The sequence below is a fragment of the Schistocerca nitens genome, chromosome 7 (genome assembly GCF_023898315.1).
Source record: "Schistocerca nitens isolate TAMUIC-IGC-003100 chromosome 7, iqSchNite1.1, whole genome shotgun sequence".
NCBI classification, from domain to species: domain Eukaryota; kingdom Metazoa; phylum Arthropoda; class Insecta; order Orthoptera; family Acrididae; genus Schistocerca; species Schistocerca nitens.
Genome location: NC_064620.1, coordinates 359,750,734 through 359,894,912, shown reverse-complemented (window position 1 = coordinate 359,894,912; position 144,179 = coordinate 359,750,734). Strand labels below are relative to the sequence as shown.

The 144,179-nt window shown below is 41.8% G+C and overlaps 1 protein-coding gene and 1 pseudogene across 1 annotated transcript; both read left to right on the top strand.

Annotated features, from left to right (window-relative positions):
* The first annotated feature begins 19,288 nt into the window (after positions 1-19,288).
* Positions 19,289-19,405, top strand: LOC126196777 (5S ribosomal RNA; annotated as a pseudogene).
* A 59,507-nt stretch (positions 19,406-78,912) lies between these two features.
* Positions 78,913-139,471, top strand: LOC126195627 (odorant receptor Or2-like). The gene is made up of 6 exons (XM_049934253.1): positions 78,913-79,248; positions 83,930-84,378; positions 108,704-108,803; positions 124,087-124,191; positions 126,986-127,147; positions 139,409-139,471. Exons 1-6 carry the CDS (start codon positions 78,913-78,915, stop codon positions 139,469-139,471), a joined length of 1,215 nt encoding a protein of 404 aa, XP_049790210.1.
* Positions 139,472-144,179: the final 4,708 nt, after the last annotated feature.

Sequence of the window (144,179 nt, the reverse complement as noted above, 5' to 3'; positions counted from 1 at the left end):
GTGTGCAGGACACCAAACAGTGCTTCATATTTGAGTCAATAGGCAAAATTGAAAGTAAACTCTGATAAGACAAAATCAATGTGTGGTATCAAGCTGCCAATGAGACATAGATTTACCTAACATGACAGACATCATCACTGGTTCATAATATCATATTGCAACTCTCAGTGGTCTTGTATATGCAATATTGCGACCTTATTACCTAAGGAAACCGAACATAAAATCAAGAATTGAATGGCGCCAGGTGGCGTTGGAATGTATTCACATCTTGATATTTAAAACAATTACATGGAAAATATCAATCAGAGGCTTTCAGTGGCCTACTTTTACATTAGGTAAATGCTGACGTTAATAGCTAAAATTTCGAAAGAAATCATCTTTTTACCTCAAAGTGGCTTCGTTTAACCTAAAATAAATGCTAACCTAAGTAGCTAAAGATGTGTCAGAAATCTTCTTTGGGGTTCACAGCGGCCTGGTTTTACATGAAATAAATGCTGACCTTAGTAGCTAAAATGTGACCGAAATCATCTTTGTGGTTCGAAGTGGCCTAGTTTTACATGAAATAAATGCTGACCGTATTAGCTAAAAGTTTGACAGAAGTCATCTTCTTGGCTCAGAGTGACCCAGTTTTATATAGTATGAACATCAAACCTTAGAAAGCATCATAAAATATCATTTACCAATAACTTTATAAGGCACTCAGAGGCCTATGCAAAATTTATAGTTAGAATATGTGACTCGATATGGCTTTTAAAAGAACAAAGTGCATGAATAGCAGTATTATATAAATGTGTGGCTCTGTATGGCCTCTATGAGTGCATATTAGACACATAGCATCATGAAATCGAAGTATAGCATTGTACATGTAAAGACACAATATTTATAGGTTGTATAGCACCATTGGGGCTTAATAAATTTCAATCTATTAAATAATCTATATCTCTAACACTGTGCATATCTACAGGGAAGGATATGGGAGTGATTGATAAGGGTAGCAGACTTGAAGTGTAAAGAAAATGATTAACAGTCAATCGTCATTCGCCTTGAGTCATGAGCTGCTATGGCCAAAGCAAGGAAGAAATGTAATTATACTATATACAAGTGTAAATTCAGGACTACTAAATGCAATCTAGCTTACTGAATAGGTAAATGTGACATATCACAACTAACCATGACATAAATATGCAAAGATGGTAAATTGCAGAAATATTGGGAACTGTAAATGTGATTATTAATCTGAAAAAGAAAACAGAAATGCATGCTAACATAAGAGGGCAGTATCATATGCATATGTTTTTAGGAGCAAAGCTTCTATGACTGTCTTCCATAGACACGTCATATGTCACAAGGTAAGACAGATTATCCTAGAAGGGACAGAACATGCACAAAATACATATTAATATCATACAGTATCATTATAGAAGAATCATAATATATCTACATACTCCTCATTATTGGAGTGCAACTCAGAGCATGAACACTCATTAAAAATCTGCAATCCATCGTTGTTCCAAAAAAAATGGTGCAGCTCATGGTGTGAACACTCACTAAATATTCTAACAATACTCTTATACCTAACACAAATCCAGAAAAACTATGCCGGCTGAGGTGACCGAGCGTTTCTAGGCGCTACAGTATGGAACTGCGTGACTGCTATGGTCGCAGGTTGGAATCCTGCCTCAGGCATGGATGTGTGTGATATCCCTACGTTAGTTAGGTATAAGTAGTTCTAAGTGCTAGGGGACTGATGACCTCAGAAGTTAAGTCCCATAGTGCTCGGAGCCATTTGAACCAGAAAAACTATACTTAATCTTAAATATTTAAAGTCAATCTGCCTAATGTACCCAATACACTAATAGTAAAATGGTTATAAAAGCCTACCAGGAAACAGACTGAGCAGTATCAATGATGTTTAGTATTCATATAAGTTACTTAAAACAATATCCTTTCTTTCAGGAGTGCTAGTTCTGCATGGTTTGCAGGAGAGCTTCTGTAAAGTTTGGAAGGTAGTAGACGAGATACTGGCAGAAGTAAAGCTGTGAGTACTGGGCATGAGTCGTGCTTTGGTAGCTCAGATGGTAGAGCACTTGCCCGCGAAAGACAAAGGTCCCGAGTTCGAGTCTCGGTCGAGCAAACAGTTTTAATCTGCCAGGAAGTTTCATATCAGCGCACACTCTGCTGCAGAGTGAAAATCTCATTCTGGATTCATATAAGTTGTTGATGTCATGCTTTCTATGTAATGCATTTTCTGCACACATTTACAGGTGACACATTTCTCACTGTCATGTGCTTCTACTTATAAGCATAATGTCTTGTTTAGATACAATGAGACCACAGTACATTGGTTCTGCAAAACATACAAAATGGATGAGTATATGCAATGGACATGGGTTGCAGGGTACATTGATATCTTAAATCTACATAGGTGAAAGCAAGTAAACTAGTGACATCATCAAGTACAGGAGATATATAGCAAAATAGAGCACAAACCTAACAAAATATGTAAAAATAATACAAAAGGAATAGCACGATTTCAGTAGTAATAGTATCTTGTATAGAGTGTGCAATAATGCCAAAGTGGAGTAGCATAGCATCATAAAAAGTAGCACATTACATGATATCAGTAAAGACCAAATAGCATAAGAAATAAATGATCATAGGATACATAGAGGCAAGATACAAAAGAGCTCAAAATGTGATAATGAAAAAATATTTGAGGTACAGTTTGCAGTGGTGAGACCACCCTAGGGATGTAATACGCTGGAGACATGTCAAAATAAATGGTTTCTCTTTCAGTTGTTGTTTTCTTGCACACTCGTATGAAAACAGAAAAATCTGCAAGGTGTAAACTTACGGTTAGAGAGGCGACATGCAAGGTTCTCCCTATCGGGCCAGTGACCATCTAATAAAATGCTGAATAATCAAGGAAACTTGAAAACAAGGTACCAATATAATTTGTGTAAGCATGGGAAATGTGCCAAGTGAAAGTTTCGTGTGTTTTATAGGTATGTGGGCTCGCATGTACAACCGAAAAAAAGTTTGAATTGAGATTTATTGGTAATGAAAATAACGACTTCAGACAAATATCAAGTATCAGATTCCCTGAAAAGTACCAAGAAAAAATTATACAAAGCTGACAAGTGTTTATATAGACGGCAGAATGCGATATGTTGTATTTTACATTTATAACTGATCCAGCTCTGTGTTAGGCTTGTCATAATATTTTTGAAATTATGTAGATATGATTAGTTTTGAAAATCGACGTTTTCAGATAAACATGCTTGACAGTTTGGTGCAGGTGATATTGAACCCTGGTTATTTTACTGTGGACTGATTTGCTGATGATGATTTGGCGATTAATTTCATCGGATCTATGCTATGCATGACATCGTGAGTCAAAGGAAGTAACTTTGACGTCAGTGGGCTCTATATCTGTGGAGCAGAGTTTTGTTTTGGTCGTTTTGTCGCTACGTTGGTTTGGAGTAAGCTGTGGTGTGCCGTTATGTGGCCCTGACGGTATTGTAGCAGCGACGCTGCTGGCTTCAAGGACGGCATGGTATTCACCTGTTGCATATATCGCAGTTTGTCTGTCTGGGGCCTCTGACGTGGGAAACTTAGCTTTGTTATCAGATTTAATAGGCACACTTGGTTCAACTATGTTTTCAAACTGCTGTTGCTAACGGTAGCTATGGAGTAAAAACTGACAATTTCATGCTGCTTAATAGAGCTCAGTGTTAATTCGTCAGAAATATTTGGCTCTGTATTGTCGATGGCCCTCTATTTAAAAAAGAAAAAAAAAACAGTGTATGATATTTGCCGCATGGCAACGGCTGTAACGGTTCCTATGGAATTATTTTCACTGGCCTCAATATCTGTATCTATCTATTTGAAACGGTTATCAGTCGTTTCTGTGTGCGATTTAGGCTCGCCATTTCCGCTGGAAAATGCTACATTGAACTCAGTAGTCTGTTCATTTTTCGAAGTCATCTTCCTTCTTTATTATGCTGGCGAATAATTCATCAGTTTTATTAAATCATTCGTTTAACTGAGTCATATGTTCAACCTTCATTTGAATGATAGTTTGAAGCATCGCTTCCAAGTTTTGAGAAATGACGTGTGTTAACTGTGTTGTGCTTTGTGCTGTGGAGACATCATTTATAACCAAGGACGTATCGTTTGTTGTATTATCTCCATAATTACTGTTAATTGAATGTAACGTGTTTCGAAAAACAGATTGCACTATTGTGTCCTCCGTCACGCTATTAGCATTCTCATTGACTGTGTGAAAAGTAGGTAAATTACTGGAGCCATTGGACAAACGATCAACCTTTGAATTGTGCACGTCAGCCATCTGCAGGTCAGCAGCGTCCGCAATACCAGAATCTATCGACTGATTACTCAAATTAGTGGGTGAAATTATAGTGTCAGGAATCTGTTCATTATTACGAGAATCGGTATGAACATTGTCTGTGGTGCACTGCAAGTTAGGCATCGCAAAATTCTGACTAACCATGTCACTGTTAGATTCAATATTGTTATCGTTAACCGGAAAATTATTCTTGGCAGTATTGTTAAGAGTCAAATTGCGAGCCTGATTCGTAATAACACTGCAGGGCATCATAAATCAAATACAGAGGACAAAGCCTACGACAAAAAAATGTAACAAACAAATCAATGAAAATAAGAAGGAGTGTAAGAATGCCAATGAACTGTGAAAAAATTTTGTACAAGTTAGTAAATCGCTTTGCGCCAATATATAACTACTATTATCGGTACAGAGTGCATGATTTGGCGATTAATTTCATCGGATCTATGCTATGCATGACATCGTGAGTCAAAGGAAGTAACTTTGACGTCAGTGGGCTCTATATGTGGACCAGTTTTGTTCTGGTCGTTTTGTCGCTACGTTGGTTTGGAGTAAGCTGTGGAGTGCCGTTATGTTGCCTGACGGTATTGTAGCACTCTTTAAAAATGTTCCTTGTAATGGGTGAAGGAATGCTTTAACTCGGAATTAATAAGAAACTTGAATTGTCATGTATCATGTTGTAACTACAAGTGGTGTGCTTACTTTAAACGAATTGATTGGGCAATGCAATTCCCAGTACCAATAAAGAAATACAGTCACTGCAAAATACATCCAGCCCCTTAGGCACTGAACCATCTGATCCTGTTCAAAACTGATACCTTTGGTACCTGCTCACATAGCAAATACATTAAGTTGTCTTACCTCTAAAGCAGCACCGGTGGAAAGCGATATATTCTGGGGCATCTATAGGCTCAGCGGTGTGCAATGCTGACCGTAATATTTTCGAATGTACATGAAATTCTTTTGGCTAGGAAAAATCCAACGCATTTGAAAAAAATAAGACCGAGATTGGGAGGTGGTACTGATTGTAGTGAATTACTAGCATAGTTTTTTTTTAGTGAATTATACTTCAAGTGAAGTTTGGCCTGACAAGACATCTGACCATTGAAATTTCATTGCTCAGAAAATTACGTCCTATTTATCAACTGATCAACAAACAATGAGATTTACACAGTAAGTATTATCTAACCTCACTAAATAAGCATAAATGCAAATCGTCAAATCACATAGACCTGTGTTAACAAATCTTAGAAACATTACAAAAGAGAAATATCTAGGTAGCCTTTTCATCAAATCGGTATACCTACATTCTGTGGTTACTCAACAATTACAACTTATCAGTCAACTCATCTATACTAACGCACTGGCAATACAAGAGTTATAATTATTTAACGCCCTTACCTTGCTTGCGTGAGGACTTCTGTCTCCATGTAATTCCTACATTGAAACAGTTAACGCAGAACAGGGAATCAGTGAATATAAAGCGGTTTATGCATCGGTGATTTCAGCCATAAATAGAAAAATTAAAAAAGTTAGCGAGATTTTTCTGTTTAGCAAATGTGACAAAAAGTTTTATCTCAAGTACAGACAGTGTTGAGGATCAGTGGGCAAAGTTAAAAACCATCGTACAATATGCATTAGATGAGTACGTGCCAAGTAAGATCGTAAGAGATGGAAAAGAGCCACTGTGGTATAACAACCGAGTTAGAAAACTACTACCGACGCAAAGGGAACGTCGCAGCAAACATAAACATAGTTAAAGGCTTGCAGACAAACAAAAATTACACAAGGTGAAATGCGAGAGGCGTTCAACGAATTCGAAAGTAAAGTTATATGTACTGAGTTGGCCGAAAATCGTAAGAAATTTTGGTCTTATGTCAAAGGGGTAGGTGGATCAAAACAAAATGTCCAGACACACTGTGACCAAAATAGTACTGAGACAGAGGCCGAAATACTAAATATCTTTTCCCAAAGCTGTTTCACAGAGGAAGACTGCACTGTAGTTCCTTCTCTAGATTGTCGCACACGTGACAAAATGGTAGATATCCAAATAGACAACAGAGGGATAAGAAAAACAGTTGCAATCGGCCAAAAGAGGAAAGGCCATTGGACCTGATGGGATACCAGTTCGATTTTACACAGAGTACGTGAAGGAACTTGCCCCTTCTTTCAGCGGTGTACCTTAGGTTTCTAGAAGAGCATAGCGTTCCAAAAGATTGAAAAAGGGCACAGGTCATCCCCGTTTCCTAGAAGGGACGTCGAACAGATGTCCACAGCTATAGACCTATATCTCTAACGTCGATCACTCTTTCTATTCTACTATATATTACTCTTGTCAGCAACTTTGATCCATGAGGCGTTATGCAGAGTGCGTGATCAATCTCACACTTGTCAACTCTTGCAATCTTCGAAATTGTGTTAGTGATGTTTCTCTGAACGTCAATTGGTAGTGAATAGTCGTTTCCTTGCCATATCTCCCAAATATTTCAAAAATTCTGATGAAATTTTATCTGTCCCATCAGTCTTAGGTGTACTTAATAAAATTAAATATAATAGTCTTTCAGGCATACAACAATATAAATTGAAAATACTGAAAACTAACCCAGCATAAAGTTTAACAAAGTCTGTTTGAACGAGGATCTGACCCCCAAATATTTAAAACTAAAGACAAACAACAGATCCTCCTCTGCCAAATGGGCAGCAAAGAAAGGTGAAAAAATCACGTTGAAAACTGAGGTGAAACAACCGTACAAAAAGAAAAATCACCTAAATATGTTAGCATATAAATTGCACCTAGAATTACTACTACTAAACCCATCCATGTCAATGACCTTTCTTCCAAGTTGTCAAAAATGAAGCTCTAAAAGAAAATTACAACAGAATTAAAGCAACACATATGAAGAAACTAGGTCAACTGAGGCAGCCAAAAACTTATGTTACTTACAGCACCAAACGTCAGACTTCTCAGAAATGCTTTCTAGAGTAGTCAATTCCTAGAACATTCATTTTGACAACAACGAACTTTCTCAAATAAACAAAGATCTTAAACATAACCTAAAACCATAACTCAATCTTCAGAACATTAAAGACATTGTCAAAATAGCAGCACTGTCAAAATAGCAGCAGATATATCCAAACTAAACAAAAATGAACCAACACTAACAGGACATGAAACTAAAAAATTAATAGAGAACCACATTAACAGTAAACCAGTAAAAGAAGCTAAAGAAGAGGAGCAGTTACTTAAAAACATCAACAAGAATATCATTGAGGACAATGCACCAGCAGTAAAATCCGACAAAGGCAATACAGTAGTTATCATGGACAAACATGAGTATGTAAATAACATTTGAGTTCTTTCAGAATAATCGTATACAAAATATCTCTCATGACCCCCACCTAGAAATTCAACAATAAACTAAAGAAACAGTTGAATAAAACATGCTTCTTATTAACAAGGGAAGAAACACAGAGATTACCAATTATGAACCCAACAGCCCCAAAGTTAAGAGCAAAGCGAAAGATCCATAAACCTAACAGCCCTATCAGACCAATTGTCAATGCTGTAAATTATCCAGGCTACAAAATTGTGCATAAGCTGCATTCAATTTTAGAAAAACAATACAAATTTAAAACCTCTTTTTCAGTGAAAAATAGCTTCCAAGCAATTCAAAGTATTAAAGATCTTCATATCCCATTCAATGCAAAGCTCATCTCTCTTGACGTAGTAATCTTATATAGCAGCATTCCCATCAAATAATCCATAGTTATAATGAAATATAATTTATTAAAATGTCAGACTATGTCCACAGCTGAAGTTGTAAAATTAATAGAATTGCTACAGATTGTCCTTTCACACAGTTATCTCACATTCAATGGTAAAATGTACAAACAAGATGTAGGCCTAGCAATGGGAAGTCCTCTAAGTAGAATCTTTGCAGAAATTTTCATTAACCACCTTGAAAATATACTTCTCAACATCAAACACATGATAACCCAGAACATTGTACTGCAGATATGTTGATGACACATTCATTGTATACAATGGAACTGGTGAAGAAATAGAAACTCTATTAAACAGGTTCAATAATTTACACAATAATATCCAGTTGACCACAGAACATGAGAAGGATAACAAAGTTAATTTTCTAGACATGACAATAACTAACACAGGCCAAACCCTAAATATCAATATATACAGAAACAAACATCCATAGACACAGTCTTCCACACATCCCAACTCACATAAATGAGATGCATTCAGACCCTTCTTAAGAAGAGCACAGGAATTCCCACTTAATGCTACCGACTATGAGACAGAAATGAACATTATCAAATACATTGCACATAATAATGGCTATCACGAGCATGAAATAGACTGACTTTCACAATGCACAACTAAAAGTGAAACAGACAATGTGACACAGCTTCCTAACACAATATCTAAAAACACAAGTATATAACATTACCATATTTAGGTGTCATATCATACAAAATACTTAAGCTGTTTAAAAAAAAAAAGACTTCAGGATCACCTTCGGAACAACAACAACTTAAAAAAGAAACTGATACATGACATCTCACATCCTACAGAGAAACTGAACAAATCAGGAATTTATAAAATTACATGCAGTCATTGCAACAAATATTATATTGGCCAAGTACAACATAATTTAGGAAAGAGCTGGAAAGTGGACATCTTGGAGGAAATGGAAATATTCATCCATGGCAAAATGGGGAATAGTGAGATCCTGAATGAAATGACAAACTTCAAAAATTCACATTTCTCTTCCAATTTCACTACTGTACTCTTAGAAAAAGAGATACATAACATCACAGTCTTTTCAGTCTAGCCCCACCAATATATTAGAACTGTGTAAAATAAATAGTTTTTATATCATAAGTTGCACAATAACATTCTAACAGGTGCTTAATTTGTAATGTATTTCGTCAACCCACATCTGTAATACGACAACAAGACATCGAGAAGACATTGTAAACATCTGACATCACATAGATCTACAGATCGATAGTCAAATCGAAACCAGCTGTATTTCCACCTCCATCTTGTCTATGGCACTACAGATTTGTTTTTTTGATCCTGTTTCCAAGTTACTGGTACATTTGTCAACAATGATCAAGAAAGCCAAGATAGCCATAGAAATGAAACCACCTCATCTCATCACAACGAGACTGTCACTCCATAAGAAAAAAGATAATCACAATGTTTATGAAAAGACTGTTTAACATCTCTATGATCCTATTGTGAAATTGTTTCTGCAATACCATATAGCCTGATGATGAGGTATACCCTCGGAACATGTCGCACAATAAATAAATAATACATTATCATCAGTAAACACTTCCGGGCTAAATTGCCGTGGTCAATCTGTAGAACTTCTTCTCCCTGACGTTTCGTTCTCAACTACGGAGAACATCTTCTGAGGTGAGTCGACGACTGGCTGCTAGGAGCTGGGGCCGCCGCTTATATGGAGATCGTAGAGGGCGCCACCGCACGTCACGAGTCGTCGATGTGTAGCTATCTCTGGCTATCGTCTGTTCTCTCGATTGCAGGCAACCGATTGTCACGTGATTGATGCAACGTCGACCGCCACATCTTGTCCAATTTCAATACTTCTCTTTTACGATTAAAATTGTATTGATGTTTGTGGATTTCAATTGCCTTTCTATACATACGTATATAATAATGCGACGTCCTCGCTAGCACGCTTATCTCACCAAATTTTATTTCTTGATCTCCTCCACGTATGTATAGAGACACATCGACGACACGTGACGTGCGGTGGCGCCCTCTACGATCTCCATATAAGCAACGGCCCCAGCTCCTAGCAGCCAGTCGTCGACTCACCTCGGAAGATGTTCTCCGTAGTTGAGAACGAAACGTCAGGGAGAAGAAGTTCTACAGATCGACCACGGCAATTTAGCCCGGAAGTGTTTACTGATGAAGACGACGGCCGTGAAAGCCTACATGGGATGAAATAATACATTAGTTACCAAATTTTGTGACTGGTAGCAGGTAGTTAAAAACCCTTACATATAATATAATAGTCATTGTTATAAATATAAACCATGAAGAAGCGTTGTCAGTTAGAGGGTAACAAGTGAGTGAAAATGCAATGCCGTATGTAAATATCCTAAATGGATCAGCTCTGAGGGTCATGTAAGTGTGGGAATGTTATATATTGGTACTACCAACGTGATTTTAGTTATTCACGATTGTTGTTGTTTCATGTGATATCAGTAAGCATTCATTGACAATGACATTGAACACTGAAGCATCCAGTATCCAGAAAGTTCCTATATGTACTATAGATCTATATATGCATACCAATAACTTTTGATTATTGTTATTGTTTCAAATGATATCTGTGAGTACACAGTGATGGAGGAAACATTACCACAATAGAAACTAGTAGCGACGATTTTAACTGCATTGTATTGCCTAAATGCAAGCAATTGGGAAAGAATTATTTTTAGTATGTCTCTGGATTTTAAAGTTTCCTGTGTTGTGATGACTGGATATCGTTACATTTGCTTTAGTAAAATTATATTGTCAGTTGATGAGTAGATACAGCTTTGTGAGAGTCGAAATACTGAAGCTTCAGTAGTGTAGTTGAAACATCATGCAGTTTTCAATGGACACTTTCAGCAATCATTGAAAATTTTTGACAAGAATGAGTATATATACCTTCAAGAAAAATATTTATGAAAACTATTGCAAAACAAGTCCAACTGCAGAAAGTTTATACAGAAGGTTTCATTTGTGTTCTGCCTCAGAATGTGGTAATGTATATGAAACGAACACACTAAGCACATCTACAGAACAGAGATCCTATTTAGGTTTGCTTAGTTATCCAAGAATTCGTAAAAGCTTATATATAATAAAGGAAATATGAGTTATATTTTGTTTTTATTCTAGTGAAAACCGATCCATATTCATGTACTCACATCTTCAAGAAGATCAAATGGTTACATGAAGCGATATTAGAGAAAAAGTAAGACTAGATAGAAATGACTCATTCCATCCTTCCGATATATTTGCAATTCAGTCTTCAGACTGTGGTAAAACAAATATAATAATGACAAGTCCAGGTCATCAGAACAAAGGCCACTTTGAAAACACAGACGTATTCTCCAAATCGCTATGACAGCCCAATTAGTGATCATTACAGAACATACTGGATAGGACTTATGCAGTTACATAAACAAACACTGACGCCTAGCTACAGAAAAATCAGAAACTAATTCAGTGATTTACAAAGCAACAATAGAAAAGATATTATTGCTTTGGATGACATAAAACAGTGACATTTTCTACATTTCTCAAAGACATTCCACAATTCTGGAACAGTTGGCGCAGGATAACGCAAACATTCTTATATCTTCTAAACAGGACATCTTGGACATGAAACAAATATATGATGGTTACGTTAGTGGCATTTTTAATTACGTTAAAAATATTTGTGAAATCTGTGGGAGACATAGTAGTATGAGTTCATAGTAATTCTATGCTCACTGGATAACGTTTTCTAACAAATAAGTTGAAGGGTTTGTTGTAGTGTATAGACTAAATTGATATAGTTTGTATTGGTTTATTTAATTTCCATTTGTTAAATATTCGATACCTTGTAAGAAGATGTTGAAAATGACAACTGATTAAATTTAGCTTTGTGCAAGGCATAAATAAAAGATGAGTAAAAACGATGTCAAATTATTTCCTCTTAAGATACCCACCTGCTCCAGTTCTTTACAACAGGCAGACATATTTCGTCACATGAAACACAGTTAACAAGAATAATGATACAATCCTAACATTTGGCCACCTGAAACAGTCAATAAAACATTTTCATGAACATGGAGAAGAGCTACAGATATAATTTGCTTTATGTTTGCTGTGAACGTAGAGGGTAGTATGGGACCAAACCATTGGAAACAATTCATTCAGTCTCCCAGAAGTCAGTATGGTAGGGTTCAGAAATAGGTAAATAGGTAAACTAGAAATTTGCAGGTGCTAAACTACTATAATCAAACTCAATGAACTAAAATCAGGGGCAGCACAGGCATCTTTACGATCAGATATCTTAATGGTGAAAAACACGTTAAATACTGTAAATGCAAGATGAGAAGATACCATTTACACTTATTGGTACTCTTTCTGCCCATAGTTTCATTTATGAGAAAACAGAATACAGCATTGGTCATTAGATGGAAGATAAGAGACAAATGGAAGGTCCTATTCATCACGATTACGATCAGTATTGAATGCCAGTCCCATAACTCGGTTAAATATTATCTTAATATGGGCCCAAAATAGCTTTTTGATGACTGAAAGCGATGATGCTCTCATTGTCAATTGATCAACTGAAACTTAGCTTCGACTGATTAACCTGGCGTGGTGTGGTCGGGTATGTCACACCCGAGGTGATTTGAAGCACTAATTATTGAATGTCATTGGTGCAACACAAATCTTGCTGTCCCAGTACCTGGAGGTAAGGAAGTGGGGGGGGGGGGGGGGGCTAGATGCAGTGTTAAGTTTATTGTTGCGCCAGCGTCAGAGGGACGTTTGCAAAGGTGGATAGGGTGCGTCACACCCGACCTCGAAGTCGGTGTTACATTTTTGTGCTGTCAGCAAGTTTATGAAATATATATATTTATCTATAGTATTCTTCAATTTATTTTTGTATTTCTCAATATGTCTTATAAAGAAAACGAACGTCGGCTAGAAGTAGTAGAAGAAGTTTTAGAAAACTGTTCAAATGATAGTTCCTGTGACTCCGAGAGTGAAGAAGAGATTGACAAAGTTTCTCAAAGAAGTGAACAAAGTTATTCGGTGCAAGAGGGTATTTCGTATCATTCGGAAAAGCCAAAATCTGCCTTAGCGGCTCCTAGTCAGTCACCTGAGGTGCGTGGGACTATTTATACGTCCAAAGGTGCTACAAAATGGATGAAGGATTATCCTAGGCAAACCGTATTCTTTCAGACAATAATGTCAATTCTCCAGGCGCAAAAGGTGCTGCAAACCATGCCTAAACACAGACTGCATATTGGAGTTCTTTTATAACAACTATTATGTTGAATATGTTGAACACTATACTTACACATACAAGTAATCAAATAAGGAATATCAGGGCAAAATATCCAGAAACATCAAGGGTGCAACTTTGGAGGATTTGAAGGCATTTATGGGACTTTTGTATATATCTGGCCTAAACCGCTTACAGAGGAAAAACTTGAACGTTTTGTGGCGTGGAGATGACACTGGAGTTGCAGTCATTCGCACTACAATGTCACTGCAGAGGTTTTACTTTCTCAAAAATTGTTTGAGAGTCGATGATAAGAACACTCGGGCCGAAAGGAAAAAGATTAACTATCTGGTTACTGTAAGAAATATTTTTGATAATTTTGTTGGAAATATTAAATAATATTATTGATGAGATGCCGTTATCTTTCCGAGGGAGATGTCCTTTCCGTATATACATACCAAACAAATAAGCCAAATACGGCACAAAAACATATGTTCTTGTAGATGCGAAGAAGTATACTCGGAAAAAAAAACCACCAGGACCTTACGAGCTTAATAATAAAGCAAATCATATTGTAAACCGTGTAGTGGAGTCAGTAACGAAAACAAATACGAATTTGACGTTCGATAGTCGATAGTGTGTTTACTAGTACCCCCTCATGATCCATCTCTTGATAGAACATTTATTGACTTCTGTCGGTACAGCGCGTAAAAACAAGACAAGTGTACCTGAGATTTTCAACAAAAAAACAGAAGTATATTTTTCTCAATTTGGGTTATAGAATGACGTTACATTGGTATCCTATGTACCTAAAAACATACAGTTCTGAAGGTTATGTCAACTTTATACCATGATAAAAACATACACCAATCTACAGGTGATAAAAGAAAACCGGAAATGATTACTTATTACACAGCAACTAAACCCAGTGACGAGGTCGCAGATGAACTGATTGCCACTTGTGATGTTGCCCGCAACAGCAAACGTTGGCCTATGACAATTTTTTTTATGATATAACCGATATGGCTGCCATAAATGCCATCACAGTCTACAAGGAAACTAACAAAGGTGACACAACACGCATCAAGGGCCGAGATTTCATTCGTAATTTAGGTCTGAATCTGATAAATGACAGTCTTCGCATTAGAGAAGAAAACGTAGGTCTTCCAGGGGAAATTCGAAAGAGAATTGCTGATCAACTAGGAGAAACTTCAGCGCCAGTTGACCTTTAGCGGTTAATGATAGGAGAGTGGAAGATGTTACAATGCCTTTCAGACTCACTGACCTGCCGTTTTTAGCGAGTAGCGATTTCCGTCTGGATTTCAATTCAGTAATTCATTTCGCGAACATATTTGTTTTTTCTATACATTCGATTTTACTTGCAAAGTACAGTTTTGTGAGATAGTCTTTGTCCATGAGGGGACATACGTAAATGTAACTGTTATTTAATGAGCTGTTTGATTCACGATGGATCTTCCAAAAAATATTGATTCTTTCATCTAATCATCCAGAAATGGTAACAGGGAGCAAAATGAATCAAAAAGGCAACATCGTTTAATAGCTAAACACGTTTACCAACTCGCTCTTCCTCCAGAGGTTCTTTGCAACAGTAAACGAGCAAAACAAAATGCGAATCACGTATTCGTGACATGCTTAGAAGTATCAAGTGACATATATTTTGGAACGGAACTGACAGTATCCATTAAAATGTTCTCATGCTTTCTCATAGGATGACACTAGACGCAGGCAAGTGGTGTTCACCAGTTCAGTCCTGATGGGGAACGGGTGGCGATAGGAAGAGCATCCGGCCATCCTCTACCACTAACATCGCCAAATTCGGAATAACACGCCAAGCCCGTGAAGACACGTGATAGGACCAGGAAAAAGAAACTTACACACAGAAACATCTTTACATACAGTGCCAGTTGCTCCTAACCAACCTGTATACAAACGACGACGATGGGGGGCATAGCATTACCGCCAAGTGGATCATGCACCAGACAAGTCGATGTAGCGGTTTCAGTTAACACTGGCGCATCTACTATGATTTCGCTCTCTCCATTACTGAGCTGCTGCCGTCATAAAACTCGTAAAGCGATTCCCTGTAACAGACGTGAGTTGTCACAGAAATGTGTCTCTTATCGTAGACCTCGAAAGCGTTGTCAGTCGCTTTAAATGTAATTTAATTTTTGACAGGGGGACAGCCGAAGGGGGGGGGGGAGGTTGGGGAATGGATATGCTTCAGCAAATGCTAGGTAATTATACGTCTTTAAATGCTGTTTTAGGTAAAACGCATGTTCCGTTGCAACCGCCATTAGTTTTCGTGTTACGAGGTATCCGAATGAACCATGTCATTTCTGATTTTTGGAAAGAGTAAACACTGTGGAATCTCTTAATTTCATAGTTACCCGATATCAGGGGTTTGTGTGTAAGTTCTGAAACTCGTCATATTGCAGCACTCTCAAAGCCACGAGTGAGCTTACAGGATTTTGTAGACTCTATTTATCTATTTTAAAATCTGTAAGACCCGCTTATTTCCGAAAGTATTCACGAGATTTTTGGGGTTTCGTCTCCTATTTTAGCGTGTTCTTTGCAATAACTTTGGCAGTAAAGCGAGTTCTTCTGCGTCTGCCGGCCGCGGTGGTCTCGCGGTTCTAGGCGCGCAGTCCGGAACCGCGCGACTGCTAGGATCGCAGGTTCGAATCCTGCCTCGGGGATGGGTGTGTGTGATGTCCTTAGGTTAGTTAGGTTTAAGTAGTTCTAAGTTCTAGGGGACTTATGACCTAAGATGTTGAGTCCCATAGTGCTCAGATCCATTTGAACCAATCTTCTGCGTCTAAAATCACCAAATGTTACTTCGTTACGATTCCAGGCTAGTTATTCACGCACATTCGCAGTCAAAAGTGGATACTGGAACCTCTTCAGAACCGATTCGTAACAGTATACATCGTATAATATACTGTCCACCCGAAAATACTTAGTAATAAAGTTTATAATGAGACGCTTAAACACGGCAGAGTGAAGAGGGGTATAATATATTTTCTTTATTGAATGATAATAAATTACTGTGAATTCACTAACCCATTATGTTCGAATACAGTGCATAGTGAGTGTGACTGAATAAACGTTACTTAGTTTATTAGCCTGCAACATACATACGTTGGGTGTCGCATCAAACGTAAGGTACTGAAAACATTGCGCGATATTGAAAACATCGCGCACTTCCCATAATTTTTTTTTGTGTGTTTGGACATCGAAAGACAGTAAACCATTAGCACCCGAGGAGACTCTCCAAACTGTGATATAAATACCGGAATGTACATCCCCTTCCAGCAGTTTTATGAAGAAATGGAAGTTGCCTTTCATAACAGTTCTGCGACACAGGGCCTCCCAGGAAGAGTTGTCAATTTTCAGCGATATGACAGGAATGTTCGTTTGAAGCAAAATGCGCCATATGGACATATGTCCCATTTTAATAGTTTCCAAGGTAAAACACTTGCAATGGACGTCGTAATTTATTTTCTGTATTATTCAAGACAAAAAAAATCATTTTTCAATTCGAATTTTACTTGGCCGTTGAATAGAGGAGTCCAAAGTTATTTGGCCTCGATATTTGTTTAATCAATGTGAATTAGATGGTACAGAAAAACACCAGCGCGGCAGCAGTGACAGAATCACCCTGTGCCGTACTGACAGTTACCGTCATGAAACAACTGATTATTCTTTGGGTTTTACGTCGCTGTTAATACATATTGATAAAATTTGGAACCACCCTAACCAATGGGCATACGAAATACCACTGTAAAAATCGTTTTTCTATAGTGAATAATACAGAAAGTAAATAACTATATACATCAAATACATCAAATGTTCTCTGTATTGGAAACCATAGGGCATACGTCCATCTGAAGCTTTTTCTTTTCTTTTTTTTTTTTTTCAAATGATAATTCCCATCATATTCCTGTATACTGACCATTCTAACTGGGATACAAAGAACTTGGACAAACGGTGTTGAAAAGTTATGAGACATTGCGCGATAGTAGGATAAGATTAGAATATGTCATTGGTGGAAAACCCGAGACGCAAATGAAAACTGAGGGGACTCGTTGATTTCTAAGTAAGCTCTTACTCCACCACTACATTGACCATTAAATATTTATCAAATTATTTAATTTAGACAATGAGAATAGCTACTGAAATTTGTTCTATTTTGAACCACACAAATGATAACGTAAGGAAACCTGTGAAAGACCACCAATGAGATCGTGGAGCGCAGCAAAAGCAGTAGAAGGGATAGGAGAGTGAGTTCCCTGTTCTCTCTAGCATAAGTAGCCTTATGGGGGACAGCGAGAGGAATCACTGTAGGCGTGAGCTAGATACGGTAGGCGGTAGCAGAGAGCAGCATGCCATCGGCGTGTTTTGGCGTAGGAGGGACGCGTCGCCTGTTCCCAGCTGACACTGACAGTGCAGAAGGCGCATCCAGCTGCCTTCGTTAACTCCACCCAGAATTGCAGACTAATTCATCTCATAACAGCGAGGCTACAGGGATAAGGTGGGAAAAATCCTGCAGGTAGAAATGGCTGCCATTTTGTGAGCCACATGAAAGAAAGACCCGTCGACGTCGTTTAAAACGGCCCCAGTAGATTCAAAAGCGTCCAGGAGCGTAATTTTTATTATTTCCTCCCAATGCTGTAGTAATAACTCAGAATTTCACTGAAGTAAGATTTCATGTTTGCTAAGAAGACACCACTGATAAAAGATGTTTGAACCTGTGAGATCTTATCTCTGCAAGTCATTATAAATTGCTAAGCACGCCTCCATTGCAAACATTCCGTCAGCAAATTTAGCGGGATACGCTATCAGAGCCGTCAAGGAGCGGCCCATTACCATCTCACCCTAGTAATAGCTACGAAGACATCGCAAGTAAGAGGACTCTAGACTGTACGAATATGTAAACAGCTACCCTTACTCAATTATCTCTTTCACTGTTATAAATTACTATTGTAACACAGATAGTTAACTATTATTTCTTTCATTTGTTATTAATATCTCAGTTGTAAAATTAGTAACAAACCTCTATTTGTCATGAAGTTCGATTTCTTCTAAGTAGTTGAGAGTCATCTTTTATCGCTGTCGTCCAAAGCACTGTATTCACAGCTCAGGTTAATGAAGAGTAGTGGTAGAACGTAAAAAATTTTGCTTTTCAACGATTCATTTCATTTGCTATGCCAAAAGGCGACGAAGAGAACAGGTCCTCAGTAGTGGGGCAGACCGAATTATTGCCCGTAGTGGAGAGATTTTTGTATAGGCCAACACGACATCAGGCATAGTGGGACACTGGACTCCATTCGGGAGGACGACGGTACCAACCAGTGTCAGGCCATTCCAATTTAGGTTTTCCGTCATTTCCTTCAGGTAAATGCCGGGATAGATCATGTGGACGGGCACGGCCCACTTCGTCCCCCATCCTTCCCTAATCCGTTGGCACCGATGAGGTCGCTGTTTGGTTCCCTGCCCTGAATCAACCAACCAGCCAAGCACCATAGCGGGAAGAGGGAATGCCTGTTCTCTACGTAGAATCAGCATTTCTATCATAAACATCACTTGGTTTTGAACATCGAGCTGTTATTTTATTGAATCTGGTTCAATAATGCAACCAAGCTGAAGTCTGAGAACAGAAAAGTAGGTGCGACTACACTCTTAGCGCCGACTAGAGCTTAACATAGAACATGATTTAAGTGCCCCTAGCATTATCAAACGTTTCATTTAATACACTTGAAAAGGAAGTGTGCAGAAAAAGAGAAACGGCACTGTTCACTCTTACGTACTTACCAAGAAAGCAAGTACCGGAATTTTAGCTGTTGCTATATGGTAGGAAGGCAATGGCCTTGCCGCAGTGGATACACCGGTTCCCGTGAGATCACCGAAGTTAAGCGCTGTTGGGCGTGGCCAGCACTTGGATGGGAAGCCATCAAGCCGCCATGTGCTGTTGCCATTTTTCGGGGTGCACTCAGCCTCGTGATGCCAATTGAGGAGCTACTCGACCGAATAGTAGCGGCTTCGGTTAAGAATACCATCGTAACGACTGGGAGAGCAGTGTCCGGACCACACGCCCTCCCCCTTCTCCACATCCTCCTCTGAGGATGACACGGCGGTCGGATGGTCCCGGTAGGCCACTCGTGGCCTGAAGACGGAGTGCTTTTATATGGTAGGAAGCTTATAAGATTATATTTGTAGACGATTTTGGGGAACATAGATTATGAAATTCAAAACACAAAGTTACTGTCTCAGGCAGAAACGATGGCTGTACATCAAGCAGAACTGAGCTTGAGTGATACATATACGATCGTTATTCAGTGCTTTTCCAGTTCTCTCGCAGAGTTCATCAATCACAGAGGCTGCCAAGTACTGGTTTCAGTCTCTTTGTACCCCATGATGCATGTTTTCAATCGGTGAGGGATCTGGAGACCTAAGTAACAGTCAAACTCACTCTGCATGGAGGTAGGACAGGACAGTGCGTGCTACAGACGGTCTAGCGTCACATTGTTGAAAAATAACGTCACAGAGACTAACAAGATAGGCAGTAACATGTCAGAAATGTAAATCTTTCTGTCTAAATTACGGGTTAGACTAACGATAAGTAATCTTGTAGCATACCCAATGGCACGCCAAATCATCACGATAGATGCTGGGCTCATATGATGATGGTGAATGCAATTTGGAAATGACAGTTCTCCTTGGGGTCACCGCATCCATCATGATGCTTTAGGTAACACTGTTAATCGTCTGAAAAGACGATGAGGTGCCACTCCTGTGTCCGATGTTGTCGTTGGCGTGCGTCTCTTTGCTGCCGTGTCTCGGGAATCTTCATCAATTGTTGACACTCCGTGGCATTCTAGATATCGTTTACAGTCCGCCTGCGTACTTACAATGATGAACAAAGCCTATTTCCAGACTCCATGTGGGTAAAGTTACTCTAGAATTCTGCACGGTCAAGTGAATGATATGTCAATGTGTTGTTTCAGGCGCTAGTGTTGTGGGATCACTAAGATCCTGTATGGCATTTAGTATGGTCCTTCTCATTCCATGGATCCCATATTAGCGTGACAGTCGAGAGATGCCAAGCAATGTAGGAAGCAATAACGATAAACAGCCGAATCTATAGCTCACGATCCTGTTACCGCCGAATTGAAATATACTGTCGTAGACTTTTCTTGTTCTCGCACAAGGAATAACACGCTCTCCTCACAAGCGACAAACATTCAAATGTGGTGTTGAAAGACGCCAGTCCTTTGGATTCGCCTAATGTAAATACTGCAACTGTTGACAGAATCCTTAATAAACGCGTAAGGAATTTAAAGTTGTTGTCTCCCTGTCAACAAAATGCTGAAACCGAAGAAACGTTAAAGTTCCACTCTCTCTCCCACTTTGTCACCTATACGTCAGTTTATATTTCTGTGACGTCATTGTATTGTAGTGCGTATATTTTGTGACTCAGATAATACAGTTGTCCACGTGTTGCACGGATAATTAAAGTTTGTTGTGGATAGAGAATTTGTATGATAACGAAAAGCGGGACTCAGAGACAAGTAGAGTGGGAGCGATTAAATAAGGCGTATGTCATGGAGGAACAGTGTAATGAAATGGTCGAGGCACAGTTTGAACGCAGGGACCTGTTGCTCTTGAAGGGTGTTAGTAACAATGATGTCATGCAATAAGAATATCAGGGAGCCGAAAGCGATATGGTTTATACTGAAGGGATGGACAGCGTCAGATCGAGTGTGATGAGTGTACCACAACATATCGAAGCAGAGGTGATTATTAGAAATCTGGACAGAGAAGACAGGGAGGTATCAGAACGCAATGAACGGAAACAACACCGCAGAAATCAAGTATGAGTACGGTCGATCACTATACTGAGGAGAAGGAAGAGGACTTCAATCAGGTTGCATTTTTAACGGGAATGGAGAAGAAACTTGATAGACTACAGGGAATGGAGGCTGGACTGAAGGAATGGAGGAAAAAATTAATGAGACGAGGATGGACATAAAAAATATCGGTGCTCAGATAAATCAAATGCGTGAGGAACACAAGTCATAGGCAAATGAACCAGCCGGCCGAAGTGGCCGTGCGGTTAAAGGCGCTGCAGTCTGGAACCGCAAGACCGCTACGGTCGCAGGTTCGAATCCTGCCTCGGGCATGGATGTTTGTGATGTCCTTAGGTTAGTTAGGTTTAACTAGTTCTAAGTTCTAGGGGACTAATGACCTCAGCAGTTGAGTCCCATAGTGCTCAGAGCCATTTGAGCAAATGAACTCCAGGAAAACCTACTTAAAGTAAACACCAAAGCAATCAAGAGTTTAAAGACTGCACATGATGTTAATCTGGAAATTTGTGGCAAGTTCTTATGGGACCAAACTGCTGAGGTCATCGGTCCCTAAGCTTACACTCTACTTAATCTAACTTACAGTAAGGACAACACACACACCCATACCCAAGGGAGGACTTGAACCTCCGATAGGGGAAGCCGTGCGAACCGTGACAAGACGCCCCAGACCGAACGGCTACCTACGTGGCTCATGAAGTTAATAAGACGACAGAGGGAGCCAGGACAGTAGCAACTTCCGCAAGGCGAGCAGCAGCTGAACCATTGAAAACGAGTAAACGCGCAGAATTGCAAGGAAGAGAGGCAGTGATCAACTTGAACAAGAAGGTCGAAAGCGTGGAAAAGCGGCAAAATGACGCGGGGCAGCGCATCGAAGACACGGATCTTCACGCGACAGCAGCCATGGACAAAACAGAATCTGAGCTGTGCAAATAAGGGACTATTTCGGGTGTGGCAACTGCAACTCCAGTGAGCGAGACTGAAGATGTCCGGACACTCCTTTCGTTCAAATCTCAACAGGAAGCTGTCAACACGCGTATGGACAAGAAATTGGATGAGGTGCTAAGAAAACTATTCTAAATGCGGCCAAGAGCGAAGGCAACAGAAACGGAAAAAAATTCGGACGGGAAGGATAACTGCACACCTTAGCAGCGAGCAGAGGACATGGTGAGATGAACATCACATTTTCTCCAAACCGTGGAGGCAGCACAAGTGAGGTGACATCGAACGAGGACACCCAAAGGACTGATATTTTCCATAGGACGGAAGTTGTCGACGAAACGCAACTTGTTTTCCAACACTTCTTAGAAGTCAGAAAATTCGAAAATTTCCTAGATGAGGGTACCTTCACTTACCCACGCACTTGAATATCACAATTTGACCTCTCTTTACCTCCAAATTGGCCTTTAAAATACCCTTGCAAGGGTCAGTTGCGAAGGAAATGCGCTTAGTATCAGGAACGTGTAGAAGTTACCAGGAGTTCAAGGACAGCTTCCTAAATATCTACTGGTCCAAGGTGGCACAAGAGCGCATAAAGTTCGAGGTGATTGTTCGTAAGGATTTCGAGAGTTCAGGTTACAAAAGCCCAGTCAATTTCCTTGATGCAATGACTGACAACAACCAGTATCTTGACGTACCATGCTCTACCGGTGAAATCATATGTCATTGTTACACCAAACTTCCGTCAGCATGTCATCAAGTATTAGCTGATAGATGTAATGTGGAACTCAGTACTTTTCATAACACTCTTCACGAGTTAGAGTACGCATTCCGGATAGAGAATATCAGAGAACACAGATGAAACTCTGACAGATACGTCGCAGGCCCTATGTCGCGTCCACAACATAACAATTATAATAATAGGAACAGAAATGTACGAAATGTAAGGCCTTACGAAAACCATTCACGGTCTGGAAATTTCGGGAGTTATAAAGGGGAAGAGATTGGAATGGGAACCGCAATAGTTATGTACTATGCTCCAGATGCTGGAATGGAAGAGAAATAAAGGCTATGAACCGCAAAACAACGGATAGCGAAACCATGGATCGGGTTTCAATGACAATAGAAGATGTGCGTGAATGGACAATGGAGAAAACGGAAATGGAGGTCAGGCCGAGGAAATTGATATTTGGGGACCGAACCCAGGACGAGAGGTGCGAGGAAATGTTAACCAACATCAATGTGTAATTGAATAGGCAGGAGACGCACTAAACGCTTCTGCAAATGAACTCGGACCTAGCCTCATCAATGGTATTACGCGTAGATACGTCGATCATGAAGAAACGTTGCTGGAAGTTTCCTATTCTGAACAAGTCTCAGACAGTTTAATGGTCGGTGACAGCCGAACATAAGCATAATAGCATAAGTTTTGTTTAGCTATAATCGTGTTAAAGAGAAGAACCATTTCTTTCATTTTTTTTCCGCCCTGGTGATTAACATAGAATCTTCTCCCATTATTGCCAGTCGTAAGAGTTAGGCATTGTTAGAATTTCACTGTGTAAGCATTTCTTCGTAACATGTATCAGCTTTATAGATGTACAGATGCTCATCCCAGAGCTGAATATTTACAATAGTTGAGAGTAGAAATGTGCCATTTTCACGATGGAAACTTTGTTGTTTATTTGAGTCCTATTTCGCGCGAGTTAGTATGTTCTCATAGCAGTTTTGCAGTTTGAACGGTACGAGAGAATCATGTGTCACAACAACGATAGAATTTTATGTGTTCGAGTCCGGAACTAGTGCTCGAGAACTGGGGACGGAATTCTTCTCGTAACATCTTGGAGTTCCTCTACAATCATGTTTCTTCTGTTTATTGTGTTTGCATCGCAGTAAACGCCCTTGTACGATCCGGTATGTAGTTCGTAGTATAGTGTGTGAGAGGGCGTCATTGAGATCAGTTTGCGAGACCTATGGAGGTATTTTGCTGGATGGGCGTGTATTGTCTACGTGAGAGGCTTGTCGACTTTCTTCTGTGTTTCGCCGAGACTTTGTAACTACTGCCCAGTACAATGTGTATTCGCTGTGGGCTGAATATTTTCATCGCCAGTGGTGCAATGTATCTGTGGTGCGTTATTGTCTGTGGATGTCGCCTTTGGTGCGCTGTTTCTTGCGAATGAGATATAGTGTGGTTACACAGATGAGCTACCGCGTCTTACGCGATTGTTGTTCACTGTGGACGAATAGTGGTCGTCAAACTTTTTTGCTAAAGGGCCAAAACTAACAGTATGATGTGGCACCTTGGGCCGCATATTTCCAGGTCTTTTTATTAACTGGCAAACCACCTAAATGGTGTGTTACGAACCTCCATTAGATGAGCTATAGTAAAGAAGCGAGAGGTATACCACAGACTTTCTACTACTTATCGGTAAAGTCGATACTATTCGGACCACTACGTGTAGAATGTTCTTAGTTTAAGATTGTTGCCACCCGCAATGACCCGTAAATTGTAATACTGTAATTGCGCGACGAAATGTTGCTGCATTGTCTTTGTGAACAGATGGCTAATAACAGCAAAAGGACTTATACTTAAATGTATTATGTAACATGAGACACGATCACAACTGTTTTCTACACGTCTTGAAAGTCATTTTTCTTCAACTCAGTTAACTCAACTACAACAGCTTTAATTTTATTTCATACTAGATGAGGAACCTGGCATTGGCTAGATATGTATTTATTCCCATCTTATGTTACTCTGTCTCTTCCTGCCCTCACTATCTGTCTACCATCTCGACTTTCCCTTCACTCCCCATCTCTTCAGCCCTTCATCTGTCCATTTCGCACTCCCCCTGTATGTGACCATGCCCTCCTCCCCCTTCTCCCTCCACATTACCATTCCCCGCCCAAGTAAGACGTTGCCTTTGCTTACCCCACAATATTTCTTTACAGATTGAAAATAATATGCGTATCAGTATCGTCTAGGGTTTAGGAGGAGAAGTGGAGGATAAATACACACACACACACACACACATACATACATATTGAAGAGCAAATGACTAATTATTTCTTTTAACAAATATGTACCGCATATGACAGTCTCTATAATGTGTATTCACGAATCCAACGCACTTTCATTAAAGATTCATACAACAGTAGATGATTTGTACGAGACACACACACCGATTTGTTGTCAGCATTGAGAAACAAACAAGAAAACATTTCCATTATTACGTCCCCTCCCACAGCAACGACAAATCTGTCTGCCCCTGTACCAAGTGGCACCTGTAAGGGTGATAGAAAAAGTTTACGCGCTCCTACTTACAATTATTGAAATATTTTTCATTTGACGATGGAGACAGGTACAGCCGACGGCTGCAAACTCTGGTACCGCGCCCAGCGGAATTTTAATCCCCGCCGGACGAAATTGACGTCAAAGGCTTCTAGAGGTCTCTCCACCATCGCGCCGTAAGCTGTGGCGGCGCGCGCCTCCTGACCCGCATTTAGTGGGAGGGCGCCACAGTGGAACACGTGGTTCCAGCGGCCAATAGCGGCGACCCCGATAGAGTACTTAATCGCCTGCCTCTCGCTCAGCCAGTCTACATCTCCTTACCATCCAAAACAAAGCTCACAACAGACTCCGCCTCCTCAAACTCCTGTCCGGCCGGACGTGGCGTCTGCATCCTTCCACCATACTTCACACCTACAAATCCCTGATTCGCCCATCCTCTGTTATGCCAGCGTAGCTTGGATTTACGCTCCTCCCCGGGTCTATAGAGCCCTCCAAATCCTCGAACGCCATGCGCTCCGCCTCGCCTTCCGCATCCGCCTTCCGTCCGCCACGCGCATCCTCTACGACCTCATTCCCTTCCCCCACCTTCTCCTTTTCCTTGAACACATCCGCACACTATATATTGTCTGCCGCCTTGATCCCCCCCACCACCTGGTGTCTCCCTCCCTCTGCACCCCCAACCCGTTGCCGCGCCTTTACCACTGTGTCCCACCCTCTCTCCATCTCCACAGCCTCTGCCTCCTTTCCCAACGCAACTTCCACCATCTACCCCTCCCGGATGATGAGCCTCTCTCTGAAATCTACTCTTCCTACCAACTCTAACCCCATCATCCTGCCTCTTCCTCAGGACTACCTCTCCTCCCCCTCCCTTCTCCTGAGCGGCTTTCCCCTTCTACACCACCTGCCTCTCTTGTGCTACCCTTCAATGTCTCTGCACTCGCTCTTGCCTTGTCTTCCCTCTTCATCTCCTGCCTCACCGTCTCCTGCCTCTTAGTGTACCTGTGGACGCCCTTACTCTCTTCATCCCACCGCCTCCCCTGCTGCCCCTTCCTCTCCCTTCCTTTTCCCTACTCTCTGACCTCTCGCTTGGCAGGTCCCACCTGGCAGTTTTACACTTCACCGTGTGTGCTTCAGGTGGGTTTTAAGTGTGTTGTTATGGATTGATTTTAATACTGTCGCAGACTTTCAACCTGTGCACGTGCATTCAGTGCCTTCTTTGTGTTTTAAGACTCGCCAACTGTGTTTTTTAACTTCATGGTGACTTTTTATATTGTCCCCCCATAAACGTCTCCCTGTCAGTGTATTTTTAACTCCATTATCTCCCCTTACTCTGTTTTATGTTTCCCTTTTTTATCGCCTTATATATGTAGCATTTTATTCTTGTTTTAGTTGTCATGTCACTCGGCTGAAGAGTGGCGGTTTGTGCCGCTGACAGCCCTTCCCTGCCATTATGGGGCTGGGGAATGAAATGACAATAAGGGAAAAAAAAGCTCAGCCAGCCAGTCTAACTTTGCGTACATCTATGGACACATCCGACATCGCCTCGCCTTACACAGCTTATTTACTTTCTTGTTATGTGGAGGAGTGGGCATGGTTGTTAGATTTTCTTGCGACTCTGTAGTTTCAACTTGTTGTTGTTCGTTCTGTCCTGTCTATGGACACATCCCACATCGCCTCGCCTTAGACAGCTTATTTATTTTTTTGTTCTGTGGAGGAGTGGGCGTGGTTGTTAGGTTTTCTTGTGACTCCGTAGTTTCTAACTTGTTGTTGTTCGTTCTGTCCTTCGTTCGTCGTGTCCATCCTCTCCTGTTGTGTTGTTGTTCACGGGCCGCTCCATGGGTCCTGCCACGCTTTTCGTCACTTCAACCCCGTGACCATTCCGGTCGCCGTTACAACATTTTGGCGACGAGGTAAACGGTGGTCGTTGTTGGTATGGAGGCGAAGTTGGTCTGTCTGCTGGAGCAACAGCAGTAGCTCATGCAGGGGCAGCAGCAGCAGCAGCTCGAGTTATCACAAAAGTCGCTGCAATTGCTAACCTACAAAGTCGATGCCTGGGACGCATTACCACAACAGCTCCCGAGTCCTCATGTGTCCGATGCTTTCCCAAGTCCGCCGTCGTTTCCACCCTTTAATGACGCTAAAGAGGACTGGGAATTCTACTTACATCGGCTGAAACAACACTTCACAGTTTTTCAAGTCACAGATGACTCCTTGCAGCAGTCGTTGTTTTTGTCTTGGGCCTCCCCAGACATGTTCTTTCTTCTTCGCAAAGTTGGCACCATTGTCCGATCCTGTGGCTCTCTTTCTAGGAGATCTGCCTTTTGTTGACAAATTATTATTCCCAACGCTAACACGTGGTCACCTCTGAGCTGGAGTTCCACCAGCACTGGTCAACTGTATCCTTCCTGGGTCAGGGACTTGCAGGGTCTCAGCCACCGATGCGATTTTACGTGCACCAATCAGCAGTGTAAGCCTTCGTATAGGAACTCCCTGTTTCGGGATGTGGTGGTTCAGCTGGATCCCGATCCTGAGATCTGTACTGCAGCGTTGAAACTCGACAACCCCTCCTTCGAAGACATTCTCCGCATTTCCCACTCCTTTGAAATTGCTCAAGTGGCTAACGAGCATCTTATGGTGAAGCCACAGGTGGCGGCGATCACGGCGTCACGGCGGGCTACGCGCTCGCGACGTCGACGTGGCCCGGCCGACAGAGGCCAGCATCATTGGGACTCCTCGTTGTCTGACATCTCTATGGCATCGGCACCTTCGGTCGCCCCTCGTCGCCGGTCGCACGGCCCACTTCCATCTTGCCTACAGTGCTTTACTGCCCATTCGCAGGCTGACTCTCCCCACCGCTAGAAAACGTGCACACTGTATAACAAGGAGGGCCACGTCCGATCCGTTTGTCGTAGTCGCTCGAGTCGCTCCAGTCCTGCCACTCCTGGGCCTCAAGATACACTCCATGCTCTGCAATCGGTCGTCCCACAGGAAGACCTGTCAGCGCTGAAGCTTTTCCTCACGCTCCACATTTTCACTGAGGATGTCAGTTTTCAGGTCGATACTGGGGCCACCGTCTCACTGATACCCAGATAGGCTCTCCTGCATTGTCGCCTCCCTCTCGCCGTTTGGTAGCCTATGGAGATGGGTCCACTCCCCTTCGTGGGTAGTTCGTCATCCAGGCGACTTCCAAGCGTGTTCCCCGGCTCCTTACCCTCTTTGTCGTCAACCATCCGTCGGTTTCGAATATTTTTGGCCTGGATGCATTTCAGCTGTTTGGCTTTTCAATTTCCGACGAAGTTAAGGTCGTTTCCACAGCTGTTCCCTTTGAGGACTTGGACGATCTGTGCTCTGCTTTTGCATCGTTGTTTGCACTGGATCTCGTATGTGCTTCTGGCTTTTAGGCGCACATCACTCTACGGCTGGATGCACAGCCCTGCTTTTTTTGGGCCGGGCCCCCTCCCAGTGGCCTTACGGCCAGCGGTCAAGCAGGAACTTGTTTAGCTCAAGGCCGCTAGCTGGTGGTCATACAGAAACCCAATGGGACGCTTCGGCTGTATGGGGACTTCGGTACTACGGTCAATGCTCAGTTCCTCATTGACACCCCATTCCCCGACAGGAAGACCTTCTTGCCAAACTTGCTAGGGGGGAGTATTTTTCCAAGATCGACCTGGCTGAGGCATACCACCAGTTGCCCTTGGATGCCGACTCTCAGAAAATCATGGTTATCAACAAGCCTAACGGACTGTATAAGTACAAGCGCCTTCCCTTTAGTGTCTCTTCGGCGCTGGCATTTTTCCAGAGATTCCTGGAGCTGCTTGCACAGACTATCCCTGTTGTGTGAATTATCTGGATGACATCTTGGTCACTGGGCGTTTCCGCCAGGAACATTTGCAAAACCTCAGTGCCTTATTTTACGCTCTGCAGTCTGCTGGTTTACGCTTTCGGCTGGACAACTGTTGGTTTTTTCAATCGGAAGTGGAATACCGAGGCCATTGGCTTAGCAAAGATGGCATTCGCCCTTCAGATAGTAATGTCGTGGCCATTGAGGTCCTTCCTCATTCCAAGGACTTATCTGAACTGCAGGTGTTTTTGGGCAAGGTTACTTATTACTTAAAGTTCTTGCCCCAGGCTGCCTCCATTGCTCAACCCCTCAATCACTTGCGTCGTAAAGGGGTACCTTTTTATTGGATTCCTGCCTGTGACCTGGCTTTTCTCCGTTTAAAGGCGATGCTGAAGTCTGCCCTTGCGTTACTCCCTTTTCTCTGGACCGCCCCTTGGTTGTGGCGGCTGATGCGGCGGCATACGGCATTGGGGCCGTTCTTGCGCACTGGGATGCTGATGGCTTCGAACAGCCCATCGCTTATGCCTCTAAGACGTTGACCCCAGCACAACGTAACTACTCCCAGATTCAAAAGGAGGCACTGGCGATCGTGTTCGCTGTCCAAAACTTTCACACCTATCTCTTTGGGGCAAAGTTCAGCCTCCTGATGGACCATAAATCCTTGATTATATACTTTGGACCCCACTGTCACCTTACAGAGCGGACAGCTCAACATCTCCAGTGCTGGCCATTGTTTTTACGTAATTACGCTTACACCATCCGGTATAAGCCCACCGCCCACCATCCTAATGCGGACGCTTTGTCACGTCTCCCTACAGGCCTCGATCCTGCCTTTGACCGAGGTCCTCTGCTTTCACCTTGATTCCGCCCACCGAGATGCACTGGAGGTTCGGCCTGTTATGGCTGCTCCATTTGCTGATGCCATCCGCCTTCCAACCCCACTCCCAGTCCTCGCAGCGGTATGCCCCTGGCGCGACCGTGTGGGCCCAGGAGTACGGGCGCAAATCGGGTTGGACACCCGCCACAGTCGCCGCGGCCCATGGGCGGCGTGTGACGTTGGTGCTGACGTCGAAAGGGTTGGAGCGCCGCCATCATAATCAGCTCCGCCCACATGCCACCACGGGACTCGCGCCGCCACCTGTTCCCCTACCTCCTTGAGGTACGGACGTGGTACTCGAGTCACAGTCCCTGCCCCAGTTACCGTCTCCCCGCGGGCCTGCCACCGGCCTGCTCCGCCTCCAGGTGGAACGGCGGCACCTTCCCACGCCCTGGACTCAATCGGCTGTCATGGATACCTCGGGCGTCCCTTCGTCCCCACCAATAGCGGTTGATGGGCCCAGCTCCTCATCCCACTGCCGCCCACCTCGGCACTGTCCGGGGGTTCCCCCCCCCCCCCATGCACAAGTTTCAAGGGGGTGGGATCTGGTACCGCAGCCCACAGAACTTGAATCCTCGCCAGACGTCATGGACGTCGAAGACTCCTAGTGGTGTCTCCACCATGGCGCCATAAGCTGTGGCGGCGCACGCCTCCTGGCCCGTATTTAGTGTGAGGGTGACGCAGTGGAACACGTGGTTCCAGTAGCCAATAGCGGCGCCCCAGATAGAGTACTTAAGCGCCTACCTCTCGCTCATCCATCCAGTGTAATGTTCCGTACGTCTGTGGATACATCACCTCACCTTACACAGCTTACTTACTTTCTTGTTCTGTGTAAGAGTGGACGTGGTTGTTAGGATTTCTTGTGACTCTGTTGTTTCGAACTTGTTGTTACATCTGTCCTTCATTGGTCGTTTCCGTCCTCTCCCGTTGTGTTGTTGTTTGCTGGCAGCTCCGCAGGTCCCGCCACGCTTTCTGTCACTTCAATCCCTAGACTGTTCCGGTCGCCGTTACAACACAAACCATTTATTGTTTACCGGATTTGAATTTATATCATTTGTCGTTCTTCGGAAACTGTAAACATTAGCACCTGTTAAAATTAAATATTACTTTCGGAAACAAACCACTCGCAACTGTTGGATGTATATAACTCCTTTGCCAAATACATTGCTGTGCAGTTGCTGAAAACAATAAGCCAAGTTTTTTACAAGTTTTTAAATACCCGTCCGCCGGTCTGACAACTATGAAGGATATACTCGTAGGAGACACACGAGTAGTTGTCATGTTGTCAACAATTACATTTTCAGCCAGTCCTCACAGGAGTCGAGTGCTGAGACCAACTCGAATAATCGTTATGGTAGCATGAGTCAATGATGACATGTGCCATTCACAGACTTTCACCATGTTTACGTGTGTTGAAAACTGCATAAAATGCTGCTGGTCAAATTTCACTAAACTGGAAAAAAGTATACAGTGCATCTAACTAATTCGTTCCAGTTTAATTATCTCTGTGAAAATAAAATTCACTTGGTTTGCATAACCTTACAATGTTCGTGTAGCTAGGCAGGAGCACATGAAGGGTGAAGGGATGGAAGGGAATCATTAGTAATTTTTAGCCACTACCAAAAACTAATCTGGTATCAGTGTATCTTGTTCCTGAAATTTATTTTAAAGTACTTTCATGTAAGATGAGATAGACGTATTATTAAAATAATATATTACATTATTCAGACGGTCACAAAAAATTTATTATAATTGCATTAATCTCAAACATTCAAAAAATGTAGAAATAAATAAGATGTTTAAAACATAAGGAAAGGACACATGCACTGCACATGCAACAGGCTATATAAGAAAGCTATTGGTCTCTTATTGAATCTGGTTTTTATTCATTATAATTTCAAAACAAATGTAAATACAAATATATGCGATGTTGAACTTCTTTGGCTATAGCGTCTATATTTGCGTCGATTGGGCTGCATGCGATTCTCATTGCGCCTTCTAAATGACTGGTCAACCGATTACGATATTTATTTTTCAGGTTCTTCATTTTTGAAAATGAAGCTTTACAAAGGTAACTTGAAGGAAATAGTGTTAAAATGAGCTGTGCACAGTCTCTTAAATTTTTCTACTTGTTAGGCACACATTTCCAAAATTCAGTGTACTGTTGTGTTTCACGATGTTCTATAAACAGAGCTTTAAGCTGTGTGTCATGCTGAAGTTCGATTATTTCATTGAACAAATTAGTTTTAGGAAATCCAAATTGGAAGAATAATTTGAGATCATCATGTCCAATATGCCAAGGGTTCTCTACGAGAATGAAAGAGCTTCGAATATTTCTAACACCTGCAAATCTGTTTTTTATTTCTTCCAAACAGGCTTTCAAATATTCTTTCAGGTTTTGGTAAATAGCTTCGGCGATAGTTAAGCCCGATCAGAGCATAGCAATTGTTGGAAAATTGGACATATCTTTTACTTCGAGTTCATTCATATATAATTGCAGTTTGGCTTCAAATGCAAATATTTTATCAGTCATTTGCCCAATTATCTTGTTTGATCCTTGTAATTCCAAGTTAAGTGTGTTGGATTTTTGTGTAATGTCGGTCAAAAAAGTTTTAAGTATCCACCATTAATAATCGTGAAGTTCAGGATAATTTTTACCACTTTGTTGTAAGAATAAAATAATTTCAGATTTCAAATTGACAAACCGTTCCTGCACTTTTCCTTTGCCTAGCCATCTGTAGGAAAACATCACTGTAACAAGCTTCCAATTCCTGCAGAAGTTCTTTAAATTTTCGGTGTTTAGGTTCACGGGCACGAATGAAATTTATAATGCTTATAACCTTTTGCATAACATTCTTCAATTTGGTATTAGATATTTGACATGCCAAACCTTCTTGATGCAGTAACCAGTGAATGGAGAGTAAATCTGGCAAATTCCATTCTATCTTAATAAGTGCTATCAAACCATTGTTGACTCCCATCATTGACGGACAACCATTCGTACATAATGATATTAATTTGCTCATAGATAAGTCATTTTCTTTACAAATTTTTTAATTGCGTCAACAAAATCACATCCTTTTGTGTGACCTTTCATGGTTATAATTGCTAAAAATCTTCCTCTATTACCCTACCATCTGTGCAGTAATGCACAAATTATGAAAACTGAGCCGTCAAAGTTAAATCTGTACTGGAATCACATGCAGGACTAAAGTATTTCCATAGTTTGACTTTATTAATCACTGCGTCAAACATATATTTTAAAATATCTTGTATACGACATCGACAGGTAGATTCTGAAAGTTCAGAAATGGCTCTGAGACTTAATATCTGAGGTCTCAGTCCTCTAGACTTATAACTTCTTAAACCTAACTAACCTAAGGGCATAACACACATCCATTCCCTAGGCAGGATTCGAACCTGCGACCGTAGCAGCAGCGCCGTTCCGGACTGAAGGGCCTAGAACCACTAGGCCACAGTGGCCGGCTAGATTCTCAAAGTGTGAGCTTATTTATTCCACCTGATATTTGTTTACTGTTGGAGAAATTTTGAAAGAAAATTTCAGAAACAGTCATCACACATCACTAATTCAGCATCGGTGAAAGCTTTCAGATTTTTTGCCAGAATATTACATACTTGGTATGAAGCTCTTCTGACAGCCTTATTTTGCCCAACTGCTGCTAACATAATGTTTTGCTGACGACGAATGGTAGGTTTTAGATGAGCAATTTTTTCCTTTCTTTCTATGAATTCAAAGGAAAAGCTACTGTAAATGAATTGTTCTTACTTGTGTAGTGGGGAAATAAATAGTATCTCTTGAGTCCCACAATCTACCCTAGCATAATAAGCAAGTAGCAGTACCTTCTTTATGTCCACTTATAAAGCAAAAACCTACTTCCCATATTTCTTGGCAATTACTTTTCTCTTCACATATTTTCCTATTAGTTACTGTTCCTGAGGGCACGTCAGACATTAAACTGAGGCTGTAATTTTAGCAAAGAATCTTTGAGAATGTACGTCTGGAACAAAGCGTCATATTAAGGTGAACCATGGTCTACAAGAAAATCCAAATGAAAGAGAAAAGTCTAGTTTCAGATATGTTGTTAAATAAGAATGTTGATAATTAAGAAGACTGATAACAAATGTGGAAGATGGTGTATTTTTTTTTTTTTTTGTACAAGAAATATGTGAAAAATATGTTGTAGAATGCTGATGAAGGACGACAGAACAGGTACTAAGACTTCAAGGAATAGCTCTCATGAAAAAAGCCAGATGACTAAACACAACAAACAAATACCTGTCATTGGAATGACATCTTGTTGAGTGGGTGAGAATTTTTTCCCTCTGATTTCATTGTACATAAATAATATTTTTTCTTTGATAAGTAAAAGGCGAAAGAATGTCTAGGCCACTTTTCTTTTCTTTTTCTTATGCCTTTATCCTGTGGGTCACAGGATCAGCATTGTTAGGTACGGATTTGGCAAGGTTAATGTTAAGAGGTGCCCAGATGCCCTTCCTGCCACCACCCCATACCCCGAGGACGGAATTAATGTATCCCAGCTGTCATCTAGTGTCATCCATGCAATAGTATGAACGTAATCAGATGTCTACCAGTCGTGTAACAGAGGTGAAACGTGGGAACCAGCCTGGTATTCATCTAGGGGGTTGTGGAAAACCGCCTAAAAAACACATCCAGGCTGGCCGGCACACCCGCCCTGGTTGTTAATCAACCAGGCGGATTTCATCCGGGGTCGGCGCGCCTACCCGTGTGCAGGAAGAAGTGCATTAGCGCTCTTGGGTAACCTGGCCGGTCAGGATGTCTAGGCCACTGTTGGATCGTTATTACGGTCTTATTGTCAATGTTATACTGTTCTCCACTGATCACTTCTGTAGATATTGATATTTGTTAATCTTCTTGGAAGGTTACCTGGTACGTATTAAGAACGATGAATTACAAATTTTTGAGGAAAATACGTACAATATACGCAGTTCATTATGTCTCGCTAAATTTGTCAAGTCATGGACTGGAAAAGTAATCTCAAGTTAAGAGTTACCAGCTGAACACCACATGTGTTGTGGAAATCTCCATCCTCCTCTCCCCATAAATACACACACAATCAACAACAGAGGTCAGAGGATTTTCTTGCTCCACATAAACTGACAGTTTTACTATTTCTTTAGTGTAATGAAACGCATTTGTTTTCCAGTATAGAGAAAATGTATTTCGCCATAGAGAAAGATTATAATCAGGTTTTATTCTAATACGAATCAACATAACAATTCTCTCGAATGTATAGATACTTATATAGGTCATTTGCAATTAAGTTTCATTATTTGGAACAAAAGGTGGCTTCGGGAGTAGCGGTAATGCAAAGTATGCCAACATTATTGAAGACGTGCGTATAAATTACATGAGCTTCGATACGACATCTGTATTATCTGTTAATACTGCTTCTGATTGCATTGTATTGCATCCAAATTGCAGCAACTGGTGAAAGTCAAACAATTCAACTTCCAGGTCAGCATATCACTCTGCTGATTGCGGTGTAACCCTCGCTCTGGCTTTCAAGCGTTTAGTTTTGCTCTAAAAATTTTGGATATGAAAGCGATAGAATCGTGTGGATACAGATTCACCATGTGTTTCTTTTGCTCTGTAGTGACATCGGTAAGCTTGTGGCACATCTTGACTAACCGCAACATGCCCACCACGAAATTCGAGAATCACTGACCGGCACGCTGATAGCTGCTTTTAGACACCCGCTTTAGGTCAACATCAATCTGTGGAAGACATGAGTTCAGTTGTCACTGTCAATTTTCTTTTTGCTTTGTAGCATGTCGAAACTGGATGGACTGCGCTTCGTACGGGAACGTGCAATGCTTTTTGTTTGAACTTTAATGCAACTGACGTTGCTCCTGACACCCGAGTGTAAGCGTCACAGCTGTGCGTTTGTTAGCCCGAGTTCTCGTGCTTCAGACTGAAGGCAGCAATTTACTTTTGTGATGCAATACCTGCAGAATCGTGGCATTAATCCTCATAGTAAACGAACTGCCTCCGACTGAGTTTCTGCAGTTCGATTATGTAACAGATTTCAGGCACGGAACAAATTCCGGAGCAAACATTTTGGTGTCACTGGAGGCTACAAATGAAAAATTTATTATCAATGCCTCCAAGGACCAACGGACAAAAGGAAGACAGCGACATTCCTACAAAATTTATTCAGTTGTTAATTACGGGCAAAAGACCTCACTGAAGAGTTTTTAATTATGCAGAGGAGCGAAGGCGTAGCTCTCGCTTTTTCGGAGATCACCACAAAATGCATCAAGTCGTAATACCGAAATAATGGGTGCGCAACGTCTTGTTTCCGACATGACTAAAACATGATTAAATCACGGAAGGGAAGCAAGCATTCTCACGCACCAGAGCTCTTAAAAAGCAGTTCACGAGGTGGGAGCGCGGGTATCCCAGCTGCAGCGGCCAAGAAATTCTCGGCATTTTCTGTGCATCTGAACAACATTGGTACGAACATTCCATTTTTTAATGATTCGCGCCGTATTTATACCATAAAATATTAATGCTTTACTTAGCGTAAAGGGTTTTAGTGTGTACACGAAGAAAAACGTTTGTGTCGTAATGGTTGTAACGATATTTTGAGCTCATTAAGAACCGGCGTCTGCATCAAAAAGTGGTTTAACAAATGCTCCCGGTTTGATAGGAACTCCGTAGAATGGCCATATGCACACTCTACAAAACAGGTTAAAAGTACATCTAACTTCTGTGTGTCGTAATGTTTTTTTTTTTATCGTAATATCAAAGTCTAGAGCTTTCTATGTATTAATAACTATGCTTTTGGAAGTGAATTTATTTACTTCTGATGAAAACGTTTGAATATCAAGTAGACACTTCGCTTTTTATTAGTTTTTAGTTTCTGTGTATAGATCCTCATATTTATAGCCCGTTATTTCTTACGTCTAAATTCATACTCTGGAAACCACTCTAGGAGAATCGTGAATCTCTTTTCCACTCTAGATTTGTGCATGAGTGAACAGTTTCGGTTAACATCTGCATAAATCCCTCTTCCTCTAAATTTGGCGGTCTCATATTAACACATATAAGTTCTAGTCAGTAATAAGTTTCTGGTCTCGTACTGGACCGTGGGCTCACTGGATATTGAGAGTGAGCCAGTTTAAGCGAACGAGAAATCGCCTAGATTGGTGATCTTTTATAGAAGCTCCAAATTTAGAGCGGATTTAAATGCAAGATAGTTATAATAGTTTCAACAACGAAACTTTTTCTCGAATACTGGTAGAAAATCCAAAGAGATTCTAGTCATATGTAAAGTATGCTAGCTGCAACACACAATCAATATCTTTTCTGAGCGATATCAATGGAAATACTATCGATGACAGTGCTGCTAAAGCCTCACGAAATTCATTCACCAAGAAGACGAAGTAAATTTTGCAGAATTCGTATCAAAAACAGGAGTAACTTAGAATTAGATATCCTCGGAGTAGTAAGGCAACTTAAATCGCTTAATAAAAGAAAGTCCTCCGGTGCAGACTGTGCACCAGTTAGATTATTTTTTGCTGATGCAATAGCCCATACCTAACAATCACATACAACCACTCGCTCGATTAAAGATGCACAACCGAAGACTTGAAAGTTGCACAGGTCTCAGCAATATTCAAGAAAGGTAATAGGAATATTCCAATAAATTGTAGTCCCATATTACTAACGTCGACATGCGGCTGGGCTTCAGAACGTATGTTGTAACCGAACATTATGCCCGAAGAGAGCGATCTATTGACACATATTCAACACGAATTTAGAAAACATCGTTCTTGAGAAACAAACTAGCTGTCTACTCACGCAATGTGTTGGGTGCTATCGAAAAGGGATTTCACATGAATTCATATTTCTAGCGTTCCAGATGGTTCTTGACACCGTACCTCACAAGCGACGTTTAATCAAATTGCGTGCTTATGGAATATCGTCTCAGTCATGTGACTGAATTCGAGATTTCCTGTCAGAGACGTCACAGTTCGCGGTAATCGCAGTTCGCGGTAATCGACGGAAAGTCTTCGAGTGAAAGAGGAGTCAATTTTGGTGTTCCCAAGGTAGTGTTATAGGCCTTCTGCTGTTCCTTATTTATATACGTAGCCATCTTAGGTTGTTTGCAGATGATGCTTTCATTTATCGACTAGTAAAGTAATCAGAAGATCAAAACCAATAGTGAAACAATCTAGGTAGGATATCTGTATGGTGCTAAAATTGGCAATTGACCCTAAATAATGAAAAGTGTGAAGTGATCCACTTTAGCGTTAGAAGGAATCCGTTAAACTAGTGTTACACGATAAATCAGTCAAATGTAAATAAAGTCTGTACATTCAACTAGATACCTAGAAATTGTAATTACGAACTTAAATGGGAAATAACATATATAAAAAGATGGCAGAACACTTAGAGGATGCCAGATATCTACTAAAGAGACTGCCACACTACACTCGTCCGTCGTCTTTTGGAATATTGCTGCGTGGTTTGGGATAGTTACCAGCTAAAATTAATGGAGTACATCGATAGAGTTCAAAGAATGGCAACATTTTTTGTATTATCGAATGCTATGGGAGAGAGTGTCACAGACATAATACAGGATTTGGGGTGGAAATCATTAAAACAAAGACAATTTTCGTTGTGGCGGGATCTCCTCACGAAATTTTGATCGCCAAATTTCCTCTCCGAATGTGAAAATATTTTATTGCCGTCGACCTAAATAGGGACAAACGATCATCATCACAAAATAAGGGAAAATAGAGTACCAATGGAAAGATATAGGTGTTCGTTTTTTCCGCGTGCTGTTCGAGAGTGGACTAATAGAGAATTAGTGTGAAAGTGGTATGATTTGCAGAGTAGCCATGTAGATGTTGCTGGGAGCTGGTGCCTGTCTTGTACTGACGATTCACCAGGAGCTGCGTCGATTTTGCTGAAATTCTTCCCGCAATGGGCGACGAATTGTTACTGAAGAACTGTCATACAGTACACAACAGTGCCCCTAGACTTACATACTACATAAACTAATCTATGCTTAGAACAACACGTGCAAGCACGCCCGAGCAAGGACTCGAACCTCTGACGGGAGGGACCACGCTATCCGTGACATGGCGCCCTTAGATCGCGCGGCCACTACGCGCGGCGACATTTCTGTTATATCCCCGCGCTGACTGCAAACACATGGTGATTTGTGTAGCTCGTCTGTGCATCGTACCTCTATTATCCCTCAATCCCAAACTACTGCAGCCGGCCGCGGTGGTCTCGCGGTTCTAGGCGCTCAGTCCGGAACCGCGCGACTGCTACGGTCGCAGGTTCGAATCCTGCCTCGGGCATGGATGTGTGTGGTGTCCTTAGGTTAGTTAGGTTTAAGTAGTTCTAAGTTCTAGGGGACTGATGGCCATAGATGTTAAGTCCCATAGCGCTCAGAGCCATTTGAACCAAACTACTACAGTTGTAGCCGGCCGAAGTGGCCGCGCGGTTCTGGCGCTGCAGTCTGGAACCGCGAGACCGCTACGGTCGCAGGTTCGAATCCTGCCTCGGGCATGGATGTGTGTGATGTCCTTAGGTTAGTTAGGTTTAACTAGTTCTAAGTTCTAGGGGACTAATGACCTCAGCAGTTGAGTCCCATAGTGCTCAGAGCCATTTTGAACTACAGTTGTAAGTCGGTAAACACTAGAGTTGGTGGTCGTCAAACATACTTTACCTGAAAGAGCAATGAGTCCACATATATCATTTATTCCCAGAAGCGATTTTATCTGTCTTGTGTTGCCATTACACTTTCATATCCTCATCATTACAACGGTTTATGAACGAAGATGTATACGCGTATTGTCGTAAAAAAAGCTATACAGTAAGCGCTAGTTGCTCTACTTCCTCAAGTAATTCAGTCCAATACAACGCAGCTCAAGCACCTGCAAAAATGTGAATCAGAATTACTTGCCATGCTGAAATATGTATTTCTTGCATTCTGTAACACCAGTTGGTGTAGTTATAAGACGAGGAGAAAATCAGTTTATTTTCAGTTTTCATATATCAATTACTCAATTACATGCGCCTCTTCTGAATTTCCTTACATTTTAAACCCTCTTAAGGAGTTGGTTTAGCATTTAGCAAAGCGAAATTTCTAAGATACAAACGTGTAGTGTTTTAAGACATTGAAATATCTCGAAAAGTACACATTGGATCAAAAATGTTACAATTCAGGTTTGTTTTTCTCGGTAGGGGACATCCAAAGATACCACACTCGCCCCCTCCCCCAATCCCATCTCGTGGGCAGATGGCGGGGGACAACTTAGGGAGTCCACAATAAAATCTATATACATTTTGTCTAAAACATTTCCTTCGTTTCGCCACATGTGGCGCTATAATCGGAGGAATAGAAATGGGTACACAATCTCAATTTACCATATGTTACTTAATGACTCTTGAATATCCATTGGCACATAAGATTCCAACTTGTGATATTCGCTATTTTTGACTTCATTAAAACAGCAAATACGAGTAGTTAATACTTTCAGCCAGAAGGCAAATACTTATTTATAAATAATGATTAATGTATGATGAGGCGTCGCATGGCGACGGTGGAATTTTCTAAGTAATGTAATTCGTCGTCTTTGGGCGGCAATATAAACAGAAAATACGGATAGATATGCGATCCTTCACTATTTTGTTCGCTGGAGAACAAATGAAGCCTTGAGCGCTAAAGACTTGTACTGTTTTTCTCAAGTAAAACGGACGCAGATTTGTGGCAGTCTGATCTAATTTTTACTAAATGTATAAAAACGTGTTATGTCTAAGTTTGAGTGAAGTGTAAAGAACTGTTATAACTTACCGTAACGACGCACGAGCGATTCAAAGAAGACAATGGCTATATAAAAGAGCGCTCAATGGACATGATACGGACATAAAAATCTATCGTCATTGTAGTACTAAGCTTAAGGTACGACATATGTTTTAGTTATAATAAATATTTGTTCTGGGAATACTGAATCATTTAGCAGTGCTCATTCCTATTATCTCCTCAGTATTATTTTCATTTTAATTATGCATTTTGCTAATATTACAGACACCAAGATCAGCAGTCCAATGTGCGTGTTACATTGATAAAAAGAAAACTGTGTTATCGTCTTCTTGCATCAGCTTTAATATTGAATTTCCCTTTTGTGTGATGTTACAGTTGTTTTTGCGCCCTTAAGAACTTTCTGGTCCCTTAGGAAATTGTTTTGTCACAACAATAACTTCACAACCGGGTATGATCGTATCTACGATCATGAAGTAATTAGAAAGACGATAACGCAATTTCTTAATCAATAGCACGCTAGTTGTGACTGCCTCAAACCACGCGAAACTGCAAGTAAAAACTATTCACATCACATAATGCAATATTTTATGACAATGGTCAATCCACGATTCTTACGCCAATTGTGATTGATAAAACAGTAAGCTAAATCTCAATTTCCAACTTTCCATTGAATAACCACATCACTTTTATTTTGTAACATCACACTTGGCACCCGAACAGGGACTTGACCAGAAATTAGTTCAAATTCTTGGAAAATTTTCTATGTGCTTGTGTTAATAAATGTTCTGTCGTCTCATGTACACATCATCTCTGTGAGAATGACGGAAAATATGCTGGTCAATAACGCAGTTTAACTATCGACAGAAAGGAAAAGAAAAGAGACGCGAATTTGCTGAGACAACATAGTGCTAACCAAGTCATCAAAAAGTAAGTCAGAATTTTGCATACGCAGTGTAGTGCTTCAGTAGCAACGTTGCTTTTCCAAGTCGATCCACATCCTTTCTATCTCCTTCCCGCTATAGAAAATCTGCTTTATTTTATCTTTCAAAGTAAAATTCTTCGTAGTCTGATAAAAGAAATTATTTCTCCCCATTGTTAGTATAGCTGTATTACATTTTCAACATGGTGGATAGTGTGTGCAATTTGCAGTGAAGAGCATCTTCATTCATTTGTCTGAAACGTTTACGCTCCATCTTGTCTTCTCACCAGATAGAATTTCATTTGTTGCTCACGCGAGAGCGGTGCTCTTAGCGGACTCACCACGTCACTGACAAACGACGAAAGCCTTGCGTAGCACGTGGTTTACTGACGAAAATGGCAGATAGTAAACAGAGACAGGTGACAACAGGAGACGGGAGTGAAGACGTTAATAGTATTCCATACCCTTTACGATCGCGAACGGTAGGTTCCCGTGTGGAAACTGAACTAAACATGTCTGTAACAGGGGAAAGTGTCCCTAAAGTCCAAACTCTTCCCGCTGCAGCTACAAATGACCTCGGTGCGTTAATGGAAATGCTGAAACAACAGTTTGACGCAGTAAATGAGACTATAAAAACACAAAATGAGACTGTTAACGCCCGATTAGATGCTGTAAGCGAGTCAGTAAAAACACAAAATGAGACTGTTAACGCCCGATTAGATGCTGTAAGCGAATCAGTAAAAACACAAAATGAGACTGTTAACGCCCGATTCGATGCTGTAAGCGAATCAGTAAAAACACAAATTGAGGCTGTTAACGTCCGATTAGATGCTGTAAGCGAATCATTAAAAACACAGCTAGGCACAATCAAAACAGATCTGCATAAAGAAATTACGGCTGAATTAAATACCCATTTGGGTGAGGTGCAAACTAAGATCAGTGATCAAATTCAGAAAATGCAGAAACAGGTGAAAAGTGAAATAGCTGAAGTATCTGGAACATTAAACACAAAAATTCAGGCAGCTACCAAAGAAATAAACTCAGTTAGAAATGCAGTATCTGACATTGAAGGTGTAGTGGAGGATCTGTCGAGGCAGATAGACTCGATCAATATTGAAGAACAGGTTAAGAGCACTGTGAAAGCACACGCGGAGGCATTGTCGGAACACTACGGTGAATGGATAAAGGGTAAAGATATTTTTATCGAAAAGAAGGTCAGGGAGGAGCTTAGGGAGACTGTCAAGGATGTAACTTATGAAATCTTAGCTGCTCCTGGTAAGTCGGGAGACATAGTGGTTTCTGAATTGGGACAGATTCGGAGGACACTTACACGGGATCTTCCCGAGTGGAAGCAGCAAGTAGTGGACGAAGTCAGAATGCTGAGAAACTGGGTAGAAAATCCGCACACGCATACGCAAACTATAGGGAACAACTCTTTAGACGGTGACGAATGTCAGTCAACTCCTTATCATTCACCGCCTGATTACATGCAAAACAACAGTCCTGTTGAGCCCCGAGTAGGGAAAATAAATGATCCGCCCACAATTGTGAGTTTAATGCAAGAGAAAAGTGTGATTAAGCATCGCACTTCTCCTGTTTTTCATCCGCAGAAGCGAGAAATACACCCCATCGTGTTCCTAAAGAATTTTTCCGGCATATTTCCCAGGAGCTGGACAGACAGACGGCGTATTCAGTTCGTCACTGGCTTTATTTCTGGTGATGCAGCATTATGGGGAACGGAAATGGTAGACACGTGTAGGAATTATGAAGAGTTTGAGAAAATGTTCTTGGCAAAATTTTGGAGTAATGGGGTACAGCAAAGATTAAGGAAGGAGGTGTGTGGTGCGGAAATTTTCAATGAGCAGCATGGAAGTCTCCGGCGATACTTCGAGAAGTATTTAGCAAAAATTAAATTCTGGGATTCTCCGATTTCTTCCAAGGACGTAATTATGATTCTCAAAAGCAAACTCCCTGTGTCTATTAGAGAGAAACTAGTAAATGTGTCCGAAGAAGACACGGATGTATTCCTTTCTGTGCTGGATTCCTTAGATTTAATTAGCGAGGATGTGCGCTCCAAGGTTCGCAGCGGCAAATTCTTCCCTGGCAGCCAGCAGAATGCATCGCACGCGGACAACAATGCGCTGAAGGAGAGAGTGCGCTACTGAGATCGCGGGTACCAACCTGCCAGCCGTTATGAAAACGCAAACGCCAATAACTTTAACGGAAGCAGAAAACCAATTACAGTAATCAGCAGAGATACCACCTAATTTACAACCACCAGGTACAACATCAGTACGGAAACCCACCCTTTAATTCTGCGCCTGAGCAGTATGGAAATTCTCCACAAACGATTGGTAATTTTTCAAATGGGCCAGTGTACAATCAAAGTTATAGGTCGAAAAATAGCAAGTGGCATGGGCAAGACGGAGGCCACCCAGCACAACATCAGAACAACTTTTCACAGGATAGAGGACCGCGGAACAATTTTCAAACGGCACCAAATGCGAACTTTCCTTCACAAGGAAATGGTTTTGCCGGCAACCAAAAGATCGGGCGACAGCAGCCGTCTCAAGTATTCTATTCACAAGTGAATGCACCCAGTGGATTTTACCCCTTTACACCCGCATTTGTGCAACATAACCAGCACCAATATGAAACGGAACAAACACTTAAGGCCATGAATGACAAACAGGTTAAACATCCTGCGGAAAATTAGAGGCAGCACCTTTCAGCCTCCTAGAGGTCGCTGCCGGTTCCAGTGGGGGTACTAACGAATACTCTGATTCTGAGTATGTTAATGCGATACGGTACGACCATGAGACCGACTTACGAGATGACCTTGCACCTGACCTAGAAGCTCAAGACATTAATGACATTTATGATGAACAGGTCCAGGCTTCGATTAAGATTCCTATTGCAAACATTCCTGTCACAGCCATTGTTGATACAGGAGCAAACATCAATGTGATGTCATCATGTCTCTTCAGACAGGTGTCTTCTGTTTCAAAAGTTTTATCATTGCAGATTCAGGGTTGCTCCATATCGGGAGCGATTGGTCCATTGAAACAGAGAGTTAGTTTACAGACGCAGCTTCAACGGCAGATAGAATCTGTTTTGGTTTTTTGTCACTTTCTAATAGTAAAGAACTTGTCAGTTCCATGTATCTTGGGGATGGAGTTTCTTCGATAAACAAAAGCAGTGATAGATATTGAATCTGGAGTGTGTACCTTTATCGTAAATCAACAACAAGTTGTTGTTAACTTGTTAAGGAGTAAAGTGAAGGCAGTATTGACATTGCATCAGGTTTGGAGACGACAGAGGACAGACAATCCGTGCTTTGATCAGACAAATGACCTGACTAAATGGGATGACATAAATGACAATGAGTATGAAGACTTACTTCCTGACAAAGACGAGATCGATGCTAAAGCCAAGGAATCGACTGAACTCGGGGGGAGCAGAAATATGAGTTGTTCCATTTATTAGTAAGTTACTAGAAAATATTTTCAAAGAAACCAGGAGTAATAAAAGGGTTCGAGTATAAAATGGAAGTGCTTCCCCACTCAACGTTCTGCAAAGCAAGCTATTCAGTACCCTACGCCCGACGAGAAGCTGTAAAGCATGAGATTAGGAAAATGCTGTGTTGGGATGTTATCGAGTTATCGAATTCTCCGTACTCAAGTCCCTTGCTGTCCGTACTTAAACAGGACGGTAGTGTCAGACTAGTACTGGACGCCAGATCAATAAACAAAATAATTGTACCGATAAGGACTCGGCCTGAAGCACTTGAGGAGCACTTGCAAAAATTTCATGGCATTAGATTTTTGAGTACACTTGATTTAAGGAGTAGCTATTGGCAGGTGAAATTGGCCAAGGAATCCAGAAAATATACTGCTTTTATATTTGCCAGCCGCTCATATCAGTTTAAGGTCATGTCTTTTGGTTTAAATGTAAGCTCGGGAATATTTATTTCTGCTCTCGATTTTGTGTTAGGACCTGAACTTCTGGATGAGGTAACTGTTTATGTAGATGACGTGTTGATAGCCACTAAGAACTGGGAAGATCATTCAGCTATTCTACGAAAGGTGTTTCAGAGATTTCAAGAACATGGTGTTACAGCAAATCTGAAAAAGTCTAAATTTGGAAAAGGTGAGGTAAAGTTTTTAGGTCATGTGATTACACCTGAAGGGATTAAACCCGACCCGGAAAAGTTATCTGCGATTAAGAATTTCCCTACACCGGTAACTAAGAGGCAACTAAGAGGATTTCTCGGTCTTTCCTCTTTCTTTCGACGATTTCTGTCTGGTCAAGTAATGAACAATCCCGCTTTGCACAATCTTCTGAAGAAAAGTACGCATTGGATTTGGACACCAGAGTGTCAGAAAGCTTTTCAGGCAATTAAAGATGGTCTTTTAAACAATAACATTCTCTGTCATCCACAAATGGACAAAGAATTTTGTATCACCTCAGACGCTTCGTTTGTTGGAATTGGATCTTGTTTGTTTCAGATTGAATTAGTAGACGAAACAGAGCAGATCAGAGTGATTAGTTTTGCGAGTAGGGTCTTAACAGAATGTGAAAAGTCCTATTCAGTTACTGAGCTGGAGGCACTTGCAGTTATTTGGGCCTTCAAGCGGTTTAATTATTACATTTTTGGCAGAAAGATAAAAGTATTTACGGACCATCAAGCACTTTGGTATCTTTTGACCTGTAAATTACAACATCCGCGCCTGACCAGGTGGTGTTTATTTTTGGAAGAATACGACTTTGATATTGTGTATATGAAGGGCAAGGATAACATTATTGCAGACGCACTTTCTCGTTCACCAGAAGGTCTGCCTGGGACAAGTGAGTTGGTAGAACAGATGTCGAATTACAAAGTTCTTCTTATGCAGGATCCCATTCATAGGAAATATTTCTTGGAACTGTGCAAGCAAATCCAGACACTACAGAGCACAGATCCTAAGTGGGGAAAAGTAATCAGACTTCTTCAAGAAAATCCAAACCATTAGTTGTCCAAATTCTTCAAGAGTCATAATCAGGTATTATTTCATCGTACCTCTGTGTCATCAGACAACTGGCTTGTTTGTATACCTAGCAGTTTTGTCGAACATCTTTTGTGGTATACCCACATTTCTTGGGGCCACTATGGTCCAGAGAAGTGTAAAAAGAAGATTGCTACTTACTGTTATGTGCCCAACCTACATCGTCGGATACACAAGTTGCTAAAATTCTGTGTCATCTGCCAAAAGGCGAAAGCTCTGAATATTCCTACTTTAATTCCATTGAATCCGATCATCGCAGAAAGACCTAATCAGCTCATTAGCATTGACCTGGCTGGCCCTCTACCGATGGGTAGGGGAAGTGTCAAATACCTCGTTGCTGTTCTCGACAACTTCACAAAATACGTTCGAATGTATGTTATGAAGACATCTTGTGCTCCGCCTATTATACGCTGTCTTAAAAATGACTATTTCCCTCGATTCGGAGTCCCCGAATCTATACTTTCAGATAATGCATCCAACTTCACTTGCCGCAAATGGCGTGAGTTTTTGGCCCATCACAATGTCAAGCAGATCTTAACATCACGTTTTAGGCCTCAGTCGAATTTGACTGAGCGGATCTTCAAGGAGTTTAACAGATTTGTTCGGACGTACATTCCAGACAAGCAAACTCATTGGGTTGATTTTGTGACACCTTTTGAGGAGATAGTTAATAATTTGCCACACACTTCCACAGGTTTTACTCCACACGAGTTGATATCTCAAAAGAAGGAACAGAATGAGTGGGTTGATCCTCTTCCCAAGATACCTATGCCTGAGGTAGATCTAGATGTCAAAATTCGAGAAGCTTTAAGTTCCATTACCACCAATGCTCAATTAAGGAAGAAAGGCTATGATAAAAAAGTAAACAAAGTTGTAAATTACCATGTAGGTGAAAAGGTATTACTTAAGACTCATTTCAAGCCATCCTTAATATGTAAGAAAAATCGCAAGTGGCAACATATGTACCAAGGTCCTTACCTTATTTTAAGGAAACCGCATATAGGGAGTTATTTATTAACTGACCCGGCTACGGGGAGAGTAAAAGGCTTATTTCACCACCAAGACTTAAAGAAATTTTATAATGGTAGTGGTTAAATACTGTCGTGGAAATGAATTCTTGCTTACTGGAAATTTCCTTGTGTGAACTGTTAATGATAAGTATTGTGTTGAACAGCGCACTGACTACATGGTAACGGCTACTACATGTAAACTTTAAGTATTAAATGCTATGTATGGAAAAATTGTTTATAGTGATGGACATGAACTGATATTTCTTCAACAAGCTGAAGCAGGAAATTAAGGTTGCAGAAAGAATTTCAATTTAGCTTTAAGTTAGTATAAAAGAAATGTGCTTGCGAGGTGATTGCCAGGATCTATATAAATATGTAAAGGTGAGAAATGGAGGAGGATGCGTAAATAAGCACTTCTCTCAAGGTACAAGAAGATTTATAGATTTATTTTTAGTAATGTAAGTACTTGAAGTTCTGTTGTAAAAGCCCAAATTACCTGCTTAAAAAAACGGTACATGTTCAAACAGTCCAGACAGTGGTCAGGAGTAGAAGAAATAGCTTAAAGTTCAGTTAAAGCGTGCTGTTAAATGGAAAAACAAGTGGTAACCCACATGTGTTCACGCAAGGAGACAATAAGCTGTAGTACACTAAGTTAGGTGAAATTCAGTACAAATAGAGGCAAACCATGAAGCATCAATAATGTAGCGTAAGTACTCCACGAGGCCAAAAATTGCTATAAAAGTAAACTATTTCCCTGTGATCTGAGCCCAATGTAAAGAGTATATGAGGAATGTTAGCTGACGAATTGATTTCAGTAGAATCAAGGTACTAAATGACCACACAGCAAGCCCCCTGTATCATAAATAAGTCCAAGTAAAGATCTTCAGAAGATTTGTAGTGTAATCTAGCGACCATTCAATACCCTAATTGAAGGCTAATCTAAAGAACAAGCAATGCAGTGATATTTAAACTTAATACTGACTATAACCAGAGTAAGACGTAGAAGTAGCAAAGCATGCTATAATGAAAGAGGTTGAAATTTATATATGTGCCTATGTTTATTATGATAATTTTATTTACATGCAGATTTTATTGCAAAAATGTCTCCTAAGACACTCCTCTTATGAAATCAATTTTCCTTGTGCCCGTTCCTTTTGATCCTGGTTCATTAACCCAGACCAAGGGTCGACTTGTAAAAGGCACGTGTGCTTGGAGGCAAAGCAGTGCTTATGAGAAATGAGACACGTAGCGTGATGAACTTCGCTAGCTTTGGTAATGTTTGTTATGGACCGGTTGCGTAAACCCAGTGAACTGTCGATAATTCCATATTCATGCGAAAAATAGTAGACACGCGTTACCCTATTTTTTTTAACAGAGAACGATTGCTGAGTACATGAAGCGACGAGGGAGACCTATTGTTATCCAGTCTGCCCTCAAATATAAAAAAAAAAAAAATTGGCAAGCACAAAGGAAAGCACAAAAAAAAATATTCAGCGTTAAATGCGTACTCGTTAAGTAGTAGATATGCTGCGTGGCAGTAGAAAATGATCTTGGGTGCACTAAAGAATAATTGCAACGAGTGTTGCGAAATCTGTAGTTTTCATAATGAGGAGATGAGCCCTTAAAAGAAAGTTTGAAAGAATATTTTTAGGTTCACTAGTGAAAGTAAACCTTGAGATATAAAGAGTCCATTCATAAAGCAGTTGTTCACTGGACTTAACAAAAGGAGTGACCATTAATTGTAAATATTAGCTCGTAAGTGATCTTTTGTAAATAGTAGAATATAAGTCTTTCTGTACCAATGGAGGAAACCTGCAAAATTGATTGTTTTGTAAATGAACTCTATCGGCGAAGGAACAAAGCCCGAATGCTGTGTGAAGATGCACACTAAAGTGCGACGTGCATAATAAAAATAACTGTTCACTGTATATTAGTGGTAGTGTTGTACTGCAAGTGTAAAAAAGAAGTCAAGGCTACGACAACAGGTGCAACGCAAAGTTCAGTGTTGTTCTAAGTGCAGCGACAGCTAAAACATTCGTCGTCACTTACCTGTGAGCCTCATGGGAGGCAGTTGACAGAGAAGTATGGAGGCAGCTTCAGTGTCCGGCTCCTCCGATGGAAAACGCGCGCTAGGTGTTTGTATCGATGCACTCGTGTGATACGAAGTTCAAAAAAAAAAGAAAAAAAAAGGAGCAATAGACGACCAGCAGCTCTGTTACAGCGTGAGCGCGAACGGATACTGAGTATTGGAGCTCACGCAACACTGTGCAGCCGCTGTGAGTGGCTGACGTGTGGGTGACGAAACAATCCAAACTTTAAACTGCTAACCGCCATGACTTCCATCGTACATACTGGAGGAAAGACATTTGTACACTTGTGTGACTACATCTTCATACGTAAATTAAGCAATTTTCTTGAAGTTAAGATGAGTAAGAAGAAGATTGTTAGATTACTCAGACCTTAAAGCCATTAATACCGGCACTCCTGAACACTGCTAAAATGAATTATAATCCTGTCTCTTGATGGACAAAGAAAATGAATGTGCACTATAGGAAGACCCTAAATTCCAGACCAGTCCCGATCTTTAACAAATGTATCCAATAGGTTGTAAGTTATACTAATAATTTTCCACTTCTTCTGTTTCATATTGTAAATAAAAACCCAGGAAGCCACTTGAATTCCTGGCACCACAGTGGAAAGGACAGATGTACTGCATGATGAACGCCGTAGACAGCTAACACAGAAAGTGAAAGCATCACGAAGTGTAGTGCTACGTTATTAAACTGTAATTGAACCACAATGAGTCAACAGATGCTCGAACATTGTCCACTCTAGTTTAGTGAAAATAAGCACTCACTGTACTCATGTATTAGTTGTTAACCTCAAGAGAAAGTAATTTCTGAATTCAATCCCCTGAAGTGCGAAATGAACGTTCACTTATTGTTATAAGCAAATATGGACCAAACTTAAATATGCACATAAATGTTAATCTTGGTATTACGGAATGAAGTGACTGATGAACAAAGCATGAAAAACTTTATTTTGAAAAATGATAAATATCTTATATATGTTTATAAATGTAATTTCAATTTATGTTTATAGTACGCCAGTAACATTATGTAAATGTCACACCAAAAATCACGAATATCTCATGAGGGCATGAGTGAGGATCGAGGTAATCCTTCGGCATTCCCTCTCTCCTCATGGGAGGCAATGTGATATTCGCTATTTTTGACTTCATTAAAACAGCAAATACGAGTAGTTAATACTTCCAACCAGAAGGCAAATACTTATTTATAAATAATGATTAATGTATGATGAGGCGTCGCATGGCGACGGTGGAATTTTCTAAATAATGTAATTCGTCGTCTTTGGGCGGCAATATAAACAGAAAAACACGGGTAGATATGCGATCCTTCACTATTTTGTTCGCTGGAGAACAAATGAAGCCTTGAGCGCTAAAGACTTGTACTGTTTTTCTCAAGTAAGACGGACGCAGATTTGTGGCAGTCTGATCTAATTTTTACTAAATGTATAAAAACATGTTATGTCTAAGTTTGAGTGAAGTGTAAAGAACTGTTATAACTTACCGTGACGACGCACGAGCGACTCAAAGAAGGCAATGGCTATATAAAAGAGTGCTCAATGGACATGATACGGACATAAAAATCTACCGTCATTGTAGTACTAAGCTTAAGGTACGACATATGTTTTAGTTATAATAAATATTTGTTCTGGGAATACTGAATCATTTAGCAGTGCTCATTCCTATTATCTCCTCAGTATTATTTTCATTTTAATTATGCATTTTGCTAATATTACAGACACCAAGATCAGCAGTCCAATGTGCGTGTTACATTGATAAAAAGAAAACTGTTTTATCGTCTTCTTGCATCAGCTTTAGTATTGAATTTCCCTTTTGTGTGATGTTACAGTTGTTTTTGCGCCCTTAAGAACTTTCTGGTCCCTTAGGAAATTGTTTTGTCACAACAATAACTTCACAACCGGGTATGATCGTATCTACGATCATGAAGTAATTAGAAAGACGATAACGCAATTTCTTAATCAATAGCACGCTAGTTGTGACTGCCTCAAGCCACGCGAAACTGCAAGTAAAAACTATTCACATCTCATAATGCAATATTTTATGACAATGGTCAATCCACGATTCTTACGCCAATTGTGATTGATAAAACAGTAAGCTAAATCTCAATTTCCAACTTTCCATTGAATAACAACATCACTTTTATTTTGTAACATCACAAACTCTATGCTGCGAGGTTACAACAGGCCAGTATTTCATAACTTTTAAAACAATAAACTGGTAGCCAAGATCGTAGGAATTCTTTTTATTCCATGGTTACCGGTTTTGGCGAAACTAAATCCGCCATCATCGGGTATTAGGACACATACAGGTTACAACATCAAGGCAAACTATGGTAATATTAATATTGCCTATAACACGCGGGCCTTACAAAAATGTCGTAAGTAGCACATAGGCGTCCAAGAGAGATGGCATTATAAATGTTAAGTGTCTCCATCACATACAAACGCAAGCTAGGTACTACGAACTTGTAACCCCATTCGCAACGTTGTGTTCCACCGGCACGACATCTCTGAACTGGGGACTACTTGACGTGCCACTGTGGCCGTGGTTGGAGGCGAACGCTACTCTACTTTTCCAACTGGAGTATGTGTTCAAACGTAGTACCGCGAACTTCAGTACACATACCGATCCGCTTTTCAAATGAGCGTACACAGGACAAAATATTATCCGCAGGAATGTCAACATGGGCGTTTTTGATGCGGTCGGCCATATCTTCACGGCCTGTTGGCACTTCCCTGTACACCTTACCTTTCGAAAGAAATCCGCCGACGTGAAATCCGGCGACCTAGCGGGCCAATTAACAGGACCAACCCCGCTGATTCACCGACCTGTGTAAGCACGGCCTAAGCGCTTCAACTGCGTAATGCGCTGAGCAACCGTCGTGCTGTTACCGCATACTTTGTCGAACGTCCAGCACAACATTTCACAGTAGTACTGTTAGTTTCTGTTCCAAAACGTTTCGATATTTGCATCCATTCAACGTGCCATCGATCAAATACGGAGAAACGAGTTTATTCCCCATGATGTCACATCATACATCAACCGGCCAAGAACGTTGATGGTCAACTTGCTGTAACCAGCGGGGATTGTCCACACTCTAGTAATGCATGTTTTGCCGGTTATCGCTACCATGGTTTGTGAATGTAGGCTCGTAGGAAAATAATACCTCGACAAAGTACGTGGGAGTCGTCTGCAATTATTGTCACGCCCATACACAAGAAACTACTGATTATAGAAATCGGGACCATGAAATTCTTGATGCAGTGACATGTGGTATGGATGATACTTATGAAGATGCAGTGTAACTGCCGGGCGCTTATACGTGGGTTGTGGTGCTCTGACACTAGTAATACTATTTCATTAGCTTCTCCCATAACACGTTTGCTTCATTTCATTTTTCCAGTCTGTACGCTGCCATCAGACACAAAAGTGCTTACAACCTTGGGAACGAACAAAAGCGAGCTTTATCTGGAAAACGCTCGGCATACAAGGCAATAGGAGCCTCAACATTTTTCCTACATTCTCTGTAAATCAGGTACATTTATGTTTTTTCTGCTTTGGTTGCTACATTCATCGTCCACTTGCATATCTGCAAGAGAAGTAGGTGTGCAGGTAACACTGCGCAAGTAATGCGGTATTTAGAGCCGCTATCTACGTCTGCACGATACGTGAGCTCCGGTCGCAGTGTATGTCTGTTTTGATACGTCACAGTTCAGTATGTCGGAGGAACACTACGTTCCGAACGGGGTTCCCAATTAGAATTTCTGAAATACTGGCATATCATAACCTCGCAGCATTGACGTGGGGTCAGACATGCCATTGGATATTCTAGGGCCATTGAGTAGCACTTGGTAAATTACGCTTGTGTACCTATTTCTATTCCTCCGATTACAGTGCCATACGTGGCGAAACTAAGAAAATGCTTCCGACAAATTGTATGTTGATTTTGCCGTCGAATCGTAATCTGCAATAAAAAACGGGGGTTCCCATTGAAGATTTCAAAGTTGCTCCTTGTCACTCATGCACGCGTCGTGTGCTGCGTGAGCGCGGTATGGTTCTATGTCCCCTCGGAGACAAGCGAACTAAAATATAACTTTTTTTGCTCCGGCAGTGTAGTTGTCGAGATCTTTCAATGTCTTCAGTTAAAATGAATATCCCGTAAAATAAATAATCCGTCCAAACAGGTCTCAAAAGACGAAACGGTAGTGACCGACTGCCGTGTCATCCTCAGCCCATAGGAGTCAATGGATGCGGACATGGAGGGGCGTGTGGTCAGCACACCACTCTCCAGGCTGTTGTCAATTTTCGTGACCGGAGCCGCTACTTTTCAATCAACTATCTCCGCAATTGGCTGTAGAAGGGCTGAGTGCACCCCCATTGCCAACAGAGCTTGGCAGATCCGACGGTCAACCACCCAAGGGCAGGCCGAGCCCGATAGCTGCTAACTTCGGAGGTCTGACAGGAACCTGTGTTACTACTGCGGCACGGCTGTTGGCCAACACAGGTCTTAAATACATGATTTTTTCACCTGTTTTATAAAAAGTCACTTACTAGCCACGCCTGATATTTTTCTAACCTACAAGCTCAGCGACTACAATTATGGTAAATATATTCCACAGTCAGAGATTTTCGCTTATTACTTTCGACTCGGTCGTTTCTGGACAAGGGCCCCTAACCTCATTTTGATGTAGTTATACTTCCCGATCATCTCTGAAAGTCTGTGATATCATCAAGGAACAGTCTTGTATATATGAAACCCTTACGACCCGAAATAGTGCACATTTTTAGGCCATGGTGAGTGCAACAACATACTCATTTTCCAAGATCTTTTTACCATAAATCGATTTTGGAGCCACTTAAGTGACGTCACATACCTTCAAATCTGTAAAGTCTATTTAGTTTTCCCACCGTCTTCTAGGTGATTCAGTTTTTCGTCAGTCGCTGTGTAATCAACGCTTTCTTTCTAAGTGATGAGGTATTCAAGACAGCTTTTCCGTAAGGCATTATGAGAAGAAATACGCAATCTCTGTTAGGAGGCAGCAGTTGCAGGAAGATCTAATGCATCTGAACTTTACTGTTTGAGCAGCTCAGTAATATATTTCTTTCACTTCAAGTTTTCATCAGTAAGTAAATCCTAAATAGGGACCATTCTGCCCTCATCACTGATACCTGTTAGTTTTCTAAATTAATTGTTGGTATGATCATTTGTTGCACAGAACTCAGTATACGGTGTTTCCTCACAATGTAGGATGAGTGCACTTTCATAGAACTACTCAATGATTCTTTGAAAAACATCGTTAACAATTTCTTATAATACTACCATCAGTTGGAAACCTACCAAGTCTACTTGATGAATGTTAAGTAAGAGTTAATTCACCGATGTAAGGAACATAAGTGGATAAAAAATTGAACCTCATCGGACTCCTTTTAAGTAAGAGTTAATTCACCCATGTAAGGAACATAAGTGGATAAAAAATTGAACCTTATCGGACTCCTTTCATAATATCCCTCCAGCCACTACATTTTTCTGTTCTTTCAACATCGTTTTAAATATTCAGTGCAACATTTTCTAATTTCTTTGTTGAGTATGGCTCTCACCAGTTGCTTTTAACGCCGACAATTCCATGAAACGTTAGTTTTTTAAGAGAGGAACGTGATGCATTTAACCATTCGCCTCGGAAAGATCACATAAAATGTCAACTGGTGCTATGTTCTTATTCAACTGGTGCTATGTTGTTATTCAATGAATGTTGTATTTCGTTAGTGAAATAAGAAGTTGTATTCTCAGGCCAGCGATCCTTCTGGATTCCAAAACATAATGCACTAAATAAACTGTTTCTAGTTAAGTGTAGGACTACTCTTAAATGCATTAATTTCTCGCAAATTTTGTAAAGTGATCAGTAAGAAAACTGAACGACACTTATTTAAGTACGTCTTAAAAACAAACAATTTGCAATCCGATTACATTCTCCAATACTTCTGACACCTAGGGATGTCCTGCAATAGTATGACCGTGGGGGTAAAAATTCTTGTCCAACCATTCAGATTTAGTTGTTACATTATTTCGCTGAATCGCTGATGGCTGATGCTATTGTGGTTCCTTTTTTAAAGCAGTTACAACCGATTTCCTCCGATTCAGAGCTTGTACTTCATCACTAATAACCTCATCGTCGACGGGACGTTAAACCTTTACTCTCTACGTTCGTTTTGGCGTTTCCTCGCTGAACACATCGGAATGGTTGCAACCTACGGCTCAGAATAATTGATTAACGGAAACGACCAGAATATTCCATCGGCAAGACACAAGTTTCCCTATCGTACAATACATTTAAGTCTTTTCCGTTGATGCACATTTGCTATCAAGGATGTGGACTACGCTTACTACATTCTCTTTGTATTGGCGTTTTCTGATCACTCTTTTATTAGGGTTTAGACCTGTTCCTGTGAAGCATTGACTTTATGCAAAGTCTCATTTTGTTGATATATCTTTTTCAGAATATTTGTGCAGCCTCTCTTGCTGCATTTCAAATGGTTCAGGGTTTAATGCGTCATTACAATGCCTTTCTTTCACCCCGTCTGATTATTTGATCTTTTTTGATGTTTCTCAAATATTTGTACAAGAACCATTGTTGTACTTGAAATGGTGCGAGGTTTAATACCCATTTTGACCAGTCTGCCAAAAACGCAAAAACGCCTTTTCAAATTCGTCATACGTTCTGCAGAGTTCTGGAGCTTCTATGGCCTACATTTGCTTCTTCGCCCTGCACATAGCCATTCATTGAAGCACATACTCTGAGCATCCAACCAAGATCCAAGATTTGGGCATGGCTCCGTGAAATGCGTGAATGATGGCGATGAGATTAACAGATTTAATATCTGGCAAAAAGATTTGAACTTGTCTGTAGCGGATTACAGTTTCTTACAGCAACATCGCAGCATATAGTGGTGGTGTCCCTATATTGCACGCAATACTGCTGTCTACACATCACCTGTCCAGAAACAGAGTTACTTACCGAACCGCATGCTTCCTACTGCTCATCCTGCACAGGGTTTTTAACTTCTTCAGTTTCCTTTTCTACATTTTCCAGTTCTTGTTTCACCTATCATTCCATCTGGATAGATCTGACCCAGTTTTTCTTTTATGGTAATTAGTGCAGATCCTACAGGTTCATCGGAACAGTTACAGTGACTCTTAACTTCGCTTTAAGTCTTTCCCACTGCCTTTTGCAGCCTCGTATTTAATATTTGTATAATCTGATGTCCTTCCTGAATGCCCTGCCCATGATTTGTTATGTAAAATATTTGCTCTAAATTTCAAACTGCTTGCTCAAAACTTGCTCTTGTTTTTTCACACTCGAAAGCGTTAACCTCCCAAGTTAAAGTCTGCACAGCTTCCAAAATACCTTCATGCGCTCTCTTCAGTCCTGATACCTTATCAGTTAATTTTTGGACGATCTTAGCCTGTCCTTCTGAAAATGCCGTAAGTTCAGACGCAAGGTCATACTGCTTCTGTGCAGTCTCTTCAATCTGCACTATTTCCCCAGCCATACAATCGCGATTTTTAGAACTTTCTGAAATCTCATTAGCCATGGCGTCCTATATTTAGAATGTTCTGAAATCTGGTTGCCTTCTGTTCCTTCGTTATATGAGACGTAGACAAAAACGTTGATGGATTTTTTTCAGTTATTCAGTCATCGGATCTACGGGTCGTAATTCATGCATATTCGCTCCTCCTATCTCAGGTTCCGATTCGATATGACTTTCATGTTCACAATCCATGGTAAACTGTCTGGCAATCTTTACACAACATGCATCTGCTTTAAAATATTGAAATGTAAGTGAACATAGTTACATGATATTTAATATGGCAATAAACAGACTCACCAGTTTTTATAACTGCGCCAACCAGGTAACAGGGAAAATATTCGGACCCCGCTCTTGCGTATTGTGGCGTTAGCGGCTGATTTCACTCGCGAATTACACTCAATTCTTACTTGTCACACAGACAATTTTTTATTCCGTACTTGAAAATTGGTAAGTGCACTTTGAGCTATTCTAAGCGCTCAAAACCCGATAAAAGGTTAATGAAAAATAAATCAAATTTCTAGATTCCTTTTTTGCTGCTTCCCCAACGATCGTTTCTCGATTTCTCAGTGTACCACAGTTTTCTGTACTGGTTACATTTTATATCGTCTCTGCACTGGGAGAACATGAAATATAAAGAGGCAAAACATTTTTGTAACATTATGTTAACATTTATAAATCATAATTATTAAATGCCTTGTCTGGTCGCCAATATAATCAGAATTTATATTCTGATGGAAAAACTAATATTACTCCTGTGTGCGCTATCTGGTGGCATATTACTTAGACAAATGTGCAATACGACAATATTACACAGAAAAACTTACAATGCAAAAAAAGAATGTTGAATGATAGTACAGAAAACGACGTGGTCACATAGTTCATGTGAAGTAGCTGTTTCGAAACTTCGGAAATTTTGCGCATCCATCCATATCCACATACTGCTGTTAAAAAAGATTACTTGTTAAAGGGCACTCGAGCGGCAGAAGGCTCTCTCCTGATTTCACAGCAACAGGGGAATTGTACAATACTGTGCTTCTTAAAAGTAGTTGCAAAGGAACCCACACGAACCATCTGACCCAATTACGTTATGATGTATTACGAAACAATAAACATACTGAAACTTCCTGGCATATTAAAACTGTGTGCCCGACCGAGACTCGAACTCGGGACCTTTGCCTTTCCCGAGTTCCCGAGTTCGAGTCTCGGTCGGGCACACAGTTTTAATCTGCCAGGAAGTTTCATATCAGCGCACACTCCGCTGCAGAGTGAAAATCTCATTCTGATAAAAATACTAATTGGCAACTGGTCATTATAAAATCTTTACAATGAATGACGAAGTGCGGACAACAATGCGCTAGGATGTGCTGGCTCTGGAACATCCAATGACTTGACGACCAGCAGAAACACAAAAAGAACCAAATTAATTAATGTAACTAATCTGACTAATTGACAATTCACTCGACGATTTGAGTAAATGATGATTTAACCCGTTGATATCTGATGGACTAATATGTGCCCAACTTATTGGGAACCCTACTGATCCGTTGCTAAACTTCCCTATCTTCTGAGCGAAAGTATCATTATGAAGTATTCGAAAATTTTCCCGAATGATGTAAATTACATGTTGCATCTCAAACAACGCAAGAAAATAGGTTGCTGTGTAATGAATCGCTCACTACGTGAACGCTGATCGTTTCGGAACACAAATAATAAACGACTGAAGAGTATAAATCTTGTTATTACCTCTCATCTACAAATTCGGGTCATGTTTATGTAAGGCGAGCAATAATAAAACTAGAAAATTTACAGAACGCCTCTACAGGAACTCAAGTGAATAATTTGGGCACGACATGTTGCAACAACAGTGCATAGTTCAGTAGAAGTGATATTGGCCGAAACAAGCAGGAGAACTGCGAGACCATGTATGTGCAACAAAATACCAGCAATTTCTCAATCCCATATGAGAATTAACGAACATATGCTTACTTTTTCCGAAATTAAATTTTCTAGAAGATAGTATAAGAGTCTGTCAAGAAAACGCAGTAAAACATTTTCTGTTGGTTAGAGATAACGTGTCATTTTTCTGACAAGTATTTTAGAGAAAATTAAGCGTTAGTGTAATTTTCTCCGAGGCCTTGAATAAAGCGTTAACGCTCGATCAAACAGTATATAAAGTTGCACAAGGCGGCTGGCTATAGTTGTGGTTTGGTACATGCATAGCTTTGATTTTTCGGTGATTTTAAACAACGGGTGAGTAAAATCTTGAACGTGTAGACTTTTCAACTGAAGTACCCAGATTTTTAATTATGTCGAAATGCAGTGCTTAAAGTGCAGCACTTTTGTACGAAACACAAATTCAAGTGGAAACGCGTGATTTTTTATGGGTAAAACCCGAACGATGAAAGATTTTTGCAAATGCTTTTTACAGCGACCGTAAGAAAATATTTTTTGTTATCATCTAAATCAATGTAAACCGTCTAAGGACGTAAAACCGGATTATACGTGCATTTTATGTGCAACTGCTATAATGGGGCACGGATAATCATTCACAAAAATCACGATAATCACTACTTATAAGCATTTATCCTTTAATTCTCACAAATTTAAAACATGGAAGTGGCCCGTGGAAAAAAAATTAAAAATAAAATTTAAAAAAGTTTTCACCTGAATTCCAAATGAAGTAAATTTTTTAAAGAAAGTTCTCAGTTATGTTGTAAGAAGGATTTTTTTATTTATTTGACACACACTAAAAAATTTCAGGGCATTCTGTTCGCGTAAGGAGTAATTGTATGAGATTCATTTAGATCGTGTTTAAATCATAGCATTTCCACAACGGATGTAGGTCATCCGATAAAAAAAATTCGTTTTGACTTCATCCATTTATCTACCTTTGAGCAAATTTTGAAGCGATTCATACCAGTTTCTAGCACGGTAGTGGCTCTCTTCATAGCCCCCTGAGAAAGATGTGTTTTTTTACACATATAATCCAAACGAAGCAAGACTTTTGAAACGGGTAGAAGTTATCTTGGACCAAGGCCCGACACAACGGTGTACAAAATTTAAATCATCATTCTGACACCACCCCAGAGTTACCCTGATGAGCCAGAACACTATGACCACCTGCTTAATAGCTTGCATGTCCGTCTTTGGAACGAAGTACACGGATTCTGCTGCGTATCAGTGATCAAACAGTTTGTTGGTATGTTTATGAAGGTAAGTGGCAATAGATGTCTACTACAGCTCATGTAATTCTCTTAAATAACGGGCCACTTATTTGCGTACGCAGTGGTGGCACCCAATAGCGGCCCAGATAGGTTCCACAGGAATCGCATTAGGTGAATTTGGTTGCCTAGACATCAATGTTAGTTCACTAAATGCTACTGGGACCACTCTACCACGGTTCTCGCTCCGAGACACAGACTATTCTGGTGAAAGACATCACCGTCTGGGAAGACATTAGCCATGAAGGGATGCAGAAGGTTGCCAGCTGTCATCGTCTCTTAGATTACTACTACAGGTCCCATGTAAGCGCCGAAGAATGTCTCCAACAGCATAATACTGCTGCCACCAGCTTGCGTCCGTGGCACGCTGCACGTTTCGAGCCGCCGTTCACCTCGGTGACGGCGTTTGTGGAGACGACCATTGACCTAGTGTAGCAAAACGCGATTCACCCGAAGAGCCGACACATTTCAATTGATCGACGGTCGAATCGCGATGCATCTGTGCCCACTGTAATCGTAATTGACGATGTCGTTGCACAACATTTTAAGCCATAGAGGCGGTCTGCTGCGGAGCGCCATGTTCAGTATAAATGAACGGTGTGCTCCGAAACAGTTCTGCGAGCACCAGCATTGCGGTCTTTCGGCAGAGATGCCAGAGATCACCATCTATCCTACTTTACACAGCAGACAAGCCTCCAACCCCATGTTTTGTAAAGAGACATTGGCATTCAACAATTAGCACCTAGAGCTAGTTTCACTGCCTTTCTACCTCTTTCCATCGATACTCACGACAGTAGCATGTGAACATTCGACCAGCATCGCCGTTTACGAGATACTCGTTCACAGGCTCTGCCTAGTAATAATAATCTGCCCTTTGTCAAACTCACTTACCTCATTGGATTTCCCAATTTGCAGCCCGTATCTTTCCTACTATGATGCTCTGTCCGTGTCTGCTCTGCTTACATACTTTTGTTACGGCGTCACGTGCCCACAACGCCACCAGGCGGCATCCAACTTCGCGATGGGCAGTGGTTCAAAATGGCTCTGAGCACTATGGGACTCAACTGCTGTGGTCATCAGTCCGCTAGAACTTAGAACTACCTAAACCTAACTAACCTAAGGACATCACACACATCCAAGCCCGAGGCAGGATTCGAACCTGCGACCGTAGCAGTCGCACGGTTCCGGACTGCGCGCCTAGAACCGCGAGACCACCGCGGCCGGATGGGCAGTGGTCACAATGTTTTGGTTTATCAGCGTATAAAAGGGTGACGTAAAATCCGAACGCGGCAGATGCGAATGGTGCCAAGAGCTGAACATTAATTTCTGTCCAATTAAAATCTGTTGCAAAATGAATTAATCGATTCGTACTATTATCCTGGGCACCAGCTCCGGTTCGTCCTTCAAGTCTTGTTTATTGTACTGTAACAACAGGGAACAACAACTTTACTTAAATTCATTAAAGAATTTATCAATGGTTTTGCCAACAGCTGCAGTATTTACTAGGCAATTAGTTTCGAACCTTACAGGTTCGTTCTCAAGCCTGGCCTATTGAGGTTGCACAGACAGTGCCTGATATTAATAATAAACGCTGAGTGGCAGTGTTTGCATAATGAATACCACAATCCACACATGCGTGTTACCAAACACTACAACTGTTAACAGAAGCATTAATAAAAGCCTGAAGAAAGCTATTTGACCACATGTTCCTAGGTCAAATACAAACAGAGTAGCAGAAAAGACACTAATGTAGAGTAGCAGCTTTTTCTTAATAATAATAATATACCAATAATAAGTAGCAGACATCATGAGTTCGAAATTGGAAATACTGGAGTGAATATTGTTGTAAATATTGGAATATTGTTCGCTGTCTTTTAAGAGAGCCTGGAAACTATTTCTGTGGTCAGCCAGAAAGCGATGGAGAACATACTGACAATAGCTCCCAGTCTGCAGGTCCACATTCTTGTCCAACCCACAGAAAGAAATATTTCTATCCTCTTTTTACTCAGCAGGATCAGGACTATGATTATAAATGAAGACTTTTGAGTTCTAGTTGATTCGTATATTTGGTAAAGTTTGATATGCACAATATTGTATTATTCATTACGTTCATACTGACAGTAAATCTCTCTGTCCTAAACAGCACTATGAGCAGTTCAGAGGTTAGTATTAAATTGTCTTTTGCCCAGACTTCTGATAATTAAAATAATTGCTCGCCACAAAAGTGGAAAATAACGCCGGCTGGAGTGGCCGTGCGGTTCTAGGCGCTACAGTCTGGAACCGAGCGATCGCTACGGTCACAGGTTCGAATCCTGCCTCGGGCATGGATGTGTGTGATGTCCTTAGGTTAGTTAGGTTTAATTAGTTCTAAGTTCTAGGCGACTAATGACCTCAGAAGTTAAGTCGCATGGTGCTCAGAGCCATTTGAACAATTTTCTTGAAAAATAAGTATCATCACTTGCCAAGCGGATTTGATATTATTATGGGAGGCACACTAACAGTTGGGTTCAAATGGTTCAAACGGCTCTGAGCACTATGCGACTTAACTTCTGAGGTCATCAGTCGCCTAGAACTTAGAACTAATTAAACCTAACTAACCCAAGGACATCACACACATCCATGCCCGAGGCAGGATTCGAACCTGCGACCGTAGCGGTCACGCGGTTCCAGACTGAAGCGCCTTTAACCGCACGGCCACACCGGCCGGCACACTAACAGTTACTTCCATGAAATCAAAGTGATCCATGGCGGTGTACTGTCCTCTTGAGTTCGCTTTCTATTATTACCGAAAATATGCGTTTAGTAACAGCCTGTCTCAGTCGTCACCCGAGGCACCGCGCATTCCGGCGTTTGACTGACGCGGATCGTACGGTGTCTGGATGGTAGCCTTGCCTCTCGGGCTGTATTTATATATGTGGCGCAGCGGACGTGTAAGGGAAAACCTGCTGCCATCGGCCCTGGGCCCACGGTAGCAGCCTCTAAACGGCCGCTTTATCGGACACATAACATTTTATAACACTGTTGTTGTTAAGTTAGAATCTCCATAATTTTTGTATACATGTAGTTAAGTTGGATAAAATCACAGAAAAAGTTGTAGCTTGTTTGTATTTAAAATTTGCTGTCTAGAATTTTGAGAACGGAATTGACAATAGAACCTCACCTCTGAACTTCAACATTAAGAGACATTGTATTTGTTATTATTTACATCCAAGACTTTAAACCTGTTATAGCTCTATTACTTAATAGGTTTCATCATGTGCTGTAACACAAACTTTCAAGCATTAATATAACAGATACTTAATCTACTACAAATGAGGATGTTTTAGTTGAAAATTTAGTTTTCTGAAAAATACGCGAAAACTGTTAGAGGTAGCTCAATGGCGTTACATAATTAATTTTTTTTTACGTTGAAATGAAGCTTCACACAAATTTTCATATTTCTAAGTCTAATATTTAGCGCCTCCAATTTTCTTGAGAAATGTGGATCCCCACCAAAATATTTCTTTCGCCTCGTTGAGACTTGTACCAGTTAATTTTCACATATATCTTCACATTATGATCGATTTTTGGGTTTCTAGCTTTATTATTTAGCGCCACTTACTTTTTTCTTAAAACGATGTACTTAGGGAAAAATACTGACCTGATCATTCTGAGATTTGACAGTTTACAAAATAATATACTACAGCACATGCTAACAAAGTTCGGAAAAGCAACTTTAACTTTTAATTCCATACTTAAATGAGGGTGCAATACTTGTGTGCTACGCACAGACGCGTTGTGGTGACGAGGTGCTACTAGCAGTCAACTAGGGTAAGTCCCAGCACACTCGCTCGCCTCTGTATTTCTTCAGTCATACAGCGATTGTTTCGCCACACTGCAGGCGTAATTATACTATAATAGCGAAAGAAATGTCGAACAATCAATTCAAGACCTGCAAATGATGTTCTAAAAACGAAATTTATTCTGAACGTTAACCTGGTAGCTGAAACTAATGCAGAATCACAATGAAGTTATTTGCCAAAAACTAGAGCATAATTGATGAGTTCTCAATTTTTGCTGAAGGGGATTGTGTTTTGAACGTCATAAATCGTTATCCTAAAATAAAGACATGTAGAGGACATTTTCCTCAGTACATCACAATGCCACATATTTGCAAATCAAATACTCTTTCTGTTGACATGTTTTCCTAATATACAGGGTGTACATGAAGTCCAGGAACACTTTCCATTTTTTTCTTTTTCGATATACCGCCACAGTGTAGTGACGAGCAAGCTTTCTATGTGTTGGAGTTCGACAAAAACAAGAGTGCTACAGCTGTTCAACGGATGTTTAGAACCAAGTTCGGTAAGGAGCCACAAACAAGGAAGGCCATTTACCACTGGCACAACTAATTCGTTACGACGGGTTGCTTGCGGCCTGCAAAGGGAAGCAGACATCCCAGTGTGAGTGAATAAATCGGTGCGTCGTGCAGCCCGTGAACTCGAAATGGCTCCAATGACAGTGTCGAAAGCCCTGTGACAGAAGCTGTCTATGAGACCATTCAAACTGTAGCTAGTGCAGAAGCTCAGTGACGGCGGCAAAGAGAAGCTTTTGAGATGTGCTGCAGATGGGGACAGCTCTTTTATGAAATGACTTCCCCAATCACCAGATCTCACTCCGTGTGGCCTTTTTTTTTGTGGGGACACTTTAAATGTCTGGTGTATGTACCGCCTCTACCACGTGATGTAGCAGACCTCTGTGAGATAATACGGGAAGCGACTGCCACACTCGACGATGCCTTGGTGGGACGGATAGGGCAGGAACTAGATTACCGTACTGACGTATGTCGGGTCACTCGTGGTTCGCATATCGAATATTTGTAACAAAAGTTTCTCTTCAAATGCATTATGTATGACATCTGTACAATGTTTAGTTCTTGTGCACTAAATAATTGAATGCGTTCCCGGACTTTATGTATACCCTGTATTATTTAAATCAACAAGTTCATTTATTTAACAAATAGCAAAATAATGGAGCAATAAATGTGTAGTTGTGGACAAGCGAGAGACATCCGCGTGGAAAGTGCTCACTGAAATGAGTCATTGGTCGTCTTCGGCAACTTCTGCCCAGGTACATCAACTGAATTCGCTCTCTCTCTCTCTCTCTCTCTCTGACAGACTGTAGGTGCATGCGTACTACTCAGATGAGCCATGCACCTGCAGAAATCCAGTGGGTATCTTCTATGTTCAGACAAGATTAAGAGCAAAAGCCTTTGTCTTTTGTTTTCCTTGCACTTCTTTTTCCGTTTCGGCTACGAAGTAATGTCCACCTACATAGTTTAGTAATAAGCGTGCCTGGTAGCCATGTGTAGGACCTAGGTTCGATTCTAAGCAATGCCAACGATTATTCCTTTCGGGGACAACCGCACCGCGGTGCCCTCAGAGTCGTGATGCTTATTAATGAGCTACTTGTGTGAGAATACCGTCAACGGCTGCGAGTGTGGTGTGCGCGCTCCTTGCCCGTCCATAAAGCATCCGCATTACACCATGGGCAAGGGAAAGAGATAGTGGTCAGTTAATTCCAATTGTTCTATCAGGGCCAGATACTGAGCTTTGATAGGAAGTGATAAATATTGAAACTGAGGGCGATGCTTGCGTCTCCCGAATTTCAGCAGAGATTCTATTGAGTACGACCTTTTTGCCTAGTAAACAAAACTTTTAGTTGTATGACACCAAACACAATGACGCTTTTTTTCCATTTAAGGCATTTAGGGGACACGCTGAGAAGTTGAAAGGCAATTTTGAAAGCCTTCTCTGTAGCACAAAGGAGTTGAATTTTTTTTTTTCTTTTACCGCCTGCCTTCTCTTCCTCTGTCCAACAGCTCTTCTGCTTCTGTACTATGTCAATTCTGGCACAAAGGGCACCGCCACCTCCCTAACAAAGTCATTCCTGCATCATTCAGCACGGATAAAACCCCTTTTCTAGTCATCCGATCGTACACGACGGAGTGCTCCCAGAAATTCTCAAATGGACAGAAATGGGTAGATGTGCCTTTTGTCAGGCAGGAATACCTGTTATTGCCAGTACCTGATCAAATATTTCTCTAGTAGCATGGAAGTAAATAATGTTGCAGCCTCCATATTGCAAATGGATTGGTGCAACTATAGAGCTCCATGTCAGACTGTGCTAGCTGCCTCCCGCTAAGCATTGGTTCAAAAGCATGTGTACAGTTGATATGTTTACTAAAAAAATGGTTCAAATTGCTCTGAGCACTACGCGACTTAACATCTGAGGTCATCAGTCCCCTAGAACTTAGAAATACTTAAACCTAACTAACCTAAAGACATCACATACATCTATGCCCAAGACAGGATTTTAACCTGCGACCGCAGCAGTCGTGTGGTTCCAGACTGAAGGGCCTAGAACCGCTCGGTCGCTTACCCGGCTCTGTTTACTAACAGCATTACATGACTGTTACATACCATGTATAGCTTATGCATTACTCTGCACACTTTAAGTTATACCTGACTAGACGAGTGATCTTGTTCAGACTAATTTCGTTTCTTCAGCTTACTTCTTGAAGCTTGGTACCGATTGTTTCTTTTATTCAATCGTCCGTTCTGGACAACCAAGAAGCGAAATTGTCCGCGAATTCCTTTCGTTGAAGTTCGAATTATTCCTGGAAAGATATCCCACGCTTGCCAGTTATTTTATTACACTTTCAGATACCTGCCGCATAATTTCAGGTATTGTACTTTTTTCTTGCTTGATCTCGATTACTTCGTTAGTCAGATCTTGCAATGCAGTTACATACCTGTCTAGGCTGTCTTTAATCCCAAAATTTCTATCAGAATGGTCTCTTGTAAAGTATCTTACCTCACAGAAATGGGCTATTTTACTTTACCCCTATTCAAGTCCTTAAAGAACGGCACACTACTTTATATGTACGACAACGACAGGCGTCCACGATTTGAGTGAACAAGACCATTGACTGTTAGAATTCTTTATCGGAGAACACGGCGGTTAGTATTTTGACTTGAAGCACCTGAAGACGCAAATTTAATTTGCAGAACCGGTCGTGTTCTCCAATAAATAATTGTAACAGTCGCAGCTCTTTTGTTCATTCACATCATAATATGAAGGGCCAAGTTCTGCTTTTTTATTGAGCTACACCATACAGCACAAATAACATTTTGATTTTTGCAGAACTTTTATCACTGTGTGTGTTAGTGAGGACCAAAATTTTGCCACAGATAACATCTGATTAAAATTTTAAATTCAGTATTTCTGAAAGCAGCTGCTAATCAGTATTATGATCTCGCTCATGAAGAACAGTAATCAGAGTTTAGTAGTGTATACAGGATTCTCTAAAATTTCTCTTACCAACTTCTAGGATTTATAGAGGGACTGAGTAGACAATATTCTGGACTGGAACCCTTGTCCGAAAACGTCATCTAACGATGCTACATAGTGTTGATGTTAAAGGCGCCGGTGCCTGTTAACGTATGTATATAAAAGTTGATTCCTTGGTGATGATACCAATCTTCAAGGACGATAAATACTGATAAATGTATCAATTTGAGGCAAGGGTTCCTGGTTCGACAACGAACGAGTCGGAAGTTACAAGGGAAAATTGTTCTGATACATGTGTCAGTGCAATACATGTACCAATATTGCAGCTGGTAAGAATTTTTGGGGAGGAAACTTTCAAAGGTGGTAGTACGGACCAAAACAAGGAAAAGATATAAATAAACATTGGGTCTAAAGTGCATACCTGAGGAGCTATGGACGCTAAATCACCTTGTAATATACATACCTTTACAAGCGCCGGTGTCAACAGCTTTGTAGCGTCGTTGGATGACGCGTCCGAACGAGAATTCCAATTGGAAACATTGTCTACTCACTTCACTCTACAAGTTCTGGAACTCTGTAACGGGAATTTTAGAGCACCCTGTATAAATATTTTGAGCAGCAAATAGCACCTACTTTTATGTCTACGTTTTCTTTCTTTCTTCAACACTTGGACGTAGCTTATGTAATAGTTGCCCGATTTAATTGTTAATAGAATCCCGAACGGCTTCCAGGACTGTAAGACTGAAATTTACGATAGTTCACCAAATATTACTCAAGCAAATATGGGATTAACTGAATTAAATGTTCTGTAGTCAAGATTAAAGTCTGAAATGTCTGTGAGCACAAAGCAGTCCTTGGTGGCACTGACAGTCTCCAGATTTTCAGGCAATACACATATCACATATAAACTGCCTCTACGCTCAGGATGTTCTTCTGGTGACTTCTCTGCTAGATTCATCAAATCTCTACCTTCAATCACAGTTTTGACAATAACAATTTTCTATCAATTGAGAATAATTTAAAGGAAAATAGCTGTCTGGTTAACATGTTCTGAAACTTAAAGCACTCTCTTTTGTCCACTTTTCAGCGCTACAACATTATTGTTATCGAACATTCTTAATGCTAGTTTCAAATTATGCTTCTCAATTAGTGGGTTGGGGGGGGGGGGGGGGGCAGGAAACCTTTGAAGAAAGGGTTCTGCCGTACTTAACCAAAGAGTGTGATACGTTTGCTGAATGATCTTTCATATAAGGAAAACGCCAATTTGTCTTTAGATTTCGTTTTGCTTTCCACTTGTTTCTCAGGAATTTCAAAACGTGCTCAGCGTCAATCACAAAAAAATAAGTAGCAGTTGAATCCAGTGTATGCTCAAGAGAAAGTTCCAAAATTTTATTGACACGGATTTGTTCACAGGCTTTCCTGTTGATACCAATGTTATCTGCTTTGAGTGTAACTACGTTGAAAACTGTTCCTAGCAACATATACAAAACATTGCTGGTTAAGGATGTCAACTGCTAACCTCTCATATTAGCAACAGAAAAGGTGGCCACCATATCAACACAAACTTTAATACCAGAAAAAGAAAAGCAAACGAAGCACCACGAATGAATTTTCAGAAAGGGATGAAAATCGGCAGAGGTTATGAACATGTATAGTCAAGTAAATGATTACAGTTTCAGAAAAAAGATTGGTTAATTCATCAAGAGAAATAGTTTCGCAAATAGCTGTTATTCGGTTTAGCATTGATTGATAGAGTTGCTGCATGTCTTCCTGAGCGATATCGTCCAGATTCTGTCCAACTGACGCTTTACATCAGCAAAATGGCGCAATGGTAGGAGGGCCCTGCCCATAATGTTCTGAAAGTCCTCGACTGGGCCGGCCGGTGCGGCCGTGCGGTTCTAGGCGCTTCAGTCTGGAACCGCGTGACCGCTACGGTCGCAGGTTCGAATCCTGCTTCGGGCATGGATGTGTGTGATGTCCTTAGGTTAGTTAGGCTTAAGTAGTTCTAAGTTCTAGGGGACTGATGATCACAGCTGTTAAGTCCCATAGTGCTCAGCGCCATTTTTTTCCTCGATTGGGGAGGGATTTGGCGACATTGACGGGCAAGGTAGGGTTTGGCAGAGACGGAGACACACAGTAGAAACTCCCATCATGTTGCTGAAATGTAAGCCCAGGATGACTTTCCATGAAGGGCAACAAAGGGGGTGTAGAATATCGGTGGCGAGCCGCCGTGCCGTAATAGTGCTACGGATGACGACCAAAGTTGTCCTGCTATGAAATGACGTGGCACCTCAAATCATCACTACTGGCTGTCAGGCTGCATGGAGGGCGACAGTCAAGGTGATACCCTACCGCTGTCTATACACACGTCTTCGCTGGTCATTAGGGTTTAATTCGAAGTGGGACTCAACAGTGAAGACAAATCTATGCCAATCAATACCGTTAGGGACATATGACGTGTCTGGAGACGTCCCAGACAGTGGTGAAATACTAACCAGACTGTCGTGCCTCCTACGTCCCCGACACCCAGGAGTAAGGTGTCATTTCACGCAGTACCCTTTGGTTCCCATCTGCAGCACCCTTATTGCACAACGGTACGTCGACGATCTTCTACTCCAAGTTTAGTTGCCATTCATGGAATGTTATCCTGCGCTTACTTTTCAGCAAGATAATGCCCGCCCCTACACGGCGGAAGTTTCTACTGCCTGTCTTCGTGCTTGTCAAACCATATCTTGACCAGCAAGGTCGCCAGATCTCTCCCCAACCGAGAAACGTTCGGAGCATTATGCGTCGTGCCCTGTAACCAGCAAGGGATCTGAACAATCTGAAGTGACAATGGGACAGATTTTCACACGATATTGTCCAGGAGGACATCCAACAACTCTGTCCATTACTTCGAAGCCGAATAACTGCTTCTATAAGCGGCATAGGTGGATCAACGTCTTATTTTACAGCCCAGTTCGTGAAGCTTTTTCTCTTGAATAAATCACCAATTTTTCTGAAATTGCAATCATTGCTTTGTATTACATGTACATCAAATTTAACGATTTCAATCCCATTCGGGTAATTCCTTCGTAGTGTGTTTTCGTTGTTTTCTTAAAATATATTTTTAAAAAACTGAAGAGATTGTACATTCTTGTGTTGTCTTAACACATGTTTCAGTATCAAATATGTTAGTACCATACATTTCACCATACTTAAATGAAAGTATTGGTTCAATAAATATAGGGTGTTTCAAAAAGAACTTTACAAATTATAAAATTCATATAAATTAATTCATAGTACCTAAAGAGGTACTGTGGTATCAATTTGCAGGGAAATACATCAAATTTTGTCTCGCGTAGTACGCTAGTGCCGAACTGCACCATAAGGAACGCTAGCGGCAGTTGCTTAAAGATGGCTGCCTTCACTGGACACGAGCGTGCTAGCTGTGCGTTTTGGTTTGAAGATTCGAAGTCGGCGACAACAGTTCACCGTAATTTCCGTACTAAGTATGCTAAAGATTGTACAGTCCTAGTCAGTGGCGGATTTAAAAATTTTGCGCCTCTAGGCTCACCATATTATATGCGCTCCCCCTTGTCCCCCCCTCCCCCCACAAAAAATCATGTTTTAAATATTAACTATTATCCGATCACTTCACAATTACCGTTTTGGGTGGGAGAGCTGTGAACAGTTCCCTACTCCGCTATTCGTTGTTCTGAAGGACGCGTCAGCGGTCTAGTAGAGCTCAGTCAAAATGTAATATGGTTCCTGAACTGTACTTGGTGTATGGCAGCGGATAAAATAAAACTACACTGTGTTAACACATTCTTCTGTCGAAAGACAACAGGAACGAACACAAGGAAAATAACTTTTCTTTTACGGCCTAAAAATTCAGCAAAGCGTGTAGGAGACAACTGCTTCCTCTTATACAGTCACTTTTAATATGTTGTTTTACACGAAACCGTTGAAAATTAAATTTAAGAGGTTATGTTATGATCGGAAAATTGAAGCGAACGTGTCATACATTAGAAAATAATACGTACTCTTACAGAGATGCGTTCAAAATTAAACTGTCGTTTCACGATCTAATAATTTTAATGTGTAGCAGATAAAAAAAAAAACACGTTTGGTATTAATACGTGAATCTACAGGAAAGCGTAATAAATGAAAATGACATACAGATTTCGGTGCACGAACTAATAACTAAATACAGACATATAAACACAGAACTGGATTTGCTATTACGTAATTTTGCAGACTATTGTGGAAAAATCTAATTTGTTTTATAATGTAAAGCATTAGGTTCTGTGTAGCTATAAACTGCATAATAAGTGTACACAATACCTTTGATACAAGTAAGGGCTGAACAGTTTTATACTACAGCTACTGCTCTCACCATAGCTCTTTCTAACGGTATTAGCAAAGCTTTTACGTATTTATCGACAGAACTGCACTACGTTATGTATTAACACTTTTTCATCTGAGCGTACTCTCCGATAACGTATATTTCCGCGATGACTATACACTTCAGTAGACGCCAAGAATACGCATCAGGTGTAATATACTACAGTACCAGTATGACTTGACTGTGCAGCACCGAGCGGCCTGGGCCATTCGGGCATCGTTTAATATTGTCGGGCGCCTTCGGTCAAGTCTGCACGTAAACGTGGTTTAGTTCCACGTTCTGCCATCGGCAATTGTAAAATAAACAGGTAATATGTAATTTGTAAATCCAAAGAGTGTGCTCTAAGTTATAATAAAAATCACTTTATAATCTTAAATTTTTGAAGCTAATATAAATAAATAAACAAACTCACCAGTCAGAAAAGTTTGCGTCTGGCTTTGACGGCAGAAAACTCGTTATCATATCTTCATAGTTGAGACGGTTATCAGGTATATGAGGTCGGCTTCGATGTGAAGAATGGACAAGGCCTTCAATCTCTCCTCAGACAACGTAAAACGTAGGTAGGATTTCAGTCTTTTAAGAGCCAAAAACGAGCGTTCAGCTGAACAATTTTTAAATGCCATACATAGAAATATTCGAAGAGCAATGTCAACATTCGGAAACACGGACTGCAACCTCTCTTTTCGTAAAAAATATTACTAATCTTATAGGATTTCAAAAGTTCTGCGAAAAGTACACATTCACTAGGGAAGGAAGGCTCTAAATCTGTGTCATATGGCGCTTGGAGTTTTGCTGCACGTTCATCAACACCGTCAGGTGAACTGTTCTTAAGGTTACTGAAAACTGTGAATGAGTCCAACAGTGTTCTATAGCTTTCCTTCCTCCTCACTAATTTGGTGTTCAAGTTGTCGAGTACTGGGAGAAATGTTTCGACTCCAAACTATTCCCTTCCCGTCAGAAAACTCCGCTTCTTCATCATGAAGTTTGTGTTTTCGTGATCTTTTATAGGTGCATTCATAGTCTATATCAGTCACAATCTTCACGGATTTATTTTCATGATAGTGGAACATGCCGCGAATAGCTGCAATAAATCCTACTAGTGAGTCATATAATTCATGCACTATTTTAGCATCAATATTTACACTTTACAATTTCAGATTTACACTATTACATCTCTGGTGTATGTACTTCCAAACTGTCATCATGAATGCTGTTTCTAGTCTGCGGAGTTGATTCAATAAAGCTGAAGACTCATTTCGCACAAAAGGTTTTTCAAACGTATTATTGGCAATAGGTATGAGGGCATTGATACCTCCCTCCCAGTTTTCATATATACTTACACACGCTTTCTCTCTTGCTGACGAACGTGTTTTTGATCAATATTTTACCGTTTTGCTTCCTGGTTTCATGAAAGAAAGATGTTTATCCCAGCGCTGTGTAGAATCTGAGATAAACTATAAAGGTTTTACACTACATTGAAAAATGAAAATGCTTCTCGACAACAACAAAAATGTGTGTGAAATCTTATGGGATTTAACTGCTAAGGTCATCAGTCCATAAGCTTACACACTATTTAACCTAAATTATCCTAAGGACAAACACACACGCACGCCCGAGGACTCGTACCTCCGCCGGGACCAGCCGCACAGTCCATGACTGCAGCGCCTGAGACCGCTCGGCTAATCCCGCGCGGCTCCCGACAATAATTTGCAGCACTAGTGCCAACTACATTCAAAGAATGTGCTGCACAAGGCACATAATGCGCATTCGTATTTCGTTCTTTAATGCGTTCCTGCAATCCAGTGTAGGTTTTCACATATTGCTTGCGTTGCATATGAGTGACCTCTACAGTCAGTAATATCAATGGAATTTGTAGACAGGACTTTTAGCACGGCCTCAGCTAAGTTTTCGGATTTGTGTTCCGGGTTTGGTAAAAACAGAAGGAATCTTTCTACAGGTTCATCATTCTCGTTCACTTATCTTAATATGAAAGATAACTGATCAATATGTGAAATGTCCGCAGTTGAATCTACTATTAGAGAGAAAAATTCTGCCTCTTTTATTTCACTTGCTGTAATTCTCTTTATTCGTTCGGAAAGAAGCTCTATTATTTCATTACATGATTGTTGAAGAAAGATAACTTGTATGTCGGACCCTGCCCTGGATTTCCATATCGTTCAATTTGCTCTGCAAGAAAAGGATCAAACTCGGCTATAAGTTCAAGAGACATCATAAATTGACCATTATGTAGTGAATGGAATCTTTCAACGAGTCCACGTAGGGGAAGCCCACGACTTGTTAGCTTCTTCACTATTGCAAACACCCTTTTCAACACACTGCGCCAATACATATTTTCTGTCTCAACATATGACTCGAAATGGTTATCTGTTGTTCCAAGTGACTTTTTTGTCGTTAAGAGTGATAAATCAGCTGCATTTCCAAAGACATAAGACATAGAATTTTCTGTCAGTTTCGACCTTATTCATGGAAATACTTTGATGTCCCCTTCATCCACAATACTGTCAATTTTAATGATATTTGAGTCATCCAGATGTTTCATGCACACTCCAGGTTCCTTCGTCTTGGAGCATATCGCTGCAAAGTGACGATTCCAGTCATTCCATCGACTGCCATGAGTTGGCAATAAAAACAAATTTATTCTTTTAGTTCCTCTGTCGTAATATGAACGACACCCGAAGAAACTACACAACACTTTACGTACACTCTGTTAAATGCTACAAAACAAACCCCAAAGTTACGTAGATAGGTATTTAACACTTGCAGACACCTGTAAACAGTGAAAACTTAACACGCAAGTGATCTGTACGTCGCTGTACAGTGCCTTTCAGTGCACTGTCAAACTCTTCACGCAGTATCATATGTCCCATTTCATCATCATCATCTAAGTCCTCTTCCATTTCCATCATATTGCCCTCAAATATCGTTAATAACTATTTAATCATAATAAATAAATGTATAACACCATACGTTTGACTTAAGAATACGTCAAGGTATAAACTGCAGAGACATAGTGATATGCGGGTATAAAAACGGCGGTAGTATCGCTTACAAGGTGTAAAACGGCAGTTCATTGCCAGGCTGTCCTTGTGATTCGTGTGAAAAAGTTTTCGATGTGATTATGGCCGCACAAAGGCAATTAACAGACTTTGAACGAGGAACGTCAGTTATAACTAGACGCCTGGGACACTCCATTTCGGTTATCTTTAGTAAATTCAATACTCCGAGACCAGCAGTGTGAAGTATGTGCCTGGAATATCGCTTTTGAGGCATTACCTCTCACTAGCGACAACGCAGTAGCTAACGGCTTTCATTTAATGACCGAGAGCAGATCGTATGCGTAGAATTATCAGTGCTAACAACAAGCAACGCTGTGCGCAATAACTGCAGAATTCAATGTTGGACGTATGACGAACGTATCCGTTTGGACAGTGCAGCGAAAAGGGGCTTTAATGTACTACAGCAGCAGACGACCGTCGCGCGGGCCTTTGCTGACAGCACATTTCCTGCAGCGCCTCTCTTGGACTCGTAACTGATATGTCAGGTGGCCCCTAGACGATTGAAAAACTGTTGTCTGGTCGAATGAATGGTTCAAATGGCTCTGAGCACTATGGGACTTAACTGCTGAGGTCATCAGTCCCCTAGAACGTAGAACTACTTAAACCTAACTAACCTAGGGACGTCACACACATCCATGCCCGAGGCAGGATTCGAACCTGCGACCGTAGCGGTCACGCGCTACCAGACTGCAGCGCCTAGAAGCGCACGGCCACACCGGCCGGCTTGGTCGGATGAGTTCCCACTTCAGTTGGCAAGAGCTGGTGTTAGGGTTAGAGTGTGGCACACACCCCACTAAGCTATGGACCCAACTTGTGAAGAATACACTAAGCAAACTGATCATGGCTCAATAATGGAATGGGCTGGTTCAGTGGTCCATCTGAACCGATAATTGACTGGAAATGGTTGCGTTCGGCTACACGGAGTCCATTTACAGCCATTCATGGACTTCATGTTACCAAACAATTATGGACTTACTTGTCTGCGTCTGGTATGAAGAACATTCTGGACAGTTCGAGTGAATGATTTCGGCAGCCAGATCACACGACATGAATCCCACCGAACATTTATGGGACATAACCGAGAGGTCAGTTTGTACACAAATTCCTGTTTCGGCAACCCTTTCGCAGATATGAAAGCGTGTAGAGGAATCAAGGCTCAGTATTTCTGCAGCGGACCTCCAACGGTTTTTTGAGTCCGTGCCTTGACAAGTTGCTGCACTACCGAGTGCAAAAGGAATTCGACGCGATATTAGAAGGTATTCCATGACTTTTTTCATCTCATTGTATGTTCGATATATGAAAGGTCATTACCTGAACGAAGAATTCTTCACTGCACGTGCTTGAGCATTGCCCTGCAAAATGATGGTCAGGTTCTGCAGAAAATGTCATCACTTCTGTCTCTATGCTGTTAATTTTTGGAACACAACCTACGACCAGCTCACAGACAGAAGTGAGGACACTTTCTGCAGGACCTGATCATCAGTTTGCAGGACAATGCTCAAGAACGTACAGTGCAAGCTGTCAGTGATTTTTTGACTGATGGGGCTGCTAAGTGCTATACCACCTACTGCACTCCCCTGACTTAAGCCCTCGTAAGTTCAACTCGATTTCTAAACTGAAGAAAACACTTCAAGGTATTCGATTTAGAACTACCAAAAATTCTTCGGGCAACAGACCGCGCCGCTTGAAGTGTCAACATAACTGGCACAGCTAAAAAAATCCTACGACTTCCACATCGCTGGCAACGGGTTATACACGATGCTGGTGGCTACTTTGAAGGTCAGTAAAACTTTGAAATTAGTATATATTTTGTACGAGCTCTAAATAAATAGTTGCCATTATTAAAGTTCCAATCCTCGTATTTGCGTGAGTTTTCCTGGTAGCTTGCATCGGTAAACAGCTTGCACTGAGGTAACAGAAGTCATGGGATACCTCACAATATCGTTTCGGACCTCCTTTTGCCGTACGTTGTGCAGTAACTCGACGTGGCATGGACTAAAAAATTCTGTGGAAGTAATCTGCAGAAATATTGAGCCATATTGTGTCTATAGCCATCCACAATTTCGAAAGTGTTAGTGGTGCAGGAAATTGTACGTGAGCTAACCTCTCTATTATGTCTCATAGCTGTTCGATGGCATTCATGTTGGGCCATCTAGGTGGCTAAATCAATTCCTCGAATTGTCCGCAATGTTCTTCAAACCAATCGCGAAAAATTGTAAGCCATAAAAATTCCATGGTCGTTTGGAAACATGTAGACCATGAACGGCTGCAAATGGGCTCCAAGTAGTCGAACAGAACCATTTCCTCTCAATGATCGGTTTCATGTAATGTAAACACAGCCCACACCAATATGAAGCCACCACCAACTTGCACAGCCCCTTGTCGAAAGTCTGAGTCCATGGATTCGTGGGGTGTGTGCCACACCATCGAACCCTACCATCATATCTTACTAACTGAGACAGGGACTGATCTGAACAGGCCACAGTTTCCCAGTCGTGTAGGGTCAAACCAACTTCGTCACGAGCCCAGGAGCAATATCGTGCTGTTAGCAAAGGCAGACGTCTCGGTCGTTTGCTGCCATAGCATATTAATACCAAATTTCGCCACACGGTCCTAACCGCTACGTTCACCTTACGTCTCACGTTGATTTCTGCTCCTATTTTATACAGTGTTGCTTCTCAGTTAGCACCGACAGTTCTACACTAACTCGCGGTCGTTAACTGAGAGCCGTTGGCCACTGCGTTGTTCGTAGCGAGAGGTAATGCCTGAAATTTGTGATTCTCGGTACACTCTTGATGCTGTGGATCACGGAATACTGAATTACCTCCGAAATGGGATGTCCCACGCGTCTGCCTCCAACTACCATTCCGCTTCCAGTGTCTGTTAATTCCCGTCGTGTGGTTATAATCATGTAGTAAACCTTTTGAATGACTCCCCTGAGTGCAAAAGACAGCTCCGCCATTGCACTGCCCTTTTATACCTCGTGTATGCGATACTACCACCGCCTGTATATGTGAATATCTCTCTCACTTAATATTTGTCACCTCATTGTAATTATTACACTGTATTAACCAAGCCATTTTCGCTAAGAACCACAAATCAGCGAAGTCACACTACTCTGTGTGCAGGTAGAAACGGAATATGGTCAGCGAAGCAGCGCCTGCTGCAGTGGCGGCGGCAGCGGACGCCGCCAGCGACCTCAACCACCTGCTGCAGCCTCTGCACTGGACGGCCGTGCTGCGGCACCCTCGCGGCGCCGCCAGGTCACCTCTCTGCTTTCGACTCTGCACCATCACCATGACGTCTCTCATCCTGTCGTTCTTCATCTCTGAGGTCACCGTGTTGTACCGCGAGGGCACGGAAGACCTGACCGCCTTCACGATGACGCTCGGCGTTGCTGACACAAACATCATCTGGCTCTTTCGCATGGTTCATATAACTCTGTGCGAGCGGGCCTTCCATAAGCTTGCTCTTCAGGTTAGTGAGGGAACCACAATGCACTGAGTGTTGCTACTGCGGCTCCTGACGTGCTGCATCTCTCATATTTGAGTAGCTAAGTTCTGTGTGGATATTTCTTAGTCGGTTGCTAGTTGCGGCAACAGCTAACCTGCTTAACGTAGGGGAGACCAGGCTAAGTTTACGAATGAGGTCAGATGGAAAGGGGGGGGGGAGGAAAATGGCGCAGATGCTGAGGTGGGGCCATAGGCCATAGGTATAGGTGGCTGGCACTGACGACACAACAGATGACTGTCAGTAACAGCAGGACGTTGAAAAATCATTTGAAACATATCAGACTCACCATACAGAAATGCCAGTACTGAGTGAGTTGTGTGTGGCTCGTGTTCGTGCCATATCTCATTTGACATCCTGTTCTTACTGTACTACCACCATGTTATGTTAATTTCAATTACTGGTGGCACTGAGTTGCCGCCTTGCCTGTCCATGAGCGGCAGCAGCGGCGCTTATCGGTATAAGTCCTGGCTTATTATCTTTGCTGACTGTTATTACTTCCTGGTTGTCGTGTGTTCAGGGAGTTAGTTCGGCTCTGCCACTCAGTTGGAATGTGCCAGTGGTTAGTTCGGACCTGGCACTGTTTGAGTTGCCATGCGGCACAAGTTCATTCGGAGCGCGGCAACAGTGAGGTCTGGACCTCCATGACTCGCCCGATCGTTGCTGACACACATGATTGGAGTGGGGACCACTTTGGTTGGTCGTCGGTCGGTCGTCTTGCCAGACGATGTGTATTTGGCCTGCAATCACTAATGGGTTGGCTATGTGTGTCTTAATCTATTGATACGAAAGGCCGTAATTTGCAAGATACCGTGCCAATGTGGTATGGCTTACATAGATCAAACCACACGCACCGTGAAAGAACGCTGCACTGAACATCAACGTTACACCCGTCTTTTGCAGCCAAGCAAGTCCGCTATTGCTGAACATTGTATATCTACTAGACATTCAATGGAGTATGAGAAAACAATGATTTTGTCCACAGCAACGTCTTTCTGGAAAACCATTATTAAAGAATCCGTAGAAATTCGACTGGCGGAAAATCTGTTAAACCGTGACAGCAGCTACCAGCTGGACAGTGCATGGAATCCCATCATCTCCACGATTTGCCCTAATCGAAGACGACAGAGTGCGCCGACGGTCGCGGCAAACAGCAACGCAGAGGGCCACTGAGTTGTGCTCTTCCACCAGCGAGGGTGCTGCCGGCGGGCAGTGTGGTTCATCTATCAAGTTTTCGACGCATGCGCAGAATAGTTACAGTACGTATATATTGCGGAACGAAGGACGTTTTCGCATTTGTCTGATGGCCTCCTTCCTCTCCCGCCGCCCCTCCTATGTTACCATCCATAATGCCAATTCCCACACCCTCTACCCCTCTGCAGGTGTGCCCCAGGGCTCTGTCCTCTTCGCTCTCCTCTGCTGTACATGGCAGATACGCCCCAACCCCCCCCCCCCCCCCAGTACACCTCTTGCAATATGCCGATGACACAGCATTCCTCGCCCTCGCCCTCGCTCCCACCCTCCAACGGTACCAATGTCATCTCCAGAATCACCTTGACCTTTTTGCTGCATGGTGTAACCAGTGGCTCCTGGAAATCAGTCCTTCCAAGACCCAGGCAATCATCGTAGGTCGTACCACTCGCTCCTCGGGGCTCCTGGATTTCTCACTTACCATCTGTGCAGGTCCTGTCCATCTCACCCCCACCCTCACCTACCTTGGCCTCACCATTGACCGTCACCTCACCTGGATCCCTCATCTCCGCCCCATCCAATCCAAGGCCCACAACCACCTCCGACTCCTCAAACTCCTCTCCGGCCGGACATGGGGGTTGCACCCCTCTACCATCCTCCATACCTACAAATCCTTCATCCGTTCCATCCTCTGTTATGCCAGTCCCACCTGGATATCTGCCCCACCCCCCAAATTCTGTAAGTCACTCCAGATCCTTGAGCATCATGCACTTGGCCTCGCCTTCCGTATATACCTCCCGTCCCCCACGCGGATCCTCCATGACCGCATTCCTTTCCCCCATCTGCTCCTATCCCTCAAACATATCTGCATACTGTACACTTCCCGCCGCCTTGGTCCCCCTCACCCCCTGGTTGCTCCTCTCCTCTCCCATCCCTGTCCCCTGCCATGTCTTCACTGTTGTGTCCCCTCCTACCCTCAATCTCTACACCCTTCATCTCCTTTCCCAAGGTGGCTTCCATCAACTCCCCCACCCAGATGATGCCCTCTCTCCCTCCATTTATCCCTCCTATCAACTCTGATCCTCACCCCCCTCCTTTCCCCCGTCCTTTTCCTGGGCTCCCTCTTCCCCCATCCATCCTCTTTTTTCCCCAATCTACCCTCTCTCTGACCCCCTTCTCTCCCCCGAGTCGTTTTGCATTTCCCTCCTCTGCCTTTTCCCATTCCCTCTCACGTCTGCCCTGCCCCTCCCCCCCTTATGAGTCCTCTACCTCCTTCGGTACCTCTCCCCCTTTCGTTTTTCCTCCCTCCTTGTTTTCCCTCTCATCTGTCAAGGTGTCCCCCCCCCCCACCATCCGTCTGCACTTGGCTAGGTTGTGTGTGCTGACATTTTAGTGCAGTGTTTACAGTGAGTATTCAGTGTTGTGTGCCTTTTCCGAAGTGTTGCGAACGGACATCATACTGTCGCTGGGTGTGATTTTTATATCTCTTGCGAATAGAAACCAGACTGTCGCCATGTTTTTTTTTTAATTGTCTGTCTACTATGTTACCTGTCTGCTTCCTGTGTATTTTATTAGCATTACCAACCCTTTATTTTATGTTTTAACTTTCCACAATTTTCCGCCGTTTTACAATTTAAGTCACCACTTTATCGCCTGCTTTTATTGTTTCTTCTTATTACGTTTTAAAAAGTCTGTAGGCTGCAGAGCAGCGTACTAAGCTGCTGCCAGCCCCCCCCCCCCCCTTAGGGGGGAATCGAAATTCAATAAAGGAAAAAAAAGACGTTTTCGCCAGTCTGCGACAGCTCACCTGAAGATGACAGGCAGGTGCCCAGTTGAAATATCGTACGAAGTATTAAACGGCGACCGGCTGCAGGCCCAAAATTTGGTTGAACATCCTGAGCTTACATTTCGCACACGGCGAGGGTTCCTACTGCTTGTCTTTCTGCTTTCAAAACCCTATATTGGCCATCAAGGTCGGCGGATCGTTTCGCAATTGAGAATGTTTGGAGCAACATGAGGAGGTCCCTACAGTCAACTTGGGGTTTCGACGAGCTTACGCACCGGTAGGACAGAAGGGCCTCCAACATCTCTGTCAATCAGTTCCAAGCCAAATAAGGACCAGAGGTGGACAATGCGTTTTTGACTTGCTCCATTCGTGATTCTTTTTGTCTTGAGTAAATAATCGAAATTTTCTGAAATGATAATCATTTCTACTTGCTCATTGTATCTACTGATTCCCGTCCCATTAAGATAATCTTTCGTGGTGCCTCGTTTTTTTTTTTTTGTGTTACAGTGTACATTAAGCGACCAAGACGGCTTTATTCCCAAATATCCACAATGATAATGGATTCAGCGAGAGGAGGTATTGCCTGCAAGGGAAGAAAACGCTGTTTTAATAAAAAATTTATGGTAGCACATGTCGCAGACAATATTTTCTCTTGACAGTATTCGCTCAGTTTGACGATACTGTAACCTCCCCACAAATAAAAATATAATAACCTCCCAACACTAAAAAATATACTGCTTTTCTCTGTCAGCTAGGTCTTGACACTTAGCGTAACCTCCCAATTAAAAAATTTCCGTAACCTACCAATAATACAATGTGACTAATCTTTCAATAAAATTGTGGCTCACTTATAACCTTTCAATAATTGAATGTGAATTTAAACCGGTAAATTTTAGACGTCAGCAGTGCTGCGTCATGGCCCTGAAAATTCGTTCTGAATAAATTGAAAATTCTTACCTCAATAAGGTCGCCGGATAACGCATATATATCTGCTCCTATAAGAAATTTTTCTGGCACAGCCCAGTGCAATGTTGGCCGATAGATTTGTCATGTATAAAAAGAAACTACTGATTTTTCATTACAATTATCGGGATGACCATGGATTGGAGAAATTAGTAAATTCTTTAAATTGACATAAATAAGTATCAAAATTTAATTTTATAAGAAGTATTATTATTAAGAGATTTTCTTAAAAACATGTACATTGTACTTGATATAACAATAGTACATATGCGCGAGGCTGCTTTTACCTTATACTACAACGCTCAGGCACCGCCGTCGCTCCCCACGACCGGCCCAGCCAACTCCATACAGAAGACTGATAGCTACTACTACTACAACTGCTACACAGTTCCTACTGCATACAACACTGCTTGCGCTAGCAACAAATTCCTTAATCATGGACCTCTTACAATACTATCGTCAGAAACTATGGAATATACCGTCCCCAGTAGCTGGATCATTACATTGCCAACCAGATTGAATTCCACAGTTTCTGTTGTTGTTGAACTGAGCTGTCGAACAAACTAGATCACAGACTCATTTAGGGAATTCATTTCCTTTATTAGTGATTTTAAGTATTTTCTGCTGAGAAGTCTCTTAATGCTATATAACGGCGGAAGCGACCAATTCCTTGAGATCTTACTCATTGACGCGTTTCTCTGCCTGCAGGTCGGTAATGACTTCGCGGAGTTCCTGACCCTGGACGACATTCCCGTGCTACGCTCGCAGAGCCGCGCCGTGCGTCGCTTCACGCTGATCTACATCTGGTTCGGCATCGCCGCCGTCGTCTACTACCTTTTCTCCCCTGTGAGTGACGAGGGCCTGCCCGTCATACTGGCTGTGCCCTTTGACGCGACGCAGCCGCTGGGCTTCGCCGTGACGTGGATCTACGTTTCTATAGTGACCATGCACGTCGTGGTGATGACCATGGTTTTCGACTCCTTCAATGTCAGCCTCATCGCACAGCTGCGTATACAGCTCACATTGCTCAATAGTAAACTTGTCAGTCTCGGGAAAGAAATGTCCGAGAGACCGGTCCACTCTTCAAAAACGCCTGCCTATCGTGAACTTCATTATCGCCTGGAGAAGTGTGTCCGTCACCATCAAGCAATTATCAAGTAAGACTAAAAGCAGCTAGTCACAGTAGTACAGTTCCGTGTTTGCTGAAAACCTTTGTATGAATTCTTGTGTTTGTCCGTGAAATGGGCAGTTCTGACGGGCATTTACGAGGGTCACTCCAAAAGAAATGCACACTGTTTTTCTAAAAATACTGTTTTCATTCTGCATGTCTCAAAGTTTTACAGTGTTTAGATACAGCCTTCTCACTTGTTTTCCAACTCAGTTCAACCTGTTCCCGTGAGTGGCGCCGTCATAGCATGTTTTCAAGATGGCTGCTACACTTGACGTTCGTCAGAAGCAAAGTTCTGTCATAGAATTCCTGTGCTGTGAAAACGAGACAATGGGAAACATCCGCAAGAGGTTGGAAAAGGTGTATGGAGATGCTGCTGTCGATCGCAGTACAGTTAGTCGGTGGGCAAGCAGGTTACGTGATGAAAGCGGGCACGGCAATATTGAGGATTGTCCTCGCAGCGTCAGGCCTCGTACTGCACTCATTCCAGACAATGTGCAGATAGTTAACGAACTGGTGACTGCTGACAGACTCATCACAGTGAACGAATTGTCACGCTACGCTGGGATAGGGGAAGGAAGTGTTTGCAGAATAGTGAAATTGTTGGCGTTAAAAAAAGGTTTGTGGCAGGTGGGTTTCCAGAATGTTGACAGTGGCTCACAAAGAAACAAGAAAAACGGTGTGCAGCGAACTTTTGCAACAGTACGAGACTGGTGGAGATGAATTTCTTCGAAGAATTGACAGGTGATGAAACATGGTCCCATCATTTTTCACCAGAGACGAAGAGGCAACCAATGGAGTGGCATCATGCAAATACACCCAAGAAAAAAAAATTCTGAACCACACCTTCTGCTGGAAAAGTTATGGCTACGGTGTTTTTCGATTCCAAAGGACTCTTGCTTGTGGACATCATGCCAAGTGGAACCACCATAAATTTTCTGATGCATAGGTGACGACAGTGAAGAAACTTCAAGTTCGACTGAGTCGTGTTCGACCACATCGGCAAAAGCAGGATGTTTTGCTGTTGCACGACAATGCACGGCCACATGTCAGTCAAAAAACCATGGGAGCGATCACAAAACTCGGATGGACAACACTGAAACACCCGCCTTACAGTCCTAACCTGGCTCCATGTGACTATCATCTCTTTGGGAAACTGAAAGACTATCTTCGTGGAACAAGGTTTGAAGATGATGACTCCCTTGTGCACGCTGTCAAACAGTGGCTCTAACAGGTTGGTCCAGAATTTTACCGTGCGGGTATACGGTGGCTGGTTCCAAGATAGCGTGAGGCAGTTGAGAGAGATGGAAATTACGAGGCGAAATGAAAATATTGTTCCTAAAGGATGTATCTATACACTGTAAAACTGTCAAACATGTAGAATCAAAGATGGATTTAAGAAAAATAGTGTGCATTTTTTTTTGGAGTAACCATCGTACATACAAGTATTTTTGTGAACTTTAACTCTGCTTTCGATTTCATTACCGTTTTCACATTTACACTGGATCCAATCTACATCATGTAATACTTACATTAATTTAATTTAATCATGAAAAGGAGTATTGTTCAGAGTGAGTATTTTTGTGAATTTTAACTCTGCTTTCGATTCCATTACCGTTTTCACATTTACACTGGATCCAATCTACATCATGTAATACTTACATTAAATTAATTTAATCATGAAAAGGAGTATTGTTCATCGTGGTCAAAACACGTTGTACACTACATTTGATGTAGTGTGAATAGGTACTAGACGGCAGACCTCACAAAGATCTCCCTAGCTGGAAATAGACCACTGGTGTGCTAATTGTTCCATGTGTGAGAATACCGACTGACTAGATATTGGACTATATCAGTCTATTTCAAAGAGCAATGAAATACTTAAATGCTTTCCTTTATGAGTACAGTTCGATCACTTCATAAGTGGAGCTTTCAAAGAGGAAAATTATCAGTATTGATGATTCTTATCTTTTTAATTAGCGTCTTGAAATGAGCACTGTAAAATTCTTACAGCTGCTTAGAAATGATTAGGAATCGAATTACAGCTTTTGTACATTGTCCTAAATTGATCTCCAACCTCAGTACTAAAAACGAATTCAGAGCAACTATCCATCTATATTTCGATTACTTATTGAGGCGTAGCGCCTTCACATCGTGCTGACATTACAGAAATGAGAAGACGTGCAGCATGAGCTACGCGCAGGACAGCTGGCGCCAGAGGCCGGTGTGTATGTAGCTTCATTGCGATCTGGTAGAGGTCATTAGCTGAAGGACGCTGTTTGAGCCGCAGTCAAACTACTGTCATTTTTGTTTTCAGTTGTGTCTGTTTAATTCTCTAATTGTTTTATTAATAACTACTATTACTGTGCTTAGTTATGAGAGTAAATGAAGGTGTGAATGTGAAATCATGTTTCATGGAAAGTTTTTGTATTATACATCAAAATAATTGGTCAGGTGGGGAATGTTCGAACTGGCGTGTGTGTTAGGCATTTGTTACAAACTATTTCGTCGGTTAATGGTACAGGAAAAATGAGATTATGATTTTGGTAAATTAGAATTGTTAAGAGGAAATTATTTTATATTTGCGGGTTTTCAAAACTTATTTATGTTAATTTACTGTTCCGCTTCAGTGAAAAACTGTGATTGGTTCTGTATATATGCGCGGGATTGAGCGGATTTGATGCTGCTCTCCGATTGCCTGCTATGTTTCCCTGCCAATCAGAAATTAGCATATTCGCGCGTATTTTGGGAACTAGAGGCTTCTTTTGTGTAGAGAGAGTGGAGTCGGGGCTTGTATCTCATAGTAATCAGACCTATTGATATGTCCTCCGATGAAAATTTATTATTATATTGTGATAACTGGCTACCAAAATGTTTGAGAAGCGCTGTAAAGTGTGGAAAGTAGCTCGATTTAAAGCACAGTGTGAAATTCAGAACATTTGGTGACATTTAAATAACTAAATTCCGCGAGCAGTGTTGCTCACTCGCAAACATCTGAGCCAGCTATTCTAAAAGAAACAATCCGTTTGTAAATTTTCGGTGAGGAATAATTCATAATTACTACGGTTATGAATGATGTGTACATATGGACTTTTCAGACTTTGTACAGTTTACAGTAAGGCTTCGTAGTGACTGGTGTATGCAAGGTTACCGTAACAGAGTAAAACTTCCACACATAGATTGTATTGTATCGTATTGTATGTCAACCGGGGGCCTAGAAATGACAGAGAGGCTCCGTCCCCGCCGCAGTCGCAGTGGTCCATAGCCCCACGACAACTACCGCAATCCACTTCACCCCTCCGCCACCCCATACCGAACCACTCTTTCAGGGTTATTGTGCGGTTCGGTCCCCGGTGAACCTCCCATGGAACGCCTCACACCAGACGAGTGTAACCCCTACGTTTGCGTGGTAGAGTAACGGTGGTGTACGCGTACGTGGAGAACTTGTTTGCGCAGCAATCGCCGACATAGTGTAGCTCAGGCGGAATAAGGGGAACCAGCAAGCTTTCGCCGAGGCAGATGGAAAACCGCCAAAAAAGCCATCCACAGACTGGCCGGCTCACCGCTCCTCGACGCAAGTCCGCCGGATGGATTCGTGCCGGGGACCAGGCGCGCCTTCCGGCCTGGAAAGTCGTTCGTTAGACCGCTCGGCTAACCGGGCGGGCTCACACATTTATACTTTAATTTAAGTATTCCTTACACCGACAAAACGATTTCACTGAGATTTGTAGTTACATTGTATAGAGCTGGTTTTTTTTGTTTTTTTTTTTTTATGGCGTTTTCCTGGTAAGAACTGCATATCAGTAACTTCAAAGAGGCGTGTGTGTAAAAAGAGGTTCAGTACGAGGTAATCGGAACTTTATACACTTTGCAATGCACAGGACCACCGCAATGTCAATTACTGCTATAGATACATCTAAATGGTATCTGGAGTATGCAGTCAGGCCATCCACATCTGTTTGATGAAGGATATCAGTTGGTTTCGAGATAAGCACGCTTATGAGATAAACTTTGCGTGCTAGATTACGCAGTACTTCAACTATTTCGACTTACACACCGAGTACAATGAAGGCAGTAACATGAGTATTGTATCGTCAGAATGAGTTATCAACAATGAAATATTTCTTAATATAATTTGTTACAGACGGAGTAGGAGAGAACAAATAAAATAGACTAGTTATTAGCTTTATTATTATAAACATATTGCATTTTCTTCAGTGTGTAACAACAGCGTCAGTTCTGCTCATTGACATCAATAAAACATTACGTTTATTTCATTGTTCAGCCACAAGCTCTTGTCAAAATATAAAATTAATTATAAAGAGAGCATTAAATTTCTTTTATTGTTTAGCAGCAGTGTGCATGCCACTTATTGCTATCAAAAAACATTAACATTTTTCATTATTCCGCCACAGAGACATGTCAAAAGGTGTATTTTGTTGAAAAAACCATTATTTTTCATTATTCTGCCTCATAGTCTCGTCGGGATGTAAATTTTACTGTCACAAAAAATTCTTTTCTTCCATTGTTAAAGAATAATATTCACTCCGCTCAGTTGTGCCAAGGTATAAATTTAATTATAAAAATCATTACAGTTTCTTCCTTTTCTTTTCACTGCCTCTTTTTAGAACACAACAAATGAGGGACAGCCCTTGCTCTCAATATTTTGAGCTTCACATTCTATATGGAAATCCTTAATCCACTTTACTTCCTCCAGACCCTTCACACGGAACTCTCTCGAAACAATGCGACTGAAAGAAGGAATTGCATTCCGATCTTCTGTGTTGAAACAATTTCGGAAGACCGAATTCAATATTTTGACCTTCTCTCTGTCATTTCTCGTTTCCGTGTCATTGTAGCCAGTGAGTGACAGAGTAGATGATTTCGAACCGCTTACTGACTTTATGTCGGACTAAAACCTCTAATTCTTAGGGCATTTAGCCAGATCGGTTGACAAAATTTTACTTTCAAAGTTGCCGCTCTCCTTACTCTTATTTTAGCTTAATTCTGCTTTTCTCTGTCAGCTAGGTCTTGACTTATCTTGAATCAGAGATGGACCTCTCTTGTTTATGTTGTAGTTTTCTAACACGGTGGGTAGTCATCATTGCTTAAGACTTTGCTCTGAACGTACTTGTCTACGGCCGTACTGAACAACACTTTTTATTTATTTTTTTTCCATTTGTGCTCCACATATTTGCCCTCAGCACTGAATATGTCACGTCGACCACTGTAATTTGTATCCTGTCAATCTTGCTAAGCAAAATATGTTCCTATCTTTCTTAACATTCTTCGTAATACCCATTGTCATAGATGCTGTCACTGATACCCTCCTCTATGTGAACTATGTCGGAAAGTTTAGCTCCGTTTGTTGCTAGGACGTGAAAGGTGCTACCTTCACAAGTAATCCTCTGACAATACATTCAGGATACCGTCACTGGAATCCCTGTCTCTGACACCAGCTTCAATATCATGACTCTCTCAGTCTATTACTGGTAAGTTCAAGTCACGCCCAATTACAAGAGCATATTCAGGACAGTTATTCAAGACATTCTGAAGTTCTATCCGAAGCGCACTACCATTGCAGCTCATTACTCCGGTGATCTATGAAGACAATCGATTACCATTTTTGTCCCACATTTGACGCTAGCGAACTCAGCTCGCTCTTTTCCTCCATGAGATCCACAGAACTACAAACACCTGTGTTCAGGATGATGCTGTGCTCCTCAACTTAAAGAAGACATTTGAAGTTTGCCTGCATTGCTGCTTAGTGAATACTACATCGCCGAGCATCGGACAAGATTTGATATTTGATTCCAAGACTTCTTCGCAGATGAAATTCAACGTATCGCTCTTAACGAAATTGACAAATGCAGTTTCTTGAGTACCTGAGAGAAGTGCGGGTGGACCATTACTATTTGCTTGGAATATAACTGATCTGGTACAATGCGTCAGAAAACGGTCTTGCCGCAGTGATTACTGGTTCCCGGCATATAGCCCAGCTCTTTCATGGCTGACCACCCGGGCTCTGCCATAGGAACTGAGGGTGCACTGAGCCCTTGTGAGGCCAATTGAGGAGCTAATTACTACGAAAATTCGGCTCCGATCACGAAAACTAACTACGGCCGTGAGAGCGGTTTGGTGAAAAAACGCCCCTCGATACCGCACCAGTGACGTCTATCGGCTGATGACGATACTACGGTCGGTTAGTACAGTTCCGGCTTCCGAGGCTTGTTTGGACGGTGTTCGGAGTAGAATGAGTCGGAGGCTCATTAACTCTGGCCGGAAAAAATGCTGTTGTCTATAAGGAGGACTCAGCGCCAGAAGACGATAGTGATTTACAGAAGTGCTTACAGATGACTGACGAACAGTACAGGGACTGGCGATTGGGACGGGCAGTTCGCCCTGAACGTAAATAAATATAAAATTTTGCAGTTACATGCGAAGAGAAATCCGCTACTGTACTACAATATTGACGACAAAGTGCTGGAAACTTTAACTATCGTAAACTATCTAGGAGTGTGAAACCGGAGCGACCTTAAGTGGAATGACCACATAAACTGTACAACAAGCAGATGCCAGACTGAGGTACATAGAAAAGTACCTGTGCCCAGTGAAATTAATGTGAATCCTTTCCTTACTCACTTGTTTGAATAGTCTCTGAAATCCTAGTTAAACAGTCCTTATTACTCTTTGGTACTTTTATCGAAAAATTTGAAGCCATTTTTGCCTATTTTTCAACCGTGACTGTCTCAAGAAATATGTAAAGTTTTTTTTTTTTTAATTACCACTACCAATCACAAACTTCGTCAACTATTATATTACTTATCTATTTAGTGACATTTTTCGAGGGTTAAACCTCATCTTCAAGCTAAATGGCATTGCAAAAACAACTTTACAATACGGTCATACTGATATTACATAGTCTTTTCGTAAATGCTGTGATCATCTTTGTTCTTCTGGCCAGAAGCATTTACGAAAAGACTGTATAATATTAGTATGAGCTTATTGTAAAGTTGCTTTTGCAACGCCATTTAGACTGAAGATGAGGTTTAACCCTCGAAACATGTCGCTAAATAAGTAAGTAATATAATAGTTGACAAAGTTTCTGATGGGTAGTGGTAATTTAAGAAAACCTTTACATACTTTTTTCGAAACCTTTATTATCTTGCCATGTCTCTGTTATAAATTCCATAGAGATGACGGACTGCTAGGACGGTAGCCGATGTCTTCAGAATTCTGTATTTGCAGTAACTCACATAGAGATGCCCTGACTCACTCTTCAGATCTTAGCCTGCGTGCACCACCGTTACAAATCTACGTAAAATTTTTACTTGTCACATTGATATAAGTTGTCCTATGGCTTATTTGCTCGTTGAAATAGCCACCATTTGCCTTACTGTAAAATCGAAATTTGACTGAGCTTATTACCTCATTTTAATTAATAGCTAATCTGGTTTTCGAGTATGTCAGCGCATACAGCATTTTCTGTCTCTTGTCTTACTCGTAGCTAGTTCCATGCAGGCAGTGGTCATGCAGCACTATGTATAACCATCCGAAGTTTTTCGTCATTTTAGGATGCATACGTGCACCTCCAGCACGGAAAGTGTGTGCCCTTCCTTTCCCCTCCCGCCCGCCTATCGCCTCTTGGAGTACCACGATTTTCTATTCTCTCCCTCCCGCCACCCACTTCCACACCCTACAGTGACTTCCCCTCACCCACATCCCGTGGAGATTGTCCAACACCAGAATGAATATCCCATCCCCACCAGCCTGCGCCGAAGTGGCCGTAATGATTTAAACGAAATCAGCTTATTTCTGTCTCCGCCATTCAACACATATGCCCACCTCCTGTAAGTTTTTCGTTTGTTCACATGGCATGCAGATGCCCACACCTAGCCAAGCAACGTTCTAGGTGTTCCATTTTATAATTCTGTGAACTGGTCCGGTTCTATAAGTATTCTTTCCATTCCCTAGGGTAATTTTTAGGTTTTAAAATAATACTAAGTATTGGTATAACCTATATGTAACCACTATTGTGTTGTTTTCTAATTTGCTCCCTGCCATGAAGTGTATGATGGGCTTGCATTGACAAATAGGTATCGTGGGACAGGAATTGAGGGTACATCTGAATTCATATAAATTTCCTGAAGAGAATTATTCAGTTCACTTCACCACAGAGAATAATGGGCCACGGTATGAAATGTTGTGCAATTTTCTGTCGCTGTGTTGTAGAGAGAGGAGACTGCAGAAGAATCCGATCATATGTCGTACAGAGTTCCTGTCATTAATATGAGAATTTAAATGCAAAGAAAAAACACCGTCCACGATTCTTTTATAGAACTGACACCTTCAGCCAGTTCTCTAACAAGGCGTAACCATATATTCTAGAGTTAACATTGTACATATGAAGAGAATCTGGCAGTTTCTCCACTGGAAATGAAGTCATTATCATGTGTCCGAATTTGCGGCCATTTTGTGCCTTTACAGCAAATAACGAGCCTTCATACCGACAACTGATCGGTTACTTGTAACTGTTGTCAGACATCTTACTCAAGGTAACCGGAAAAACTTGTTCACGTTTACTAGGCAAGTTCTATGGTACTGTCAGTTTACTCATTGCAATGATCTTCTTGTTTTTCACAAACATATACACCGTCCTCTTTGATCCAGAGTAGTACACTCATAACGCAGTTCTCTATTGCGGATGCGACTGGAATCTGTAAACAAGTGGCGGCTTAGTTGGAAATTGTATGGAAATCATAGGAGGCAGATATCTTACTCAAGGTAAGGAAAAGTTCCACTGATGTTTAGTAAGGGAATGTGATTCTTTTATACACTACTGGCCATATCAATTGCCACATCACGAAAACGACGTACTACAGACGCGAAATTTAACCGACGAGAAGAAGGCGCTGTGATATGCAAATGATTAGCTTTCCAGAGCATTCACACAAGGTTGGCGCCGGTGGCGACACCTACAACGTGCTGACATGAGGAAAGTTTCCAACCGATTTCTCATACACAAACTGCTGTTGACCGGCGTTGCCTGGTGAAACGTTGTTGCGATGCATCGTGTAAGGAGGAGATATGCGTACCATCACATTTCCGACTTTGAAAAAGGTCGGATTGTAGCCTATCGCGATTGTGGTTTATCGTATCGCGACATTGCTGCTCGCGTTGGTAGAGATCCAATGACTGTTAGCAGAATATGGAATCGGTGGCTTCAGGAGGGTTATACGGAACGCCGGGCTGGATCCCAACGGCCTCGTATCACTAGCAGTCGAGATGACAGGAATCTTATCCGCATGGCTGTAACGGATCGTGCAGCCACGTCTCGATCCCTGAGTCAACAGATGGGGACGTTTGCAAGGTAACAACCATCTGCATGAACAGTTCTTCGACGTTTGCAGCAGCATAGACTATCAGCTCGGAGACCATGGCTGCGGTTACCCTTGACGCTGCATCACAGACAGGAGCGCCTACGATGGTGTACTCAGCAACGAACCTGGGTGCACGAATGGCAAAACGTCATTTTTTTCGGATGAATCCAGGTTCTGTTTACAGCATCATGATTGTCGCATCCATGTTTGGCGACATCACGGTGAACGCGCATTGGAAGCGTGTATTCGTTATCGCCACACTGGCGTATTACCCGGCGTGATGGTATGGGGTGCCATTAGTTACACGTCTGGGTCACCTCTTGTTCGCACTGACGGCACTTTGAACAGTGGGCGTTACATTTCTGATGTGTCACGGCCCGTGGCTCTACCCTTCATTCGATCCCTGCGAAACCCTATATTTCAGCAGGATAAAGCACGACCACATGTTTCAGGTCCTGTACGGGCCTTTCTGGATACAGAAAATGTTCGACTGCTGCTCTGGCCAGCACATTCTCCACATCTCTCACCTATTGAAAACGTCTGGTCAATGGTGGCCGAGCAACTGGCTCGTCACAATACGCCAATCACTACTCTTGATGAACTGTGGTATCTTTTTGAAACCGCATGGGCATCTGTACCTGTACACGCCATCCAAGCTCTGTTTGACTCAATGCCCAGGTGTATCAAGGCCGTTATTACGGCCAGAGGTGGTTGTTCTGGGTACTGATTTCTCAGGATCTATGCAGCCAAATTGCGTGAAAATGTAATCACATATCAGTTCTAGTATAATATCCAGAATGAGATTTTCACTCTGCAGCGGAGTGTGCGCTGATATGAAACTTCCTGGCAGATTAAAACTGTGTGCCCGACCGAGACTCGAACTCGGGACCTTTGCTTTTCGCGGGCAAGTGCTCTACCACCTGAGCTACCGAAGCACGACTCACGCCCGGTACTCACAGCTTTACTTCTGCCAGTACCTCGTCTCCTACCTATCAAACTTTACAGAAGCTCTCCTGCGAACCATGCAGTTCGAGTCTCGGTCGGGCACACAGTTTTAATCTGCCAGGAAGTTTCGCTAGTATAATATATTTGTCCAAGGAATACCCGTTTATCATCTGTATTTCTTCTTGGTGTAGCAATTTTAATGGCCAGTAGTGTATACTGCTCGTTGCTATGTTTCCCTTTTTTCAGAATCGTCTACAACGTATTCTTTGACTGTCAAGGATTCTGCACCGCAGACATTCGATTTGTGCCAAGATATCTTACATTTCGTGTACTAGTCGGTGACCGAATTAGTTTGGTTGCTTTTTATGATTTCGTCCTACAATCCTCAACGCCCTACTGTGATTTGGATGTGACTTCAGCCAAATGGTCAACGGAAAAGCCACCATTAACACAGTATTAGGTCAACTGTGCGTCATTGAAGACGCCAACGAACGGCATATATTCAGTCCTACATCTACATCAATACTTTGCAATCGATCCCACAATGTGGCGGAGGGTACTTCCGACACCACTAACTGATCCCCCTTTCTAGTTTCCAATAGCGAGCTGCGCTTGGCAAGAATGTTCTTCGGTGTCCTCGTCGCCAAGTTAAGCCCTCAGCATTAAAACAAAAATAGATGACAAGAAACAACTATACAAAGATAAGCATTTCTGCTTCAAATTCTGCCTAACTATTCATGATCTAATGTTAATCCTATCACTAAACCATTAATAGCATAAAATGAACAAAGCTGAACTTAGTCTTTATTCACAGTACAGTGCTTATCTTAGCATAAAACACTCAACGGTGACATTACTAATCAAATTATCTAAGCGCAGTATTAATCCTGACTCTAACCGCTACAAAGTAAATATAATAAGTTCATAAGGCGAGGAAGGTAAACAAATTTATAAAGTGAAACTATACGAGCAGTGTGAACGTTGTAGGGATAGCCGTGGCAGAGAAAATGAAGAGTGGAAATGTAATCTGTCCGCTCATGGTAGTGCCTATCGTGCACACGACAGCTGTTGCAGAAACTTGAAAAAGATCTAAAGTTTATTGTATGTGTATATGCTGAAATATTGTCATATTAACGTCTTATTCACGTGCTCCGCTGGGCTCTTAAGGTAACAGCAGCAACCAGTGCAAGTGTGCTTCACCTTTATCCCCAGCTTGTATCAGACGCATCATCTCCTTATGAAGTTACATTTAGCGAAAAGTATCTACCAATACGCTACACACAAGCAGAGTCGTTCCTCTGTGAGAAACATATTTGTAGCTAACGGAAGGTATTAAAACTAAGCTGAAAGTTGTATCTATTTTAGCAGCGCGGGATTAGCCGATCGGTCTCAGGCGCTGCAGTCATGGACAGTGCGGCTGATCCCGGCGGAGGTTCGAGTCCTCTCTCGGGCATGGGTATGGGTGTTTGTCCTTAGGATAATTTAGTTTAAGTAGTGTGTAAGCTTAGGGATTGATGGCCTTAGCAGTTAAGTCCCATAAGATTTCACACACATTTGAACAAGTCCCATAAGATTTCACACACATTTGAACATTTTTTTGTATCTATGTTCTATTCACAACTACAAATATACTTAAGCTAATCTGTAGAGGGAACAATGGTGCTAGTCTAATGAGATATGAAAGGTACTGAATAAATACTCTGCTGATTGGTTGGTTGTTTTGGGGGAAGACACCAAACTACGAGGACATCAGTCTCATCGGATTAGGGAAGGACGGGGAAGGAACTCGGCCGTGCCCTTTCAAAGGAACCAACCCGGAATTTGCCTGGAGCGTTTTAGGGAAATCACGGAAAACCGAAATCAGGATGGCCGGGCGCAGGATTGAACTGTCGTCCTCCCGAATGCACTCTGCTGATTAAATTACAGTTCTTAACAAGTGAAATGAAACTCTTCTTAGCAACGGTGTCACGGCATACGCAGTCAAACTACTACTTTTACAAAATTTAATTAAGTGCTATACAGGTCTCCTTTTGAAGCGTGTACAACCAAATATTTCTTCCAAGAAGGTGCAACAGCCGATTTGCTAACCTTATTCAATTTGTATTTCAGTTCATGAATCATGTATAAAAACTCAGAAAATTCTTTAACAATAGTACGACATGTTGTCAACATCTCATGATAGTTCGTCACTGGTGCAACCACAAAGTAGTTATACCACTTACAGTCTTGTATGCAGACACAACGAGACACAGCATATTGTCGTGTGAAGTGCGTAGGATCGATGCAGTGACACGCACGTGGACAGCACGGACTGGAGGCACTTGCCATCCGCATGGTGGTGGCATGGACCCTATAGTTACAGCTGGCTGCAACGATTGCACCCCAGTCTTAAACTTGGAACCTTCATTTGGCGTGGTCATAGGCGAATGTGCAACAGGCCCAGACATATGCAGCAAGTTTCTGGCCGTTGTTTACCGTGGTGGCAAACAGCTTGTTGGCCCATGGGCAGCCAGTGTGGCAGCTTGACCAACAGCAGAAGCCACGAGATGTTACACGGAGTGGCTCCAGTGGGCGGATAGCAGTTAACAGTTCAGTGCGTCTGCGTGGAGGAGGAGTCTCGCCGAGCGTATTCAGCGGTCCGTGTGCTTAGCTCATCACTAGCAAGTGCTGGAAAGTCCTTGGGAATTACATGAACTGGTCGCGTGATTTTCACGCCACGTGCACGTGGTCAGTGTCACTGGTGACAGCCAGCTTTGGTACACGTGGACATATGAATTCTGGGTACTCACTCTGAGTACTCCCATGAAAAGCGCATTGCTGCACTGCACTGTGCGGCAGACTTCGTCTCTCACGCTGACTTGCTGCCAGGCAGTATTTTGAGGGCTGGACTTTTCCCCCAGGAGGCGAAAGGATGTGCACATATAGCATGCTCCAGGCAAGAGCCTCTGAGCCCTGGAGGTAACAGTGGAGATATTTTCCCACCATAGCAGACAGTCTAGACACAATCTTGGTTTCCAGGCTAGAGACAGAGCAGATGATGCGGAAAAAAGGGAAGATGAAATTAAGCCTGTTCTGGAAACAGCATCGTAGGGGTGGCGCGGTTCCAGACTGAAGCGCCTAGAACTGCTCGGCCACTCCGGCCGGCTTTGTATTTATGAAAGCAGAACATACAGCTGGAGAAGAAAATGAAGTATATGATGAAGATGGTGACGTTGTTGAAGAAGAATTACTAAAGTAAGGTGTGAAAGGTGGCAGACTGGCTACATCATTTTTTAGTAAATCAGCGGACAGAGTGTGCGATATTTACGCAACATCAGCTCTGATCCGATAATGATTTGTAATTCACAGATAAGTGTCAAATTGAGAGAGAACAAGTTAGTCTCATCTATTTTTCATAAAGATTTTGTTACAACATTACGCAAATTTAACGAGACTCCAGAAAGCTAACGCCCTGAGCAGGTGTTGATGGAGCCTGGTAGGGCGCGAAAAGCATGAGGTATTTTTATGGTTCTTAGTTTGTAGAAACGGCATGTTAGAAGTTGAAAGTAAGTGCCGGCGAGCCCATCCCTCAGGAAATTTTGCCAGACAGGCCCACAGCTGCACAGGGCAGACAGAGCAGCCCCTAGTCGAGACAGGTCTCCAGCAGGACAATACCTACACTGGCGCCAGCGGAAGACTGGGCTGGGGGTGATAGACTGAAGGGATGGGTCTGCACAGTGGAACTGTTAACCGGGATTGTGTGCAGCGCCACTCCTAATAAAAATTCAGAAGTTTTCGTGTTTGCCAATACTGCAAATAGGCCTGTGACCCACTTCCATTGGCTGCCTCAGTCGTATAAGATACTCCGTCTGAGAAACGTTGAGAGATAGAATCTTTATGACACCTTATAGGTAGGACTAACACGCTCCAAGGCACAGCCAATTTAGATAAAGATCTTTAAGACTGTATCTGTTCGCTTGTTGCTGTGGGAAGCGACGCGACTTCAGACAAAAACATCTTCTCCCACTGCAAAAACTTAAAAAAACATTAATTAGCCGTTTCTTTTTTTCCAGAGATGCACGTTTCTTAACTCTTGCACTGGTTCGAAATGAGTGTGTGCTGTCGTGTAGGAGGGGAGATTTAGCGCCTCTGAAGCCTTGTGATTGGTTCAAGATGGGTGAAGGCGGCGTCGTTCGTGCATTGTGCGGAAAAACAGAATTGTTTTCTCTGGGGGAGGTGCTAGGAACTCGGGTTCTGGACATCAGACTGGAAGCAACTTCTGGTCGAAGCTCTGGCATATGTAGTTGGTACTGGGACCTGTCCTAAGACTGACTTCACTTGCGAGTAGTTAGACTGGGCAGCCTGTGGTGAAGTTCTTACTGTACCGACAGTGTGACTTCAAACGTCTTTGACTACTCGTTTACTGAGAGCCCACTTATACGTTTTTGGTTTACCAGTCTTGGCGTTTGGTATCCTTGTGCGCTCTGTCGTATAAGTGAACCAAATTGGTCCTTGGTACGACCAACGAACGGGTGTGTCACACACTGAAATCTACCGTGATTTCAGGACTCCGGTAGAGAGTAAATTGCGATCCATCTGCCTGATCGCTACACGTGAGATTTTGTATTTCTTTCGTGGCCTCGATCGATTCACAGGTGCCGCCTTACAACTCGTCACCACCGCCTACATCTCGCCAGCTGCAAGTTACATCGGTGCACATCGCAAACAGAGTAACATACTGTTGCTCCGGCCTTGTCAGGGTGTACAAATCACAATCGCGACTTGTTCTCAGCTGCACCTATATAGACGTCTGTAAATTATCGATCAAAGTCTGCTCAGCGTCAGATCAATTCAGATTGGGTTATTCATATTTTTAGGGCCAGAGTACTTGACTCACTTTTGCCAACCAGGATCATTGTCCATTGTGGTCTTATACCACCTGTACGTTGTTTACGATATTCCACCATAACGTGTTTTGCATAAATTACGTCAGTCTATGTTTTGGGAAAATAAATGTTGGCAGTAAACTAGATTTTGCATACATTCTCAACCATTTTTATATAGCCTCCAAACAGGGTAACTTTCATTGTGCCGTCCCAAGACAGATCAACTTTAAAAATGAAATGCTTTGATAGTTCACAGTAAAATATACTGGGGAAAGTGGCTATTATATTATCTATTACTTAAAATTAAACGCCTACAAACGAGTTACACAGTTTAAGACCTTCAAAATTGTGCTCTGTACTCGGAGCTACTAATACTCATAAACAGAGTTATCTCCTCCACAGACAAGTAAATTCTACTAGGAGTAATAAATATACCCGTACCACTAAGCCCGCATTAAATAAAAGTTGTGACTCATTAATGAGAGATGGTGACATGCATATTGCTATGGAAAAGAACAAAAATGCACTTGAAGTTCGAGAATGAAAGGTAGTCTCGAGGGAATCACAAGAACATATCAATTTTGTTTAGTGGAATAATCAGAACGAATTGGTGGAACGATTGATTTGTTCCTAGCTTTGCGAGTGGCAGAGAATAAGTCACATGATAATGAAATAATATCTACGGATCTGCCGTAAGCGTAGATTATTGCTTCAAGTTTATGACGGCTATAGATTATTGTTTCAAGTTTATGACGGCTACCGAAAATAATTAAGTGAAGTATCCAATTTCACAAAGGGATGCTGCATATTAGAACACTCCATCAGCTGAAAGATTCCCGCAGAAAGAGGTTTTGGTAATTTGGAATCAGTTCACATAAAAGCTTCGTGGAATTTCACATATCAGACAGCACACATTTGATTCTGACAGCAAATGACAACGTATTATATTTGGTTGAAAATATAGCCTGAGCTATTGTAGGGAAGCAGCCTACTCACGCCTTATAAAATTCTCATCAGTCTTTCCATTGTGTGCCAGCCTAGTCCGCTGTAACTAGCTCTGACGTCATAAATGTTTCGCAATACTTTAAAAATCAAGTAAATAACCTGAAACGGTTCTAGCATGTCAGGAGTAATACTAAGTCAATATGTGTTGAATATCAGTTCAATAACTTTAAACATTTTCGAAATTTGGACGTTTTTCTGTAAAAATCATTGGCACAACAGAAAAGAGCTAGAGAATTAAAAATTTATATTTAGATTCCTTTTTCATAATAATTTCGTAGAAACAGTATTCTGGATCTCACAAATTAAAATTTTTGTTGAAATTCATGATTTTCCGGTTTTGTCTTAGAAATTAAGGAAGCAAGATAGATTAAGTAGGCGAATAAATAAGGCTAGGATGTTTAAATTTAAATAGAAGGGAGATCCGCTACAATCATAAAGATGTGAAAAGTTTCAATTGAATAACTATAAAACTATAGCGACAGAGTATCTCCAAAGGGCAAGTTCAGAGCTCGTCTACTGCGTGTAGTGTAATTAAATTAATTCTCTCGCCCAAAATATTTGACTTAGCCACGTCAGACTTTTATTATGATTACTTACCTGTCTACTGATTGCACATTTAAATTGAGAGCTTCATCGGCCATCAGCAAAGGAAGCGATGATTTATTCGATAACTTAAAGTGGTGCATTACTAGCCCAGCGGCTAGTCGGGACAGCCGATTTGATCAGGCATTCCCTTAGCCGTCCGCACCGCGGCTTTATATATACACTCCTGGAAATGGAAAAAAGAACACATTGACACCGGTGTGTCAGACCCACCATACTTGCTCCGGACACTGCGAGAGGGCTGTACAAGCAATGATCACACGCACGGCACAGCGGACACACCAGGAACCGCGGTGTTGGCCGTCGAATGGCGCTAGCTGCGCAGCATTTGTGCACCGCCGCCGTCAGTGTCAGCCAGTTTGCCGTGGCATACGGAGCTCCATCGCAGTCTTTAACACAGGTAGCATGCCGCGACAGCGTGGACGTGAACCGTATGTGCAGTTGACGGACTTTCAGCGAGGGCGTATAGTGGGCATGCGGGAGGCCGGGTGGACGTACCGCCGAATTGCTCAACACGTGGGGCGTGAGGTCTCCACAGTACATCGATGTTGTCGCCAGTGGTTGGCGGAAGGTGCACGTGCCCGTCGACCTGGGACCGGACCGCAGCGACGCACGGATGCACGCCAAGACCGTAGGATCCTACGCAGTGCCGTAGGGGACCACACCGCCACTTCCCAGCAAATTAGGGACACTGTTGCTCCTGGGGTATCGGCGAGGATAATTCGCAACCGTCTCCATGAAGCTGGGCTACGGTCCCGCACACCGTTAGGCCGTCTTCCGCTCACGCCCCAACATCGTGCAGCCCGCCTCCAGTGGTGTCGCGACAGGCGTGAATGGAGGGACGAATGGAGACGTGTCGTCTTCAGCGATGAGAGTCGCTTCTGCCTTGGTGCCAATGATGGTCGTATGCGTGTTTGGCGCCGTGCAGGTGAGCGCCACAATCCGGACTGCATACGACCGAGGCACACAGGGCCAACACCCGGCATCATGGTGTGGGGAGCGATCTCCTACACTGGCCGTACACCACTGGTGATCGTCAAGGGGACACTGAATAGTGCACGGTACATCCAAACCGTCATCGAACCCATTGTTCTACCATTCCTAGACCGGCAAGGGAACTTGCTGTTCCAACAGGACAATGCACGTCCGCATGTATCCCGTGCCACCCAACGTGCTCTAGAAGGTGTAAGTCAACTACCCTGTCCAGCAAGATCTCCGGATCTGTCCCCCATTGAGCATGTTTGGGACTGGATGAAGCGTCGTCTCACGCGGTCTGCACGTCCAGCACGAACGCTGGTCCAACTGAGGCGCCAGGTGGAAATGGCATGGCAAGCCGTTCCACAGGACTACATCCAGCATCTCTACGATCGTCTCCATGGGAGAATAGCAGCCTGCATTGCTGCGAAATTGGATATACACTGTACTAGTGCCGACATTGTGCATGCTCTGTTGCCTGTGTCTATGTGCCTGTGGTTCTGTCAGTGTGATCATGTGATGTATCTGACCCCAGGAATGTGTCAATAAAGTTTCCCCTTCCTGGGACAATGAATTCACGGTGTTCTTATTTCAATTTCCAGGAGTGTAAGAACGCTGTGCTAGGAAGTAAGGCCCCACTTCTCTCCAGATGCTGATTAGCGCACCACTGTGCCGGGAGTCGTGTCGCGTCGGTATCATTGCTATAAAGAGCCTCGGATGCCGTAATAAGTTACTTGGGATGAAATCGTTTTCGAGTGAAGTGTTAATTCTGGGAAGACTTTAATGATCTATCTTGAGTTTGCGTATTCGTATTTTCACGTGCCGCCGCGGGACAAACATTCTACCATTATTTAGCGTGGCGTTTAATGAACATTATCATCAAATTATGGCGAGAATTCACTTAAACATTTAATTTGGACATTTATAGTTGCATCAGCGCAATAGACTCTGAACTGCTCTGGTAGTTGGATTGTGTGGATTCTTTTTTGGTCTGTGACTGTCAGAATATAGTGAACATTTTAGACAGAATCGTTTTTGATTATGAATCCCAGACAATCTCCTACTTCCTCAGAGCTATAAGCTGTAGCTACAAGTGTATTTCTCAGATGAAGTGGGCACTAGGAATTCTAATTACAGGCTTCACGTTTTGATAATCACTTTCTGGTTGCCAATATTGTAGTTAGAGAGCCAGTGTTGAGAATGGCAAACAACAGTATTAGATAAATAATAGGAACATTTAAAATAACAACAACAATTCCACCCGCCACCCCACATATGGTGCATCGGCAGGGAAATGCATCTACAAACCAAACGTTAAATAACAACAATCATTCCACCTGCCGCCCCACACTATAGCAACAATATTACGAGGTCACCCTGATAGACGACTGGCACTTCACAGAGTGGCTGTATGAGATGCAGCTCTTCTGAACAGATATCTAATCTCGCCTACTAGTGATACTGTCAGCCACTCAAAATTCTGTTAATACATGAGAAGGGCCAACTCCGATTATGATGTGCTCCCACTCATGACTAAACTGCAGTTGTTAATTTTCTTAGTGCAAAACTGTGGTTACTTCCCGTCAACGTAACCGTGCAGAACAGATGTGACGAGAGGCAACATCTGCATTTGACTTCCTTGAGTCACGTACCTTCTAGATTTTGGTTTCTGTTCCTTGAAATGTGGGAGCACAATATGATGATAGCATACAGGGGAAGACAGAACATTTGCATTAGAGATTGCATTGATTATGCCATAAATACCTTTGAGATCGTATTTTATGTTTTTTGAAATGTGGAATTGAAATACGCTACAGATGTCAAAGGGGAACGACTTGCTCACTTTATTGCTCACTCATGTCAAACCTTGTTGATCAGATCCTTTTTTTTTTTTTTTGCCTTTTGGAGCAACTCGTAACAAGTCAGAACCAATTTTTAACTCAGCAAGAAGGTTTTTAACGAGAGCAACCACTGCAGTTGGCATGTTACTGTTACTAGACGAGCTATGATCTAGTTGGCTTATTCGTTGTCTCTGTTCAATGGTTTCCTCTTATTGGATACAAAATGTTATTCTGGCATGCACTATGTGCTGCTTCTTTAATAATTTTCTTATTTTGGTGATCAATTACATGTTGTAATTAAAGAAAACAAGGGTTCATCTGTTCGCATGTTATGTAACTTGCATAATCTGGATGAGGGTGGAAGCATAATATGCACTGAAAGGTGAAGATGGTACAACGACGTTCAGTTCTGAGTGCAACATGTGCCCACACCAAATTGTTAGTGGCAGTGCTGGTCTGTCTGAAGGATTGCAAAATACATTGATTATGAGGATCCTCGGCGATTGGTAACAGTAAATTTCACTTTCAAACTACTGGCAATGTGTGCGTGATATATCGTGATAGACTGTGAGCATCATGGACGCATTTAATTTCAAGAAGAGTTGTAAACCCTAATGTAATTTTTTATGTATGCCTGGTAGAAAATGGTGTGTATAAAAATATCAGCTTCTAGAATGAGATTTTCACTCTGCAGCGGAGTGTGCGCTGATATGAAACTTCCTGGCAGATTAAAACTGTGTGCCGGACCGAGACTCGAACTCGGGACCTTTGCCTTCCGCGGGCAAGTGGTCTACCCACTTTCTTTTTTGTTTGTTTTTGACGTGTTCGAGGATCGAAGGATCAGGAAGAGGATGTAGTGAGTCCGTCTATGTTGTTTTATTTATTTAATTTCTATAACATTTTTAATTTAAAAAAATTTTTTCATTTTGTATTGTATTTATAGATTGATTTTTGTTTCATTACAAAAAGAGATCCTACAACTGCCGTAGCCGAGCGTCCGAGTCGTGTTCTCGTCTGTTGGGAGGGTTTTCCCCTATTCCGTCCGTAGAGGATCAATATACTCCAGGAATCTTCTTCATTTTCAGCGTCTCATACCCTGAACGCCCCAGTGTGCAGGAGGATCCGTAAATAATGAACCTAAATAATTTGCGAAACGAGTTCTGTACTTCGGGTGGCGGCTGAAAGCTGCATGTGTCGTCATCAGTAGGGACCAAAAGTCGAGTGTGCCTTTGGGAGCATCGCAAAATACGTAGTAAACGACCATGCCTTTTAGCCATTTAACGGCGTTCGTCCTGGTTGATGGAAAATACACGCCGTCGGGGCGCAATACATCATCAGGGGAGATAGACTCCGGCAATCGCCGCAGGAGTAACACCAACATGCGCTGCTTCAGTAGCCAGCACTCGCTGGTCGCGGCACAAGTCAGACCAACTGAGCTACCCAAGCACGATCACGGTCCGCCCTCACAGCTTTAATTCCGCCAGTGCCTCGCCTCCTACCTTCCAGACTTTACAGAAGCTCTCCTGCGAACCATGCAGAACTAGCACTCCGCTGCATAGTGAAAATCTCATTCTGGAAACATCTCCCAGGCTGTGACTCAGCCATGTCTGCGCAATATCCTTTCTTTTAGGAGTGCTAGTTCTGCAAGGTTCGCAGGAGAGCTTCTGTAAAGTTTGGAAGGTAGGAGGCGAGGTACTGGCGGAAGTAAAGCTGTGAGGACTGGGCGTGAGTCGTGCTTGGGTAGCTCAGTTGGTAGACTACTTGCCCGCGAAAGGCAAAGGTCCCGAGTTCGAGTCTCGGCCCGGCACACAGTTTTAATCTGCCAGGAAGTTTCATGTCAGCTTCTGTTTATAAGGTATCACACAGTGGAGCTGTAAGAGATAATGATGTTACTCTCCAAAAGAATGCTGTTGTGGCTCTTCATTTAATTCACAAGAATCTTTAGTTTTCTCTTACAATCTCATTGGTTTTGATTATGATCTAAATCTTTCTGCAGAAGTGGAAGTGAAAATAACAGTCACTCAAGAAGGACAGCTTTGCACATTCAGGACAGAAAGTTGCTTTTGGAATACATGATATTCTAAAAAGTGATTAATGTTAATTAGAATATGTATTAAATCCTTATGTTTCCACATTGTATGAAAATGTGATTTATTATAAGGAAATGTAACACGATACTTTAGAGTACTTTGTTTTTGTTTTTACCACCCATTCACTCTGAAATATCATGTTGATCCATCATTAAAGTAACGATTGCAGACAATAGGTAGATAGGTAGACAGAGACGTAGAGACAGAGAGAAAATTTACTGCGACATTGTTTGACATTAACATTTGTTGTAGTGAACAAAAATTTACTGATTATGATAAAGTGGATTGTGTGCACACTTGATAAATAAAATTTAATAATGAGGCAGTGCAATATTTGACCCAAACACAGTTTTAGTTGACATATGAATTATGGAGGTGATGTGCTGAAAGACACCAATTAACACAATGCAGATGAAGATAACAGAATTTTTGGAAGTACTGTAATACTGGAATTATTTGCTGAACATGATAAGTATTTAATACAATACAGGAAAAACATTTAAGTCTTTTGGAAGTACAGTGGTATTGCCATTTTTAGGCAATTCACTTGAAGCTTATATAATTTGGCAGCTACACTGTGACTGACTGTTTTATTTTATTGCCTGATAAAGTTCTAGGCTGTGACTGTCTATTTCATTTTAATGACTGCTAAAATATAATGCTAAGATTGTCTGGAGAGGCGAGGGAAGGGTAGAGTTTATAAAAATACAATTTGCATTTTTGTGGGTATTGAAATTTTTAAATTTTACACCATCAATAACTTTGTATTATTAAATTTCATGCCACAGCAACCTTGCAGTTCTTTAAATGTCACATCGTCATTTTCTTGCATTTTTTAATGTCACACCCTTTCCGTTTGGATTTTTGAATATCCAGCAACACTGCCTATGGGGGGATGCTTGAACTAGGCCCGGTTAGTTTCTGGCCGTACTATTTATGTTGTTGCATTCCCACACCATGACAGCATGCTTATTTTGGATTCTTTTAAAACGAAATCCCACAGAGAGAACAGTATTTGTTGTGTTTATTTGCTAGTCGTGATGTTCAGTTGTGTCCCACAAAATTTGTCATGTTTTCGCAAAATTTAAACTTCTTTGTAATCCATATAGCATTCTTTTTCTTCTGCCTTTGCATTGCATCAGCACAGTGTCAGCATGTTTATGAACAGATTTGGCATGGTTAATTTAGGGGATGGCCAAATGCTCTTGAACTATCTTCACATAGTTTTTTCCACGTGAGGGTAAGCGAAAGTTTCTCTAAATGTTTGTGAATGGTGTAACTGAGGTGGAACTCGGGCACCAGCCCTTTTTTCACCTATGGGGATGTAGTAAACTGCCTAAAAACCTTATCCAAGCTGGGCGGCGCACCAATATTCATCGGTAATCTGTCAGATTCATGTGATCTGGGGCCAGCAGTTTAACACGCGTAACTACCCGGGCAGGTTTCGTTGTATTCTTCACGATATTTCTCGGTTTACTGCATAATAACATATTTACCATCACATAAATGAATTACCTCCTGTAACTTCTCCTTGTTTGGGGTAGTCCATCTATATTCTCAATGTTTGGTTGCCATATGGAGGACCCATGTTCTGGTACTATCAGCGATTTTTCCTAGGTGTGAGGACTAGAACGGGTGCACCCAGTCTCGTGATGTCAACTGAGGAGCTACATGTGTGAGAAATAGAGTGTGAAGTTCAAGAATGCCAACAATCGCTGGGAGTGCGACATGCTGATCCCGCACCCCACAACTCCATCCATTGACGTCATTGCCAGTGGAGACACTGCGATCGCTTGGCTCTGATTGGCCAATCAGAGACAGAACACAGACCTATACTTTGCTTTCCTTCTTTAGGGTATACACCTGGTTACCACTCCTTTAACCCTGCTGCCATAATTTGTATTCCACCGACTAAATCAACATTAACAGTTTGATTGCACATCCCGTCACTTTCTCCGTCAGCACTGTCATTGGTTAGCTATTCTAGCGGTCAATAAATTTAAAAACGTTAGCAGTAAGCTTTCGAGGCTAACATCTGAAGCCATTTCCAACTACCACTTGCCATGCTTACCCTCCAGGCAAGAAAGCGAACCGCCTTGAATTACAACGCGGTTGTACATATTACTGTGTCCAAGTCAGATCTCACTGCAGCCAGTTCCACAGTTCCCTTTGTCGAATAATAAGCTGCACTTTGGGGTATTATAGTGTCCACTGTTACTTAGGGGATCCGTAAACAAACTACATGCAGAGAGATCCCTCCAGTAACAAGGCCACATCATTGAGAAGCTCTGATTGCAGGACGTAAGATTTTCATCCTACGCTGATTTCTCAAAGTGAAACATCATTCGTGTTTTTACGTGGAGCTAAACTATGATGTAAATTTCGATCAACTACATGCACGCCTGCTGATGCTGATAATTTTCAAAATCGTCCGTGTATTTTGAAGAATGTGAAAGGAATTATAAACAATTACGAGTTATGAAAGCACTTCACTTTGGACAGTTGGATATCGGCTTTTCCTAAAGAGGATGTCGCTTAGTATTGCCCAATTTTATTACCCTCCTTGACGGACTTCTGATAGTAAATCTCCTCTGCTGTGTGATTTAACAGGAATGCAGACTTGTTAGAGAAGAGCCTAGGAGCCATGTTGCTCGCGCAGAGCCTAGCCATCGGTGCGTGTGCCTGCTTCCAGATGTTCCAAGTTGCCACGGTGAGTGAACGCACGCAGTAACTATACGAACTGAATTATGATGGCACATATTGTTTATCCTACACTATTGTCCAGGCGCTGTTGATTTACTATTCTACATTTATCGTTAGTCATTTATTTAATTTCTCATGTAACAGGTCATCTATTAGATTCATTTAGAATGACGTCGAACGAGTCAGTTTTCTGGTTACTTCCCTTAATCAGTGTATAGGTTTCTATGTTGGGCTTTCACAGATTCAGATGAACCCAAATGGAAGACATAAGTAACTGAAGGTAGAATGTCTGTCTCCTGTGAAGTGAATAAAAACTGTTGAATGTAGGAAAACCTAACGAAAAAATATACATGTCATGAACATATTACCAGTCGTTACACTTAAATTTTTGACTATGTGGTTGGAAAAAATTAGACTGAGAAGCATCTAAGACGTAACATTACTAAATGTTTGAAACCAACACTGTTAACAGAGGAGGTGTAAAGACGGATGTCTATGGCGAGATCTCGTCGTAATCCACAATCAACTCCAAATCATGAAGTCAGGTAAGTACAACGCCTAGCACTCGAAGAACGTTTATTACCGAACAGCAACGTACTATGAAAGAGAAGTGAAACTATGGACGCAGCATGCCGCTGTTTATATAAACATCCCATATTAAAAAGTGTAAAAAGATTTCAACGATTACAAATTTCTAGAACTTTCCAGAAATTATAACTATGAAACAGCAAGTAATAGCTGACGGTTGCGTTTGAACTGGTGACGTGAAGCACGAGGGTCACCGACGCGAACCGCTACACCAAACAGTAAACGCTACAGCTGACCGCATTGCTCTCTCTCGCTTTGAGCAACACACCCACTATCTATTTCAGAAGCCTGCCACAGCACTCTGGATGTGAATCTTGTCGGAGGCCCTCTTCGTGGCAGCGCTGGCGCGTGCTTGCGGATTCGTTGTCGCAACCTCTTCATTATGATAACACTGAACAACAAATTTGAAATGAAAGTGTGTAAATTGCACGATTTTCAGTTAGTTATGTTTATTTAAGAATAAAAGGTACAAAATCATCATCTTCATAAATATTTAGCACTAGTTTCGTAAAAAATGTGATCTACATTTTTTTATAAATAATTCTCTAACTAAATATGCATTCATGTTCCAAGATTCAGCATAACAAATTTTAAGTGAATAATTACTATTATTATGTTATGTGTTATTCATTGACAAATTTCAGTGCCATTCTGGAAGTACAGAAATAAAATATTAAGAAAAAATGAGGATAATATTACATGAATGATAATACTTTGTAAGTCTACTTTGTACCAGAATTATGTAAAGCACAAAAGAAAATATATAAATTAACTTGTCACAAATGTATATAAATGATTACAAATGTTAAATGTCCATATGTACAGTATATACAAGTACATATTCTGTTCAGAGATAAATTCAGAAGACGACCGTTTTCGCTTGGCTTGACGTTTATACACATACTCGGGAACATCCCTTATTACAGTCCAGCAGTAATCTGATAAAATAGTATGGCTCCACATTCCGGCATACCTCTTCTCAAATGTGGCGCTTTCTTGATGAAATCACTCTCCGTGTTCATCAACTACTCCACCACAATCTCTGGGGAAGAAGTCAAGATGACTATGTAACAACTGTATTTTCAATGGCATGTTGCAATCAAAAACATGTTATCTTCAATCTCCTTGTAATTTATTGCTCGTTTGTTCCCTAAGAACTATAAACAGATTGTATTACAACATCCCCATGCATGACTCTCATCACCTTGTATGATTCTATCAAAAATATGGTCTCCAAAAAGCTCTTGAATCTGTGGGCCTAAAAAGATGCCCTTCTTTACTTTGGCATCACTTAAGTAAGGGAATTTTTCCCTTAAGTACTTAAACACGTCACCAACTTTGTTATCCCTTAACAAAGTTTTTCATGAGACTCAACTTGAGGTGCAAGGGCGGGAGCAGAGTCTTTCTAGGGTCTACTAGAAGTTCATTCTTAATGTTCTTTATATCTGATTGAAGAAATTTTCTGGTCGGCCATTCATGTTTACTGTAATGAGATGCACGAGCTCGGCTATCTCATTCACAGAGAAAGCAATATTTAGTATACCCTAACTGCATACCTAATAGCAGTGCGACCAATTTCAAGTCACTACAAATCTGCCATTGAGAGTCATTATACTTGATGGCGTCTAGTAAAATTTTTATGTTTTGGTAAGACTCTTCCATATGCACTCCATGCCCTTCTGGAATAGAAGGAAGAACTGCTTTTAAGATCAACTTTGACGAATCAATAAAGAGTCTCCACTCATCAGCGTTGTAATTAATTCTGAAAGCCTTCATTAGACCATTTAAGTCTACACATACCACAAGACTATCTTGTATATTTAAAAAAAAAGATGTAGTTGTTGCTCTTTTGTGCGGTAGAATGAAACATTTACACTGCTTTCTAGAAAATTGTACTGCTGCAATACTGATGCTAAAATCTCAGCATTAGTTTTAGAGAGCTCCAAATCTCTAATGTGATCACTTAACTCATTTTAAGACAATTTTTGTGGATCATCAGTTGATATATTTAGAAGAAGCTCTGGATCTTTTGATGTACATGGTTCAGGACATTCAGAATCCCCATCAGAAGTAATCTAGTACTCTGTCGGTGGTTCAGGTATTGTCAATCCTTCCCCACGTAGAACTGGACGAATGGCAGATGGAATGTTGGGATAGATTACTGTCCGCTTCTTCTTCTTCTTCTTATATATTCCCTTCTTGATAGGAGGAACCATATAGAAGTAACTGTCACTGACGTGGTTAGTTGGCTCACGCCAGATCATGAGCACTGCAAAGGGCAGTGAACGTCCTTTTCTATGTATCCAGTTCCTGAGGTTGCTAGCACAAGTGTTGCAGATCACATGTGAAGCCCAGGGTTTATCCTGATCACCTATATTGCACCCAAAATAACAACTGTAAGCTTTTTTAATCAATGGAGTTATTTGCTGCTTTGGGAAGCAAATGTCACTTCTCCACACACATAGCAAAATGTGTCAGCCCTGTTAACACAAACTCGTGGCATTTTTGTTCACTTCAATAGCAATCAATAACTGTTTGTTAATCTGGAAACAAATGTGCAAAATTATTGCATGCATTAATAAGGTCACTGAAGTTGAAGAGGAGGGAGGCAAAGAGATCACTACAATTGGTATAAAATATTTACATCCAAACTATTGCACACAAGTGAGACCAGGGATAATAATATAATCCATTGTTGCTAGTTAATATGACTTTGACAAACCATTATAATATATGATTTTAAACTTAACATAAAAATACCTGTATAATCACCTCACTGTAATAAAACAGTGTAAAATAAAAAGTAGATGTAATTTTAAATTGTCTTTGTGATATTCGCAATCAGCACTTTAGAATTGATAGGTAATGGCGCTTTTCATTCGATTTAGATTTTCATTGTTGCACATTGTAATCATCGAGTATATTCCATTCCTGAGAGGATCTCTAGTTTCCTCGAACGATAAGACCCCTTGATGGGTCTCGCCTCAGGACTGCTGTATATCTTCATACAGCGGACATGGATGACCTCTTTGTACTTTTCACTTCTTGATGAAAGATCAAAATCCTCAGCTTCATAAGTGACATCTGACAAGCGACAAATCTAGGGCTATGTACATATTTTCCATAGTCCCACTTTCCGCAGAGTCATAAAAATCTATGCCATATTTCCTAGATTATATGTCACTGATCAGGCTTTTGCGTTACAGCGTTCTCGGCCGTTACTCTGGTTGTCCGCAGTATATGGTAGACACTATCCAGATGTCTTGCTTCATTGCCCTTGATGATGGCATGTTTCATGCAGCCATCCTAAGCTTCGCCCAGTTCAAACGGAGCGTGTGTATCCATGCCTGCGTCGTGACAGTGGAGTAGAAAGAATGGTATAATTGAACGTGCGTGTGGCTAGTGGCTACCAGTGGGTAGACCGTTCTCCTGGTGCAAATCTTTTCAGCTGATACCCCTTGGGCAACCCGCATGTCGATGAGGATGACATGTTGAAGAAGACAACTCATCACTATGTCCCCGTGCGGAGAAAATCGCGGACCTGCCTGGGAATCGAACCTAGGCACGACGCATGACAGCTTACGGTGCTTACTACGCATCTATGGAGGCGGACACAAAGAATGCTGTGAAGCCTGTAGTGTCTTTCTTCACTGTCTTATATGAAGGTGCTACGACAGACAGTATTGTATCATTAGTTTTCTATGTATTACTGTCACACATTGAGAGAATATTGACCAACATTTCATAAAAGCATTCTGCAAGGCCATTCGTCTGTGAGTGGTAGGTCATTATCAACCTGTGGGTGAACTCAAAATATCCCCTGATAATATACAATTGCAAAACGTTCCACTATTACAGCGAATTCCTTGTGGTGCGCCTTGCTTCAAAATGATATCTTCTACAAGGAACTTTGCAATTTCTGGAGCTTTGGCAGTCGCACAGCTTTGGTAACAGCATAGATGATGAGGTACTCAGTGTAGAAATCCATCGAGGCCCGATTGTAGACCTCGGCAATGTGCCAAAGAGGTTCTTCCCAAATCGTTTGGATGACACTGCTGCAGCTGGAACTGGTAGTACCAGATGTTCAGGAGGTAACTGCAGGATGTGCTTTCATAACTGGCATTCTTTACAGTAGCTCACATAGTGTGTAACGGAACGTTACAGAACTACTGTAGAAAGTGAAATTTTCATTTTATACTGTCTTGAGCCTTCACGAACGTCCGGTGATCAGATGTTGTTGTGTTATGGAAAAACATCAAGAAAGCAGGCAATAAATGAGCTAGGATGATGAGAAATCATATTTTCCCCATCAGAATATACACTCATGCTCATAAGTCAAGTATAATGCTGATACATGGTGAAACAACGCTCTGGTGGACGGTTTGCGGGTTTAAATCACCACGGGGTATGACCATGCGGTGCATTTGACCTGCGGTCGTCGCTGGCAGCAGTCCACATACGCAGAGGTATGTTGGTGGATGTCAGAGTACGGTGGAGCGAGTAAGTGTGCAGACGTTTTCAGATGTGCTAATGGTGTTGTGTGCTGAAAATAGCTCAAAGAACACATGTTGATGACGCAGTGAGGAATAGAATACTAGGGCGACTGGAGGCTGGTCAAACACAGCAGGTCGTAGCACAGGCCCTCTGTGTGCCACAATGTGTTCAAATGGGTCAAATGGCTCTGAGCACTATGGGACTTAACATCTGTGGTCATCAGTCCACTAGAACTTAGAACTACTTAAACCTAACTAACCTAAGGACATCACACACATCCATGCCCGAGGCAGGATTCGAACCTGTGACCGTAGCGGTCACGTGGTTCCAAACTGAAGCGCCTAGAACCGCACGGCCATTTAGGCCGGCTCACAAAGTGTGATCTCAAGATTATGCCAACGATTTCAGCAGACAGGAAACATGTCCAGACGCTACAGTACGGGACGTCCACAGTGTACAACACCACAAGAAGACCAATATCTCACCATCAGTACCCGCAGACGGCCACGAAGTACTGCAGGTTGCCTTGCTTGGGACCTTACAGCAACCACTGGAAAAGTTGTCTCCAGACACACAGCCTACAGAAGACTGAACAGACATGATTTACTCGCCTATAGACGTGCAAGGTGCATTTCACTGACTCCTGGTCACAGGAGAGCCTGCAAAGCCTGATGTCAAGAACACAATACGTGGTCATTGGAACAGTGGTCCCAGGTTATGTTCATGGACGAGTCCAGGTGTAGTTTTATTAGTGATTCTCGTCGGGTTTTCGTCTGGTGTGAACCACAAACCAAATATCAACCCCTTAAAATTCTTGAAAGGGACCTGTGTGGAGATCGTGGTTTGATGGGTTGGGGTGGGATTATGACTGGTGCACGTACAGCCCTGCATGTCTTTGACAGAGGAACTGTAAAAGGTCAGGTATATCGGGACGTCATTTTGCACCTGTATGTCCGCCTTTTCGGGGATGCCGTGGGTCCCATCTTCCTCCTGATGGATGATAACACACAGCCTCACCGAGCTTCCATCGTGCAGGAGTACCTTGAAACAGAAGATATCAGTCTGTACTCCAGACAAAAAATCCATTGAGCACGTCTGGGATACTCTCGGTCAACGTATCGGTGCACGTCTTCAAACCCCTAGGACACTTCAGGAGCTCCGACAGGCACTAGTGCAAGAATGGGAGGCTATACCCCAGCAGCTGCTCGACCACCTGATCCAGAGTATGCCAACCCGTTGTGCGGCCTGTGCACGTGTGCATGGTGATCATATCCCATATTGATGTCGGGGTATGTGCGCAGTAAACAGTGGCGTTTTGTAGCACATGTGTTTCGGGACGGTTGTGTCAACTTATCACCAATACCGTGGACTTACAGATCTGTGGCGTGTGTGTTCTCTATCTGACTGTGCTATTAGCGCCAGTTTTATGTGGCACCACATTCTTCAGTTATCCTTAATTTATAAGCATGAATGTAGTTTTGCAAATACAGTGTTACTTGTATTTACAGGAATTTTCCTTTGGTTAGTTCCTAAGTCTCAAGACTCTTATGGTTTCCAGTTATGCTGAAACTTTCCCCTGATCAACATCAATATCAGTTAATGCAGCGATGACTGGAATTCTGTTAGCATTGCTGCGATTCACCAAAAGATTTCTTGAAAGACAATCATCGTCCTCGTTTTTCCGCCAGATTTTGTATACATTCTACACAAAGTCCAGCTGAAGCCTCAGTGACTTTCTCGTTAGTTGGCCTGACAGATCCATAGTGAAAAGTGGAATAAAATATGAATGATTTGCTAAATAAATGTAAAACGGGAATTTGTTGAAGCCCTAAGAAACTGCAAGGATTTCTTTCTTGGTCGTAGAGTGATTCACCTTGGATATGTAGAATACTTTGGAAGCATGACTATTACATCTAAAGCCCCTTCATGAACTTGCACTGGAACTGCACTTATCATGTAGCTGCTAGTGTCGGCGTACAGTCCTTTCACGAGATTCTCGTTATTTTATGCTATGTCTCGAGAAGATTTTTGCACTCTCTTAAGAACGAGGATAGATCTTTCCTGTGTCTTGTTCCATGGAGGTTTCGCGTCTCCTTGTAGTGGCGTAGCAAGACAGCCAAGCCACTCGGAGGTAGCCGAAAGGCACGCGTTAAGCTCACGCAGATTGGCGTGAGGTCTGGAACAAGGTAAACTAATTATCCTATAAAGAAAAGAATGTAGTTCTTGGAATACTTAACTTTAATCCACAATTGGAGAACATCGCTCTTGTTTAGACATTATTACACTGAATATAAACTGGTAATGGCGCCTTGCTAGGTCGAAGCAAAGGACGTAGCTGAAGGCTAAGCTAACTATCGTCTCGGCAAATGAGAGCGTATTGGTCAGTGTAGCTTCGCTAGCAAAGTCGGCTGTACAACTGGAGCGAGTGCTAGTACGTGTCTCTAGACCTGCCGTGTGGTGGCGCTCGGTCTGCAATCACTGACAGTGGCGACAGGCGGGTCCGACATATACTAGCGGACCGCGGCCGATTTTAAGGCTACCACCTAGCAAGTGTGGTGTCTGGCGGTGACACCACACTCCTCATAGTAGTTCTTGTGAGAGACGTGCTTTGATTAATAATTCGTTTATGAATTTCCAAGTACAAGCTCATTCCGACAAAACTTCTCAAATCAGAAATGTGTGAAGGAGTTGCCAAATCTCTGACTTTTAATATTTTCATTGTACTGGGAAAGACACGATGCCCACGAACTAGTTGCCTGAAGTTTTTTTATTCCTTGGGGAAGGAAGAGGCACTTTTTCGGAATTGGTCAGAGACCTGCAGTATGAACACACTTCGACAAGGTTTTCAGGTGGCTTCTGTGTTAATTAAATGTCTTCAAAAAACTACAATGTCATTCAAATAGCAAAGACGTGCTGTCCATTTAATGTGTGGAAGCAGATTGCCCGTCATGCATTCGATGGTGTCTGAATGTAGTCCCAACGACTTAACCCTGAAGTCACACATCCTATCAGGAGCTATGAAAGAATTTGCTTCCTACTAACCCTCATCAACATAATTTGCCAGTTGCCCATCTTCATGTCCACAGTTGAATAGCTCATTGATCCTTTCGACACGATTTTGGCCAATCGATGACGGTCGAGGTAGGAATGTCATATGCCATCCATCTTCTTCATAAGGACTACAGGAAATGACCAATGACTCTCCTGAGGTCCAGTTATGCCACCCTGCAGAATCTCCCCCAGTTCCATCCGAATTGTGCGTTTTTGGCGACACCCTAATGGTGAGTGATTCTCAGTCCAGATGCGGTGTTTCCCATAGAACGCTAGGCTTTCTCCTCTTTGTTGTGTCCTCGTCGCCACTGTTGAGTCTTGTACCATAGGGACCAAGGGAAAGGATGTCGTTTGTGGCCAGTATCCCTTTTCTACAACACAACTGCGCACGTGTTTTAACAGGGTTCTTTTCTTACATTAACTGGAAGCTACTTATTTTAAGAGGGTCCATGTGTTGTGGTACAAGCTCTTCCGTAATAATCCACGTTAGCCTCACTGCTGGTGAAGCACAAGTCCCGCTACACGGTGAATGACAGACGTCTAACTCGTGTGCGAGTTGGTGCGACAGTGACTGAGCTAGTGACTGAGCAACTGTGCTACTGACAGAGACTGAGACTGACTGAGCCGTCCAGTGCGCGGCGCTGATCTAAATACTTGTGGTTAAGATGGCGTTAGCAGCGTATTGCTTGCGAGTCTGTCTTTGGCTTCTCTCCTGATAGGCGCGCTTGATCCAGCGTCTACTATCTTTCTCCTTACTACATCTTTGCTGACCAGGGTGCTGGCAACAGCTTACGCCATCACAATTTTAGATGCTGATTCAATTTATCAGCTACAGTCTGGGAGACTAAAGTGATAAGGGCTGACAGGTAAGATGAAGTTGTCTGAAATTTCTCTAAATTCCTCAGCCGAAAATTCCTTGAGCAATAAATCGGAGATAACCCACTGGAGTTGTCTTGTGACAGCCAGAGCGAGAGGACCAGCAGCAGCGAGTACTGTTTGTATAAAGCGTTTATTTTGCATTTTGTTTACGACCTTCCACTAAGGAAGGGATTCTATTAGTGTTTATCTGCTCTGCATAGTAACTAACAGTTCTTGATAAAACTTTACGTAGTTTTCGTGTTAGATTTCTTAGTGTTTTCTTGATCGTTTAGAACAGAAAGCGCCCTAAAACCGTCTTTTGTTTGTTTCGCGGCCGTTAGCCACTAGTCACTTGAATCAGCAGTTGTCTTGTGACAGCCAGAGCGAGAGCACCAGCAGCAGCGAGTACTGTTTGTATAAAGCGTTTATTTTGCATTTTGTTTACGACCTTCCACTAAGGAAGGGATTCTATTAGTGTTTATCTGCTCTGCATAGTAACTAACAGTTCTTGATAAAACTTTACGTAGTTTTCGTGTTAGATTTCTTAGTGTTTTCTTGATCGTTTAGAACAGAAAGCGCCCTAAAACCGTCTTTTGTTTGTTTCGCGGCCGTTAGCCACTAGTCACTTGAATCAGCAGTTGTCTTGTGACAGCCAGAGCGAGAGCACCAGCAGCAGCGAGTACTGTTTGTATAAAGCGTTTATTTTGCATTTTGTTTACGACCTTCCACTAAGGAAGGGATTCTATTAGTGTTTATCTGCTCTGCATAGAAACTAACAGTTCTTGATCGTTAGGAGAGAAATTTATTTTGTACTTATTTGCTGCGCTTAGCTTTTAAATAGTTTTTCTGGGAAAACCTAGCGTAGTTTTCGCGTCTCGTATTTCAGTGAGTGTTTCTTGATTATCAGAGTAGCTCATCAGAAGATTATCTTGGGAATTTGTCACCGTATAGAGTAGGGTAAACATAGTCATGTGTAGGGACTGTGGTTGTTGTGAGCGGACGCAAGGAGAATTGGCCACTCTTCGGGGGCAGGTGGAGGCTTTGTCTGTTAGGCTCATCGAGCTCGAGGCGCAGGCGTCGGCTCGTAGTGGCGTTGGGGCAACTGTGGTGAGACCTATGCCTACTTCGGTGGCCTTGGAATCACATGGAACCCCTGATGTCGCTGCGTCTTCCGGCAGTGAGCATCTTACCGGTCAGCCATCACTCCAGGGTGAATGGCGGACAGTGGTGGGCTCGCGCGTGCCTGGCCGAAAGGCGAAGGTGGGATCTGGCCGCGTGGCAGCTGCCTTACCCCTTTCCAACAGGTACGGGGTGCTTCCTAGTGGTGATGACATCGTTTCCGAGCCACCACAGGATGCCTCGCCTGTTGGGCCAGTGGCCGATTCTCCGGCAAGGTCCCGACAGTCACAGAGGGCGGGCCTATTAGTTATAGGGAGCTCCAACGTTAGGCGGGTTATGGAGCCCCTCAGGAAAATAGCGGGTAGGTCGGGGAAGAATGCCAGTGTGCACTCGGTGTGCTTGCCGGGGGGTCTCGTCCGTAATGTGGAGGAGGCCCTTCCGGCAGCTATTGAACGCACTGGGTGTGACCGGCTGCAGATAGTAGCACATGTCGGAACGAATGACGCCTGCCGCTTGGGTTCTGAGGCCATCCTTGGTTCCTTCCGGCGGCTGGCTGATTTGGTGAAGACAACCAGCATCGCACTCGGAGTGCAAGCTGAGCTTAATATCTGCAGCATAGTGCCCAGAGTCGATCGCGGTCCTCTGGTTTGGAGCCGTGTGGAGAGTCTACACCAGAGGCTCAGACGACTCTGCGACTATAATGGTTGCAAATTCATCGACCTCCGTTATTGGGTGGAGAACTGTAGGGCCCCCCTAGACAGGTCAGGCGTGCACTACACACCGGAAGCAGCTACTAGGGTAGCAGAGTACGTGTGGCGTGCACACGGGGGTTTTTTAGGTTAGAGGGACCCCCCCTTGGGCGAAACGATAAAATACCTGACGGCTTACCAGAGAGAACATCAGCATCGTTGATAAAGAACGTCCGTCCTCAGAGACCAAAAACAGGAAAAGTTAACGTAATATTGGTAAACTGCAGGAGTATCCAGGGCAAGGTTCCTGAATTAGTATCGCTTATTGAAGGAAACAGTGCGCATATAGTATTAGGAACGGAAAGTTGGTTAAAACCGGAAGTGAACAGTAACGAAATCCTAGACACAGAATGGAATATATACCGCAAGGATAGGATAAACGCCAATGGTGGAGGAGTATTTATAGCAGTAAAGAATTCAATAATATCCAGTGAAGTTATTAGCGAATGCGAATGTGAAATAATCTGGGTTAAGTTAAGTATCAAAGGTGGGTCAGATATGATAGTCGGATGCTTCTATAGACCACCTGCATCAGCAACCGTAGTAGTTGAGCGCCTCAGAGAGAACCTGCAGAACGTCGTGAAGAAGTTTCGTGATCATACTATTGTAATAGGGGGAGACTTCAATCTACCAGGTATAGAATGGGATAGTCACACAATCAGAACTGGAGCCAGGGACAGAGACTCTTGTGACATTATCCTGACTGCCTTGTCCGAGAATTACTTCGAGCAGATAGTTAGAGAACCAACTCGTGAAGCTAACGTTTTAGACCTCATAGCAACAAATAGACCGGAACTTTTCGACTCCGTGAATGTAGAAGAGGGTATCAGTGATCATAAGTCAGTGGTTGCATCAATGACTACAAGTGTAATAAGAAATGCCAAGAAAGGAAGGAAAATATATTTGCTTAACAAGAGTGATAGGGCACAAATCGCAGAATATCTGAGTGACCACCATCAAACGTTCATTTCTGAGGAAGAGGATGTGGAACAAAAATGGAAAAAATTCAGAAACATCGTCCAGTACGCCTTAGATAAGTTCGTACCGACTAAGGTCCAAAGCGAGGGGAAAGATCCACCGTGGTATAACAATCATGTACGAAAGGTACTACGGAAACAAAGAAAGCTTCATCATAGGTTTAAGAGTAGTCGAATCATAGCTGATAAGGAAAAGCTGAACGAAGCGAAAAAGAGCGTAAAGAGAGCAATGAGAGAAGCATTCAACGAATTCGAACATAAAACATTGGCAAACAATCTAAACAAGAACCCTAAAAAGTTTTGGTCATATGTAAAATCGGTAAGCGGATCTAAATCCCCTATTCAGTCACTCGTTGACCACGATGGCACCGAAACAGAGGACGACCGAAGAAAGGCAGAAATACTGAATTCAGTGTTCCGAAACTGTTTCACTGCGGAAAATCGTAACACGGTCCCTGACTTCAGCCGTCGCACGGACGCCAAAATGGAAAATATTGAAATAAACGATATCGGAATTGAAAAACAACTGCTATCACTTAGTAGCGGAAAAGCATCCGGACCAGACGAGATACCCGTAAGATTCTACAGTGATTATGCTAAAGAACTTGCCCCCTTTCTATCAGCAATTTATCGTAGATCTCTGGAAGAACGTAAAGTACCTAGCGACTGGAAGAAAGCGCAGGTCGTTCCCATTTTCAAGAAGGGTCATAAATCAGATGCGAATAATTATAGGCCTATTTCGCTTACGTCAATCTGTTGTAGAATAATGGAACATGTTTTATGTTCTCGTATTATGACGTTCTTAGATAATACAAATCTCCTTCATCATAACCAACATGGATTCCGCAAACAGAGATCATGTGAAACTCAGCTCGCCCTATTTGTCCAAGAAATTCACAGTGCCGTAGACACTGGCGAGCAGATTGATGCCGTATTCCTGGACTTCAGGAAGGCATTTGATACGGTTCCGCACTTACGTTTAGTGAAAAAAATACGAGCTTACGGAATATCGGACCAGGTTTGTGATTGGATTCAGGATTTCCTAGAAGAAAGAACACAACATGTCATTCTTAACGGTTCAAAATCTGCAGATGTAGAGGTAATTTCGGGAGTACCGCAAGGAAGCGTGATAGGACCTTTATTGTTTACAATATACATAAATGACTTAGTTGACAACATCGGTAGCTCCGTGAGGCTATTTGCAGATGACACGGTTGTCTACAAGAAAGTAGCAACATCAGAAGACTCGTACGTACTCCAGGAAGACCTGCAGAGGATTAATGAATGGTGCGACAGCTGGCAGCTTTCCCTAAACGTAGATAAATGTAATATAATGCGCATACATAGGGGCAGAAATCCATTCCAGTACGATTATGCCATAGGTGGTAAATCATTGGAAGCGGTAACGACCGTAAAATACTTAGGAGTTACTATCCGGAGCGATCTGAAGTGGAATGATCACATAAAACAAATAGTGGGAAAAGCAGGCGCCAGGTTGAGATTCATAGGAAGAATTCTAAGAAAATGTGACTCATCGACGAAAGAAGTAGCTTACAAAACGCTTGTTCGTCCGATTCTTGAGTATTGCTCATCAGTATGGGACCCTTACCAGGTTGGATTAATAGAAGAGATAGACATGATCCAGCGAAAAGCAGCGCGATTCGTCATGGGGACATTTAGTCAGCGCGAGAGCGTTACGGAGATGCTGAACAAGCTCCAGTGGCGGACACTTCAAGAAAGGCGTTACGCAATACGGAGAGGTTTATTATCGAAATTACGAGAGAGCACATTCCGGGAAGAGATGGGCAACATATTACTACCGCCCACATATATCTCGCGTAATGATCACAACGAAAAGATCCGAGAAATTAGAGCAAATACGGAGACTTACAAGCAGTCGTTCTTCCCACGCACAATTCGTGAATGGAACAGGGAAGGGGGGATCAGATAGTGGTACAATAAGTACCCTCCGCCACACACCGTAAGGTGGCTCGCGGAGTATAGATGTAGGTGAAGGAGTTTATCGATAGCTGACCAAGAGACCCGATCTTTCCGACTCAGCGTAGAACAGGGAGTCGGTAGTGGTCAAGAGGCTGTTATAACATCACTAAGTTCTGCTGTAAACATGAATACCAAGAGCGACAAGAAACATATTGCACATTACCTTCAGGGTGAACATGAAAATTTCACATCCAGACCTGATAAAGTTGAATACCAGGTTAAAGATCATTATAATGATACGCTTTAGTCGAGCAAAGTCGTGTGGGATTTAAAAGACCCACTGTGGTTCGTTACTTCATCATTTGTGATACGGTCCCTTTCATTCGGTTTTTCTCCATCCAGTTGGCCAGAGGACTGGTCGTACTCTTTACAACAACAACAATGAGAAGAATCCCTCTGCATTCCAGAAAACGCCAGTCATAATCTTGCTGACTACTAAAGCCAGCTTCGCCTCTACTCACGCCTCATTACAGGCTTCCATCAACCTCTTTGCTGCGTTTGCGGAACAGAGTGGTACAATCTTCTGTAGTAACAAAATGGTAGGCTAAATCAACTGGATTTTTTCCTACTATGATTCAACAGTCATTTTCGTATTTGCATTTTGTCTAAATTCCACAAATGGGTTTCCATCTAATCAGACCTAGCTCGTTATTAATTCTTGATGTATAATGTAGCCTCCTCTCTTCTGAAACAAAATTGGTGCCAAATATTTTTATGCAGCTGCACGTCCATTATCATAGCATTCACTTCTTGCTTTTCCATTGCTGGTTCACTTTCAAACGACCACTACGAAGACCATATACCTGGAAAGATATACCACTCCACTATCCATTCAGCTGTCCATCTATTAAATATCGGAAACAGAGAAGAAGTATCACCATGTATCTTCAATGTTTCTAGATTAGTCCCACTGGCACTAAGTCACACAAAAGAAAGAATTTAGATGACGGTACAGCGTACCATTACATTGATTTCAACGAAACATGAAGACGATAAATGCACTGATACGTCACGTAAATAATAGCAGTCATGTGATCGACTTGTACCTTCACTTGCGCTGTTTAGCAATATAAAATAAATTAAAGGAATATAATTATTATCAGTGCAAAGTCAAGAAATTCTCAGCTGAAGTATCTAAAACAAACTCCTCCACCAATTTATTTACATTCCGAACTAAGACTGCATTTTTTTCATCCCTGTCGGTATTTCTGATCTCTAGTGTTCATTTCTATGGAAACTTCATGTATGTCTCTCCATCAAAGTTTTTACCCTTTTCTGTTTCTCTTTTCTATATTATCCATTGTCTTCTTGATTCCCATGTATCTTTATTCAAATTTCTTCCCTTCTGCTGCATTTTACAATAATTTTTCTTTTTTTAGGCTGAGGACTGATATTTTGTTGGTAACGCACATAGTATTTTGATATCTTCTGCCTAATAGCATTTTTTTTACAGAACAAAAACGGCCTGCAAGAGACAGGGAAATTTGGCTGCCATTTGACTGTAATGCTTGCAGAGCTCTTTGAATACTGCTGGTTTGGAGATGACCTCATTACAGAAGTGAGTTTTTCATTGTAGAATATGCGATCTACACTGGCACTTGGTTTTATTTCACTACCAAGATTTGTTTCAGCAGACGTTTCCCTTACTAGTGAAATAGGTTAGCAAGTGAGGAACTGGAAGTGCTAAGGTGCCAGGCCTCAAAAACATAACGTGTCACCTAGAAAAGGTGAACCGATTTTATTCAACAAGTTGTGCAAACTGTTATTATGCTTTTCACAACAAGTTAAATTTGACAAACTCAGTTAACTGGTAGGAAGTCAGCAAAAAACATCTAGTATTTGATGACTGAGAAATTTCAGTTTCAGTTTTGAAATGGTGACATTACTGAGGTTGTTCTGCTTCGAAATCCGTTCGGTAAAGTTCAATATGAATTCACGTACTTCTGGAACAGACACAAAAACATTTCAGTTAACAAACTCACTGACTGGCTGATACTAGTTATCCTTTGATGGGCAGCGGTATACGAGTGAGAGCAACGTCTTGTGGAACCACGTTAACTCGGCGCATTGGAGAGCTCATATTCCCCGTGGTGGGATGTGGCAGAAACACTTGCTTACCTACCTGGGCAAAGAGGTCATACCACGCCATCGAGTGCATATCAAAGCACGACAATGGTTAAATAGTGACAGACACATCCTGCAATGCCTGTAAATGCAACGCAGATTCATATGTAATATCGGAATGCATTTGATTTTCAAAAATTAAATTCACCGTTAAAAACAAGTTATCACTAATATGATTTTTTTTCTTTTTTGGTTGCGGCATATGGTAAGAAATGGAGATCTACATACATGTATCTTACAACAGACTTATATTTGTTATTGGAACAAATGTGCTAATGCGAACGTAAGTCGTGAGAATGTTGAACACTTGAATATGGAACAATGTCTAGAGAAATTAGATATTTGATAAATGCCGCTCAGATTTTTATGTACCATGGAAGGACTGAAATAGTACATAGCTGTACATAGTTACAAAGTTAATTTTGAATTTTTAAATACATGCTATTGATATGGATCTGTAAGGAAGTAAGTAAAGCAGTCATAAACATGACAGTTGTTCTGAACACCACAGTGCGTCATTAGGCATGGTCCTGTTGGAGGTGGCATGTAGATGCCTTCCTCCGACCTTTGAACTGACTTACCCAACCATTAGTATGGTAGGCTAAGATGTAATGTGGATTATGAACCACAGTGTAGCTCATCATTTTTCACGTTACCAAATATTGCAAGAAATGAGAGATGTGATAAGTGACAGATAAAAAAACCTAGGATTGACTGGGGATCAAACTCGAGCTCTTTGGACATGTAGTCTGGCACTTTAGCACTGAGACTGTATACATATGTTTCTCCAAAGACTCAGCAATTGCGCCAACATAGGATTAAACAGCAAACCGGTTACACATAAGCGATAGGTACATTGACTTAGATTTCGACATTTACTAGAGGTGTCGTCATCAGAATCAAATGTCGATAAATCCTGTGTTTAACTATTTCCTTGTTATGTCCTTGTATGTACAAACAGTTGGCTGTTTCATCCTATGTTGAAACTAGTATACGGTTGCTGAATAACAGCCATGATCAAAACTGTGAAATAGCATAAGCAAATACTGAAAATATTACGAGTATAGATTATTTGTAAGAAATTAAACTGGCACATTTCAGAAAACTTATGTTACTTTCTAATTATCGAACACCGTGTAGCTATATTAGTATTACTGTTTACAGAGAATAAATGTTTCCTCCTGGAGCTGTATTTTTGAATTTGCTGTTTCACTAGGACTAGAATGGATTAGTCAGTATGATTTTATCTATATACAAATATATTTTAAATTGTTGTTATATAAGTCGCACATGTTGTATGTTATTTATCTAAATGTTGTTAATAATCGAAGTTGTTTAATAATTTCATACAATGATTGCTTACATAGAATCCACAAACATGTTTTAATTACTTTGTTCCACTCACTTACTAAATCTCACTGAAAGGAAGAGTTGGACAATTTTCTACTAACGGAACAGTTATCCCACAACTTTATCACTGTAATGCCAGTGACGCCATACTTTTCAATTTATTCTCGTTAATTTGCCTTATATATTCCTTTTCCTGAGAACAGCGATTCAGAGCATTTCACAAACACGTACTTTTTGCTGGCCACGCTTTAACAACTTGAGCGTTTAAACATGGTTCAGAGGAAGCATTCAACGCATTACTCAACCGCTAGACATTCCTTACCCACTCTCAACGGCAGATTGAATCCTTCAGACACTTTCTGACGATTCATTCGGTAGAGAACTCTCTGAAAGAGGGAAGGGTTCTGCCTCAAGACTCTGTTCAGAATGTTTCGCTCCAGAAATGTCATATCATTATACTCCCTGCTGCGCAGCAAATGTTTCATACAAAAGTACTTTTGCATCTGGAAAGAAAACTGCTTCCACTACATGTGGCACATGAGACTGATTACACGTCAGGGATATACAGGCAACATAGAACAGACAATGGTACCCTGCAGTATATCATTAGTAATTCACACCCTGCTACGTATTGTAGTGACAACTCTACTGCTCGAGTCTGATGATTTCCAAAATTCCATAATTCCAAAGTTATTCTGACAACGTTAAACTCAGTATTTCACTGTCGATTAATCTTTTATCCATAATTCGATGTACGTCACATACTTTTATTCGAAAGATACAGTATTGTATGACATTTTAATGTTGAAACTATTCTGCGTTTGATGATTGTATTCATTCACAACGAGTTGTCTGCTGAAGGTTGTGGACTTTTTCAGAGCGAGAACGTGGCCCTGGCGGCGTACGACGCGGTGACGTCAGTGCTGGAGTGTCCCGTGTCCATCAAACGGTCGCTGCTGCTGGTGTTGCAACGCGCGCAGCGTCCTCTGTGCATCACCGCCGGTGGGTTCTTCCCACTCTCCAGGGAGTCCTTTGTCTCGGTAAGGCGATTGGTCCTGTATTCCTGATCCCATTCTGTAATTCATGTTCCACCTGTAGTACAGCTCATCTCACGGAAAACTCTCACTTTTATCAGCAAGAGTTTATACGTTTCCCACCGTACGTATCTTCATATATCCTTGTGTGTGAAAGATCTAATGCTATATAGCTGACGTGGAGCTGTAACTTTCCTTTCCTCGCTCTCAAGAAGAAAAGAACTGATAACAGCTAAGGTTACAGAAACAGTTTGAAGTGTTGTCCAGAAGGTCCTCGAAACATTGTTATAAAATTCTAATGCACTAGCAGAAAATATTCACATTCTTCAAGTCGTGAACCTTGAAGTTTTTCTTGTCTCGTCAGTCTGTAGGCTACCATAGTAAATCAGGCTGCAGGTTGCGTCGCGCGGGGTAGCCGTGCGGTCTTGGACGCCTTGTCACGGTCCAGGTGGCTCCCCCCTTCGGAGGTTCGAATCCTCCCCCGGAAATGGGTGTGTATGTTGTCCTTAGCGAAAGTTAATGTCAGTTACATTAAGTAGTGCGTAAGCTTAGGGATCGATGAACTCAGCTATTTGGTTCCATAATACGTTACCACAAGTTTCCAGAAAAATTTTCCACCAGGTTGCAATGCGACAAGAGTTGTTGTTTCTCTCTGTAATACATGGACTCCGCTCATTACACAAATTGTACAGTAATGGTTAAACGAAATGTTGAAACAGATGAAAGCTACGAAATTTATCTACTATTTCCAGTGGAAGAGCGTATTTTCGACCCTGTAAAGAAAATAAGATTGGACTGTTATGTACTTCTGCATCTAACAACAGATTTTTCTAGAGCCAAGAATTTTGCACAAAGCATCGTCTGTTTGTGACAAAATAATATCAGGAAATTCCACCGGTGCAAAGCCCGTCTAGGAAATTTCTACCAACTGAACTAGAAGAAAGTCTCTCTTTCATTTTCCTGGAACCCATATCTTTCAAATTCTTTAGTAGAAACTATTTGCTAACGCAGGTGGTCATCTTCTCAAGTTCTCGAAGAATTTTATCAGCTAAGGTGGCGATGAGGTGATCACACTGTTTTCGTATTCAGGAAGATCCAAGCCGAGATCCGTTTCTTATAGACCTCTTCAGGTTTTCCTTACGATTCATAAAAATCGCTATGATTTCCAAAATAGCTAATGCCCTCCTCCATCCTTGTTTCGGGATATGTCTTCTAAATCTCTTATGACGTCGATATCGTCAGGACGTAAGATAATTGATGTTTCAAAGTACTGCACTGAAAAGGTGTTTGAATGTTGTGCAGGTGTGGTTAAATTTAGTGGAGCTAAACTTCTGACTGTTGTTATTTATAGATCCCCAGACTCCGATTTCACAACATTTTTGCTAAAGCTAGAGAAGGTTCTTGGTTCACTTTATAGGAAATACAAAAAGTTAGTTATATGTGGTGACTTCAATATTAATTGTATAAGTGATTGTGCAAGGAAAAGGATGCTGGTAGACCTCCTTAATTCATATAATCTTATGCAAACCGTATTCTTTCCAACGAGAGTGCAAGGGAACAGTAGAACAACCATAGACAATATTTTTGTTCATTCGTCATTATTAGAAGGGCATTCTGTTAGCAAAAAGGTGAATGGCCTTTCAGATCATGATGCACAAATTTTAAGTCTAAAAGATTTTTGTGCTGCAACACATGTTAAATATAGTTACCAACTTTTTAGGAAAGCTGATCCAGTTGCTGTACAGACTTTTGTAAACCTTATCAAGGAACAAGAGTGGCAAGATGTTTATAGTGCTGATACAGTAGACGATAAATATAATGCTTTCCTCAAGACTTTTCTCGTGCTCTTTGAAAGTTGCTTTCCGTTAGAACGTTCAAAACAGGGTACTAGCACAAACACGCAGCCTGGGTGGCTGACTAAAGGGATAAGAATATCTTGTAGAACAAAGTGGCAGTTATATCAAAACGTTAGAAACAGTCACAATCTAAATGCAGCAGCCCATTACAAACAGTATTGTAAGGTGCTTAAAAAAGTTATTAGGAAGGCAAAAAGTATGTGGTATGCAGATAGAATAGCTAAGTCTCAGGATAAAATTAAAACCATATGGTCAGTCGTAAAGGAAGTGGCTGGTCTGCAGAGACAGATCGAGAATATAGAATCAGTGCGTAGTGGGGATGTCCGTGTTACTGATAAGTCGCATATATGTACAGTATTTAATAATCACTTTCTGAATATAGCAGGCGAACTAAATAGAAACCTAGTCCCAACAGGGAATCATATAGCGCTCTTAGAAAAAAGTGTTCCGAGACTGTTACCTGAAATGCTCCTCCATGATACTGACAAGAGGGAGATTGAGTTAATAATTAAATCACTAAAGACCAAGAACTCTCATGGATATGACGGGGTATCTAGCAGAATACTGAAGTATTGTTCCACGTATGTTAGCTCAGTACTTAGCCATATCTGTAACTTTTCCTTTAGGAGTGGTCGGTTTCCTGACCGATTAAAGTACTCGGTAGTGAAGCCACTTTATAAAAAGGGAGACAGGGATAATGTTGACAATTATAGACCTATTTCTATGTTTCTAACTCACAATTCAACAAGAACTGACATTTTAATCAGACAGAATGGGCATGTTATAAGCGAGACGGAACAGTTCAAGTTCCTAGGCGTATGGATAGATAGTAAGCTGTTGTGGAAAGCCCATGTTCAGGATCTTGTTCAGAAACTAAATGCCGCTTTATTTACCATTAGAACAGTATCTGAAATAAGTGACATTTCAACACGAAAAGTAGTATACTTCGCATATTTTCATACGCTTATGTCATATGGTATTATTTTTTGGGGTAATTCTTCTGATTCAAAAAGGGTATTTTTGGCTCAAAAACTGGCTGTTCGAGCTATGTATGGTGTAAGTTCGAAAACCTCTTGTCGACCCCTATTCAATAGTCTGGGAATTTTGACATTGCCCTCACAGTGTGTATTTTCTTTAATGTCGTTTGTTGTTAGCAATATTAGCTTATTCCCAAGAGTTAGCAGCTTTCACTCAGTTAATACTAGGCAGAAATCAAATCTGCATGTGGAATGCACTTCCTTGACTCTTGTATAGAAAGGAGTGCAGTATTCTGCTGCATCCATTTTCAATAAGCTACCACAAGAACTCAAAAACCTTAGCAGTTGCCCAAACACTTTTAAGTCTAAACTGAAGAGTTTCCTCATGGCTCACTCCTTCTATTCTGTCAAGGAGCTCCTGGAAGAGCTAAAAAATTAAGCAAATTCCAGTGTTACATTCTTGATTTTCTTTATTTAAACTAACGACTTGTAGCCTGAATATGTTTCTTATATTTCATATCATCTGTTTCTACAATCATGTTATAATTTCATGTATTGACTCGTTCCATGACCATGGAGACTTCTAAATGTGGTCCCACGGAACAATAAATAAATAAATAAATAAATTTCGCTTTCACTGAAGCACTTTCACGTCCTTGTGAATGTCATGGTAGAATATTTTCATGAGTAACAAATAAAAACTATATGTACGTATTTAATATCTGTCACTTAGTTTGCAATTTTTGTTTTTACGGGTGAAAATGTTATGCTGTCTGAAAACTGTGAAATGAGCAATAACTAAAACGCATTTCCGAGCGATACGTTTACACCTTTATGGATCTCGTTTTATATAAATTGTCTGTTCTAGACAGTGCTAGGTTCATCAACTATAAAACTGCTCTTTATAAAAATAAGCCTACATTAGTAGACAGTTTCCGTTAAAAAAATTTCTGGGCACAGTGTGTTGGACATATTATTGCCGCAACGTAACTTTAAAGATCAAAAAACATTCAGGAGGTCTTTACATATTGGGGACTTTAAAATTATGCGACACTACGATAAAAATGTAGAAAAACAGTTAAAATATAAATATATGTCAAATTACTTTACAGAAACTGTTTTAACTATAGTTTAAAATATCAAGCTGAAAATTAATTGAAATATTATTTGGGTTCAGTGTACATCCATATTTATCAGAAATAATTCAAGAATTAAATGAAACAGATAGACATTTTACTGTCGCCATTTGTATACTAATACCGTTGAATTCATTAGTGACTGCACCATATCGTCAGTCTAGAGTGATTTCTACGAACAAGTTTATGGTTCATGCTTAAAATGAATATTCACACCTCAAGACTTAGTAATTTTTATTTATACTAGTGCAGTGGAGCAGTAGGTAATGCTCTTTTCAGTAATGACTCATCAGTACAAAATTGATATTACCTCCTTACCTGAACTATGCCAGGGAAAGAAATGATGAAGTATATTGTTGTGTTATCCGCCCCGACAGGTAACGTCGTCACTATTGTTGTTGGGCTTTCTACGGACTTAAGGTCATCAGCACTGAGAAACTAAACAATCATGCCACACGTTTAGTACCAGTAGTAGTAGTTTTATTCACCTGTCGATCACTTTTATGAGAGTATTAGACATATCACGGTATTACAATTAAAGAACAATAAAAATAACGTAATTCTTGTATACAGGTCTAGTTTGACAAGGGTTGGATACGTAGTCGGTCGCGGCCATGTGGTAGTAACAAACCCGTCATTCGCCAGAATTAATTTAGGGAAACCAGGAAAAACGTAAATCAGAATGGCCGAATGAAGATTACCAACTCCACCCTCTGAAATACGAGGCCAGCCTTTAAAAACCATGCTACTTCGTTAGTTTCATCCCCAGTGTACAATAGAGTTCTATAAATAAAACATTTAGGCTAATAATGTAAAAGGCTAATGATACACTTTTCATAAGTTTCGCATTCCAGTCAATACACTCACTGTACCCACACTGTTTCACAGTGGGTCACTAAACACATTATCAGCTGATGTCAGAACCATAGTGACGATTTCAGGTTTCCATTTTGTATACCGCAGCTTCCCAAATACTTTGCGATTCAGGAAACACAGAAATCATTCTCTCTTCTGACCCCAGTGACTTAATTTAATACTTGCCTGTAATTAAATATTATTCTTTCTTCTGTCTAAAATAGCCCTTCCTTGGGAGCCTTGATATAAAAATAAACTCCCGAAAACCACCTGCATAAGCGAGATCGCTAGCGGATGCTTCTGCGTTGGCGCTGAACTTGGAGGTAATCCGGTTAGAATGCAGGTGGTGGATGAAATTTTTACTTCTTGGCCGACAAGGAGGGTGAGGGGGGCGGGACGGATTGGGACAGGTAGTAGCTTAACGTTCCTGATTACTGGTATTTGCACCTATGACGTGGCTTACATTCCATACCTGACCGCAGTGTCTCATGAAATGAGGACAAGTTACAGTGCCGCACGGGATTAGCCGAGCGGTCTTGGGCGCTGCAGTCTTGGACTATGCGGCTGATCCCGGCGGAGGTTCGAGTACTCCCTCGGGCATGGGTGTGTGTGTTTGTCTGTAGGATAATTTAGGTTAAGCAGTGTGTACGTTTAGGGACTGATAACCTTAGCAGTTAAGTCCCATAAGATTTCACACACATTTCAACATTTTGAACAAGTTACAGTGGTGTTCATGACCAATCCATCCTATGGGAACTTGAGCTGGGCGGCCCTCTTTGTGGTTTGAGGAATAGGCTTTCACCCTGTTCCTTGTCTCATTATCTTAGCACAGCACGAATGCAGCGCTAACTATACAAGCATCCGTTAAAGTCACCTACAGTCTACAAACACATATACTGGTGCGTCACGAGTCTCACGTACCCAGAAAAGGGGTCGGAATACTGTTTCCGAGAGGGGCTATACCCAAGTTCACAATAAAATACATACATTTTTTTAATACCAACAAATTTTAATAAGTTAATACTTTGTGTGGAATTCACGTTGTAGGATGCTGTGAAACATAATCTGGTGTTGGTTGATTGGCTGATTTGGGGCAGGGGATCAAACAGAATCTGATGTATAACTCTATTAAATTGATACGTTTATTTTTTATTTTTTATTTTATTTTATTTTTTTTTTCGCCTTGAACATGATGTTGGCGTCCGATGTTTACATCAGTTACAACTTCCAGGCTGAGAAACTGTGATTGATATGTAAAATTACGCCGTGACGTTTCGTCTCCGACTGACGATACATCTTCGGAGGTAAAAGGGCAACTGCAATCTCAGCTCAAGGAGATGCTGCATTTGTAGAGTCTAACAACCCTACCACAACAAAGGTCAAAAATTTATTATGATTGTAGAGTTGCTCACGTTGCTAAATATTGCATTTTCGGGCAACAACAAAGTTATGTTATGTGGCAGGTGTCATTAGAGCACAGCTAATAAAGTCATTTCTTGAAATAATGGATAAACTAGGCACTCATCTTTTCGTGTTTCCCACGCTGGTCTCGTTTGAACTCATGGCTCAATCGTCGAAAATCTATGTAGTGATGATTCCAAGCTCGGATGCAACGAGGACTAGGTGTTATTCTGCGATACTGAAAAGTTTTATAAATGTGTTTCATAAACCATTTTTCAAGATGAAACTTTTGCAAGTTAGGACAATGGTGATGTAAAAAAGTAATCAGCACTCCAAATTTAAGTTACACTTCTTTTTTATAACTTTTGATGCAATATCACGTAAATCAATCCAAAACATCACTTCACAATATAAAACATACTTGAAAATAACTTCCTCACTGTTAAAGTTCACATTTCATAAACTGACTACAATTTGCGTCTTTTTAACATGACGACCAAAGCTGGACTCTCTAATAACTGCTTACGCGCCCAAAAAATCAGAGTTACAAGTACGTCAAAGATCATAGTGACAAAAGAAAGAATACACATAAGAATAACACCATTGCAATATATACATATCGATGTATCGAAGTACCTCTACATTAATGAAATCAAATCTGAATGGTGTCACAGAAATATGTTAACTGTTTTACAGAAACTCAGTAGAATATTGCTGGTATCGAGAGGTTGAGGTGAGGTGCAGTAATGGTTACGCAATTCAAGTACCATTACAAGAGGAGCGTACAAGACACTACTATTCGTCACGGGATTCTGACTGTATGATTATATCTGGCAGGCGCCATCGTTGACGACTGAATGTAATCAATCGTCGTTCTGTTGGCGCGAGTCCGACATCAGTACTTCATGCAACATAGCACTTCCTTCTTTTCTATTAGAATTATTGTGGTGTTTGTGAACCTCTAATGATCCTCTATAACATGCGCTGTCTCCACTGAAACACCTGTCCCACTCAATTTTACTTTGTGGATTCCATCTCGTATCGACAGCAATACTTCTTCCAACATAGCACTTCCTTCTTTTCTATTAGAATTATTGTGGTGTTTGTGAACCCCTAATGATCCTCTATAACATGCGCTGTCTCCACTGAAACACCTGTCCCACTCAATTTTACTTTGTGGATTCCATCTCGTATCGACATCAATACTTCTTCCAACATAGCACTTCCTTCTTTTCTATTAGAATTATTGTGGTGTTTGTGAACCTCTAATGATCCTCTGTAACATGCGCTGTCTCCACTGAAACACCTGTCCCACTCAATTTTACTTTGTGGATTCCATCTCGTATCGACACCAATACTTCTTCCAACATAGCACTTCCTTCTTTTCTATTAGAATTATTGTGGTGTTTGTGAACCCCTAATGATCCTCTATAACATGCGCTGTCTTCACTGAAACACCTGTCCCACTCAACTTTACTTTGTGGATTCCATCTCGTATTGAAAAAGTAAGATTTGAATACGCGTCAGAATAATATTCTTGTCAACCGTGGCAAAAGGAAGATGTCATTAACGTCTTAGTGGACGAAGCTAATAAAACTTGAGGGCAGCTTTATTCACTAGATGAATGAATCACATACCGTACGCTTTCTAGCAAAATTGCTACTCCAGAAGAGAAGTGGATCGGAATACTCTGTCCCAGAAAACGTCGCCAGGACTAATGAGGATCTACCGCTGACAGCTGGGAATGATTTCCTCCCGTCTATTAACAAAATAACAGATGGCATAGCAGAAGAGTTCTCCAAGTATGGGGTTTTTAGACCCACAATAAGATAAAAGGATGCTTAAGAACGGTAAAAGATGTACAGCATTCATTAGCGACACCTGACGTGTATAAAATTCCTACTAGTTTTGGGCAAGTATAAAGTGGAACCTCAAAAAGCAGCTCTGAAACCTGTTTAGCTGAACAAAAAACGAAATCCCGTCTACGACGCAATGAACAATCGGCGGTAGCAGAATATATTTTCCCTGATGAAACGAAGAAATAAGATTCAGTGACACAAGCGTTTTAAAGAAGGCAACTCATTATCGAGCGCACATGTCATAGAGATTCACAGACACATCCGTCCTACGGGAAAGAAGGAAGTGTTAAGTTACATAAAATGTTTATGATTATTTCCCGCCACAAGAATGACAATCGAAGAGTACAAACGAGAACGAGATAATCCTGAAATTGGAATCACATGATGAATAGTGATATCCTCTGCACTGCTTTATAAGTGGGGTGGCCCCGCTGTTATGCTTGTAGTTGCCAATTTACCTCCGAAGATGTCTCACGGAGTCAAAAACGAAACGTCCAAAATATTTATATACTACCTTTGTCCGAAATGTTCCACGATAGGTTTTTTTTAAAATATCTGAGTTGGAAATACCCACAAGGAACAAAAATAATGTTGTTTCTATGTTTCCTGTCATGTGGCGTCCTTTGAAATGAAAATTACTCAGGGAATACCACGAAAACATTCCACACACCAAAAGGCTCCCTGCCCCTCGCTGGACCCTTCCGACGATTGTTGCAAGGTGTTTACTTTCGGACGTTTCACGCGATACATGTATCCGATGGAGCACAAAACTTGATCATCTTTTGGTCACCTGTTGTCACTCAGTGAACGTCTGGTTGCTGCATTTGCGTGCAAATTCCTGTCAAAGTGGCAAGACTGTACTTAGCAACACGCGGTTTCGCTTCTTGGCGCATTAGTTATTGTGGCACAAACTACGGTAACTGTGAGCAAAGAGTGAACATTAAGTTCTGTATTAATCTCAGAAAAATCTCTAATGAAACATGGGCAATGATTAACCAAGCATACATAGGCGAGGAACTTTCGAGGAGTTTTGTTTTCGAGTGGGAAAATAGGTTTTGTGAAGGCAGAGATTCAGTACAAGACCATCCCATAGCTGGTCACCCGTCAGCAGAACATACCGATGCAAACTTGGTGCGTGTAATGCAGTTATTGCAAGATGCCGGTAATACAACTATGTGTACGGTGTCAGAAGAACTTAATTTGAATCTTGATGTGTGTTATAAGGTTCTACGCGCAGACATAGGGAAACGGAAACTTAATGCACAACTTGTACCTCACACACTAACATGCAGACAGAAAGAGGAAACACGAAGAATATCTGCTGGACTAATGGATAGAGCCACATGCGATCCGACATATTCTGTCAAAGATTATGGCTGTGAATGAAAGTTGGTGCTACCAGTATGACCCTCATACGAAGTGTCAAAGTGCTGTATGGCGGAGTATTGGATCACCAGCCTCGAAAAATGTCAAACGACAACCTTCGAGAACAAAGTCAATGTTGATTGCATTGCTTGATACTAAAGATTAGTTCGCCTTGTGTATGTTTCCTCGAGGTGAAAAAGTGAGCAATTCAACGTCGCCACCCTGATTTGTGACTTTCTCAGGACTGGTTCTTACTGCTTGACAAAGCAAGACCACTTAATGCTTCACCTGTTAACGAGTATCTGGCCAGATATTATGTAAATGCCATCCCACATCCGCCATATTCGCTCGACCTCTCGCCTTATGATTTTGTTTAATCTTTCCGCGAGTGGAAAGTTGACTGAAAGGAAAGTTTCATCAGTATGTTGCGGGCATGGAACGGGATTTGACAAATAAGCCTACAGGCGTCCCAGCTGAAAATTTCCCTCGCTGCTTCCAACATCTCCAGAAAAGTTGGCAAATATGAGTAGACAGCCAAGGGGACTGTTTCGATAGGAGTTTTGATCATTACTTGGTAAGTATTTCCATTTTGTTAAAAAAACCTACCGTGACAATGATAATATCGACCATGCCCTCTGTCAGCCTGATTTATTTACTCTTTTTTTTTTACTTGTTTACAGTATTAGCAACCTCAAAATCAAGTCTTATGAGACATTAATAACTTTGCTGCTCCAGTAGCCACCTGAAGTCATCTACATGTATAAAAGTCACTGACATGGTTACATCTTGCAACCACAGACGACGGCTAAGCTGGTCTCTAGAACTGTATAATAGTTTTACTGACAGAATCCTTAGAAGGCTGCAATCTTTTTTGAACTGATCAGCGCACAAAAATTGATATTGCTTATTCTCGAGCTCTACTCCAGCTTGTGGCATTCATACGAAGGTGAATAAAAGGAAACTGTTACGTACACTACACAGTTCACTGCTGTTAAAGCGGAGATCTGCACAGCACAAGTCCTGCAGCAATGAAGAAATGTTATTTTTTCTTACTAAAACATAACTGCTAAATTTCAAGAAACTGTTTACTGAGAGGGTTGTATAACGACGCTACACACCATCTATAAAGGACAAAGTAATTACTACCTAGATAATTTCAGCATAATCTCTGCACTACTTAGCAGGCATCGGTATAGAAAAAGGCATTCTGCCGTGACTTCCCCAGGGACGCCCAGCGTACTGATCACTATTTTAAAATCTCACATTGTTAGATGTTACAAGTTTACAAGTCATTGTAAACCAATGGAGTGGACAATGAAGTAAATGTAATAATATGTTTCCAGGATCGTATAGCGTTTCTGAAATGTTAGTATCGGCAACAATTCGAAAACAAAAAATTGGCTTAGAAGTTTCTGAGTTCTTAAGAATTTGTAATCTGGTATCAATGATTAATTCATATTTGCCAATATACGAGGTCTGTTCAAAATATTCCGCAACATCGTCCCCAAATTTTTTTCTGAGCTTGCCTTTTACTTAGTGTGCATAGTCTCCTTCGAAATACTCCACATCGCTCCCGACGCAGTTCCCACTTCCGGAAGCAGTCTTCGTACGCCTGTTGCAGGATCGAGCGAAGCACCGCCTACGAATTCTCTTTTATCCCTTCTATCGTTATAAATCTACCTCCTATCAAAGAGGTTCTCAACTTGGGAAATGAAAAGAAAGTCCGAAGGAACCAAGTCTGGAGGAAACGACGGATGAGGCGGCACAATGATATCCTATTTTGTGCATTAGTCACACATCAACAGGGAGGAATGAAAGGGAGCGTTATCGTGGTGCAAGAGCCATGAACTGTCTCCCCACATTTCAGCCCGTTTACCCTCTCACATTTTCTCACAGGCGTCGCAACACCCCCCGGTAGTACCGTCGGTTTACAGGTTGGCCCTGTGGCACGAACTAATCCTTCAAAGTCAAAGAAAACTATCAGTACGGCTTTGACATTTTACCTGACCTGACGAGTTGTTTTTGGTTTTGGAAAACCTTCCCCGTCCCATTGTGAAGACTGAACCTTGGTTTCAACATCATAAGCGTAGACCCATTCTCTTAAGCAACTTCCCTTTCTCATCTGTGCAATCCAAAAACTCCTCATACACTGCGAGGTGAAAGTATTTCTTTTCTTGAGCCGTGGGACGAACTTGGCACCGACACGATGCAATGCAAAATGCTGTGTGAGGATGTCATGACATGATCCAACTGAAATGTTACACTCTTCTGCAATCCCTCGGGCAGTCTTCGATTGGTACGGACATTTTCGTTGACGTTCCTGATAGGAGCATTATCGGTAGACGCCGAACGGCGTCGTGAACGAGAGTCACCTTTAACTTCCGTCCGGCCATTTTTGAATCGTGTGAACCATTCGTAACACCGAGTACGGCTTACGCACTCATCACCGTAGGCTTCCTGCATGATTTGGTGTTTCTCTGTACAGGTTTTATTTAGTTTCGCACAAAATTTAATGCAGTCTTGTTGCTCCTCTAACTCTAACATCTCGAAATTCTCAAACTGCGAGACACAACGAACTACTCAATACAGCACTGAACAATAACTAACAGACACACAACAATGAAACTTCCAGCAGTTAACATATTAAGCACAGGGAAGTGCAGGAATGCCAACCACATTTCGCTGCAACACACCACTGGCGCGAAGTTACGAATGTTTCAGAATTTTTTGAACAGACCTCGAAGAACGACGGAGTAATTCTCAACAAATTACCTGAATATGTGTAGAATCTGCACTCATCATTTTTCTTCTTTTACAGGTCGTCAATGTGTCTTACTCATTCTTCGCAATACTGCGAAATTTCAAGAATGAAGAGGAATAGCGCGCTCTAATGCTTTTCTCACGCTTTCTTCTGTTACACAGGAACACGACTTCAAAATTGAGCAACAACATTTTATTTTTCATTGTGAGGCTCGGTATATTTTCTTCATGATAGCTACAGATGCTTTATATAGTACCATTAATTTATTTACTGAGAAAAATAATTCGTTAAATAGATATGAGAACAGCGTACGCAAATATGAAAGTTAATGTGTAGCAGTAACAGCAATAAACCCGACTACACAGCAAATGTATTACTTGAATAAATAACGTTGTTTTTGGGCCGTGATTCTGACATACTCCAGGTAAAACATAATCACCAGCCCACACGTCAAGAATAGTAGGAGCGATTTACTATACTACATAATTTATAACGTAGCATACCCTCCTTGGGAGAGTTGTTTCATCACATACAAAACTGCGAAACCAAGAACGGGACATGAGACTAAATTGATCATCATACCAATGACTAGGTATGTGACAGTACACAAATGATCAGAATTGCACATATTTGCTTGAGCCCTTACTATGGGAAGTCAGTACAAGGTGCAGTCAGCGTATTAGCATGTAGTGAAACGGAATACTCTGAGGTCCGGATATGTATATAGTTCCCATAACCTACCTCAGGATGTTCACAAGGTGTGAAAAATTGCTTTGCGATTTTCTAGATGATAATGAATTGTGCTCTTATTCCTCTCTGGCTTAGCAGTTGTATCATAAATTGCTCTTATGAAGTGGATGTCTAGCTAAGTTGTACGTCTGCATTTATACTCTGCAAAGCGCTGTCAGATGCATGGCAGAAGTCGTATCCAATGCTGTAGAATCCATCGCACTGCACTGCCGACGTAAATTTCAGTGTACCTGGTTGGTTGGTTGTTTTGGGGAAGGAGACCAGACAGCGTGGTCATCGGTCTCATCGGATTAGGGAAGGAAGTCGGCCGTGCCCTTTCAGAGGAACCATCCCGGCATTTGCCTGGAATGATTTAGGGAAATCACGGAAAACCTAAATCAAGATGGCCGGACGCGGGATTGAACCGTCGTCCTCCCGAATGCGAGTCCAGTGTCTAACCACAGCGCCACCTCGCTCGGTTTCACTGTACCTGATTACCATCACCGTCGGAAATCTGACACATATGTGATGTACAATATAACGCACTATTCGTGAAAATGTATTCCGCCTCGCTGATCAGTAAGTAATCAATGATATTTTCTTACCACCTGGAGTTTATTCATATACATCTACAATCATGTATATACCCCATATATCACCATATTGTGCATATCTGAGAGTAGCTTGAATGATTGATAATTATTAAATTTCTTGTCCCCATTCTCAAACAGAATGAGGAAAAAACGAATCTCTATACGCTTCAGTGAGACCCCTGATTTCCGTTGTCTTCGCGGTGCTTACACCAAGATGAATGTTGGTGGCAATAGCACCGTTCTACAGTTTCTCAATACTGTTTCGAAAATAGAACTCTGGTTCAGTGTAGGATTTCCCGGTTTGTATTCAATTAATACTTGCTTTATAACTGAACGTAGAAGTACGCCTCTTATTTGCTGTCTCCTTTTTATAGGAGATTAGCTTTCCGTTATCGTCGAAGAAACCGAAGTCGACCATTCGGCTGCCATGCAACCGACGTTACGTTCTCTTTCCAGTTAATGTATCTTTGCAGCGCAACGTGAAGACATTTAATCGACATGACTGTGTGAAGCAAAGCACCACTAATACAATGATCATTCCCACACTGTTTCTCCTACTTATCCTATTAACTTACATTTTTCCACATTTGCAGCAAGCTGCTTCCATCACAGTAAATAAAAATTTTGTACTAGTTATCCTGCATCTTCCTACATTAACTAAAAAGCCATCATTTGCCTGTACACTACAGTGTTAGTGGCAAACAGTCGTTGACTGATGGTATTGAGGTGGGTATGGGGAATGAAATCAGAGGTAATGACTTGCCTACAACTCATTGAGTCCCAGCAGATCTCGTCGAATCATCTAAAAATATGACGAACCCATTTTTCGTACATACACTCCTGGAAATGAAAAAAAGAACACATTGACACCGGTGTGTCAGACCCACCATACTTGCTCCGGACACTGCGAGAGGGCTGTACAAGCAATGATCACACGCACGGCACAGCGGACACACCAGGAACCGCGGTGTTGGCCGTCGAATGGCGCTAGCTGCGCAGCATTTGTGCACCGCCGCCGTCAGTGTCAGCCAGTTTGCCGTGGCATACGGAGCTCCATCGCAGTCTTTAACACTGGTAGCATGCCGCGACAGCGTGGACGTGAACCGTATGTGCAGTTGACGGACTTTGAGCGAGGGCGTATAGTGGGCATGCGGGAGGCCGGGTGGACGTACCGCCGAATTGCTCAACACGTGGGGCGTGAGGTCTCCACAGTACATCGATGTTGTCGCCAGTGGTCGGCGGAAGGTGCACGTGCCCGTCGACCTGGGACCGGACCGCAGCGACGCACGGATGCACGCCAAGACCGTAGGATCCTACGCAGTGCCGTAGGGGACCGCACCGCCACTTCCCAGCAAATTAGGGACACTGTTGCTCCTGGGGTATCGGCGAGGACCATTCGCAACCGTCTCCATGAAGCTGGGCTACGGTCCCGCACACCGTTAGGCCGTCTTCCGCTCACGCCCCAACATCGTGCAGCCCGCCTCCAGTGGTGTCGCGACAGGCGTGAATGGAGGGACGAATGGAGACGTGTCGTCTTCAGCGATGAGAGTCGCTTCTGCCTTGGTGCCAATGATGGTCGTATGCGTGTTTGGCGCCGTGCAGGTGAGCGCCACAATCAGGACTGCATACGACCGAGGCACACAGGGCCAACACCCGGCATCATGGCGTGGGGAGCGATCTCCTACACTGGCCGTACACCACTGGTGATCGTCGAGGGGACACTGAATAGTGCACGGTACATCCAAACCGTCATCGAACCCATCGTTCTACCATTCCTAGACCGGCAAGGGAACTTGCTGTTCCAACAGGACAATGCACGTCCGCATGTATCCCGTGCCACCCAACGTGCTCTAGAAGGTGTAAGTCAACTACCCTGGCCAGCAAGATCTCCGGATCTGTCCCCCATTGAGCATGTTTGGGACTGGATGAAGCGTCGTCTCACGCGGTCTGCACGTCCAGCACGAACGCTGGTCCAACTGAGGTGCCAGGTGGAAATGGCATGGCAAGCCGTTCCACAGGACTACATCCAGCATCTCTACGATCGTCTCCATGGGAGAATAGCAGCCTGCATTGCTGCGAAAGGTGGATATACACTGTACTAGTGCCGACATTGTGCATGCTCTGTTGCCTGTGTCTATGTGCCTGTGGTTCTGTCAGTGTGATCATGTGATGTATCTGACCCCAAGAATGTGTCAATAAAGTTTCCCCTTCCTGGGACAATGAATTCACGGTGTTCTTATTTCAATTTCCTGGAGTGTATATCGCGTATTTAGTCAATTTTAGTTGTCTGTAATGGTTACACCAGCTTGGCCATTTAGCAACTGTTTGTCTCTCTGCTGTGGGTTTTGTGGACATGACAGCGCTCTTGCGTTTCGACGAGACATATCTCATGCTTATTTATTCTGGTAACTTTCACATCTTCCTCTATAGTTGTGGGCTGATAAGTACATCAATTAAACACATGTTAACAACAATTCACTTCTAAATCTAGCCAAAGCAAGAAATATATATCATTCCCTCTCTGTCTCTCTCTGTCTCTGTCTCTCTCTCTCTCTCTCTCTCTCTCTATATATATATATATATATATATATATATATATATATATATATATATATGTACAGTAAGGAGGCATACAGTATATTTGCTCGACTCTAAATAATGAAACGTAAACGTTGAGTCCAAACCCTTCATAAAACCTACTTTATAGTGTATCAGTGCTCATGTAAAACGCTATACAGCAACTATTCCAGAAAGCATCGATTCAAGAAGTGCTTGTTGGTTTTCCAGAGGTATGTGGCACCAGAATTCTAATTCCTCCCAACTGCGGGGAGATGGGTATTGGCGCTGAGCTGGCGTCAGATAGTTTCCAAGAGGTGTCCTTATCAAGTTCAGGTTTGACACATTTGATCGACATCATACTAATTTCGTTATCAAGGCGCTCATACTCCTGTAACACGACAAGCATGAATGGCGGAAGACAGTCAACAATAATATTCAGGTACGTAACACCTACCATGTTCCCATTAATTACTACCACTGTTCCATGGAAACCCACGTGAATGTTCGCCGTAGCAAGACACTGCCTTTATTACCTTACCACAGCAGCAGGCGGTGCATCTTTCGAGCAGCTCTTCGCCTGGTTGACGTCACAGGACCTTGTGTAAGAAGAAATGTGATTCATCCGACGAGACGACATGTTTTCACTGAACCACGGTGCAATGACGATGATCCTGTTTCCACCGTATCTGTAATTGTCAACGTCGTCCAGTCTGCATGGCAATACACTGAGTTGCCTTGCATATACCTCAATGTGCGCTGAACATTAAGCAAGACATTGTTAGGATCAATATTGTCTTTAAATTTGAAGTATAATGGCGCAATATGCAAGTTCAAAATGCTGCGATTAAGTGAAAGAGTGTACATACGTATCTCATACCGCATAAGAGGTTCCAGTCAATTGAGACGAAACACGAACTGAAAAATACTCATACCACTTTTAAATGTAA

What these genes read in the sequence shown, in the direction of transcription:
- LOC126195627 (XM_049934253.1), top strand. Translation starts at nt 78,913, where the DNA reads ATGGTCAGCGAAGCAGCGCCTGCTGCAGTGGCGGCGGCAGCGGACGCC. An exon ending in CACCATCAAGCAATTATCAA is followed by an intron (nt 84,379 to 108,703) that starts GTAAGACTAAAA and finishes GTGATTTAACAG; the next exon opens with GAATGCAGACTTGTTAGAGA. An exon ending in GAGATGACCTCATTACAGAA is followed by an intron (nt 124,192 to 126,985) that starts GTGAGTTTTTCA and finishes GGACTTTTTCAG; the next exon opens with AGCGAGAACGTGGCCCTGGC.